Source organism: Spermophilus citellus (assembly GCF_964194105.1).
Source record: "Spermophilus citellus genome assembly, chromosome: 3".
In the NCBI taxonomy this organism is placed as follows: Eukaryota; Metazoa; Chordata; class Mammalia; order Rodentia; family Sciuridae; genus Spermophilus; species Spermophilus citellus.
In genome coordinates, this window is record NC_138184.1 from 85,823,038 (window position 1) to 85,944,933 (window position 121,896).

Below are 121,896 nucleotides of genomic sequence, written 5' to 3' on the forward strand. Positions count from 1 at the left end.
CTACTGGATTGGGACAGCCCCAAAGACTCACCTACTTTGTGTCTTAGTGGATGGCGGCAGAGGAAAGGGGTGGCCGAGGGTGGCGGAGGGGGGGGGGGGGCACGTCTGGAGCACCAGAGCAGGCCTCTGTTTTCTCCACGGGCTCCCTTCTTGAGTCCCTGTCCTCACACTGCCAGGCCCCAGGAGACGGTCCTGATCTGTCGCCGCACCAGATGGTTCTCCATCTATAGAAATAGCTTCATTGTCTTCAGGAGAGGGAGCTCCATGCAGCACAAGGCCCCAACTTCCACACAGGATCACGGAGAGGATGGAAAACCTATGGAATTGGTGCCACCAAGTGGCACAGAGAGCAATTGTTGGTGTGTGCGCCACCGGAGGCGCTGCGCCTCCTGGCCCCTTTCCATCTCTCCCCCCCCCCCCCTTCCTTGAAATAGCACCCACAAGTGTCATTTGCGCTGTTGTCCTTCAGCTCTGAACAGGCTGCAGTGAGAGCGCATGCTTTGAGATCAGGGCGGACTTGCTCCTAGTCCTTCCCAGTGCTAAATCAGGTCAACGAGCTTATTTGTGTCAAATAAATTAGCCTGACCAACTGCTAAGCTGCCGCAGGACTATTTATCTTGGGCTTCCGAGTTGGCATTTAGTAGGCTGCAGGCAGGTATGGAGTTCACCAAGGGAGCCCAGGGGGCTCATGCTGAAAGCCTGTTCAGATGCACACCCCCAGGGGAAACTGAGTCCACACTTAAGGGAGACTCCCGTGCCTCTGAGCGCCAGGAGGGGAATGCAGATCCCAGCTCCAAACAGTGCCTGTAGGAACACCAAGAAGTACTCAGGAACACCTTAAAAAGGGAAGTTCTCTACTCCTGAGCACCACTGTTGAGACCCAGTGCTGGGAGAAAGCTGGGCTTGAGCTCAGCTCACCTTTACAGCACTACATGTCCAGGGACAGGGTTGACAGATCCTTCCCTGAACTTTTCATTCTTCAGGCTTCTGCATACGTTGATTCACTAGATTAATGGAGGACCTAGGAGATTTGGAGTGGAGTTTTCCTGAACTGCCTTTCTTTAGCTTTCTCAGGAGAACAGAGGTGGAACCCCAAGATGCGGCAGCCTGCCTTGGTGGGTTTGATCTTCAGCATGCCTCATGCAGGTCAGCTCTGGCTGCAGAAAATGCCTCTCCTTGTGAAGAACAAAAAGACTTCTTTCCCTACTGTGTTAAATCAGGCAAGGAAAAAGAATGCAGAAATGCAAAGCCAAACTCAAGTGCAATTATAAAGGGTTTTAACCTCTAACTGGGCTTCAATTTTCAAGGCAGGATGATATAAGTAGAAAGTGCACTTTCCTGTTCAGTAATGAATTAGCTATAATTGGATTAAATCAATCTACCAAGAACCAATTCCTTTAAAATAACACGTACAGCAGGATTCTATCTTTATTTACATACAAATACAAAATACACACTAACGTGCAAAATATGGGCAAAACTTATCATCAGAACTTTCATCAGTGTTTATCTTTGGGGAGCTAGGAATCTGATTTGACCTAATTTAATTTTTGGTAGGTTTGTACACTTTAAGGTTTGTGCCATGTGATGCAAAAGAAAAACGGCCACCTTTTGTTGAGCACTACATATCCAGGAAGAGGGTCTGCCTACAGAAGCCCTGCTGCAAACTCCAAGATGCTCTGGGTCCCCGAGTTAAGCAGACCTAAATAACTCAGCAGTGTGTTCAGGTGACCTACGGGTCGGCAGCTCCGTGCTTCCTGCCAAAAGACAGGTGTTTTCATGAGCGAACATGCTGCAGCTGTCTTCACAGGTGCAGGGTAGCAACACATAATGGGCTGGTCCCAGCAGAGAAAGATGTCTATTTGAAATCCAGGAAGAGGAAAAAGTGGTTGGCCCCAGTTTAAATCTCCAAAAGAGAAGCAGGACAACCCTGGTTTAAGATGAAGGGGTCCAAACAACTCAATTCCACTCACCACGTAAAAATCATAGCCCACAACTAGGTGACAGGGGCTTGGGTTTTGAATAAGAGGTGGGACCTTTGGCAAAACAGAAAGTCAGAATTTTGGATCTGCAAGATTTCTTAGCAATTACTGACAAATGAAGAAACCAAAGCCAGCAAGGTCAATGTACTCAAGGCCTGGGCTCTTGTCAGTTTAATCAGGATGCTACTCACATACCTCATACAGCTATTTTTACCTACGTGTTCGCACGTATGCATACGCACACGGCCAGGGTGTGAGGGTCGTACCAGAGAAGCATGCCATACTCACCATCCAAATCAGTATCCAATCAAATGTCTATAATAAGAAGTATTTTCTTCAACATTTCTGTCTTGATACCTCCTAATACAGCTTAAGAAAATGTCCCATCTGAACAGAACCCAAAAAATCACACACACAACACACCACCTTAGTAATATGAGATATGAAATTGGGTATGGAGGTGCACATCTGTTGTTAAGAGCCACAGCCAAGTAATATGATGCATGGCATTTTTGGTTGAAAAGTGACACCAGCTAGCCATCGAGATGATATGATTATGTTAAGATTTACATTCATATGGATATTGGACTCCTGCTGTCCACCTAGGCCTGCTACGGGACTCCTGGAGAGTTCCCATTGGTTGGGGAAGTGTGGTAGGAGGGATTTCCGGAGGAGGAACTTCCTCTTAGGATCTGGGAGAACGGGATGTGGGTCGATAGGCATTCTTCCCGGGGCGTACGGGGCATTGGCGGCAGTTTCAAAAAATAAGGTTTGTTCCTGCTTGAGTGGCTCGTGATTTTGTGCCTAGCCAGACTGCGGCAATCTGTAATCAGAGACTCAAGAGGCTGAGGCAGAAAGATAGCAAGTTCAAGTTCAAGGCCAGCTCTGGCAAATTAGCAAGACCCTGACTCAAAAATTTAAAATCTAGGGATGTAGCTCAGTGGTAGCGCATGCCTGGGTTCAATCCTCAGTACCGCCATTAACCAACATAGTCTAGAATTTTGAATCACTATCAACAGTGATTTCTCACTCAGCCACCACTACTTTTGATTTGGGAATAACACGGATGTGTTGTGGCCAGAAACTTACCTTCAACACTGCATTAGAATTTATGAATAAAAAAAATTCCAAGATGGAAGTAACTGTTTGCCCTTCTGTTTGTCTACTTACAAACAACACATTTCTAGGCGTGATGATCTGATCCCTCAGAAAGTGCAAGCCCAACAAATGACATAACTGGACTCATTCCTTTATGGTGTTTGAAGCTGTACTTTCATTGTATATATGTGAAGTTCAATCCTAACATCAGAAGCTTGCGAGCTGTACACATGATGACCACTGAGGTTCTCCTGAGACCCTTGAACACAGCCACTCTGGTCCTGGGCTCAGGTCAGACACCATCGGCTACTTGCTCCTCTTCATGTGTGAAAGCAGACTGGATGGGAAATTTGCAGACACACAATGGAGTGCAAACAGGTACAGGGATGCAAACCCGCAGCCACACAGTGATAAACTGCAAACATGCAGAGCTGGGAAGAACCCGCCAAGAAGGTGACAGCCTGACATGTCAGAGATGCAGGGAAATCTTGTTAGAAAGAAAACCCTCAGAATATAATTACCTTTTAAATTTGATTGTACTTTATACCTTTTTTAGCAGAAAAGCTAGAATTCTAAATAAAATCTATAATGATAGGTCCATACCTCTTCCCCATCACTACCCACAAAGCCACTCCATTTGGAACTCCCTTCGTGCTGGGGGAGCCAGTCCTTCGCAGAGGGGAGGGGAGGATAGGGGTTTCTAGACCACAGCTCATTCTAGACAGGACGGTATCTGCACTCGGTGGCTCTCCAAGCGCGTTAAGAACACGGTGGCAGGGCAATAACATGGTGCCTTGCAGCAGCGCTGGGCTGCCAGAGACCTGTGAGAAAGTAACACATCCCATGGGGATGGCAGGGTAATTTAATCAGCAGCGCTTCAGCACCACAGAACGCGAGGGCAGAGAAATAATGAAGTCAGCATGTCCCGGAGCTCCTCTGTGCAGCCTGAGGGGTAGACACGACCCGGGGGGCTGGCTTCTCGCCCACGGCACTGCGGTGACAGTGGCAGCCAGAGCGCCCTGTCCTGGGCAGCATGGGATGCGAGCAGCATGCCTGGCTTGCGCCCCCTAGAGGCCAGTGGCACTGCCCCTCTTCAGTTGTGTCAGAAATGTCTCTGGACATTGCCAAATGTCCCCTGGGAGAAAAATTGCCGGGTTGAGAAACCACTGCCCTAGATCTACTGGAAAATTGAGTTGTGAATATGTGAGCCACTTGCTTCTGAGATTCAGGGACTGAAAAAGATAAGGGGTTGAAGCCCCTCCACCCGCAATGTTCTGTAGTAATCAGGAAGAAAAGAGGGAAAAGTTGTCAGAAATACACAATTCACCACATGTGAACGATAAATGACCAATCAAACATGGGATGGAGTTTACCTCATAGAAATTAAATACAAATAAATAGCACTTGTGTGTTTTTAACTCATGAACAAAGAAGCAAAAAGTAAATATTTGCAACTCATTTTTCAGTATATGAGTTTTGATCCTTATAGAGAAGGACAAATATCATGATTAAAAAATTTAAAATACAAATGAGAACACTGAGATTCATTAGCAAAGAGTTTAAAAATGGTAATACAGGGTTGTCAGAGGCATGGCAATGGTACCCCTGGCACTCTGGGTAAATTGTGGAAAGGGTTTGATACCCATGTCTGCACAAGGGTCGTCACCAACGTACTATCTGTAGTAGCAAAAGTGACAACAGACCTGGGACATGTTAGCTAATGTGCTCATCAGTAGGGAATGAAGAACAGTACTTCACATCCATGAAAAAGGCATGTGGCCACGGAGAAGAATCACATAGGCACATATGCAACACAAAAACACCCTCCATGTTGTCTAGAAAGGTCCTGGAAGAGAAAAACAGCTGGTGCTTATCTCTAGGGTATAGGACTTCAGGTTCTTCTTTCTGTCTTTGGTTTATCTGCATTATTTGAAGCTTTGTGTCTGTAGCAGGAGTTTCTACTCATTAAAAAAATAAATAAATAAATAATGAGCACTCTGTACTCACCGCCCTCCCAACCCCAAGAGCCTGTCTGTCCCCAGCCCTGCCTTTCACCTGTGCTGCTCCCGGATGGGCTGCAGGCCTGGACTTCTTGCCAAGCAGTGGGTCCCTGCTCAGACACCTCACCGCTGGCCTGGGAAAAGCAGACGTCATTCCATGTAACAGATGGCGGCCTGAGACTCAGAAGAGGACAGAAGACTGTCCAAGGCTGCACCATTAATAAGCAGTAGTTACTGACTGTGAGGCACCGATCTTTCCAGACGACAAAGAGTCTGCAAACCCTGGGAAAATCTGCTCAGACATCTCACAAACTGAGCCACTGTTCCCCACAGTTCCCTGGGAGCAGACACCAACCGAGGCACTTCCAGGAAGAAGCTCCCGAGTCAGCCTTTGAAAGATGCGGAGGGGCGCAATCACTGCTCCGAAAGCCTCTGCTTTTCCAAGAACTCAGGAGCTCTGAGGTGGCCAGGCCTTCCTCTGACATTTCTGTCTCAGAGCCTCTCTACCCCACCACGAGCTTCTCACACATCTGTACAGCTCTAGCAACAAGCATGGCAAACAGAAGACTTAGCACTGAGGGAAATACCTGGCACTGCCCAATCACCTTTGCCTAAAGCACTCAATATTCGATAATATTTTTCTCAACTAAAGGTGTTTTCTCTTTCCTAAACTGCCAACACGTATCATGTGCTCTGCTAGGCTCTGGAACACACAGCTAAGACAAAGTCCCTGTGTGAGAAGCCTTGATCCAAGAAACCATGAGCAAAGCAGAGGAGCAGTGCGGGCTGGGCCAGGAGCCTGGGCCACGCCAGGTCTCTGCTGCGGCTCACCCTGCGCCTGCTGTCAATCTCCAAAACAGTGCACACCCCCCACTGATTTTTAAGCACAAAAAAATCATACTCCTCATCTAAATGAAAATGACCTTTGAGCTATCAACCTAATGTGGACATGGGAGCCACCACTTCCTCCTCTGGCCTAGACAATTGAAAGCCATAGGCTCTGGGGGCAGATGGTGAGCTTGGTGAGCCCTGGAGCTGGCAGGGGTGCCGGGAAGCACACAGGACCAGAACCAGAGACGAGCTCCAGTGTGGGTCAGCATGAAGTCTCAGTGGGGACTCGAGGTGGTTTCACCTTATTTCCTCATCCACGAGGCAGAAGCACATGTCCTACTGATGGCTGTAGCATCTGTGTGACAGCAGTAACACGAAGAGGTGCTGTTTAGTGCAAAGTTGGGGAGGACCGGCAGGTGGACACAGGCCGGCCTCTGATGCAGCTGTCCACTGCTCCACAGCACGCTGAGCACGAAGGACAGGCTGCCAGCAGCGGCAACCAAGGGAAGACTGGCCCTCAGACTCCACATGGAGCTGCCATAAGGTGCGGGGTAAGATGCTCAGGTGTGCCTTGGTTCTCTCAGAGCTTCCTTCAGCACCATGGGAAACCCAGAGAATCGGAAAAGTCCAACGCAAACAGAACCGATTTGTTAGGATCTAACACTGAAAAACAACTGCTGGAAGTTTACCCTGCAGGAAAACTCACTGAGGAGCAAAGATCCCTTAGGGAAGGTAAATATAAGAGATACAGTGGAGGGCTAAAAGAAATGACCACTACATGCCGCAGAAACATCTAGAAGGAGAACGTGGCCCCCTCAAAAAAAAAAACACTCCACTGGGAAAAAAACTGTTGGAAGCAGGTCATTAGCACCTGCTCCCAGATGAACCCAAACAGCCAAAAAAAAAAAAAAAAAGGCAAAAAGACCTTGCCCAAGCTGGAGTGAGTGAAGCAGCCGGGAAGAGGTGTGTGCTAACAGGCCTCCTGAACTCTCAGGCAGGATGTTCAAGGAGCGTGATGCTTTTACCATAAGACCAAATACTCCAGGCCTTGAGTCAGAGACACTGACTTTAAGCACACAGATCCAGGACACGCCAGCCACCTGCGTGTGTGGCACTCTCAACTGTGAGAACCAAACACATCTCTCACTGAGGACAAATGTAAGAAACTCTCAAATGCTTTCTACAGTCATGTTTAACTAAAAAGAACAAATAAAAAATAAATTAAAAAAAGAAACTCTCACAACACTCTCAGAAAGTTGGGTTTTCTTCTCCAAAAATCATAGGAAAACTGAACATTTATACCTGCTACAAAAACGCTGAAGCAGTAAACAGCTATGTGCCCAGGAATGGCCTCAGCACAGGGCTTCTATGACAGGAGAGGGGAGGAGGCCCCCTTGTGCTACACTGAGCAGATCCCAGTCCTTCGACAGTATGCAGGAAGGGAGAAGGACCGCCTCTGGACACGTCACCACCGTGGCTGGAACAGTCCTAAGGCAGATGGCACATGGAAACCCAGAACAGGGCCCGGGGCCCTCAGGGCCACTGCTGGCAGCGCTGCCCGAGGTTAGAACGCAGCAGTTCGGAGTGTTCAGGTGATTTTAAAAGCCAGGATATGGTTCCTCCGTTGTATCTGAGACCCACTCTCAAAGACATTGTCAAAACCAAAAATAACTCCCTAGAGAGAAGATCCACATTCCAAGGGACAAGCCATTTTATCTGGGTGAAGGGACAATTTAAGTCGTGAAACTCTAGGACCCGAGGACAACAACAAAAATAATTTCTTTGAATATATTCAACTAGAATGGTAAGGCATTTTCCTCCATAAAATACTATGGTTTTCCCAGTATTCCAAAGGAATCTAATAAATAATTTTACAGAGAAGAGCCCAGATCAAAATGGAAGTGAACACCCGGAGCCTGATGGACACAAGCCACAGGCCCCTGTGTGGGTGCCGAGATGAGTCTCCAGGGAGGCCGACACCACCCGCAGCTCAGCCCGCAGTTCTTTCCTGCCTGAGCCCAGCCCGAGGTTCCAGTCCGCTTCATAGAAAAGCTCTGCCAGGTGCAGCTCAATGGTGGGCAGCGCCCGTGGACAGCACAGGAAGTGGTCACAGTCAAAGTGTCCCCATGCCACCTTGTCTCCTTGCCCTGGACTGGCTGGGACATTTAAGTCTGGCCCTGGGTGGCGCATCCTCCAGCAGTGTCTCAGGGCCCAGGCTGCAGCGGCCGTCACGCAGGGAAGAGCTCCGGTGGGCTCTCTCCGTAGCAGTGCTTGGCCACGGGGTCCCGGTAGGTGTTCTCGTGCTGCACACTCTGTGGGCAAAAGGGGGACAGGCACAGGGTGAGAGGCAGAGTGGGCAGGAGCAGGCGGCCAGCAGGCTCTCCCCACAGGAGGCCGGCCCAAGCCATCTCCAGGGTGTCTGACTGGAGGTTCCCAGGACCCTCTGAACAAGGAAGGAACTCAGCACTGAGTTTTCAGAACTTTGTTTTCATACAAGCAACTTGAGTTTTAGGCAGGTTCATTAAGTAGCCCATGACCGAAGCGACTGAAGTATTAATCCAATTTAAGTAAGTATCAATCCAACTTGACAGCCATACAGCCAAACCTCCTCTTTGTTGGGATGTTGTTATCAAACTGAACTGAAAGGCAATTGGGAAATCTCCATTTATAATAAAATGAAACTCAAAAAGCAGAGTAGCTTTGTACCAGTGGTCCACTTCACCTTATGAATACAGCCCTCCTTGCTCTGAAGCTCATTTTAAAAGGGACATATTTCCCCCCTCTTTTCCCTCTCCCCTCCCTAACAGGATTGGGGAGACAGGGTTATCTTTTCTTCTGTACCTTAGGCCTAGCTGTCTGTCCTTGAGCACACACCCACCACAGGAAGATCCAGGAAGTGACTATCTCCCAAATTAACGAGTGAATCTCCACATCATCAGGGCACCTAGGACCCACCCCACTGGGCACACCTGGAATGTAGGCTTTGAATCCTCTTTAAAACACCCTCTGCTCTCCCTGACGCACAGAACCACAGCCTCTAGGAGAGGGGTCCCTTGTGCTTCTCCTTTGCTAGCATATGAACCTTCCTTTTCCTTTTTCTAAAACCGTGTCCTCCTTATTAAATTGGCATCAGGGACAAGGACTGAGCTTTCGCTAACAGCTTCACTTAAGATTGGAAATACTTCTGGGTTTTATCAGTTATGGAAAGAAAATGCTTGGCCTCTTCTTGCATTTCTCGGAATGAGAACGATGTGAATCAAAGTCCTGCATCCAGCCTTCCTCTTTAAAGCCCACTCAAGCGGAAAGCTCCTCAGGCAAAACAAGGCCACCAGGAACTTCTTAATGCTCTCAAATGCTCCTTCCACCCTGGAACACTTGCCGTGCTCTCAGAGCAGACCAGAGACATCAGAAGGGGCATAAAATCAAAAGGTGGGCCACAGAAGCCTGGCAAAGGGCACAAGAGTTCCAGATCATGGCAAATGAGCTGCTACCTCAGGGAAGCCAGTGAAATCTTGGTGGCACATGATGGAAGGCAGGGGTGCACATGTAATGTACACACCTGGCGATTTCAAAGCTGAGGGCAGAGTGCGGAGAGCCAAAGGCCTTCAGACCTCTCGGTGACAGGTGCACTCTGTGTGAGGAACAGACAATCCTGGTGGTCCACTTGCAGAACAGTACTCAGCTTCAAATGTAAAGTGACTTGGGATGCAGGAAAGGCAGCTGGCCAGGGGAGCAGGGTGGAAAGTTACAAGCAGTCCACCAGAGTGTCAAAACTCACAACCCCTGACAAACAGGAGGTGAGAAGGAAGGGGCCCACCTGGCCCTGACCAACAGAGATAAACTGTGAAATTGCCAAAAGCCACTCAGCCCAGGGGACTTCACCAGAGGAGAACACAAGGAGGTGGGACAACTAAGACACATTCCTTTAAATAACCCAATAGGAGCGGGTAAGACCTAGGTGACTTGGGGAAGACAGTACAGCCAATGAGGAGCTGGGAGAGGGGATAAAACACTAGTCCTACCCAACCTGGGGGTCCCTGAGCACTGAGTGGGCACTGAATCTTGCAAGACCATCATTAAAGCCTCACTCTTTGCTGATCCTGTGTCTCTTAGACAGGTGAGCATGTCTCTTACAACCCAGGAGCTTGTCCTGGAGGAGATGCATCCCACCCAACTTTGGGTGGCCTGCTCTGCCCAGATGTCCCGTTCCCCCCAGCGGGAGCAACATGGGTTTCCTTGGCTGAGGCAGGAAACTGGACCAGGAGTGCTGCTCCAGTGGTTGGGAATTTTCGGAGGTTGAATATGTGTGACTGAAACACACCCTGGGCACTTCGCAGAGCCCCACTCGTGGTTCCGGACGGCTGGAGACTGAGCTCAGTTCATGCAGGAAACTCCATTGAGGGGGCTGAGCACGTGTATGGCCCAGGGAGCGCAAGGAATCCCCGGTGAGGGGAACTGAGCACACGGGCACTGGGAGGTTGAGTACACAAGGTGAAACTCAGTTACAGGAACCTAGCAAGAATGGGGAATAAAAACTCTAGGCCCAGGGAAAGGGAAGGCAAGTGGAAAGATCCCACCTGTACCCATCTTCTTTAAGAACATTTAAGCACTCATGGACCCCGCATTCTTTACTGTTCTGTTCTGACCGGTCTTGTTCTGTCTCACAGAGTTTCCAGCTCTGCCTTTCTTTTGTGCTATTTTTATATGGACGCCAGGTACTTATTCAAGAGTTAACTCTCAAGTTCACTAGAAAAGGAAAGAAATCTTCTCCCTTAAAAAGTCCCAGGCACGGGGGTGGGGGCTGGGGCTGGGGTTCGGGCTCCGTGGTAGAGCGCTTGCCTAGCATGTGTGAGGCCCTCTCTAGCACCACATATAAATAAAATAAAGGTCCGTTGACAACTAAAAAAATATTCTTAAAAAGTCCTAGGCAGGGAAAATATACAGTGGCGATAGTGGGAGTGAATCTGTCCTGTAGAGGACGAGTGGCCAGCTTGACCACTCATGTCAGCGTCCACCATGGCTGTCAGAGTCCATTCCTCATGTTCCCAATGGCACATGCCCTTTCCATGTCGGGGGTCATACTAAGAAATCTGTGACAGGCTCTACTTTAATTTCTAAAGGTCAATTTACATTGGTAAGAATGAAGGGTCTTTGAAATTACTAATCTGGACTTTTTTCTAGTTGGCCAGGCAATCAACAAAACATTAGTTTCTATAAAATGTTTAAAGTGCAATGTTCATTACTTTAAGGATTTTTATTTGGCAGGAATAATTGATTTAAAGTGTTAACTGGACTTGTCTGATACCTTGTTTTTTATGGTTAAAAATGGGTAAATTAGATTCAATCTAAGTGGGACAACATTTATGAATGTGTTTGTTAGAGGAGACATCTGATTAATTTGCAAAGTTGAAAACATCGACTGCTAAGTTTAAATTTAAGTGCTGGTGACTTCTTGAATTCCAGAAGTTGACATATATTTGGGTCTGTTAAATATCTTTATAAGTTGGGAAATGGAAAAACAGTCTTAAAGTTGCTTTTCTGGGCCTAGCAAGGTTGCTAAGAGTTAAGATTCTAATAGGTGTAATTCTATATGTTGGGAATACAAAAAGTTTCAGCTATGTTTTCATTAAAGTATTGTAAATAAAGTATTTAATCTTATTAAAAAAAGGACTAATTTGTCTGAATTCAGAAATCTCATAAATTTGTCTAATTTCAGAATGTAAATTTAAGAAAGAGTCAACAACTGGAAGAAGGGATATAAAAAGTTACAGGTATAGAAATGTATGTTTTTGAACAAGAAGTATTTTGTATGAAAAGTAGTATTTTTGTGCTGAAGTCTATGTGAAAGCAAGGACAAAGCTAAGGATGTAAACAAGCTGTAGAATGTCTAAGTTGCAAAAGGTTTGTGGAAGGTAACTCTCAAAAAGTTTATGCACGTGATTAAGTTGACTATGAGTAGTCCAGTCAGAAAAAATTATTTAAAGGCTTTTCTAAGGTCAATTTAAAGGCACAGATATGAAACAAAGTTTAAAACATTGAGTTGTTCTTTTCCATCAAGAGAATTTGTGTCTGTTAGGTTTTATTACTAAAGGAAAGCAAGTCTGAAAGGAATTAGAATTTGTACCTTTTTTAAAGTCTTTTAAATGATTACTTTGTAACTGGCTAAATAAACAACTGTTCTCTTTTATACACTATATTTGATATAAAAGGGTCACACTCCCATTTAAAAACCTGACTTATATCTGTTTGCTTTGGTGAAGTCTATTTCTAATCATTAACAATGTTTTCTAAATGTAAAAGAGATTTAAGTCTAGCTTAGAGAAGCACTTTACCAAGCTTATGTCCTCCAAACTAAAATTGTCTGTAGCAATAGTCTCCTTCAGATTTATGTCATTTAGTATTCTGGAACTGGATATGGGTAACCCATTATCAATAAGTTATATACAGAATTTTCTGTTACCTTTTAGAATAAGATAGAAATTTAAATGTACTTTTGGAAGACAATCAGGAGAGTCTAAACTTGTTTAAAGGCTGACAATGTGGACGCAGTTTACCACTTTTCCCTCAAAAAGAAATTCAAAAGCTCTCTTAGCTTCTGCTTTGATCCATATTTTAGATGTCATATTATAGTGCATTGACTGATGCTCATATAGACTCAGGAAACAACATATGAGAACTCTGTAAAATTATATTTAAGGAAGAGGCAAGATCAACTTCAGAAATAAAACACTTTACCTAAGATTAATCAAGACCCCTGTCTCACCTGAGAGAAGGCTCTGCCTCTCACCTTACTTCATGTTAGGATGACTCCAAGAAGGCTAGCTTTAAAAACTCATTTTAAAAAACATAACCATGAGATGGGGACATAGATTAGTTGGCAGAGTGCTTTCCTCACATGCACAAGACCTTGGGTTCAATCCCCAGCACCACAAAAAAAATAATAATAATAATTAAAAATAAATGTGGGTAAATGACAGAAATCAATAAGAGGAAAGGTAGCAGGGGTGGGGAGAGGGAAGGGAAAGGAGAGGTACTGGGATCTGAATTAGAACAAGATATGCTCCACGCTTGTATAATTACATCAAAATGAATTCTGTCATATATAACTAAAAAGAATCAATAAAAATAATTAAAAAATAGTTGAGATCAAAAAACATATTTTTGTTGTAAAGATTACCGTAATCTCAAAATAAACAAGAGACATAATTCAAAACTAAGTAAAGGTTTGGGTGAATTATAAAAGGTATACAACGTCTTAAAAGTTTTAAAGTAAAATTGTAAAGGATCTCATATATGATTGATTTGATAAATGTATGGATCTTTCTGGAGGCAAATAGATACAAAAGATATTAGTGTTATTATAGAAATGATATTTATTGGTTCAAAGCTATTATGCTTACTGAATGTTTTTGTTCTTTTTAAACAATTTTTTTTAAATTTTCCTTTTGTGCTTGTTGCCTGTTGGTATTTGCAGAACTACTTCTTCTATTAGAACAGCCTGAGTTAATTTGAAACAATAAACCATTACCTACAGGACAGACAGGCTATAAGGCTAACTTCCAGTATTAATACTGACCCCAATTAAAATTATAGACATGTAAGTTAAAACCCACCACTCCCACTTGAAGACTGGTGAAACTGGCCTGATGAATTTTTAAAACCAAAAACATGGACACCAAAGTCAAGAAAGTAAAAGGACCCAGGAAAAGGCAATCAATATTTTGGCCCTTGCTGTCTAAGATGAGCAAGACCCAGGAATGATGAGAACCCTCTAAGATCGCCTGCTCTCCCGATCAGAGGAATCAAGAGGACCCTGGAGAACAGGAAGCCGTTTAGTGCACACTCTGCCAAGAGGAAGGTCACTCGAAAGGGAAATGCCCTGATGTTACCAAGTGAAGCCAACTGTGGTCAGCAAGATCCTGAGCCATCCTGGGAGATAGTACAACTGGGAGAGGAAAACCAAAGAAGCCAAGAGGTTTTTCATATGTTTCCAAGAATGGTCTCTGGAATTTCAACTGATTCTAAAAGTAGATAAGAACAAGGTCAATTTTGACCAACTGGTCTTAAATACCTGCCAGAACAGTCATGCTTGGACATTTTAAAGAAAAGACAATGGTTAACTAGAGATGTACATTTGTGTCAGTCCTTCCAAAATTAAGTAAAACTGAGAGGTTATAAAGGAAGAGTTTTTATACAAGAGTGCCTGATGAATATCACAAACAGCTCTACCTGAGTCATAAGTCTGTTCTGAGTCAATTTAAGACGGACAAGTCTTTATAACCTCCTACACAGGTGACTTAATCTGTGTTTGTTGGTGGTGGTAGTATGATTATCTAGCCCTAATATTTATTATGAGCTGCTTAATGAGCTCCCCTACTTGGGAAAAAGCTACAGAATTCTCTACCATGGAAACTAAAGGCCAATTTCTAAGAAAATATATGCTGGCCATAGCCTGTACTTAATCATCACTCAAGTTAAAGGGACTCCTTGCTCAGACTCCTCCTCCAGGATTCAAAAGTTATCACTTCCACTTCCAGCCTTATGACTTGGTTTTAGCCACGACCAAGAAAGAAGACAAGTTTCCACCCATCTGTAAAGGAACTTACCAGTGCTCCTGATGCCTGGGACAGCTGTCCGAACTACTAAAAGGGGTGAACCTATTTCCATGGGTGGTTTCCACCTCAAAAAGTAAATATGACTAAGATAGGTGACAATACCAAAGAGTACAGGAACAAAAATAAAAATGAGACCAAAAGATGGAAAAAGAAAAAGGGGGGATTGATGAGAAATAGAAAGTCTGGCTGTCCATTTTCAGAACATGTTCAGCTTCAAATGTAAAGTGACTTAGGATGCAGGAAAGGCAGCTGACCAGGGGAGCAGGATGGAAAGTTACAAGCAGTTAACACCAAAGTGTCAAAACTCACAGCCCCTGACAAACAGGAGGTGAGAAGGAAGGGGCCCACCTGGCCCTGACCAACAGAGATAAACTGTGAAATTGCCAAAAGGCACTCAGCCAAGGGGAATGTCCCACTACAAGAAAACAGAGAGAGGTGGGACAACTAACAGACACAATCCTTTAAATAACCCAATAGGAGCGGGAAAAACCTAGGTGACTTGAGGAAGATTGTGCACCCCAGAGTACTCAGCCAATGAGGAGCTGGGAGAGGGGATAAAACACCGGTTGTACTCAACAGTACAGCCTTGCTCTTTGCTGTTCCTGTGACTCTTGGACAGGTGAGCATGCTTCTCATGCTATTTAACAGCCAAAGAACAAAGCATACCAATACACATTGAGAGCCTGACAACTGACTGGTGTGTTCCTGTATCAAACACTTACCTGCCCTGGCCCCTTGAATCCTAAAACAAACCACAACTCTGTCACAGTACAAATCACTGCTCACTCTAAAGTGGAGGGACTGCTGGAAAACTGGAGTTGAATTTCATTCAAAGACAAGAAGAAAATCTCTCTTAATAGTTGGACTAAGAAGACTGCACCCAGACTTTAAAAACCAATTTTATGCTTCCATTTAAAGTGCAAACATAAATGGATGGCATTGGAGAAGATAATGCTAAGTGAAGTCAGCCAATCTCTAAAAAACAAATGCCAAATGTTTTCTCTGATACAAGGAGGTTCACTCATAGTGGGTAGGGAGGGAGAGCATGGGAGGAAGGATCAGATGAATTCTAGATAGGGAAGAGGGGTGGGAGGGAAGGGGGGGGGCGGGGGAGGGGGCAGGAGATTAGCAAGGATGGTGGAATGTGATGGACATCATATCCAAAGTACAGGTATGAAGACTTAAATTGGATGTCAATATACTTGATATACAAACAAAGATATGAAAAATTGTGGTATATATGTGTATTTAAAATTATAATGCAAAAAAACACAAAGCACATGTGAAAAGGCATAAATTGGCATGAACATACTTTATATACCAAGATACAAAAAAATTGTGCTATATGTGTAATATTAAATGTAATGCATTCCACTGCTGTCGTGTATTTAAAAAATAAAATAAAATCAATAAAAGATATATTTTTAAAAAAAGCGCAAACATGCCCAGCAGACAGGAGACGTGTAAGGTGACTGGGCCTTGAGCTAATATAAAGGCTTCACTTTTCCCAACTTGGGTCCATCTGGTGCTGACACTGTAAACACTGTCATTACACCAGACAGAGTGCAGTGTGGAAGGCTTCCTATGAACCTTCTCCACCATCACTCCACCCCATGTACATTTGCTAGTTTTCTCCAGCTGCAGACTCTCACCCGCCACCCCCGCCAGTACAGATGGCGGCTCCTGACCTGGGAAGAGGTCCTGCACTTAGCCAAGCACAGTTCAAAGTGATCTTCCACTGCCATGAAGAGGTTCTGGAATGCCACCGCTGCCCGGTTGAGGAAGTGCTCCAGGAGAAGTTGCTACAGAAACAAAAGTCAGTACCTGTAATAATTCCACAGCGAGCAAGCACAGGATTTAATAAGAGACGCTGACATAGAGACAGAGGGGGACCAGTCCCTTACTCACTAGGCCTCTGATTAGCAACACATTGGGCCTTTCTGCAGGGGCAGGGGAGCCTTCAGTCCCTGGGAACCAGCTCCTCTCTCTGCAGGCAAAGCCTACTGCACAGCAGTGATTTCTGATCCCACAAAGTTCTTTTCTAAGTTCTATAATCAGCAGAACCTCAGAAGAGCCTCATGGTCACCCTGAAATAAAGGATGACAGACAGGGAGGCCTGGAGCCACAGCTGCTCTACCTTGTTGGGCTGCAGGCAGCAGGACACACAGTGCTCGTAGGCACTGCAGCAGCCGTTGGCCAGGCAGCCGTCGCAGCAGTACTGCTTTGTGCTGGGGACGCTGACATCGCAGCAGCCGTTGGTCAGCAGATCCTTCCGTTCACAGATGTACCCTGCAAGTCAGAGAGGAGTCTGAGCATGGAGCCAGCAGTGAGCACGGAGCAGTGAGCACGGAGCAGAGGACGGACATGGACACAAGGACAGAAGCTGGCGACAAGGCAGCCTCAGCATGGGGGAGCCAGATGCGAACATGTGACTAGGGCCGGCTTCCTCAGAGGGGGAGTGAACAGGAAGTAGGGCTCCTCCACCAGGGCTAGCTCCACACTGCGATGCCTGTCAGCCCACAGCCAGGTGTTTCATCTGGACACCTCGTCAACACCAGGAGACGGCCCACAACTTGCTGTTCTAACCTCTGCAAGCCAACCTGTCTTTCATCTGCCTCAAGAAAAATGTCCCCTTTTCTTCCTTCCTTTTTCCCTCTATTGCAGTGCAGGGAATACTCTTTTTCAAATAAAAATCTGAAAATAGGAAAAACCAAGGCATTCACTCACAAAAGTTCTTTCTAGACTTAAATAACAACAAAACACTCTCTACAACATCTTTTAAGTACTTGCTGTTTATTTAGTAATTTGGAGAATTTCCCAATAGAAATAGTCATACTTCACCTTTGTAAAGTGATTCAGGCTCTTTGCACGTGAAATACTGGGGACTCAGCTAACCCTGAAGTTAGGGGACGCTGTCCCCCGATGCCCAAGGAAGAGAAAACATCCTCCTGAGTCTCTCCACTCAACTACATGCAGCCATCTCCTCCAGCCCAGTGGCCTCATGCCTAAGGCCACCTCCCCACAGAAACTGATTTCTTGTTCAGAGCTTTGACACAGACATTTCTCCACATCCTTCTAGGAGTGGGACAGAAAAATGTCAGAAGGCTTCCATGAGGGCCACCACTGGGCTCTTAAGATACTCCCAGGTGCATGTTCAGGCCCACAGGTGCGTGCACGGGTCCACAGGTGCAGAGCAGCTGCTCCCAGCATCACTCCACTCAAATGCCCCAGCTCCTTGGTCCTCAGAGAATGAGACTCGACGTAGTGCAGGTTGTTTTCAGAAGCTACACTGGAAAACAAAGCCTAGGCAGAAGCAGGAGGCACCTGTGGAATAAGGACAACAGAAGGGACCAAGGGGGCCCTTGCTCAACACCTGAGAAACTGAGACCTCAGGAGAACAGACCTAGTTACCTGGGAAACTGGTACCCTTTGCTGTTGTGTAACTGTTATTCCGTCTCCTAGGTTAGGAGAGGATGATTCTAATGGCATAGTAAATGTTTCTGGGAGTTTCTCCCAACTATTCCTACTTATTTTCTTTATAGGGAATTCAAACAAACAAACAATCCAAGTAAGTCAGCACTTTTCTTAAAATTCTGCCCCAAGTGATAACTATAAACAACTCTGTGCCAGCAAGATCTAAATATTATGTGACCGAAACGCTATTTGTCCAGTTAGCTTTCTGCCCTTTCCTTTTCCACACTGGGTCAGTATTTCAGGCCTTCTTTTTGTTTCCAGTGACACTGTCCAGCATTAAACCTGGAATCTGTAGGTCTCATTTCTGGAAAGTTCATCAAGTTCTCAAGACCTCTTGCTCTGTACATGGGCTACTCATGCAAATGTTATTTCCAACAAGGAGACCGGTGAGATCACAACCTTGAAATGCGTTACACTGCCTGGGAAATTAACTTCCAACCTTTGATAAGTCTACAATTCTAATTGGTTGTCTTATTTAATAACGTGTTACCCAGGCAATATTCGTGGTGGCATCTGCTTGCTGAAAGGCATGAGTGCTGTGAGCTTTCTTTATTTCTTAAATCACTTCTCCCACATTCACAGAAGTGAAATAAAACCTATGACTCTTGGATTTTCACTGATTGATGAGTTGATTCTTGGAACTTTTTAAAGAGTCTGTGAATCTCTGTCTCACATACATTAATCAGAAAAAAAAAAGTATTCTTTTGCTAGCTACAATCAAAGAAAATGACAATTGTGTTTATAACTCAATGCTAAATTTGAAAGTCAAGGCATAAGATGTCAGGTCTTCTAAATTTGAAGTAAGCCCCGAACTCCACTATGTCAAGGCATCTGATCCCAGTCCTATCCAGCTGCACTATCTCTGTCAGTTAACTAAATCCCTTTGCTCAACTTTACTATTTAAAAAAAAAAAAAAAAGACTTTTGCAATATTTGCTTTTTCAATGTGACCTTAAGAAGAGCTTGTCACTGGTACCACTGCTGATTTGCAAGTATATTTTTGTTCAAAAATTTTCAGCTCTCTTATCTTAGGTAGCAGTTTTCCTCTGACCCCCCTCATTTCCAAATAATCTCATCTCTGGTTTCATGACTTTGGCATCTTTTAGAGAAAGTTTTTATTTATTTATTTTTATTTTGCAGGGTCTCTAAATGTTTTTTAAAGCAATAACGTCTTCATTTACTTTGGCCTCATCATGTGTAGATGAAGACTCTACTAAAGGTTCACCTGTCACAACTCCAATACTGTCCTGTTCACAAACCATCTATCCTGAGACTCTTTTAAATGGTAAAATTTGTTTGCAAACAAACAAGGAAACCATGTTATTTACAAACCACTAATTAAGAAAAAAAAAAAAAACCTATAAAGCATCAGGGAACTTTGAGCACTGTCTGGATACCTAACATTTAGGATAAGTTAGCACTTTTTCTGATGTGATAATAGTATTGCACTTATGGTTTATGAAGGTCCTTAGCAATCCTGGGCAAGCACTTAAGCACTGGTGCCTCTCTCTTCACCTGCAAAATGAGGCTGGCAATACCTACCTTCACAGGTCTGCTACAAAAACAACAAAAAAAATGCAAGACATCCACACTTTATGCCCAGTGCCCAGCACTTGGAGGAGCTCAGTCAGTGCAGGCTGAGCAACAGCAGGCCTCTGGGAAGGGCAAGCAGGCTTCAAGGGGGATGAGCTCTAGCAGGTGTCTGGTCTGGCTGCCTCACCCCAAAGAAATCTCTTTTCTTATAGCTTAAAAAGAAGTGAGAAAATATCCCTCAATTTCTAAGAGGAACACATTTTGAGTATGATTCATTTGAAACTGACCAGTCAGTCTATCAACAACCACATTTCCTGAGCGTCAACAGTAGGTGGATTCACTCAGGCTACCAAGGATTTTTAAACTGAACTCTCACCCTACAGAGTTCACCATCAAGATGGGAAGAAAAGGTTGTCAAGAGCTGAAAATACGTGAGCTGGAGAGAGACTGGCAGAAGTGGCCCAGGGACTGATGGACAATTAAGTGCTGACACTGGGGGCTGCAGACACAGCAACTGTTAGGAGAAGGGAGAACCACTAAGGCAGGCTTCTCTGACACTGAACAGAAATGGTGAGCAGGGCATGACAGAGAAGAAATGAGCATGCTGGGAGACGTGCTGCAGAGGAACGCCTGCTGAGACCAACCCCACCAAGAGCCTCACCAGCACGTTGCCTCCTGGCTGCCAGGAGAGGGCAGGGAGCCGGCCTTACCTAGGTCGTCCGTGATGAGGTGCTTCCCTTGAATGGAGTTCCGGCACTGATTGCTTGGCCGGCTGCTATTGCCCAAGTTGAACTGTACCTTCCACGGAATGGGTTGGTCGTGGTCCTGAACCTGGAGGAGATTCCGATCTCTCACTGCCCTCTCCTCCTGCAAAGAGACCATCAATGGAAAGGTTAAAGTATCTTTTCTTGTGATCTCACCAATTTTTCAGAGACTGCAGCAAGAGGACATCATAAGAAGCTTGCCCCCAGGAACCTGTACTCTGCTAGTAGAAACAACATCCGAGAAGGGTCATAAAATAGAATTGTAGGAAAAAAATCGTAAGGTTTTTTTTGCCTGTACCTGGCAGGTTTACCTGCAAGATCCCAGAATGACGTGCACATGACAAATGTGCAGAAGTGTTCATTTGCAGGGAAAAAGCTTTGAACTTTTTCTTTCTGATGGCCTGTCATTTTGAATTTTTTCATATTAAAAAAAAACATGTGGAATAGAATGCAAAATTTGAATACTTTAGTGTAAACAGAAAAGGAACCATTTTTGTGACTGTCACCTCGGATACAGCAGACACATCTGGAGCACAGGTCGCTTTCATTTGCAGTGAGGGTATTTCAGAGACACAGTATGGGAAACTGAGTTGGGGCCGACAGAGGGTAAGATGAAGCGGTCATCTCAGGAGTTGATTGTGTGGGAATCCTGAGAATGTAACCCACAGCACCTCTACAGCAGACCAGAGGAGGAGCTGCCTGAGCAAGAGCTGTCTCCTAGTCCTGAAGCCATGCTGGGCAGGGAGTTTGCTAAATCATCGAGGAGGAAGGTGCTCAAGTGCCAGAAAGCCTGCCAAGCAGGGGACAAACCACTGCAAAAGACTCTCTCCTGAAGGTCTTTATGTTCTTTAAACATTCACCGTTCAAACAGAGTTCCGTGGCTTGAACCACTGAGATTGATCTGTTGTGGCAGGGCGCCCGCTGGTGAGAAGCAGAGACAGGAGGAGCTTCTCGATCTTTTCTTTAAAAAGGAAGGGGTCTGCTGGGGATGTGGTCAGTGTTAGAGTGCTGGCCTAGCATGTGAGAAGCCCCGGGTTCAATCTCCACATCGCCAAAGAAAATAGACCTGTCTTTTGTCACTTTTTAAGCAAAAAGGATTAACTTTGAAAATCTGATGGCAACGGCTGGGGCTGGGGCTCAGCGGTAGCGCACTTGCCTAGCATGTGTGAGGCACTGGGTTTGATTCTCAGCACAGCTGTAAAAAAATAAAGGTCCATCAACATCTGAAAAAAATATTTTTAAAAATCTGATGGCAAAACTTACATAGTTTTTAAAAAATGAGAAACACCTTTGTAATTACTAAAATTTATTTAGAAAACTAATCTGGGAAGGGCCATTAACATTTAAAACAAATATATATTAACAACTTGGCCCAGCAAACCCTTTTTTGAAGGCCACCCTATAGACAATGCCAATGTGTAAGGATGTACTGGGGTACTTACTACAGCATTGTTTAAAAGGTAGAAAAACCTAGAAGCTCAACAGAGACGAACTAAGTATTAGTACAGACGTGGTCTTACAACAGGCTGCAATGGACTGACAGCTGTCTAGAGTAGGTCTTCACCCGGACTCCCACATTCAATTTTGTACAGCTTAAAATGAATTCTGATTCTTGAGTCTACCAATAGATGAGGAAAACACCTCTGTGGATGAGAACTGGCTATCAGTGTTCTTAAAAGTCCCAGATGATTTTCACAGGGTGCAGAGCACTGAGTGTCTACAGTATATTAAGCGAGAAAGTAAGTTGAAAATAGTGGGCACTGTGTCACACATTATATTCTGATAACAACTACAACATGTACATATAGGTTGGTAAGAACTGAGAAAAGCTTAGAAAGTCTACTCCCAATTATTGCCATGGAAGGAGATTGTGATTCTTAAAATCATCTTTAATCATTTTTGGAATAATCTTATTTTTAATTTAAGACATGCTTGTGAATAATGGGAGAAACGAAGTGAAGAGCCTGCAGGAACTACACTGTCCTGGTGACTTTTCTGTACAGCTGTAATTATTTCAGACTAAAAGGTGGGTGTTTTTGTTTTAGAGGAGAGAGAGAGAGAGAGAGAGAGAGAGAATTTTTTTAATATTTATTTTTTAGTTTTCAGTGGACACAATATCTTTATTTTATTTGTACGTGGTGCTGAGGATGGAACCCATCGCCCCGTGCATCCCAGGCAAGCGCGCTACCGCTTAAGCCACATCCCCAGCCCTAAAAGGTGTTTTTAAAAATAATTATCAACATTAAAGACAGAAATTACCCACGATCCCATCACACAAATAAAACCCCATCTGTATCTGTACATGAACTTCTGGCCTCTAAACCCACTTGATGTCACAAATTAGGGTGCTTTGCATTCAGCTCTTCTTGACACTAATTGGATAGTAAAACATTTCCAAGCACCTACAGGATCTCTGATCATCTCATTTTCAAGTCTACCATCATGCTGATGTGCCCTGACTGAGTAAACACATCCTCGCAGACTAACATGAGAACACCCAGGGATTTTGCTATCCTAGATGGCTCTCAATAAAATGTGAGGATTTAAAAAACTGTTGAATAATTTTTAGTAGTAAATGCCATGCGATGCTAAATAACTCCTCAAAAATTCTATCTACCTTGTGTAATACCACCAGCATTTAAATGCCACTAATTATGATTTGGCCACAACTCCACCAGGACCAGTTTTGTTCTTTAATTTACTATGTAAATGGTCTTTCAAGGTGGCTTTTTGTTTTAAAAGGAAAAAGTGGCACCAGCCTGCACATGACAGGTTGTACAAGAACAGGTGCATTTGCTGGTCAGTGGGAGATGAGGAGCGAAGTGCAGGAGTCTTGGGAACTGGGACAAGTCATTTAGGTGCATCCTGCTTAACTACCTGTGAATTCACACCCCGCTGCTCTACTGGGACACATGAGCTAACTGCATCATCAAGCTGTGTGCACATTAACCTGAGCTGCAAATGCCACCCTGGATAAATTAATAGCTATAAAGACTATTAAGGGGCCAGTCAGAGTGCAGTAAACTGGCTGTTACGACAAGGTTAAAAGTGTCCTTAACATTATTCCCAAGCTATCCTGTTATTTGTCTTGAAAGAAACAAGAGTTCATGGCCAAGTAATCTCAGAAGGCTCTCTGCCACAGAACAATATCCTGGTAAACAGGAAAGCAATTCTCCCAGCGCTTGAACTTGTTTTCAAACATGAATATTCAAGACCCTGCCAAAGAACTGTGTGGGGAGGGCAGAGATGGCATAAGGTAATGACCTGGCCCCAGTTCCTTTTCTGATGGCCCAGTCTTGCAAAGGGCAGGGGGAAGGAGCACTGAGGACTTTCTTCCTTCAGACGGGAGTTTAAACTTTTCTCAAACTGTTCCCCAACCCTACAGGTGGTCTCAGCTTAAAGCACTTCACCAAATATGTGTATTTTTTTCATTCAAGATTCAGTCAAAGGTATGGAACTTCCACAAAGTACAAAGGCTACAGGGACAAAGGTGACCAGGTGCTCCAGTCTCCAAAACTTTCTTGAAGCTGCTGGCAAGGAGGTCTGCACCCAAAATCAGTGCAACAGACCACTGCAGACAGGCCGAAGATGTCCCGTGGTACACCAGGACACCAAGGAAAGGGCAGGAACAAAAAGGAACAAAGACACACGAGAACTTTCTTTTAGAATTGTAAGGAGTGCAGAAATGTCTTCATCGCTAATGAGTGTCACTTTGCCTTGGATTTTCAAAAGGTATATTAATAACTGTGCTGGGCATGTTTCAGGGGTTGTTATAAAGGTCAAATGAAATAGTGTCCCACGTGGGTGAGAAAGCACTTAAACACAAGGCACTGTTGCCATTAAGAGATCTGCCTGAGTGTCTGGAAACTGGGAAGGAGGAAAGCCAAAGAACTTCCCAAATGCCTAATATTTGGGAGTTGCAGCCAATAATGAAAAATCAAAATTTAAAAGAGCTTTTTTCAAGATGAAGAAAATGCTTATATGCTGTGAAGAAACAGTAGGCTTCAATTACACACAGAGAAAGTATGAAAAATGACAGGAAGAAAATAAACAGGGGACCCCTCTGGTTGGTGAGATTACTGGTAACTGTTCCCTCTGCTGGCCGGTGAGGCCCTTTGTGTATCTTGGTGATCAGTGAAAATGCAAAACAAAGCCAGATAACCAACACAATCTTAGGATTTACTGCACTTCACTTCAGATAGCATCTAAGATGGCTCCAATTCACAGACCTAACTGCTTGAAAGCCAAAGACTTAATGTGTTTTCAAGGAGCTAGGCAAATAGTCCCTTGAACTGTAGGAGCTGCCGCATGGAGCCAGCAGGAAACACTGCCTGAGAGGACCTGAGGACCGTCTGGCCAGCACTGGGATTCCCTGACCTCAGGCCCAAAGCCCTGGAGCCATCATCTCTCACCCTTTGACTTCCTGTCTTTCCTCCTCCCAGCCCGTGACATCTGCCTGCCCGTGCGCCTTCTCCAATGTGCGCCACCTCCAACACACAGCAGCACATGCCTAGAGGGGCACAGTGGTGCTCAGGAAAACTTTGTTAAAGAACACGCCAAGTTACCTGGCACCACTTGCCACCCCCAACCCTGTGCCCCAATGGCATCCACACCACCCTCACTAGTTTCTCCTGTGTTCCCATCTGTAAAAACTTAAATTATCCCCCAAAGCATTAATTAACATGAAAACCAAAGAAAAGAGGGATCCAAGAAGCAGAAGCTAATGACTACCTCTGGACCAAGCACCGCCCTGCTGCATCTGCCGTCTCCTATCTCCCCAAGCAAAGCAGAGGATCCCGCAGAGCTCCCAGTCTCCAGGCTTCTTCTCAATTAATGGCAAACACCTTCCTCCCCCAGCCCCGAACTCCAGCTCTCCAGCCCCATTTTGCAGATGGAGAACCTGGATTGGGCGGCCAGGTGAGGGGAGCACACTGGCTTCCAGGGACATCCCCGCAGACTGGCAGATGCCAGTTGAAGTTGGTCGCAGCACCAGGGCGCACAGACCAAGGCAGGCAGGAGAGCAGCAGCCAAGGTGGCCTAGGGCAGAACTGCTCAAAGTTCTGGTCCTGGCCCTTAATATGCTTGGAAAAATTACCCAGGATCCCAATATGTGGGCTTCTGTGAGTTGTGGCTCCTGGTGTTTGATCCTACCAAAAATTAAACTTTCTTAACATATTTAAATTAAGCCAACTGTTAATTCATTTAAAAATAAAAATAACTCATGGCATGTTAACACATTTGGGGAGGAAAAAAGTTTTTCAAAAACACAAATGAGATGAGGGGCAATGTTTTTACACACTGTGACTAACGCCTGGCGTAAGTGGGGTGCTGGAGTCTCTCCTCTGCCTCTGCAGTCAATGTGCTGCAATCTGCAGTCGGGGCTGAAGCGCAGGCAGAAAAACTACCTGTGGTGTGGCTGGAAGGGTGGGGGAGCCTGGCAGCTTTTACAGATGATTGTGGATGATCCTATGCCATGCTTGGCACCAAAACCTGAAGTTTTATCCGGTTTGTTGGAGAACAGCCATGCAGTTCCCCCAAAAAGTTAAACACTGGGTTACCATCTGACCAACAGTTCCACTCCCAGCTGTGTACCCTACAGAAACAAAAACATGCCCCACAAGAACTTGTCAATGGACACTCATAGGAGCACTGTTCATAACAGCCCAAAATGCCACCAGCAATGAATGGATAAAATTCAACAGATGCTTACGATGGACTAGTCAGGCATAAAAATGAAGTTCTGATCCATGCCACAACACAGATGAAGGTCAACTGCAAGAAGCCAGTCACAAATGACCACGTTAAGATTCCATTTATAAGAAAAATCCAGAATAGGCAAATCTACAGAAGTAGAAAGCAGGTCAGTGATTGTTTAAAGCTGAGAGGGAAGGACAGAAAAATGATGAAAGTTTCTAAAATATGACTGTGGCGGCTTCCCAACAGTGAATTCACTAAATACACTGAGCTGTACACTTTAAAAATGAGTTATATAATCATATAAACGTGAATTATATCTCAGTAAAACCGTCGCCAAAAAACAGTTCTGTATAATATGGACTTTGAAACCGTGCCTGTGAACTTTTCATGCACTGTTAAAATCCACGATTCTCTCTTGCACTCGAACAGATCTTATGCAGATCTTCCAAATGCTGACAACATTTTCATATACATATCAAAAAGGTCACATTTGTTAATATCACCAGTGACCAAATGGAATAGTTCCTTAAGTGTTAGGAAGTCATCAAGCTCAGGATGGCACAAACATGTTTCCCAAAATTCTAATTTTCACTTGAAAGTTTGAATTTTATCTTTGGCAACAAATAACATCAGATGTTTTCTGTGAAGTAACAGGCTCGCTTTATTGGTTTTCAAGAAACTGTCTATCAAATACCCCATCTGAATAACTACAGTGCACCGCTCATTGTTTCAGGTGAAAATGGTGTTCCCTGAAAACAATAACTAGTTCAGCTCGCAACTCGGTCGCCAAGTACCCTCCTTCAAATAGCCACACTTTAGCCGCAGAGGACAGCTGGGTGAGGGATCTCCCTTCTTGGCAGAACGACAGGTACTGAAGAGCAGACTGATCAATGATCAGCAAAACTCATCATGCTCACTGTGCAGTCTTAGGGGAAATAAGGCTCTCAACCACAGGCGTGACAGTGAGGAATGCCACGGCTACTAGGATAATGTGGCGCCACGGCTGTGGTCGGGCTCAGATACCAGTTTTACCCACCATTCCTTTTGCTCCATCAGTTCAAGGGTCAGCACTGTGAAAAAAGCATGTTAGGGCTATTTTGAAAATGATTCTCAGGAACCCTCCAGCGTTCACAGACCACATTCTGGAACCTGCTGGACCAGGTTTCTCTAAAGTCTAAACCTCAGTGGCTCAACAGGAAGGATCACCTCTTGCTCATGGTACAAGTCTCACACAGGTGAGTCAGGGGCTCTACTCATCCTGTTTCTCAGGCAGCAGGGTCCCCTCAACATGCAGACTCCTGGCTCACTGCAGCAGGGGGGTGGGGGGAGCAATATCCAAAAGTCACCTGGAAAGGACAGTTAACACTGGAGGAAAAAAAGCCAGCCATGTGGCCACTGCTACCTTCAAAGAGGGTAGAAGAGGCGATCCCACCCGCGCCCAGGTAAAGACCGAGGTGGGCTCCACCTCATTATGATATCCACATAACCGGACAGGATGGCCCTATGCACTCCCTTCCAAGGCCTGTGTTACTGAGGGGGAAGCAAGATGGAGCAGCATCTGACAGGCCACCAGGGCCAGCTTATAAACAGCTGATCCATGCAGTCACCCTGTACTAGGAACTGGATGCTTCCCCCCAAAAGCCCTATGCTAATGTATTCATCCTCAATGTGATAGCAGGGGAAGTGACATCCATATTTAGAGGAGGGCCTCTGGGAGGTCACAAGGGTGAAGCAGCTGTGATGGGATTGATGGCCTTGTTGGGAGAGGAAGGGGCCAGAGCTCTCCACAACACGAGGTCCCCACCAGACACAGACTACATCAGCACAGGTGGAAGCCTCAGACTTCCCAGCCTCCAGGACAAGGATGTGTTATTCAAGCCACCCTGTCCATGGTACTCTGCTGCCACAGCCTGGATCGAGACTCACAAGTCCTCTGAGCCCCCATCATGTGGTAACGAGCCCTGCCTTTGGTTCAATGCCCTCTTTACAGAGTTCAGCCACCTAATGGGAGAAAGGATGGATCACAGCAATGATTCAACACAGGCAGACAACAGATCAGGGCTTCTTATGTTTTGAGAAATTAGACCCAAAGAAATTTACAAGGCAAAAATTCTACCAAGAGTTACAAAGCCTTCAGTCATGCCTTTGTTCCCACCCCCCAAAACCCACTTATGGTCACAGATCACAAGTAAGAAACAAAGACACTGTAGTAAAAAATAATAATAAAGAAGATAGTGCCCTGAGATACTTAGGTTTATAGGGAAGAAACAGCATCTGAGACAGGACATGAAAAATCAGGAGTATGCAAGCCTGAGAAGAAAGCAAACACCATCCCAAGTATAAAGACACTTGTTTGCTCAACCAGTATTTGGGTTCTCACCAAGTGCCTGGCAGTATTCCAGGGGCTGGAAGGTCTCCGACAAGACACGAGGTCCTTATTCTCAAAGAAATTACATTTGAAAACAGTGAGTGAGGCAAGACAGACAAACAAGTAAATGAACAAGAAATGTTCCATTGGTGATTCCTACCAAAAAAATAAATAAATAAATAAAGCTTATGGGCAAGGAGTACTGGGTCACCATGTATGGCCTAAGTAACCAAGTATGAAGAGTTAGCCTGACTTGAAACGACAGAAAAGATTCAATGACACAACCCCAGAATGGAATCTGGGGTTTTATCTGCCTGTTAACAGGAGCAGACAGAATTACACATGGGAGAGTAACATGATCTGATCTTCTTAAAGATTATCACCCCTGCTGCTGGGTACAGAACAGATCCTGAGACAAGAAAGGAAGCCCAGACCTGGTGGGCTACTGCAATAGTCCAGGCAAAAGATGACAGATGCTTGACCTAGAGTGACAACTAGGAGAAATGAACAGGTTCAGGCCACATGGCAGAGGCAGAGCCAATATCCTGGATGTAGGAAATGTCAGAAAAGAAATGTCTGAGCTTGGACCACCTGGTGCATAGTAATGCCTTTCTGAAAGACTGGGAAGACTGGGGAAGAACAAACACTGGCAGAAGAGAATCCAGAGTTCTGTTTTGGCCAAGTGTGAGAAGCCTACACTACCATCAGGAAGAGCTGTCAAGTAGAATGGTGGCTGCCAGGGGCTAGGAAAAAAGAGGGACTGAGATGTTATTGTTACAGGTGTCGTTTGTTTTTTCACATGATGAAGAAAATTATGGGGATGGATGGTGGCAAAGACTACACATGACAAATACATTTATTATCTCTGAACTGTAGACTTAATAGTGGCTTAAAAAGTGAAATTTATGATTATCACAAAAATTTTTGGAAAAAAAAATAAAGTAGGCCATTACACAGAAGAATCTGGGATTTTCTGGACAGGTCTAGACTGGAGTTATCAATTGGGAAATCGGCATACAGCTGGTAAACAATGGTGCTAGAGATCACCTGGGTCAGATAGAGAGGAAGCCAGAGGACTAAGTCCTGGCACACAACACTCACAAATCCAAACCGTTCAGAGAAGAAGCAACACATGATTGGAAAGTGTCCAGAGGTACCAGAAAGCATAAGTCACAGAAGCCCAGCTGTTCACGGTCACCACACATCCCGGCCAACAAGAGACTTGCAACATTTCTGTTCTCTAAAGGGGGAGGCAGGATACAATTCCCTATCTTCCCTTTTCCTGGCTTCCCTGCCCATCCACTAAAACTAGGGCAACATAGTTTGCATTTATGCACTAATTTATGAATTTGACCTTTGAGAGTGGAAAGACAGGCTCTTAACTACATCAGGACAACCGCATCACCAAAAGAATGTCCCTGGCACATCTTGGGATATGCTCACCCTTCCTTGAAACTCAAGCGTTCAAGTTGGACTTCTAAACAAACTCCGTGTAACATTTCCCACTAATGCTCGCTGCCATTGCTCTCCAGAAAGTCTCATGTGGAAGAAAAACCGAAAGGGGGAATGAAAAGAAAATTCCACCTAACCAAGTCGTGCACAGAAAGGAGTTCCGTCCAGTCACTCAGGTGGCCTCAGCACGCAACACCCAGCCGCATGATTAAATCGAGAGCAGGCACGCCAGCGCTGGCCTCGCACCTGACCACTGCCTGGCCCGGCCACCACCTACCCTTCGCGTCTCGGTTTCCCTGGCTGTAAAGCGGGGACGCCTACCTCTCCCAGGACCGCTGGGAATCCCGTGAGGAAAGGCACGCCCCCCCCCCCGCAGGCCTGGACTGCCAGGTGAGGAGCATCCAGGTGCCAATCAAGGGCATAGGCGCCCCGGAGGGCCCGCCGCGGTGGGTTCGAGTCCCCTCTCGGCCCAGGCCCAGCACCGCCTTTCCGCCCCACGCACCAGCGGAACCGGCAGGACCCTTGGCCCGCCCGGGGACCCGGGGCAGGGACGCCCACCTCTCGCGACCCCGAGACACAGAAACCCCGCGGCCGGGAGCGAGGACGCGCAGGCGGGCGGGCACTGACCTGCTTGAGGGTGCTGCTGAGGAAGTAGACCAGCGAGAGCCCGAAGACCAGGGCCAGCACCCACCTCTTCCGCAGGAGCCGGCGCCACACCATGGCCGCCAGGTTCACCATCCCGGCGGGGACGCGGGGCGCGGCGGCCGGGGAGCGGAGCAAAGCAGGCCCGGGGACCCGGCGGCATGGCCCCTACACACCGGGCGGCCAGACCCCTAGCCGCAACCCCGACCCCGCGGTCCGCGGCCCAGCCAGCTCCCGGCAGCCGGCGCGCGTCGCATCACGTGACCCCGGCCCACGCCCCGCCTCCGCTCCGCTTGCGTCACCTGTCGGCCCCTCAAGGCCGTCTCGTCATTGGTTCCTGAGAAGAGACGGCCTCCTATTGGCTGAAGCTAGGAGAAGGGGGCGGGCAATCGCGTGCGACTGTGAAACTGTGCGGGGATCCTAGTGTCCGGCTTTGGGAACCTGAGACAGAACCTAACCAGAGGCCGGAAGTACTCGGAAGTCACGTGACGCAAAGGACCGGCGAGTGATTGGCTTGGCTGGATGTGAATGATGCGGCTGTGATTGCTGAATTGTCTGGGCAGGTAAAAAAGAGTACGCGGCTCCCCCGCCCCCCGCGTGGTCTGTGAAGCCCTTGGAGTCTTAAGAGTGTTTTCCGCTGTGCATGGGGTTGTTGGAATGAGAAGCGATGGCGACATTGTATCCAAAGTGCACCTGCCCTCTTCCAGTGCAAGGGATGCAGGAGATGCTCCCTTGCGGGCATTTCGGGGCAGCCTAGTAACGGCCGGAAAATGTGGTCCTTCATAGGGAGCTAGACCTATGCACGGAGCAGAGGGTTAAAAGGCGTTTCATTCAATTATTTAGGTGCAAAAATTTATTCCAGAATTCAATGTTGAAATAATTATGTATGGCCTGCGTCCAACACAGAATCTGAAGACCCTTCAAAAGCAAGCATCTGAAAGTAGTGTTGGGCACTCGATTTAGGAGGTTGTGCCAAATTCGTGGTTAGAAACCTTGGGATGCTGTATTTTATTTTCTCCAAGGATTTATTTGCAAGTGGTGGCAGATAGAAGGTTGAAGCTAAGTTATTAAGCAAGATTGCAACTTTTGAGGAAAATATATATGTAATGATCTTTCCTTTATACATAAAGATGGTGCTGCTGACCCATTTCTTAACTAGTGTTCTGAAAGGAAAAGGAAAAGGGTTGTCTATTCTATGGCCCTAAGAAGCCTGGTCAGGAGTAGGAAGTCATTCAACAACCAGTTATGGTGCCCTGAACTAAGAGTTGGGACCATCTGTGGTCCTGGACAGGAAAATATTTCAAGAGGCCAAACCTATTCATGGAAAGTGTACCACAGTGTTTTCTTCTGTTATGTGAGAGGTGAGACAGTGAGCAAGGGATCTAGAAAAAGGTAAGTGGGAGACTCATGGGTGTTTTATCTATTGAATAAATATTTGCAGAGTGCTCTCTGTGACCAGCAGCACTCTAGATGCAGAGATAAAGGGACAAACCAGGTGCACAGGATTCCTGTTTTTGTGGAATTTACATTCTAATAGGGGAGAGATCACAAATTAACTAATGTACATGTAAATAACTGTTAAGTGCTGTGGAGAAAATAAAACAGTGCAATGGTGGGAGGAATCAGGGGTGAACAGAGAAGGGCCCCCCCCCCAGGTGACTTTTGACCTGAGGGAGCTAGCTTTTCAACATACAGAGGGAAAAGCATTCCAGGGAAAGGGAACAGCCAGTTCAAAGGCCCTGAGGCAGGAACCAGCAGACATGCTGGAGGAACAGCAAGACCAGTGAGGCTGGAGGTGCATCATAGAAGGGAGCGTGGAAGAAAATGAGGTTAGAAGTGTGTGATGCTATGTCAGGCAGAACCTGTAGGCTGTGAGCAGAGCTTTGGGTTTTATTCTGGATTCAGTGGGAAGCCATATTTTCTGAATTCCCCAATCAGAAGGGCTCCTCTTTTGTCAACAGGACAAAATACATTCAGATCATAATTGTCCTAGAGAGACTCAAGGAGAGATCCATAAGGAGCCACCCAGAGATAATAAGTAGATGGGTACAGTTAGCCCTGATATCACGAGAATTATCGTCTACTGGACTATATGTGAATTATTTACCCAAGCGTTCTGTGCCTCCAGGGTTTGGAGTCTGATTAGTTCCCTAACCTGTGTGTCCCTCTGGAGAGGAAAAGGAAGGGAAGGCCTGCTTTTCTCTCGGATCCAGTGGTTGCATTCCCACCAGGAGCCCTGAATATCCACCTCAGCCGTCGTCACCATGGAGGTCTGAAGTCCATGTGGTTCCTCACGGTGAACCAGGTGACGTGTCTCCATCAGAATCCAACCTTCATTACTGCTTCAGTAAATGCGAGAGATGGCAGGAAGCTTGGTGTTCGGCCACTCCACTCCACCCGTGGAACCGATGGGGAATCTGGAGCCAGAAAGCGGTTACTGATTTGCCTAAGGTCACACAGCCAGTTAGGGACACTCACCCGTCCCCTGACTACCTGTCCACTGCTCCCTTCACCACATCCGACACCTCTCTTCCTTCCCGTCTCCTTCCCCGTGAGAACCTCCTCCACCTCTATGTCCCAATATCTTCATCTGCAAAATGTGATCATTCTTCCTGCAGAGATAAATGTTGAACTGAGGATCAAGTGGCCACAAAAAGAAACAAAGTTTGAAAAAGGTCAGAGGGCTCTAGGGATGCAGGATACAGGTGGGACTGGCTGAGGGTTGCTGTGGTGACCTGAAAGGTGAGAGGCGTGTGGGAGGCTTGGCTCACTCCTGTGTTGGCTTCCAGGTGTTAAGGAAGATGCAGAGGCGGCACAGCAGCAACACAGACACCATCCCACCCGAAAGGTAGGTGGCCCCCAGGTTTTGTTGCACCCAAAGGCTCCGGGCTTTGAGTAGTGAAGGACAGCCCAAAACTGGATTGAAAAGATCTGCCTCTTGGAGGTAATTGTTAGAGTCACAAAGGAGACCCAGTTGGAACCTGGTCTGAAGAGTGTCACCTTTGCATTCCTACAACAAAATACTTGAGGCAGATAACTTTACAAAGAGAAAAGGTTTATTTAGCTCACAGATTTGGAGGCTGAGAATCTCAATGGCACAGCCCAGGCTCAGCACCACCCCTTGGCCTCATCACCTCATGGCATGGCTGGCATGGCGGCTCCATGTGTGGGAACAAGCGAGTATGTCTGAAAATACCTGAGAGAAAGAGACTGGGTTCCCATGGTCCCCTTCAATGGAACACCCCCAAGCACCTAAGGACCTCTGATCAGGCCCCACCTCTTAAAGGTCCACAGTACCTCCCAGTACCACCACCACTGGGACCAAGTCTTTACATATGGACTTTAGAGGAACACTCGTTTTATACCTAAACCATAGCACACAGTGATGGCTTTATGCTAAATACCCATCCCATAAGAGCTTGCTCTCACTTTTATGGTCATTTTCAAACCCTGTGTTAGATGAGCTACTTGACTCATTTTAGCAATGATTGTACCCTTGGAGTGTGTTTGTTTGTTTTCTTTGGGGAGGGGTCCTGGGGATTGAACGGGGGCACTTAACCACGGAGCCACATCCCCAGCCCGTTATTGTATTTTGCTCAGAGACAGGGTTTCCCTGAGTTGCTTAGGGCCTTGCTAAGCTGCTGAGGCTGGCTTTGAACTCACCATCCTCCTGCCTCAGCCTCCTGAGCCCCTGGAATTACAGGCATGCACCACTGTGCCAGCCCATGGAGTTTTAATTTATAGAGATGCCTTAGTCTATTCAGGCTGCTGTAACAAAAATACCACAGGCGGGGGAGCTTACACAGCAAGCATTTATGTTTCACAGTTCTGGAAGCAGGGAAATCCAAGATCAAGGTGACAGCAGATTCTGGCGAGAGCTTGCTTCCTGCTGGAGAGATGGGCTCTTGTTTTTTGGTTGGGGGCATGTCCATAGAGTAGAAGGGGCAGGGATCTCTCTGTGGCCTTTGTCCTGGGGCATGAACCCCATCATCATGGCACACTCATCTTCAAAAGCCCCGCACCCTAGTACCACCACTCAGGGGGTCGGGATTTCCATACTTGAATCTGGAGGAGACAGAAACATTCAGTGGACACACGAGAACCCACACGGAGAGGCCAACGACCGTGAAGGAGGCTCTTCATCACTTAGGTTTCCTGACAGGAGGGGCACGCAGGGCCATGTGGGGAAGCACTGACTGGGTCACATGCAGAACGGGGCACCGGCCATTGTCTTTACTCTGTTTTCTGCAGGAAAATCCAAGCAGGGAAACAGCTTGCCGTCGGTGGTTTGAATGGTGTCCGTGGGCTCCGGGCTGTAGAGCGGTCTCTAGTTGTTTGCTGTCCGACGCTGGGTCACTTAGGGCAGAGAAAACACTGGCTTGTACGCGTGAGGGTTAAAAAGTCGGAGGCGGGCTAGCCCCAGGTTGCAGGCGAGATGTGAACAACTCTGGTCCCTTGTGTGGCTATGATTCACAGATGCCAAGTAGATCATGACAGAGGGAACCCATACACACAGTTAGAGTGCTCATCACCTGGAATGGCTATCTGTGTACCCCATGGGGACCTGTTTTTAGGGTGCAGTGACATCCCATCCCAGACAGACCTCCTTGTCCGTGGAGCAGACAGCCAGGCTTTTCTGCCCTCACATCCCACTGTCGGTCCCCTGTGACTCAGGTGGGTTCCAAAATCACAAGTCGTATCCATCAGTCCAGGCCCAGCTCTGGGACCAAGGTTGGGATGAAGCTGCCTGCTCTGCAGGAAGGTCGCTCGCTGGCTACCAGGCAGTCAACCCTTGGCCAAAAACCCAGCTCAATCACTTCCCACCTGCTATGGTTCCGGGTTGTGTGTCCCCAGAAAATCCACGAGTTGAAAACATCATCCCAGAGTCAGATGTTGATAGGATTTGGAGGTGGGGGCTTTGGGAGGTCATTAGGATTAAAGTCCTCAGGGTGGGGCTCTCATGGTGGCATTAGTGGCTTTATAACAAGAAGAAGAGAGAGCTGGGTCCACGCACTTACTTCCATGGGATGCCCTCCCCCTTGTGATGTTGCAGTATGAGGGCCCTTACCAGAAGCAACCCTGTGCTTGTGGACTTCCAGCCTCCAGAACTGTATGCCAGATAAACCTCTATTTTTAATAAATTACCCAGTCTCAGGCATTTTGTTATAGCAACAGAAAACAGACAAGGACATCTCCCATGGTGCCTCTGGCAAGTGACCTCACCCCTACGTCTCAAATTTTGCATCAGCAGATGGCACATGATAAAACTCAGAGTTGCTTATAAATAAGGGATGAGTGTGAAAATGCACAAATATATCTAGCTTGTAAGAAGCAAGTCCGTTGGAGCCTTCCACTCCCTGAAGACAGCTTTGCCTTCTGCTCCCAAGTGGACCATGAGATCTTTTAGGGCAGAGACCATAGCAGAAAAATAATGGCCACCAAGTAGTGACTATCCCCACTACCCTCTTGTTAGCCTATTGAGGTCAGGGCTGTTTCTGTGTCCATTTTACAGATGAGGAAACAGGTATATCGAGGGGAAATCAGTCACCTGAAGTCAATGACCAGGAAGTGGATTTGGGTCTCAGTCTATTTGTCTTCCAGACTCTGTGCTTTGAGATGCCACACTTTTAGTGCTTCCTGTCTGAGCAGCTCTACTTGTTCTGGGATGCCACAGGTCCAGACCTTAAGTGGTTAAGTTGGAAGTGCAGCCTCTGTGTCTCCCCAAGGAATAGTCTTTCCCATTTAGGATGAAATCCCAGCTGGCCATCCGGGAGAGGCTCAGGGAAGGGGGACCAACTATAAAAAGCTCTTGGTGGATTGAGTCTTGTTGGTTGTGCCAGAGCGCCATGAACTCAGGGCTTGGAGGAGCAGGAGGGCTTTCTAGAGCCCCATGGGGCAGTGCAGGTATCCACATGGGCCAGTGTGGCCGCTGCCAGGATTTGTGCTTTCTTTTTTTAGGACTTGTGTTTTCTGAGCTCAGCTTCTTGGAGTTCAGAAAAAGCTCTTGACCCTTGAGACTCATAGCCATGGTGTCTGTTATTGTTGTCATTATTAATATTATCATGATTATTACCCAGAGCCCCCCCCCCGGGGGGGGGGGAGGACACACATTTCCCAGGCTTTGGGAGTTGATGGAGAAGGAACATGGGGGGAAAGGGGGAGGTTGTGCCAGGCTGCTGAGAATGTACCTCCTCAGGTTCAGTTTGTAAAGCCAAAGAGACCAACCCTGAGACTTCTCCAGACCAGCATGTCCCCTGCTGTGTTTAACAAACTTTCTGCAAGACATTCATAGGTTTTCCATGGATAAAAAGAATTCTGTGAGCTGGGCGTGGGGCACAAACAGTTGTTTACTGGTTACTTGGGAGGCTGAGGCAAGGGAATTGGGAGCTCAGGGCCAACCTGGGAAACGGAGCAAGACCTTGTCTCAAAAGCACAGAAGGAATTCTGTGGGAACCAGCAGGCTTAAATAAAATCAATTCTTTTTTCAATTGCAGACCTTTTCAGAGATTTTAGTGGGATCATGCATGTCTTTTTTCTTTTCTTTCTTTATTTTTCATTAGAGACTGAACCTGGTGTACTCTACCACTGAGCTATATCCCCAGCCCTTTTTATATATTTTTTTGTTTTGTTTTTAAAGCAGGGTCTCGCTAAGTTGTTGAAGCTGCTCTTGAACTTCCGATCCTCCTGCCTCAGCCTTCGTAGTAGCTGTAATTACAGGCATGCACCTTAGCATGCAGCTATTCATTTTTTTTTTCAAGCAACATTTATTGAGCATATTCTATGTGCTAGTGCACCTGTGATGTGTGGTAGAGAAACAGTCATGGTCCTTGACCCTATGGAGCATGCCCAGTCTAAAGTACTGACTGCATGCTAGAATTCACTGGGGGATTCCAGAACTTGAGGTGCTGGGGCCTACCCCCAAGATTTCGATTGAATTAGTCTGCAGGGGGGGGCTGGGGCACCTTTATTTATCAAAAGCTCTCCCAAGAGATTATAAGGGGCAGCCAGGATTGAGGGCCACAGGTCTCCAGGAAAGATACCCAATACGTTGATGATTGACGGGTCCCGGGCAGGGGAGGTTAGATACCTGAGAACCAGAAGCAGGTGCAGGCATTTTGGGGGAGGCAGGGAGACCCCACCAAGGAAGAGAGATTTCAGCTGGAATCTCATGGATGAGCGTCGGCAGCCGGGATGGGATGGGGTGGGGTGACGGCGTAGGCGGGAAGCCCCTGAGTAGCGAGGAAGAAGGGTGTCATGACCTTGGGATCATCTCTCTGAGCCTTAGTTTCTTTATCTGTAAAATGGAGATGCTGTCAGGACTATCTTTAGGATTTATCTGAGAATGGGACGTGTAAGCTGAGAAGCCTTTAGATAAGATTTTTATGGGATCGTGAAATCATCAAATATATGTGGAATGAGCAGAGAATCCATAGAGGTCAAGTGTGAGAGCAGCTGTCAACTCCCCATAGCCTCCGTTGTATGGCTATAGCATGACTGAATGATAGCTTGTATGTGTTTGTTAAGCACCTACTGTATGCCCTGGGTCATGAGGTCCAGAGGATGGATGCAATTCGGCTTTTCTTTTAAGCAGTTCCTGATGTATCTGGAGACCCTTGGGGTTCTGAGGAGGAGCCTGCCCCACCTACTTCGGGGACATACAGGGGAGGGAGGCGGGAGGCTCTGTGCCCACGCCTTCCTCCCCCCGCACATACACATTGAGCCTGTCCTCCCCTCGTGTCTGTGGTGTGGCTGGAGCCCACATAGCCTGAGAGAAGGATGGGGGCCTCCAGAACTCCAGGGCACAGTGTTCGTGGGAAACTGCTGTCACTTCTGGGCTCCCCATTCCTGGAGGGGTCACTCTGGGCTCTCTGCTCCTTGGCAATGGCTCCGAAAAAGCCACCAAATCCTTTGCCTCATTCCAACCCCAGAAGCCTGTGCTTGGAACTAGAAAACGAAATTTGGCCCTGGAGATCTCCAGAGGCCTAGAGAGAACAGTTTCCCTGCGCTGAGCACTTAATGCAGTCCAAGTTCATTGCAATGGATGTTTTAAAATTTGATACTCCCTCCCCCCCAGGAATGCTGGACATGAATGGAACTTGTGCCCATTTTTCTAGCACGGAAACTGAGTACAGAATCATAATGCCCTGGGAGATATGAAGTCCGGGTTCCAATGTGGGTCCGTCTATTGAGTTGTCTTCCCTTGACTCTTAGCTGCCCACCAAACACCAGCTCTGACCAAGGCTGACCCTTTGGGAAGCTCCAGCGCCAGGGCCTGGAGTTTATACAATTCTGTGCTTGCTTTTCAGTGAAGCAGAACAGTTAAGAAAACGAGCCTTGGAGTTAGTCTGCCTGGGTCCAAATCCCTCTGCCAGACCGACCCCTTAGCAGCCATGTGACTCTGGACAAATAATCCATGTGTCTCAGTTTCCTTATCTGTGAAATGGGGATGTTATCAGCACCAATTCAGGGTGGAGAGGGAGATTTAATGAGTTGATCAATGTAACACATTAAAAAAACTGTTCAGGGCTGGGGGTGTAGCTCAGTGGTAGAGCGCTCTGCCTAGCACGTTGGAGGCCCTGGGTTCGATCCTCAGCACCACTTATAAAATAATTAAAATAAAGGTATTGTTTTTTTAAAAAAACTGTCCAACACATAGAGTTTGCAGTAAAGGTTCTGACCCTGTTGTTGTGACTGTTTGTATTTATTTGGGTGAGCTTGCGCAGGGGGCCACAGGTGGCTTCCACAGTGGAGGTTTCTCACAGTGCTGAAGGCTGGAAGGTCAAGGTCAAGGTGCTCAGGGTTCATTTCTTCCCAAGTCTTTCCTTGGTGTTTCGAATAGTGGCTGCCTTCTTGCTGTGTCCCCACCTGTGGGTGACTGTGTCCTAAGTGCCTCTTCTTAAAAGGACACCAGTCCTGCTAGATTAGGGTCCACCCTAATGACCTCATTTTAACTCCATGGGAGGACACCGTTGGGTCCACAACGTGATTGGCATGTGTCCTGTGGTCCCTGCCCCTCTTATAAAGCCAGCAGGATCCCATCCTAGGGACTTCTCCCTGCTGACCTCACATGGCCCTGCTCACCTCCCAGGGGCTCCCCTCTGCACCCCGGGGTGGGGCTAGCTCTGCCCTCTTAGTAGCTCCCCAGGGGACGGCGCTCCAGCAGGACTTGGGGGGGGACCTGCTGGCCACAGTCAGACCGCACGCCACCTTGTCGCGCAGAAGCCGCAACCAGGCGCTCAGCCCTGAGGCCAGCGTGGATGAGGGCGGCGTGTTCGAGAGCCTGAAGGCCGAGCCGGCCTCGCCGCCCGCGCTCTTCTCTGGCCTGGCCAGCGGCCTCCCCGCCAGCCCCTTCCCCGCCAGCCTGGTGCTCGGGCCCGCAGCCGGCGGCGGCGACGTCTTCATCCAGATGCCCGCGTCCAGGGAGGAAGGCGGCAGTCGGGGCAGCGAGGGGGGCACCTACCACCACCGCCCGCCGCACCACCACTTCCACCATGGAGGCCACCGCGGCGGCTCCCTGCTGCAGCACGTGGGGGGCGACCACCGCGGGCACCCAGAGGAAGGTGGCGATGAGCAGCCCGGGACGCCGGCCCCTGCCCTGTCCGAGCTGAAGGCTGTGATCTGCTGGCTGCAGAAAGGGCTGCCCTTCATCCTGATCCTCCTGGCCAAGGTGTGCTTCCAGCATAAGCTAGGTGAGTCCCTGGGGACACTGCTGTTAGCCTCCGCCTCCCACAGAGGGCTCCTGTAGCTCATGGGTGGAGGCTCTGCGGCCCAATGTCAGAGGAAGACAGCAGAGGCTGTGGCCTGCAGAGTGCCTGAGGGCATGGGATTGCCCTCACACCTGGGTTCAGGTTCTCTGACCAGCTGTATGACTGTGGGCAAGTCACTTGGCTTCTCTGACCCTTAGTTGCCACGGGTGAGGGTTGTGAGAGAAACTTCCCCAGCTGGCCAGTTGGTGGAAAGGGTGTAACTAGGAGTTCAGACTTCTGAGATCTGAACCCCACTCTGCCCCTTCCTAACCATGCGTTGTTTAAATCTCAGGGCCACAGTTTTCTCATCTGTAAACCAGAGGTTAAGACAGCATATACAGCCTATTGCAGGCCACAGTTTCCTCATCTGTAAACCAGGGGTTAAGACAGCATATACAGCCTGTTGCAGTGGTTGTAACCCTGGGAGAAGCATCGACTGTCTGGGTGCCATGCTGTGCTCTAAGTGTGGTATTGGGCAAGTTGGGTGTAGTCAGGAGGCTGAGGCAGGAGGAATGTGAGTTCAAAGCCAGCCTCAGCAACTTAGAAGACCCTGTCTCCAAAGAAAAAATAAAAAGGGCTGGGGATGTGGCTTGGTGGTTAAGTGCTCCTGGGTTCATTCCCCAGTACAAAAAAAAAGAGCATATGCAGTCAGCCCTCCATAGCTCCAGGCTCTGAATCCATGAAGTCAACCAACCACAGATGGAACCTTTTCAGAGAAAAATTTGCATATATACTAAACATGTAAGACTTTTTCCATGTCATCCTCAAAAACACATTGTAACAATTATTTCCATGACATTTGCACTGTTTTAGGTATTCTAAGGAATCTAGAGATGATTTAAAGATTGCTGAAAGTGTGTGTAGGTTACATGCAAATACTGTGCATTTTATATAAGGGACTTGAGCATCTATAGATTCTGGTATCCACAGAAGTCCTAGAACCAATCCCAGATGACATGGGGGACCACTGAACTTCAGAGGAACAGTGAGATTAAATCAAGTGAATGTGTAGAAAGTACTTAGGACTGTGCCTGGCATCACTGTCTTAATTATATTACTTATTAACGCACATGAAAATACTTAGCATAGAGCCTAGCACTTAGCAAGTGCTCGATAAACACTCCCTATTGTGTTAGGAAGTAAGAGGACGATTCACAAAAGGGCTTAGTCTGCTGTTTGAAATAAAAGCATACATCCACAGATTGGTTTTGACAGTAGAAAGAATAATGGGTGCTATTTCCTAAGGGCTGGAGGTGATCTTCTATAAGCGGATCCCTCTGGGAGGTGAGCACTGTTATTATTCTGTCCAGTTTGTAGATGATGGAACTGGGGCTCAGAGAGGTGCAGTGACTTGCCCAGGCTCACACAGTAGAGATGGCAAAGCAAGGACTCTGTTTCTAGTCTTGCTAGATGGCACAGCCCATGCTCCTGATCTAGTGCTAAATATTCCCCTTCCCGTGGCCTAACGCTGTCCCTGTCACGGTGGCTCGAGGCTCCCCGTGAGTCACATCCCACCCCTTTCTGTGGTTCACCTGCCGGCTCGGGGGCAGGTCTTTTTCTAACATCGCTGGGCCCAGTGAGACTAAGTGGGTGCGGGACCCTCTACCGCAGGCATCGCCGTGTGCATCGGGATGGCCAGCACCTTCGCCTACGCCAACTCCACGCTGCGGGAACAGGTCTCTCTGAAGGTGAGTCACGGGGGGGGGGGGCGGGGGGGGGGGGGAGCCTCCTGTGGCTGCATTATGCTGTCCACACCCTGAGTGGCTTAGAGCAGGATGGTGCATGGCCTACACCTCAGCACGTGAAGTTCACCGTGGGCTCTCAGTGACAGTCCCGCTGCCCCCAGGCTGTGCTCTGTCTGCAGTCCCTGGGGCACCTCCTCACCTTTTGCAACTCCACAGTCACCTGTAGCCCTTCAAGCAGTGTGGCACCTCCCTCCAGCCCTCCTCTGGGTCATCCTCTCCACTTGTGAGGTCCCTTGTGGTTACTCGGGGCCCACCTGGATAATCCAGGTGACTGTTCCCACCCGAGGCCCAGCTGACAATTTCAACTCCACTTGCAGCCCAAATTCCCCCACCTGTCCCCTAACTTATTCACAGCTGCCAGGGGTCAGTGGCCCTCCTCGGGAGGGTATGCTGTCTGCCACCACCGGGCAGATCCCACACGTGCCAGCCTTCGCCCTGCCAACCTTTTCCCTGTGACCTGATAAGGAGAGGGAAAGAAAAAAAATCATTCTTACTCATTTCCCCAGTGAGAAAACAGTGGCTCAGAGACACTAACCCCGAGGTCACACAGCAGGGCAAGTGGGAACTGGGATTTGAACCCAGGCAGTTCAGCCCAGAGCCTGTGCTTATTCTGAGTTCAAATCCAACTCCTTCACCACCTGCAGCCCCTCAGCCAGATATTCCTGGCGATCTCAGCCTCAGCCTTCACCTCTGGATAAGGCTTATAGATGGTCCCTGACTTATGATAGTCTGACTTCATTGTTTTTCATCTTTACAATAGTGAGAAAGCAATATGCTTTTATTAGAAACCCACTCCAAATTTTCACTCTGGGTCTTTTCCTAAGCGAGTGATACTTGGTGTGATCCTTCTGTGATTCTGGGCAGCTCCACAAGCCACAGCTCCCAATCGGCTGGCAATCTCCAGGGGAAGCATCGGCTGTCTAGGTGCCACGCTGTGCTGCTGAGTGTGGTATTGGGCAAGTTGGGTTTAGTCAGGGCGTTTTGGACTCAATGCTGTTTTCAACTTAGAGTGGGTCTATGGGGACAGAGCCCCATCATAAGTCAAGAAGCACCTACCTGTATTCACACCAATTCACAGATCCATCAAGAAGGCTAAATGAGAGGGAAGGGGTGGGGGGATAGTAGGGGATAGGAAAGGTAGCAGAATACAACAATTACTAATAGGGCATTATGTAAAATTGTGGATGTGTAACCGACGTGATTCTGCAATCTGCATTTGGGGTAAAATTGGGAGTTCATAACCCACTTCAATCTAATGTATGAAATATGATATGTCAAGAGCTTTGTAATGTTGTGAACAACCAATAAAAAAAAAGAAAAGAATTATCCATTAACCAGAAAAAAAAAAAAAAAAGAGATTCTGCATTTAGAGGATTCAATGAGATACTGCAGAGAAGTAGTTCAGCACAGCACCCACACACACAGGAAGCCTTCATTTGAGCTCTTTTGTAAAACGTGTGCTTTCTGTGGCACAGGCAGTCCCGTAACCAAAGCCATCTTCTCTGACCCTTCCACAGCATCTTTTGCTTTCACCAAAGCACTTGGAGATCCTTGCAGCCTGGAGGGCAGCTCTGTCTCCATTTGTACATGAACACGTTGAAGTCCAGAGCTGGGGTATCCAGAGGTCCTTCTTGACCTTTTGTCTCATCTTCATGTAAGCCCCTTTCTGCTGCTGTTAGAACAGCTGGTTGACTTAACCCCACAGAGGGAGGCTTTGGGGAGTGGGTCCTGTCACGTAACATCCTAGTGGTACCTTGACTTGAATTTTAGGGGCTGAAAGGAGGTGTGGATTCATAGACAAACCTCCAGGGTCCCTGAGCCCCGTGAAGACACAAGTGGTGTTTTGCTGGTGTGCATGACGCTCAGTGCACTTACAAATCCCGGCTCATTACTAGGGACCATCCCTGTCCTCTGCACTGTTTTCCCGGGGCCTTGCCGAGTCGTCCTCCTGTTCCATTGCTGGTTTAGATTTACAGAGAATTCAACCAGGATCTATTATTTATTGAGGAAAAAGGGGGCTGCTGAGTGGATCCATCCCACAGCCAGGCCGGTTGGAGGTGGTTTCTGTAGTCGTTAACCTTGACCGCTCCCAGAATAATGGGTGGATGGAGATGCATTTGTTGGGTCCACCCTCTGGAAACGTGTGCTGCAGCAGGGAGCGGGTGCTGGTCTGTCTGCAGACAGCGTGTCTTGAGCATTTACCGAAACCACAGGGACGGTCACACTGGGAAAGTTATGACCTCATCCTGTTCCAGCAACGGAGCCGCCCCGGCCAGGAAGAAGAGCAGCTTTTGGGAATCTGAGCAGAGGGGTCTGCTGGCGTCTCCCGGGTCTCCGTGCCTCCTCTGAGGGGCATCTCACAGGATTGCTTCTTGCCCTCGGGCCCTGAAGCTGCCAGGAAACAGAAAACTGAGAAGGTTTTCAGTTTTTCTTCAAGGGGATCCAATAGGGACTGTGAAAGGCTGTGACAGCCGTGTTTATGAGTGTGAACCTCGTCCTAGGAGTGCGTCCCCACATTGAACTGCTGGCCAGGAGAGAGCCCAGAGGTCTGTGCGAGAAAAAGTGGGAGCAGAAATCTCCATCACCTCGCTCTGAATCCACTCCCGGGTTGTGGGGTTTCTGTCAGAGGCCCTGCCCCTTAGCGAGCCAAACACGAGTCCAAACCAGGATGACCGTTTATTTGTTAAGTGTGACTTCATCCCTAACAGCAGGACCCTCTTCAAATGGTGACACCTGGGCTTTAACGTGTACCCTTGAGCAGCAGTTCCCTAACCTCTCTGTGCCCAGTTCTACCCTAAGTGTCACCTAACACTGCCACCAGGTGCTCTTCTAAGCCTGTGTGACTCCGCAAGGTAGGTCCTAACAAGTACTAGCTGAACGGATGAGGAAAGGAAGGTGCAGAGATCAGCAGCTGGCCCAGGGTCCGATGGCATCTTAGCTCTTCTTTGTGTAACCAAATTACAAGACGAGGAGACGTTTATTTTGGACTCCTGGTTTCACAAGTTCAGTCCATGGTCGGCCGGCACCATGCTCTGGGCCTGAGATAAGAACATCATGGCTGAAGGTGGGATAGGGCAAGCTGTCAGCTCGTGGCAGCCAGGAAAGCAGAGAGAGAGAAAATGTAATCTCCAAGGGCCTCACTCCCAGTGACCTCTTCCTCCAGCCACTCCCCACCTGCCTATGGTCACCACCCAGTCATCCATTCAAGTTTCGAATCCAGCCGTGACCAAGTAACCCACTGATTAGGTTTGGGCCCTCATAAGCGAATCATTTCACCCCTGAACATTCCTGCACCGTCTCTCCTGTTTACAGCGCATGAGGTCTTGGGGGACACTTCATTCCAAACCGTGACTGCCAGCTCCCAGGTAGCCCACCACAGATTCGACCCTGGCCATCTAGCTCCAGGGTCTCTGCCACAAGCTCCTCCCCTCTTCAGCTGGTTCTCCAATCGGGCGGGCACTACTGTATCACCTTCTCTGTGCCTACTCCTTGGGTCCCAGTGAGATGGAAAGATGCTGGTGCCCTTTCCCTTTCCCATCAGCCCTGCTTCCTCCAAAACTGTGAGACCGTGAGGTTTCCACTCATGGGGGAACATTCCAGAATGTTCCGCTAGGTGTGCCTTTGTCATTGCAGCATCCCCACAGATCTCTTGCTTTGTCTCCAGGAGAAGAGGTCAGTGCTGGTCATCCTGTGGATCTTGGCCTTCCTGGCAGGGAACACCCTGTGTGTGCTGTACACATTCAGCTCCCAGCAGCTGTACAACAGGTGAGCGGGGGAGACCCTTCTAGTGGAAGAGTCGGGGGGCTTGGCTGGGTTTGGGGCCTGCACCCCTGTACTTGAGAAAGACACACCAGCTCTGTGTCATGTCTAGCTCTCGGACTCCAGTCTGTTGCTACACACCGGCGCCTAGGTACCCTAGCAGAAATATAACACAAGCCCCACACACAACTTTACATTTTCCAATTGCCACATGAAGAAAAATAATAAAAAAGAAAAAGACAACTAATTTTACTAATAGATTTTATTTAACCCAGTACAATCGGCCTCCACATCTGAGGATTCAGCCAACCTCAGGTGGGAGTTGTCAGAAAAAAACAATTATATCTGATGCTGAGTGTGGTGGTGCGCCTGCCTATAATCCCAACGGCTCAGGAGGCTGAGGCAGGAGGATGGCAAGTTCAAAGCGAGGCACCAACAACTCAGTGAGACCCTGTCTCTAATAAAATTCAAAATTGGGCTGGAAATGTGGCTCCATGGTTTAGTGCCCCAGAGTTTAATCCCTGTTACCAATAATAATAATAATGATGATGATGATGATGATGATTGTATCGGCACTAACCATGCGCAGACTTTGCTTCCTGTATTATTCCCTTACCAATAGAGTAGAGCACTGTTCACGCAGCATTGACATTGTACTATTGGATATTATAAGTCATCTAGAGTTGGTTTCAAGCATACCGGAGGATGTGATAAGTTACATGCAAATACGGTGCCATTTTCACTGTGAGACCTGAGCGTTTTGGATTTTGGTGTCCGTAGAAGATCCTGGAATCAATTCCTCAAGGACACTGAGGGACAACTCAGTATTGGAAATGCTATCATTTCTACATGCAATCAAGATAAAAACTCTTTGAGATATGGTACATTCATTTTTTTCTGCATTATTGGTAACTTGGCATCTTTCACATACAGCTCATGTTCCTACCAACTGACCACATTTCTAGTGTTCAGAATGGTCAGTGTGTGGGCAGTGCAGGTCTGGATATTTCCAGAGACACTAGATGCAGCATTGCCTCTGGGGTGGGCACTGCAGATCAGAAACTTGGTTGGAACTGTTTAGCTGTTTGTATTATTTGATTTTTTTTCTTCTCTATGAATGTAACAACTTTTAAAAGGTATTTTATTGTACTTATATGTATACATTTTTAAAAATATATTTTATTTTTTAGTTGTAATTGAATACAATACCTTTATTTTATTTATTTTTATGTGGTGCTGAGGATCGAACCCAGGGCCTTGCACTTGCTAGGTGAGCGCTCCACCACTGACCCACAACCCCAGCCCCTGTATGTACATTTTTTTAAAAATCTAGAGATACATGCTAAAGCAGGGTTGGCAAACTCCAGCCATCCATGTATTTTTTTAATTAATGACATTTAATTGGAACTCAGCTGCACCCCATCCATTCATGCACGTACATGTGATGTATGAGTGCTTTTGGCTGACAGAGTTGAACAAAGACCATATAGCAGACAAAACTGAAAATATTTAAAATATTTTTTTCCAGTGCCGGGTATTGAAACCAGAGCCTTTTTAGCATGCTAGGCTATGCCCCTAATCCTTTATATTTTATTTTAAATCAGGGTCTCACTAAGTTGCCCAGGATGACCTTGAACTTGAGATCCTCTTGCCTCAGCCTCCTGAGTAGCTGGGATGACAGGTCATGATTCTTTCATAGCAAAATAGTGCGCCCGACCTAAAATGTTAGCCATGGCCCTCCAGAGGTTAAATGTGTGGGTAATGGTAATGCTTTATTGTATTGTCCGTACTTTGTAATGTTTTTGTAAGGGACAGACTTTTTTGTAATAATAGCAGTGCTTTTGTAATTCTTAAGAGATAAAATATCTATCCTCTCTGGTTTCATCTGGGCAGGAACAAGGGTCCCTTATCCTAGACACACGTCACATGACCTGGGAACTCTGTTCTCATGTGACTTTTTGACTCAGCGTCCTGGGCAACACGGTGGCAGGTGGGAGGCTCAGCCACAGACACAGAATGGACTGCTTGGCCCTGATTGGTCATCAGCTGCCTTAAAATATCCCATCACCTTGGCAACCAAGCCCCTGGGAGTGCTCTGAAGCCAGTGAGCTTCGCCAGAGCTCCAGCAGGTCCAGGCGGGCAGCACCCCACTCCCAGAGCCCATCACACTGTCAGAACTTGTTCCTGAGTGTTTGGGGCTGCCAGCCACCTCCTGTTTCCTGGTAGCAAGGCACTTTCCCAGGTACATTGTACAATGTCCATAGTTGTTTCATTATTTTTTTCAAATGAATAAATGAGTAACTCTTTTTTAAAATTTTTATTTGTTTATTTTTATTTTTATTTTTTGCATGACTAGGGATTGAACCCAGGACTTTGCACATGCTAGACGAGTGTTCTACCACTGATCCGCACCCCAACCCCTGTCCTTTTATTTATTTATCTATTTAGTTTATTTTTTGGTGCCAGGAATTGAACCCAGGGCGCTTAACCACTGAGCCACACCCCTAGCCCTATTAAGACAGGGTCTCACTGAGTTGCCCAGGCTGGCCTCAAACTGGTGGTCCTCCTGCCCCAGACTGCCACATACCTGGGATTACAGATGTGCACCACCTCACCCAGCTCAGGCTTTTAAAAGTAATCTATTTTTCTGACTTTGAAGGTAATTTATTTTAAGTGGTGAAATGTTAGAAAGAAGACACATTTTTTAAAAGGCCAAAATTGCCTCTATTCTTGTCACCAAACTGCCACCAGGTTAACATGTTTCTCTGCAGGTGTGTGTGTACCTATTAGAGGAGGTGACATGCAGAGCTTGCCACTTCATGACACTTTCTCTTTCATTTACCACCTTTTCACTTTAAATCCACAAGTTGCCTTTATTGTTACTTCCGGTGCCAGTTCTCAGGACTATACAGAAGATCCCTTATCCAAAAGCCTTGGGACCAGAAGTGTTTCAGACTTGGGAGTTTTTCAGATTCTGGAGCACTTGTGTAGACTTTACCCACAGAACATTCCCAATCTGAAAATCATCCTAAGTCCAAAACGCTCCAAAATCACAATGCTCAAAGAGCTTCAGATTTTAGAGCATTACACATTTCAAGTTTGGAGATCAGGGATGCTCGGTCTGAACTGAGAAAAGTTATCAACTCCAGCCCTTTGGGATGCTGTCATGTCAGGCTTTGCTCCAGCGAGGGGCTCGCTCAATCCTAGGAAAGCTGAACAACCAGGCCTTAGGCGGCAGGAGCCAGAGAAATTCCTGGAACCCGTGAGCCAGAAATCGTGGACATTGGTTTTGATGTCAGCTCTTGGCATGATTAAGCCTCTCACTGGCTCCCTTAAAGTTAAAAAAAGAGGAGAGCGCCTGACTGGCTCTTCATGGGCTAGGGGTCCAGCCCTGCCCAAGCACCTGTGGCCAGAAGGGCCAGGTCACCAAGGACCAGATGGCTTCCTTGAGGATGGCAGTGGTGACTGCATCTCAGAATGGAGGGTCACGTGCTCAGATGCCACAGATGCAACTTTGCAGAATCTGAGAACTGTTTGTGGGAGGACCCGAGGGGGTAGCCGAACCACAGACCTACACCACCCACAAGATTTTGTAAACCTCAGACCTGGAGATTTCCCAAACCAGTGAAGCGTCCTTCAGCCAAAATTCAGAAGTCCACCATGTAGACAGCAGCTTGCTTTTTGCAATTAAAAACACATTTCAAAATGATCATCATATAGGAGACAAAAGGTAGAAGGAACCCAAGTGCCCACTGGCAGATGAATGGATAGAATGTGCTCTGTCCATGTAATGGAATATTACTCAGCCTTGAAAAAAGAAAAAGGGTGGAAATTCGGACACAGGTGACAGCATGGATGAACCTTGGGGATATTCCTAAATTGGAATAAGCCAGTCACAAGCACACACACATACACACATACTCTCACATACACACCCCCCCACACACACACTCTCACACACACACAAACACACACACAAACACACTGCACGATTCTACTAACACAAGGTACCTACAATAGTTAAATTCATACATGCAGAAAGTCGCAGGGTGGTTTCCAAGGGAAGGGGAGTGGGAGCTATTGTCTGATGGGTGTGGGTTCAAGTTCTGCAGGATGTGGAACCCTGAGGCTAGTTGGGAGTGAGTTGTCAACGGCGTGAGCATCTTGTATTCATAACGATGGCCAAGAGGCAAATTTTATGATGTGTGTTTTACCAGTTAGGAAAAAAAGATCATCTACCACCTGCATCATTTCATAAGATGAGGTATTTTAACCACAAAGAATTAATTAAGAATAAAGAACAACCCTGAGCCAGGAGCAGTGGCACATACCTGTCATCCCAGCGGCTCCAGAGGCTGAGACAGGAGGATCTCGAGTTCAGAGCCAGCCTCAGCAAAAGCGAGGTGCTAAGCAACTCAGTGAGACCCTGTCTCTAAATAAAATACAAAATAGGGCTGGGGATGTGGCTCAGTGGTTGAGTGCCCCTGAGTTCAAATACCAGTATCCACCCCCCACCAAAAAAAGGAACAACCCTGTCAATAGAACACTCCCCTTCATTTTAGAAAAAGTGTTTGAAACAGTGTTAAGAGTATGTTACCAGAATGTTCCCGCTCTGTGTGGAACTGAGGGCTGCCAGGACGGAGGGAAGTCTGGTGGGGGAAGGGCCTCTGCATAGGGTTGAAACAAGTTAGGCTTGCAGATCACGTCCCCCTGTTTTGAAAATGGACTTTGAGGAGTCAGTAGTTTGGACACTTCCTGAGGCCACCCTATAAGAGCAGCCCTTGGAGTTCATCCCAAGACATCAACACACATCTCACCCCCTGCCTTGGTCATGTGGTCCAGAATCTCCAGTCCTGGTGGAGGGTAGAGGGGGTGGAGTTTCCCAGAAGCTTGGAGGAATTTCCCACTCATGCCATTTTCTGGGCATGATCATATTCCCAGGCTCAGACCTCGGTGGCCCCATCAAACCAGGGCTGAGTCAAACTGGCAGCATAGAAAGAGCAAGAGAGAGAGTGGCTTAAGAGAAAAGCAACAGAGCTCAGTCCTTGTCCTTTCAGATGCCACCTGTCTACAGTGTGCACGTAAGTGCTGCCAACAGCCATTATCTTATTTAGCCCACCCAGTGACCCAGCAGGGTAACGCCATATCCTCCCTTCACAAGTGAGGAAACCAAGGCTTTAGATCCAGAAGGATGAGAATGGTTATCTGTTACTATAAGAAAACACCCAAGGTTGGGTGCTTTATGAGAAAATGAGGTTTATCTAACTCACAGTTCTAGAAGTTCAAGGGCAAGGCACTGATGTTGGCATGCCTCTGGTGAGGACCTGGGGCCAGATGAACTTGGAGACCAGAAGCTAAAAAGAAGAAGGACCAATATTGGCTTCCCACTAGGTCCTGCCTTTTAAAGGCCCCACCACCTGTCTCATCACCTGCTGAGCACCAAGCCCTCCACCGTAAACTTTTGGGGCACAAACCACATTCAGATCACAGCACCTTACTAAGGATCCTCAGCCCCAGAGACAGCACTTAGGAGTGACCTTGGATCCTCCCAGGATTTGAACTCTGATGACCAACCTCCGGGAACCTTAATTCTACCCCTTGCCATCATTCTGCCCCTTGGCAAGTCCTAGAACCTCTCCTCACCTGAGAAACCAGGGCCGAGTTAGTTCTTCCTGATCCACCTGAGCAGGCTCCGTAGCAAGGCCAGGTGTCGGAAAATACATGAAGGAACTGGGTGAACGATAAAGTAGTTGACATATAGTCATATCATATTATTTTAGGGTTAATTACTATAATTATGGATGATGGCGTCTAGTGAGCAAAACTGACCATCAATCTGTCAGCCCGTTAAAAGTTCCTGGAGCATTTTAGAAACAAGTGAACTCTCTGTGGGGAAATGCGCCACTTCCCCCTCTCCACCCCCGCCAAAAGGGAAAAAAAAAAAAACAGGATAAGCACCAAGATGATGGGGTAAAACCCAGGCAAGTGAGTCAAACGCCAACTGGTGTCTTTGAGATGAAATGGAAAGCTTGTTATATTACAATCAGATTCACATAAAAAATTTGCAGAGTGTAGCAATCAGCCAGCCAGTTTGGGATCCCCAGGAAGGAACCAAGTGGAGCCAGAGAGGGGAGCGCAGGCCCCAGTCCTCTTCCTGTGTTACGACGTGGGTGTCCACTTGAACTTGGAGACGAGGGGTCCCAGGGAGACAGACTGGGATGTGGACAACACTGCAGGTGTAGGGAGCGGTTGCCACCATAGAGGGTCCTCTTGGATTTTCCCTACTCTAGCTGCTTAAAGAGAACAGGAAAAACCAGGTGGATCTGTTCCTAGGATACTTGAAAAAAGAGGCTTCGTTCCCCGCCCTTGTCTGCTGGGCCAGCAAGGTATTTCCAAAGCGTTTGGGAGACCGACAGGACCCATCCTGGCCTTGGCTCTGAGCCTCTAATCCAGTGGGAAGGAAGGAAAGGTGCAGATTCCAACTCCAGGGCCACATTCTAGCTGAACCCCCATGAGCAGGTGACTCATGCCCAGTGCCCTCTGCTCAGGATGGGAGCATCTTAGTTCCTACTTCACAGAGACGTAGAAAGTCCGCAGAGCGGGCCCGGCATGAAGTGAGAAGCCAAGGTATTTTACGACTACTGTTCGCATAATTATGAATAACACCTTCATCCTCAGGGGTGATGAGAGCGGTGCTGCTCAGAGTGTGGTCCGTGGACAGCTGCCAACTTGGACCCTGCTTGTTGTATGTCTCCAAGAGTTGAGAACAGATATGGAGCATGAGGTCTAACGTGGCTGGCCGCGGATAGATAAAATGGGTTTGCCCTGTGCATACTAAGGATTGGGAGAGCGTTAACCCAGGAAGCCTGCACCTCATCTGCCTCCATCCCTTAGTGCCTGTACCACCTTGTGCTGATTTGCCATTCTGTGCCTCAGTTTTCTCATCTGCAAAGAGGGTTGGATAAACACACCTGCCTCCTGGAATTGCTGTTACCATTGTCACCACAGCCTGGCAGGGTCTGCAGTGTGTCTGTGATCCCCAAGGCCTGTCAGGAACACCGTCAGGGAGGATGTGATTCCCATTGGATTGATGTGCACACTCGGGTTTGCAGAGAAAACTGTACTTACCCAGGAGTCAGCAAATGGAGAAGCCAGAGTTCAAATTCAAGTCTGTTGGATACTAACGTCCTTATGTTATTATAATGTGACCTGGGGAGACTTATGTCTCCAAGCTTCAGTCCTTTTTATAGAGGTTAGCTGTGCCTGCTGGAGAGGGAGATTTAATGAGGTACACTGAGTGAAGGGTGTAGCCCAGTACCTACCCAGCAGTCCCCCGCATGACTTCTTCTTCCCTTCTTCCTTCCTTTGCCCACTTTTGTCAAGATTCTTGTGGACCCATAAAACTGGAGGGGACCTTAATGATGCCCATCTCTCCTTGTAACCCTCAAGGGAACTGAGGCCCAGAGAAGTTAAAAGACCCACCTGAGGTCACACAGCAGGTTTGTAGCAGACTCAGGAATGGGACACAGAGGTCAGTGCTGTTTCTGTAGGTAATATTTCCAAGGCTCCCGGGTGAGCAGGCAGAACTGCCAAGGGACGGGCCCTGGGTAAACATCTTGGCTCTGTGAATTCTCCCCAGCCTCATCTTCCTGAAGCCCAACCTGGAGACGCTGGACTTCTTCGACCTGTTGTGGATCGTGGGGATCGCAGACTTTGTATTGAAGTACATCACCATCGCCCTCAAGTGCCTCGTCGTGGCCCTGCCCAAGATCATCCTGGCGGTCAAGTCCAAGGTAGGTCCTGGCTGCGGCCACCCGCCACCCCCAGCCACATGGATCACGGGGGGATCCTGGGCACCTTTTAGAGGAGGAAAGAATCGGCCAAGAGCAGAGCCAAGGTCAGCTTGTCAAGTGCACAGAGCCTGAGCTGGCAGCTCTGTCACCGGCTGGGGCCATCCTGAAAGCTGAGCGTAGCTTTGGCCAACGCCTTCTCACGCACTCTGTGAAGACGTTTCCTAGTTGCTCTAGTTGAAGCTTCTCTGACGCTAAATTTCATCGTGGGGTGGGGGGATGTTGCTGTGTCCTGTGTCCTGGGTCCTGTGTCCTGCTCCTCCCAGGGAAGGGTGGCCTGGTGGGCTTTGACTGTCTGTCTTCCAGGGGCTCATTTTGTTAAGGGGGCTGAGGCTCAAAAGGAAGGGCTCTGTGCTCGATTGGTGATGTCTGCCGTGGACCCAGGACGGGTGGAGGCAGCCGTGAGGCTTTGCCGTGGGCCTGGGCTGCAGGCGGGCACTGGGCAGAGAGGTCTTGGCAAACAGCCATTGAAGTTCTGAAGACTGAGAAGGCCTAGGCAAAATGCCACCATGGGATACTGTGATTCCCAGTGACTCTAAGATGACCCAAAGGGACCCTGGACAGAGGCAGGCAGACTAAAGCATCTCTCCAGTGCCCGGCTTCCCTTTCCGTTAAAAAAAAAAAAAAAAAAAAAGCCATCTCTCCAGTTCAGAAAGCTCAGAATTTGTCCCAGACATTGCTTGGCAGAGAGCAGGTCAGACTTGACCATCCGTCTGAGTGACAATGGACCCAGCCCATTAGCCGGGGTCAGCTTCAAGCCCGTGTCTCCACTCCCTGCTGGGTATTGATCTGGGTGAGCCAAACCCCAAGCCACTGAGGTTTTCTGAGATGAAGCCACAACTCGGAGGCCAAAGCCAGTGACGGGAAGTTTAAGACACTTAAAGATCAAAAGACCCATGGGAAGGAAAGTCAGGAGACAAACAGTGGCCCTGAGGTGCCCACCTTACTTCCCCAAGACCCTCATGACCATTACCATTTGCCTGTTGAGCTCCTGCCAGTGGCCGCAGGCCCCGTGCCTTTGATGGCAGGAAGCAGCACGGCCTGGGTTCACTCTGGTGGAATTTGACCTCAGACACATCCACACCCTGGGCCACCTAGACTCCTCCCTAGCTGTGTGACTTGGGCAGGTAACAACCTCTCTGAGTCCTAGTCTCCTCGTCTGTCTTCCTTTAAGGTACTCATGTAAGAAGGACTGGTATGGGACACACCAAGTGCTTTACCTCAGATCCAGTGCAGAGTCAATTGCTCAATTCACAGGACAGGTTGTGCTGGGACCAGGGCTCTCCAGACTTGGGAATATTTGTATACATAATGAGTCATCTCGGGGATTATGCCCTCGTCTGAACACGGGATGCATTTTTGTTTCCTATATTCCTGATACAGAGAGCCCGAAGGTAACTTGAACGATATTTTTAGTGCACCTATGTTTTGACCAGGATCATCATACAAGGTCAGGGGTGGGATTCTCTACTTGTGTCATTGTACCTGACAGAGCTGTAGCTGGCAGCTCTGTCACCGGCCCGGTTCATCCTGGAAGCTGAGTGTGGCTTTGGCCAGTGCCTTTTCATGCACTCTGTGAACACATTTCCTAGTTACTCTAGTTGAAGCTTATCTGACGCTAAATTTCATCATGGGGCAGGGGCATGTTGCATTTGTAACTTTTTTCAAATTTCAGATTATTGGGTCAGGGGTGCTGGGCCTTTGCTGATATCATTTACCCTTTGTGACTGCCAGCTCTGCATTGACTAGCTGTGTGGCCTTGGATGAGTTTCCTAACCTCTCTGTGCCTCAGAGAGGTTAGGGGGATAATAATTTTACAGCTGATATCTTGCAGTTAACCTTTCTTCTTCACCCTGCTCTCTGCCCAGACCTGTGTGTATTTTGTTTGTGTGTGACAAAGTCCTGGGGATTGAACCCAGGGGCACTTTACGACTGACCCACATCCTCAGCCCTTTTTCTTTTGAGTCAGGGTCTCACTAAGTTGCTTAGGGCCTCCCTAAGTTGCTGAGGCTGGCCTCACGCTTGCAATCCTCCTGCCTCAGCCTCCTGAATCACTGAGACCACAGGTGTCCTGTGTATATTTTAACACTGGGCTCCGGTGTCCAGTGTCCTCCAGGTGGCTTCAGCCAGTGGTAGGCCCAACAAGAGCTGCTGTGACAAACTCTTACAAATTTGGTGGCTTAAAGCAAATTAAAGTGAATTGACTTTTCCATTCCTCTCCAGGTCCGAACCTGACCTGGGTTTTGCCAGGCTCCAGTCAGGGTGGCAGGTGGTGCCTGGGCTCTTTCCTTTCCCATGGGGTCAGGATGGCAGGTGGGGTCCTTCTTGCATCTTCTCTGACCTCCCTTCCCTGGTCACCTCTCCCTCTCTGACTCTGGCCTCCCTGCCTTCCCCTTATAAGGACCCTGGGATCACACTGGGCCCATCTCAAGGCAAAGTCCCCTGGGCCTTGTCAGCTGGTGTCTTCGCAGGTTGTAGGGACTGGGAAGGGGACCCTGTGGTGGGGGCTCCTCTTCCGTCCACCACACCTGGCTTTCTCCCTTCCGGGTCACCACAGGTCACTAACCACAGGTCACTAAGCACTGGACACTCATCAACTCGCGAATCTGTGCCACCTCCCGTGAAGTGGGTGCTGTCACTCCTCCCGTCCCTCCTCAGAGTGGGCCCTTCCTGGCCCGGGACAGCTTCTCCAGCAGCTCTCTGCCAGGCCTGGCCTGGACCTTCTCTCTGCCCCTTCATCTCCATGGAGCCAGCTGTGTGGACAGGGCTCTCCAGACCAGACCCCCCCAGTGGCTCCCCTACCCCTGGCCCACACCTTCGTGACCAGCACTTGAATCCCACCCTCCTCGCGGCCAGCCCCTACACGGCCTGCCACGAGACCCCCCTGGGCAGTTTTGAAGGTGAAGAGATGATGAGGATCCAAGCAGGCCTGGCCCGGGGCAGATGCTCCATGAATGTCGGCCACCAGGAGGACCTTTCTTTTGTTTTGGTACCAGGGGTTGAACCCAGGGGTGTTCTGCCACTGAGCCTCATCCCCAGCCCTTTTTTTGTGTGTGAAGCAAGGTCTTACTAAGATGCTGAGGCTGGCCTCAAACTTCCAATCCTCCTGCCTCAGCCTCCTGGGTTACTATGCACCACCCCACCCAGCGGATGATCATCTTTTCTCACCGCTGTACTCATTACTCCTCCTGCTGCTGCTGTCTCCCCCCTCCCTTCAAGGTGGGCACTCTCCCCATTTTATGGACGAAGAGATCAAGGCTCAGAGATCCCTGCAGACACCTGGCCGATCCACAATTTGCCCTCAGGCCTGACTGACACCAAATCCAGGGTGTGTCAGTCACCTGTGCATCTCTGAAACTAAAAGGCCTGGCAAGAACAATTTAAGAGGAGGAAATGTTTGTTTAGGGCTCATGTTTCCGAGGCAAATTCCACCATGGGCCAACTCCGTTGCTCTGGTCTGAGGCAGGGCAGAAAGTCATAGTGGAAGGTGGGGTGGAGGAGCGCTCACCTCCTGGCAGCCGGAGAGCAGAGAGAGTTCCACAAGGAGCCAGGGGCAGGAGTGTAATCCCTCAGGGCGTGGTGGCCCAGCCTGTAGTTCTAGTGACTCTGGAGGCTGGGGGTGGGGGAGATCGGGAGGATGGGGAAGATCATAAGTTCAAGGCTAGCCTCAATAATTTAGCAAGGTCCTAAGCAAGTTAGCAGGACCCTGTCTCAAAATAAAAAGGGCTGGGGATGGGGCTCAGTGGTTAAGTGCCCTGGGTTCAATCCCTGGTACAAAAAAAAAAAAAAAAAGAAATCTCTAATTCCCTAGGGCACACCCCCAGGCACCGACTTCCTTCAGCCATGCACCCTGCCTGCCTGCAGCTGCTGCCCAGCATGGTAGTGCTCTCAGTTGTTGACCCATCAAATGGCCAAGTCCCCTGATTAACTCGCAGCCCCATAACCTAGTCATTTTGTTCAGAACATCCCTGCATTTACACATGAGCTTGGGGGGACACCTTCTATCCAAACTGTAACGTGGGGGCCTCTTGCAGCTGTCTGATCTCTGAGAACCCTGGCCGGGTGACTGTTCCCACAGACTCGTGTGCCCGACATTGATGTCATTAGGCCTGGAACCCCCAGGGAGAAGCTTCCGGTAGGCCTCCTCCTCCATGCACCTGCCTGGACCTCGCACCATGTAGGACAGTGAGGGTGAGAGCTACACTGTGAGCTCTCTGGGGACCCTGTGCCTGGACTAGGAATGGCCTGTAGCCATCACCTACGTAGACAGAGTGGGCCATCTCCTGCCAAGGGACACCAGCCTCAGCCACCTGCAGGCATGGGGCTTGTCATTCTCTTGAGCACTAAGACCCCTGCTTGGCCACTAGCCACACCAAGCCCTGGCCTCGAAGCCCTGGCCGGGGCGGGGCTGGGGCTGATACCTCCCAGGCAGGGCCTCCCTGCCCCCGCCTACCTGGGCACCTGCTGGGAGCTCCTGGCTCTGCGCAGCCAGCAGGGTGGGGCGGGGGCAGGAGAGACAGCCCGTGCTGGAGCCCACAGGAGTCGGTGCCTGAGAACAGACTGTCACAGAAAGTCATTTGTCAGCCCATTCTAGTGAGGAGCAGGAGCAGCTGCAATAGCCAGCCCTTGCAGGGTGCGTCCCGGTCGGGCGCTGGTCACTGTCCTGAGTACTCTGATTACCGTTGCCCTGGGGACCAAGGCCCACCCCCTTTTCACACCTGCCAGACACGAAGACCATCCACGCCATCAGGCAGCCACCCCCCTCTGCCTGAGCTTGAATCCCTCTGCTGCAGCCAAAACAGGGGCTGTCAGGAGAGGCTGTCACAAAGCCACGTCATAAGTAGACTTAGACCTGAGAGTGCAAAGCCAGAGGAACAAGGCCTCCTGGCGGCCTCCCGGCTCTGACCGCAGCTCATGCCATCTCTGGGTCCACCCTCAGGTGCCTAGGGGAGGGCCCTGGCCAGCCGGAGTCCTCTGTTGTACCAGCTGGTTTACAGCCCAGTGACTGGCCAGGAAGGGGCTCCACTGGTCACGTGCCCACCCCTCATCCAATCAGCTGTCACCAGGGAAGGCCCGGCGAGTGGTCTGGACTGGCCTCCTGAGGGGAGCACTCAGCAGGAGGACCAGGTACGGATACGTGGGGTCTTTCCAAAGGTGGCCTCAGGTCTCCCTGGAGCCTGGGCTCTCTCGTGTCCCCATCTCTGCGTGTGCTGCCCTGTGGCCGCTCCTGCAGCCAGCAGCCTGGAAGCGGCCTTCTCCTCTCTTTCTGCTGCTCCCAGTCTGCAAGCGGGCTCCATCTGCCCTGCCTCCCCCCAACCCAGGCTCTGAATCCAGCCTCCCCCCACATCTCCACTGCCGCCACAGCGTCCTCACTGCCGCCATAACATCATCACCGCCGCCATAGCGTCCTTACTGCCACCACAGCGTCCTCACTGCCTTGAGACCTCACCCTTCCCTTGGTGTGTCTGCCCCACTCTCCCTTCCCTTCCTGCAGCCAGAGCCATCTTCTTAGAAACAATTAATCCGGTCATCCTTCTTGTCACTTCTCCCCACTCCCCCACAATGCAGACCCTCCATTCCTCGAAGCAAATGAATCTAGGTGATTGGTGGAGGGATCACCAGCATCTTCAATGCATTCAGAAGCACTTGCTCTGTGTGTGTGTGTGTGTGTGTGTGTGTGTGTGCGCGCACACATGAGAGAGAGTGGGTAGAGGGGTGGGTGTGTGGATACGGAGGGAGATAGATGTGCTGTGGCAGGATGGCAGGTAGGTGCATGTGCAGATTGATCCATGAGTGGGTGGGTGTGAGGACAACTAGATGGGGGAGGGAGGGAGGGGATTATGGAGTGGGTGGATGGATGGATAGATGGATGGGTGGATGGACAGGAGAATGCATTAATGGATGGATGGATGGTTGGATGGATGGATGGATGGATGGATGGATGGATGGTTGGGTGGATGGATGGATAGTTTGGTAGGGGGTAGATAGGTGGATGGTCACATGGTTGGTTGGGTGAGTGGATGGATGGTTGGATGGATGGTTGGATGGACGGACAGATGGTTGGTTGGGTGGGTGGATGGATGGTTGGATGGATGGATGGATGGGTAGGTGGATGGAGACTAGGCTGGCCAGCTACACAGTGAGAGTTTGGATTCCATTTCCAGCTCAGCTCAAGCCTCTTCGGTAGGTTTCCAAACAAGTCTGTCATGAACTCAGAAATCTACCAGCAGAGCTCTACACACCCCTCTCTTCTAGAAAAGGCCATGAAGGGCCTCTCAAAGAAATCTGGTGGCCAAACAAAGAGTGATTACCACAGCTAACTATTGCGAAGCAATCATCAGAAGCCAGACGGCAATGCCATTTGTTCTAGAAATATTTGCCGATCGCCGGGTGTGGGCTGGGCTCAGATGTAGGCATGGGTGGTTCTCTAAGGAACCAGGTGGCCAAAATCCCCATCTTCATTCAGAACCTCCTGAGCCATGCCTCGTTTAATCCGATCAATCTGCAGAGAGTAGACGCTGATGATATCTCTTTCCAGAGAGAAAACCGAGTTAAGTAACTTGGCAAAGGTCATCAACCCCAGGGAGACCGTGCAGCAGCCCGGGAGCGACCAGCTTGGGGTCAGCCTCGTGGGGGCCCAGCTCCCCCTGGCTTGCTTCCTTCTCGAATCAGGCTTGTGAGGCACCGGCCGTTGTCTTGTTTTTGTTTTAATTAAGGAAAAACTCACACAATGTAAAATTAGCCATTCAAAGAATACTGTTGGTGGCACTTAGTGTGGTGACAGGGTTTTGCAGCCAACACCCCTATCTGGTTTCAGGGTATTGTCATCACCCCAAAGGAGCCCCCAAACTCACACACCACAGCCCCTCCCATGAGCCCCAGGCCACCCCTTCGGTCTTGATGGACTCACCCGTTCTAGATATTCCCTAGATGTGGAAATACCACGCGAGACCTTCACTGAGTCATGTCTCAGGCCCGTCCAGGCTGTGGCGGGATCAGCACTTCATTCCTGCTGTGGTTGAATCGTGTTCCCTGTCGGCAGAGACCATTTATGTAGCCATTTCCCCCTCATTGACATTGGGGCTATTGCCACTCTTGAGCTACTGTGAACGGTGTGGCCGGGAGGGCTTCTCGTCCAAGCATCTATTGGGAACACAGTTTTTCTGGGAAGACACCTAAGGGTGGACTTTGCGGGTTGTGTGGTAGTTCTACTTAACTCTTAGAAAAATGACTGAACTGTTGCCCACAGAAGCTGAAATGCTTTTACCTTCTCACCAGGAGAGAACCAAGCAGTGAGAGGTTAAGGAAGTAACCCAAGGTCACACAGCTTGTCAATGGCTAAGCTGGGGTTTGAACTCAGGCAGTCCAATTCCAGAATACCTGCTCTGTTATTCGACCCTACTTCTTCCCATGTGTGTTTCCCAGATTTGTTTGGGGAGCTCCTCAGATGCATCCCCACACACCATCTGTATAAAACTCCCCCAAATCCAGGCCAGAGCCACCCTACTTTTTCCCCTTTCCAATAGTGCTACATCAAGGGGGCGGGGATGGGCCCCAACACCCCTTCCCTGCACCGCCAAGGTGTGGGTGACAGTTATTAATGCCTCCCTGGCAACCGTCCAGCTCCATGATTTTGATTATTATTACTTTATTTGGAGAGATTAATGTGCTGGGTCAGAGCACGGTCCAGCCTGGAAGAAATGATGTGAATAGACCCCCCAAGATAAATTGCAGGCTGGGAGAAGGTCCGCAGCCTTTCCTCGCCTGTCTGAGTGCTCTGGAGAGTCCTCATCAATCCTTGTCTAGGAGGAAGAAAGGGACAGGTCTTCATCTGCAGCTGGGCCGGGGCTGCGGGGAGACACATCTGTCAGGGACCCCCTAATAGTTCACAGCACAGCTGCGCTTCCCAGGCCTCTGTGCTGTCCGCTGAGAGGGTGGGCTGGTTTTTAATATTATAATTATGACCGTGGAAGGGTTTGGTATTGGGGTCTGCTGGATGGCCCTGGCGTGTGAGGCTGGCCGAGCCACCTTGCTTGGGGACTCTGGGAATCTCTTCATTTTCCTCCTTTGCTTAATCCTCCCTCTGCCAAAAACGCCAATTCCCACATGCTTCCCAGCATGAAGGGGGCTGTGGGAACCTCCCACCTGGACCTCCTAGGAGAGCCAGGCTCTTTGGAAGGCCAAGATGGGTTAGCGATGGCGGCCGCTGATCTTCATCCTCCGTCTCAACCCTACCCTGGCTGGCTGGGTGTCTTGAGCTGCCACTTGTCATTTCAAATCGAAATGACTTTTCTGTAACTCTTACATCTTGGGCTTGTTGGATCTGCCTTCTGCCCCACGCCTCCCTCCGCACCTTGCTCACGTTGGACCTGCAACCCTGGTGACCCGGGGACGTCCCCTACCCCTGCCCCCAGCATCTTCCTTCTCAGGCCTCGGCACTTCCGTGGCCTCTGCCTGGCCAGTCTTCCTCTTGCTGTTCGCTGGGCTGTCCCTGTCACATCATTCAGAGCCTGACTCCAATGTCACCTCCTCTGAGGGTCCCTCCTGTTGAAAGTGGCTTTCCCACCCTTCATTATTCACTGTCACTTCTCGTCCTTCCTTGTGTGTGCCAGTCCCTGATGGGTCTCCGATTGCTCTGTCTTTATTTATTTCCTGTCTCCCCCACCCTGCTGGGAGGTGAATGCAATTTCTGGAGATGTGTTTTTGGTGTCACAATTGGTGGGGAAGTGCATCCGGTATTTATAAGATAAAGGTCAGGGACGTCGCTACGTGTCCTACCGCGCACAGGACGGTTGCATGGTTGAGAATATGTGGCCCCAAATGTCTGTAGCGTTGAAGTGGAGAAACTGGGTCAAAGGTTGCTGAGGGCCCTGGGACAGCTCCCCTAATAGGTGTGTCCCTCAAAATTTATGTTATAGTCTGGACCCAAAGTGCCTGATTTCTGTTGTTGTTAATGGGGTCTGAACCCAGAGATGCTTTACCACTGAGCTACATCCCTAGCTCTTTTTTTTAATTAATTAATTTTGAGACAGGGTATCACTAAGTAGCTGAGGCTGGCCTCAAACTAGTGATCCTCTAGCCTTAGCCTCCCAACTCACAGGGATTTCAGGTCTGGGCCACTTTGGCTAATTATGGCTATATTTAGAAATAGGGACATTAAGCAGGTAATTATGTGAAAGGGCAGTTACTAGGGTGGGCCCTCATTGAATATTCCTCTTATGCCAAGAGGACATTTGGACACAGACTTGCATTGATGAAGATGATATGAAGACACCGTGAGAAGGCGGCCATCCTCCAGCCAGGGGGAGAGGCCTCAGAAGGAACACCTTGACCTTGGGCTTCCGGCTTCTGGCACTTAGTTATGTTGTGAAAGCCACTCAGGCCTCGTTAGGACACCTAACAGGCTAATATACCCCAGACCAGTTCACCCATAGTTCTCTGCTTTTTTGAAAGCATTCTCTATTGGTTCAGATGTCTTTTTACCACTGTCAAATTATTCATCATTATTTATTTTGTAAATAGGAAACATAATCCTAGGGTTCAAAGTTCAAAACATGGAAAACAGGACATGGTATACAGTCAGAAGTCTTCTTTCCTGCCCCCAGAGGCCCACTTCCCCTTCTAGAGGATAAAACGCTACCCTGAATCTTTCCTAGCTGTGTCACACCTACCTGTGTACACACAGTGTGCTTCCTGCTCAGCTCACAATCTTCAAATAGGAGCTGTCCACACACAGCCCCAGCTTGCTGGCTTCAGGGACCCATTTCCCCATCCTGGAGAGTGTTCCCCTAACCTGGTGTAATGGTGGAAAGCCTGGGCCCTGGAACTGGCTGCTTGGGTCCAGATCCTGTCTGGGAATCCCTTTTCCATTCACCAGCTATGTGACCTTAGCAAGATCATCTCTCCTCTTTTTGCTTTCATTTTCTCACCTATAAATTGGGATAATAGTAAACACACACACACACACACACACACACACACACACACACGTCCTTGTATTAACTTTTCAGTGACCTCTAACTTAACAACTTGACTGGAGGTCAAAGGTCTGAAGAGCCAAGTCAAAGCCTCATCAGGGAGTGCTCCTATCCAGAGGTTCTAGACTTGAATCCACTCCCAGGCTGTTCAGGTGGTTGGCAGAATTTGGTGCGATTCCCGGGGTCATCCGCAGCTCCTGGAAGCTTCTCTCTGATCTTGACACATGATGGTCCTACCTTCAAGCCAGAAGTAGCCCATTAAATCCTGCCTGTGGTCTCCCTGGTTTCCCCTTCTGCCACCAGCCAGAGAAAGCTGTGCTTTTAAAGGGCTCAAGTGATTGGATTAGACCCACCTAGACGACCTCTCTTTTCATGAGCTCAGACTCAACTGACCAGTAACCTTATTGCCATCTGTAAAGTCCCTTTGGTCATATGGCCTGTAACATCATCCAGGTGGGCTTTTTCCTTATGGTCACAGTCCTGGGCATTAAGATGGGGGGTTCAGAGGTGCCCATCACACAACCTCAGACAGCAATGGTGAGGTCGCCGTCAGTGCTCCTGGTTTACAGTACATAACAGCCCTTTTTAAAACAGCTGGGTTTGTATGTCCTGGAAGCCATTTGGCCTTATTATGGATTTTTTCTTCAGTCCTCGGGATTGAACCCAAGACCTCAAGTGCTAGGCAAGTGCTCTATCACTGGGTTGCATCCCCAGCCCTTTTCATTTCACTTTGAGACAAGGTCTTGCTAAGTTGCCCAGGCTGGCCTCGAACTTGCAATCTTCCTGCCTCAGCCTCCTGAGTAGCTGGGTTTACAGGTGTGTGCCACTACACCCAGGCAAAGATATTTTCAGGGATTCCTTTGTGGACACTTGTTTGGTTTTGGATTTCGTAGCCCTGTTTGACCTATTGACTGTGTCTCTCCAGGACTCAGCTTAGATGTCACTTCCCCCTGGATCCCTTTAAGATAATGTGGGTCCCATTCGTGTAAGTTCCTATGAGCTCCTCCTCTCTCCCAGCACTTACCACACTGCTCTGTAATTATGTGGCCAGACTCTCCCCCACTGGACCATAAGTCTCAGGGGCATTTACAGGTCTGTCTTATTCACTGAGATAGCCCATCCCTTTAAAAAGTCCTTACAGTGACTCTCAGGAGGCTGGCCAAGTTTACTTCAGTCCATGGGACAGATAACACTGAGGCTCAGGGAGGCCAACTAGATTGTCAGGGGTCCCCAGGCCTGTAGATGGCAAAGTAGGATTCAAACCCTAAAGAGCAGCTAATGTCACATGGCTTTTCTTCCTATTTGTGTATTTACCTACCATCTGAAATATGCCAGTTGCATATGTCATTGATCTTCACAGCAGCACTCTGAGGTAGGTACTGTTATCAGTCCCATTGTACAGATGAGGAAACTGAGCATCCTGAGGAAAGGCACCCGGCTGTAAGCAGCCAGCCAGGGGCCGAGCCCGAGGGTACAATGTAGCTGTTCTTGGAGGGGTTGTCCCCTTGTAATTGGATTTCAGCTGAACAGAACAGAAAGCCAGAGACAGGGACACCATTGTTAGCAATACTGACATTACCTGATGTTTGGTGGGTGTTACGCTTTTAGAAAACTTCCTCTCTGTCATTGCCAAGAATCTAAAGTGTATAAGCAGGAGAGACAGACAAGAAATTAACTCTGGTGGCGTGGTGGGGTCCCAGAAAGGACACACATTCTGAAATTAAACTTAGGTTCAAATTCTTCATCCACCCCGATCTGCCTCTGGGATTAACCCCACTGAGCCTCAGTGTTCCCATGTTGTGAGTGGGCCTAGCAGGACTGACCTCTGCACACCGTTATGGGGATTAACTACCCCGGGTCAAGTGCTGGAGGGTTAGGTGATTATGGTTGTTCTAGGGAAGTCAGAAGCACTAGTCATCTGTGTGTAGATTAAATCAAGCAAGAAAGTCCTAATCTAACCAGAATCAGGGTGGAACGAAAGAAAATTCACTGACCTGTAATTCTGGGGCTGTCAGGAGATGTTCCGAGCCATTTTATAAGAAAATGTTCTGTGGTCACATAATGGAGAGATACTCTGTACCTCATCCCCCCTCTCACATTATCATAGGGAAGACTTCAAGAAGTCCTGCAATCCATCATGCCCTTGGTTCTCCCTGACATTTTCCCAGCTTCTCAACCAGGGAACCCTTTTCCTGAGTGGCACAGGACACACTGTGCTCCAGAATCTAGTTCAGGGATCTGCAAACTACACTCTGTGGCCCACTCTGTGTTTTATTGAGACACACTCAGCGCCCATTCACTAATGTATTGTCTGTGGCTGCTGTTGAGCTACCATGGCAGAGTTGAGGAGAGGTGACAGAGATTGAAAAATTGAAAGAAATCCAAAATATTTATCGTCTGGTCCTTTAAGGAAAAGTTTGCTGACTTTGAAGTTAGTGTGAAGAGGGAGATCATGTGGTGTGGCCACAAGCCAGAGGATGCTGGGGGCTGCCCGGAGGGAGCTGGAAGAGGCTGAGTCTCCAGAGGGAGCATGGCCCAGTCAACACCTTGATTTTTTAAAAATATTTATTTCTTTATTAGTTGTAGTTGAACATAATGCCTCTATTTCGTTTATTTTTATGTGGTGCTGAGGATCGAACCCAGGACCCCGCCTGTGTGAGGCGAGCATTCTACCACTGAGCCACAACCCCAGCCCCTCAACACCTTGATTTTGAAACTGATCTCAGAACTCTGGCCTCCCAGCTGAGAGAGTGAATGTCTCTTGTGTTGTTACACAGTTTGTGGTGATTTGTTAACAGCAGTCACAAAAAAACTGATAACAGGTGATTATGCCACTGTAGGTATCAGAGAAGGAACTTGTCCATCTCTTGCCAGCGACACCCACAGCAGCAGAGGAGTCATCTGGCCGTATGTGCCCCAGTGGAGACAGTGACGCCCTGGGGTGCGCTGTCACCACCTGTCTCTTGGGTAGTGCTTTATCCTCATTCCCCGGCTTTTAGTTGGCTTTTTCGCTGCTGTGACTAAAGGGTCTCACCAGAACAACTACAGAGGAGGAAGAGCTTATTGGAGGCTCACGGTTTCAGAGGTCTCAGTCCAGAGAAGGCTGGCTCCATTTCTCCAGCCTAGAGCTGAAGCTGAACATCATGGCGGAGCTTGTGGCAGAGGACAGGGCTCCCACCATGGTGATCAGGAAGCAGAGAGAGGTCTCCACTGGCCAGGTACAAATATAGACCCCCAAAGCCACGCCCCAATCCCCGCCTCCTCCAGCCACACCCACCTCTTCAGTGACACTCACTTAATCCCTATCAGGGGATTAAATCACTGGTTGGGTCTAGAGTCTTACAACCCAGTTATTTCTCCCCTGAACCTTCCTGCATGGTCTTACATGTGAGCTTCTGGGGGACACCTCGCATCCAAACCATAACACCCTCCTTGTTCCATTTGTCCCTGGTCGGTCACCTGTATAAATCTGAGATTTTTCATTTCTAGATTACTTTGTAATATTTTTAAGTTATAAAATATTACAAACGTGCTGAAAAGGATATATAATAGATCTCTGTACCTATAACTCTTGTTGTTCTTACCCACATTTCCTCTTTTAAAGAGCTTAAACCCCACCCAACTGGCCTCACTGTATTAATTGTTAATTAATACAGTTAATACCCTCTGTATTAATTGTTTCCCTTTGGTATTAATTAGGGGAAACCACGTACTGTTGCCAAAGAACATCAGAGTCTCAATGGCAGAGGCCAGTGCTTTACTGCCTTGTCACCATAGTCTAGTGCAAGTCAGCTAAGATGCTCCGTCTGCTCCATGCAGTCATTTAGGGATCCAGGCTTCCCCTAGGGAGTGAAACCACCATCCCCTAGGACTCCCCTGGGACCCTGTTTTTCAAATTTAAATGTACATAAAAATCATCTGGTGAGCTGTTCACACTGATTCCTGGGCCTCCCTCTGCAATTCTGATTTCTAACAAACTCCCTGGTGATGCTGATATAACTGGCCCATGGGCCACACTTTGAGTCGAAAGGGGCATAGGAAACTTCGCACCAAGGAGGGCAATAAGGAAGGGGAACTCGGAGGAGTGCCTGAAAAGTTTTAGGCACCAGGAAGTAAGGCAGATCCACTGCACCCTCGATCCCCTGTTGCCCAGGACTCAGTTAGGAGGCCTCATCTAACAGCACCGCAATCTGGGAGACTCTTGCCCGCCTGAGGCCTGAGGGCCTGGGGAAACTCCTTGGGATTTGAGGAACTTAGTGGCAGTATCTCTGCCACATCCTCTGAAATGTACTTATTCTCTCTCCTACCCTAGAGGTAACCACTTTAGTTTATTTGCTACACATGTATATCCATAAACAAGATACAGTATGTTTTCCGACATAACAGATTAACACCAGTGATACTGAGTGCACATCATTTTGCAACATTACATTGTATTTTCGAAGTTTGTGTTCATCTGCACCACTCCAAGTGTGTCCCCTGAACCGGCGATCTCAGCATCATCCGGCAACTTGTTAGAAATTCACAGACTCTGCCCCAGATGACCTGAGTCAGTGACTCAAGGGCTGAGGCCTGGCCCTGAGCTTTAATAAACACTCTGGGTGATCTGATGCATACCAGGGATCATTACCCACATGGGTAGCTCTAAGTCTCCACTTATTCTTTTTTTAAGTGTCATATTTCCCAAGGTCTAGCCATCCAGTCCCCTAATCCCTACTATGAGCTGTTAGACTCTTTCTTTAGTGTTTTACTATTTATCATGAACAGTACAATAACAAACATCTCTGCACACATACACAGAAGTTTCTCTAATAACCATCTAGAAATGGAACTGCTAGATTTTAGGATGGACTGCTTTCAGCTTTACCCAGAATCCTCAGCCCTGGGGAGGTCCCTTGCTGTTGGATGTGTGCTTGCCTGGCCGAGGCAGCCGACCTCCCTGGGAATGCCCCTCACCTGCCTGCACCAGGCAGCTCCTCCAGAGAAGCGGAACCAGTAGAACACGTGTGCCTAAGAAGTTTATTTCAAGGAGCTGGCTTGCATGATTGCAGGGCCGGCTGGGATCTCAGGCAGGTGCTGCTACTGCAGCCTGAAGCAGAATTTTCTCTTCCAAGGAAAAAAATCTCAGTCTTGCTCTTAAGGTTTTTCAGTGGATTAGATGAGGCCCACCCAGATGATAGAGGACAAACTCTGTTACTTAAGGTACCTGACTATAGATGTTCACCACACCCACAAGACACCCTTCTGGCCAGACTTAGATTAGTGTCAGGCCTGGCAAGCTGAATTGGCTCAGAAACCTAACCCACTCAGTCCCCCATCCAACCAGGTGCCATCTTTGAGGTCAAGGCCAGTGTTTTACAATGTCAAGAACATATCCAGTCCAGTTATCAACATCTTAAAAATCTAAAGTTGTTGGTGAGTTAGAGCAAAAACCACTTGATCTTCCTCCTCCTAGCTACTGCTATGTGGAGCTGCATTAGCAGATTTCCCGTTAGCCTTTGTTTCCTGGAACGAACTCCCCTGGAGCAGGATGTATTTTCCTTTGACCAGGCTTTTGGATTCTGCATGCTTCTGTCCTATTAAGATTTTTGCGTTCGTTGGAATGCGTGTTCCTCCATCTCTGGAGGTGACGTCCCCAGAATTGCTCTCGTTGCTTCCACTCATTTCCTTGGCTACCGCTCAGTCACCCTAGCCGCCTAGCAGACCAGACTGTCCTCTTGCAGCTGGTGCCAATGGACCTAAGCAAAAGTCAGAATTCTTATTTTGAAAGAGGAAGGGAAGAAGGGATGTTAAGAGGCACCAGCGGTCTCTGTCCCCAGATGTTTGTTTATCCCTCGTTTATAGATGAAAGACCTAGGCTCAGCAAGGCATGTTACCTTACCCAGGGTCACACAGCAAGTCTGTGTTGGAGCAATGAATTGAAAGGCCAGGTCTTTCAGATGCCACAGGAGATGCCCCCCGGAGCCTACAGCAAAAATAGAATAATAAACGTTATGTGTAATACAGAACGTAATGACAGGGAGCTAATGCGCCTAGCACTGTCCTGTCTCTATTGACTTATTTCATCCTCATAGCGCCCTATGCCAGATGAAGAAACTGAGGCACAGAGAAGGTAGGTGACTTGCCAAATTTAGTAAATAAGTGACAGGGCTGGGACTTGAATTCTGGCTTCTAGTTCCAGAACCCACATTCTTTCTGGGGCAGGGGCAGGGCTTCATGCATGCTAGGAGAGTGCTCTACCACTGAGTGATGTCCCCATACCCTTTTTCTTTATTTTTTAAGTTTTGAGACAGGGTCTTGCTGAGTTGCTGAGGCTGGCCCCAAACTTGCAATCCTCCTGCCTCAGCCTCCAGGGTTGCTGGGGTTACAGGCATGGGCCCCTGTGCCCTGCCAGAATGAACATCCTTAACCACTGCCCAGCTGCTGCCTCTCCCCACCTGCATGCTGCTGCCCAGCTGCCACAACTGCAGTGACAACAGAAACTGCTCCACACCACAGGACACATCAGAACCATGCCCTGCCAACCAGGCACCGCCCACTCCAGCTTGGCCCCCTCTGACCCACAGCCTTCTCCTTCAGCCACCCAGCACCCCCTTCTCTGTCTCTGGGGACAACACATTTTTTTTGTTGTTCTTGTTTTGTTTTCTTTCCTTCACTCCGTTTTCTGGAAGACTCTCAAAGGCCACATTCTACCGCCAAGGGACCTGGCAGGGACAGGGCCCCACGGGCACCTGGGATTTCCTGAACCCCAGCCTCCACGGGTGTGTGGGAGGCGGCGTTCCTTATTTATTGGACTCGTCCTGCCCAGCTCCACACCCCCCAAGCTGTTGTTCCCCGCTGGGGAAGATGAAAAACGGCCCCAGACAATGGGAGACAAGGCACGCCACATGGCCCCCGCAGTTTAATTTCCTTTAATTCATTTTATATTGAACCAAATGATACTGTTTGTTTTTAATGGCAAACACTCAGCGCGGAGGAGGGGCGGCCAGGCCTCCTCCTGGGGAAATTAGGAACACAGCTGCTATTGCGAATCCACACTCCCCCTCCTGCCCCCCAACCTCCACCCCACTCCTGTCTCCATCGCGGGGCCTCTGGAAATCCATTTCCAGGTTGAAAGATGATAACTTTTACCAGCTTGGATGGTCGCTGTCCAGAGAAGGGCCTGGCTCCACCCCAGCTGCCATCACCTCTGGGAACCTTCCCATGTGGGCCCAAGACCTGCCTTCCCTGGGAGTGCCTGAGTACCTGGGAACGGGTGCTGTGGCTCCTTCTGGAGAAGCACCCAGCCCAGGCAGGATCCATCCAGTGCCCTCTCCCAGGAATGGGAGAGCACAGAGCTGGGTACACTGAGAACCAAGCGCCTCCATTCCTTCTGCTCGGGAAGCGCACAGGCCAGGGCCAGAGTCTTGCTTCACCAGAATCCACATTTTAACTCCATCCCCAGGGAACCAGGTGCTCAGGAAAGCTGGGGAAGCAGAGCACAGAGGTGAGGTTTTGCACTTCTGCTCTGAGGAGTCTGGAATTCTCTTCCTGTGGCCGAGAGGTGTGGTGCTTCTTTGAAGCCTCAGATAATCCAGAATCTTCCAAAGGCCCCTTATGCTGAAGTAGGTGGGCGTCTGGTGCAGTTCTTGTGGGTAAAGGGAACTTGAAAGAGGAGCTGGCCCCGGGAAAGGCTGCTTCGGGCCTTGGCCCGCCTGTGGCTTTGGTGGGGGCCAAGCCAAGATGATGAACACCCAACTTGGACACCCTGGAGACCTGGCCTGTTCCTCAAAGACCAGGATACACCCCCGCCCTCATGTTTGCAGCCTCTTAGACCCAGAAAGACCTGCTCCACGGATGAGGAAGCCGAGGCCCTGCAGTGACTGCTTCCAGGTCACGTGGTACATCCTCTCCTGTACTTGAGATGTTTACTGGATCCTAGCAGAGTGCCAGGCACTGTGCCAGAGGGCACTGCCCAGACCCAGGACTCAGCCCAAAGCACTCACTGGGGGGCACATAGGGAAGCAGTAACCCCAGGGCCTTCTGGGAAAACAGAGGGACCTCTATGCCAGACCCCAGCTAGGCCTCTCTAGTGAAGGTGACATCCAAAATGAATGTTGAAGCATGACAGAGGTGATCCAGGCCATGCAAGGCCAGAAAGGGATACCAGGGAGAGGGTCAGCCAGAGCCATGGCATGGAGGTGGACAGCAGCTTGGTGTGTGCGTTTCTCCAGAGAACTCTAGAACATCACATTCCCTGGAGACAAGCCCCATGCAGGCAAAAATGATGTCTGTTGTGTGTCTGCTACACATAGGGACACAGCCGCTGTGCAGTGACCACAGGGTGAGTGGGTGTCAGGAGTTGATGTGAACCTGCGTCCTGGGCAGGACAGGGAGGCCCGAGTCTTTGGCTCCCAGGTCCTACATTTCCAGCCACATTGTGGGTGCGTGGTGGCCACCAGCTCTCTATCCTGGGCGGGCAGGGATTTGTTAGCCAGCTTAAGTGCCCTCCTCCAGACGAATGATTAGGGAGGCTGCCCAGCTCCACAGGGCAGCCCCAGGGATGTCCACTCCACCCCCCTGTCCTGGGCAGCCCTGGAGTCATGCCTGGCTGGCGCTCTGCGGTGGCCTCTTGTTGGCTTCCACTGCTTAGGTGGACAGGATGGCCCTGCTGCCATGGTTTCCAATGTTCCTCCTCCCCTTGGGGGCAGGGGGCAGGGAGGAAAGGGAGTCAGCATTGAGACTGGTCTCAGGGAGCCTTGAAGCCTAAAAGATTCCATCCATTATGGATTGAAAAGGGCTCCGAGTCTGTTTGAGTTCTGCCATTTCCATGAGGATTCCCTCTGGCCAGATACCCCCATCACTCTGTGTCTCACCTCCTGTATCAGAAGAGAACTAACTAATCCTTGTCTCCCCTCAGGATTTGGGGGACAGTTTTTAGGTGAACTAAAACATAAGTTCGAGCAGCAGAGGTAGAGGTGCTCTCGGCCATTCTGGGCACATGTAGACACTCATGTATGTTTCTTCCTCTTGTGCCTTCTGCACGGCACTCCCCGGCAAAGCCAGGCCTTGCTCCTGCCCCGCCCCATGAGCCACCCGCTGAGGCCTGGCCAGCTTCTAATTATTCTCAGGATCCAGAAGTACCATGTTTGGAATTTTGAATGAGTCAAAGAAAGAAGAACATGTTTTGCTTACTAAGTGCCCAGCCCCGGGCAGACTTGTCCCCATAACTGCATACCCTTGGGTGCACAGTTCATGGCATCCAGCTCCCTTGCCTCCTCTGAAGACATGGTTGTTGATGCAGGTTGAGGAAATACCTGGGTCCAGAAGTGTTTCTAATTTCAGGGTTTTTTTAGATTTTGCAATATTCACTGAGATTTGACCAGTTGAACATCCCTCATCAGAAAAATCCAAAACCCTAAATTCTCCAAAATCTATACAGTTCAAAAAGTTTCAGATTTTAGAGCATTTTGGGTTTCAGATTTTCAGATTAGGTATGCTCAATCTATCAGTGATTTGGGAGGGTTAGCACTAGAGATTTCAGTTCCTGCTGAATCTTAGCTTAGGGTGTGACCTTGCTCTAACTTCAAGGGGTGGGGAGAGGGAATGAAAGATCTAGGACCCAGGGAGTCCACCCCTAGGACAGAGACTTGTTCCCTTCTGTGTCCTCACTCTTGGTTTCTTCAAAAATACATGCTGAGTGACAGGGACAGAAGCAGAGGCAGGGGTGCTAAGGAAAGGAGGAGGTGCCGTCTGTTCTCTTATGGGCTTGACCAGGTCGCTGCAATCCCCTGGGGCTTGGAATTATCAAGCATGGAGAGAAGAGTTGCCCGCTATGGCTGAGGCAGGGGTAGGTGCCCTGGATCTAGGGCTGTTCCTAACGTAAGAGGAAGAAGGCAACATCCTGAGAGTTTCAGGACTGTGACAGCCTGCAGCCTTCTGGCACCTGCCCGCCTGCCCTGGCCCTGGCCTCTCCTTCCAGCCTGACCTCCATCGGTCCGGTCACTCAACACTCATTTACAATTTCTCTCAACCCCTCTCCAACCCCAGATTGTGCTCTTGTTCTGTCGCCCCCAGGCTTTGCTCCCCTTACCAGGAACACCATCTCCCCAACCCCAACCCCGTCTGCTCTCTCTCAGGTCCCTGTTTAGACACCACTTCCACTGGGAAGCCTTGGCCTTTCCCTGGCCCCAGGTGGGGCTGGGTGGCTCACCAGTGTGCTCCCACAGCCCCCGGGCTGCTTCTGTTCTGAATGCATCACAGGGTGTTGTGATGGCTGGTTTCTCTCCCCCACTAGACTTCACACCCACTAAAGAGGAATCCGGTCTCTTACATTTTCTTTCATCCCTGGCATAGTTCACAGCACGGGAAGTTCATGAGAACCTTGCAAAGGCACGCTTTCTGAGGCAGGCAGTGTGGTGGTGTTTGGGAAGGGCTGCTAGGCTCAGTCAAGCAGGTTTCGTCTCAGCTGCTCTGCGAATTAGCCATGGGCCTTGGGTGAACCTCAGTTTTCTCGTCTGTGTGATGGGGATACTAACTACACCATTGTCAGGATTCGGCAAGATCATGTCAGTCAGAGCCTTTTGATCACTGCAGCTCAGTAAGTAGCAGCCAGAGTCCATTATTTAGTGAAAATAATCAGGTAAGCAGAGGAAGGGGAACTGGGAGGAAGTTGCCACCCTTCCCATCATTCCCTAGGAGTAGAGGATAGTAATTGTCACTGCTACATTACAGAAGCCAGTCACTCTGCACCTGCTCCATGCTGGCACTGTCCTGGGCTCTTTAATTCATCCATCTAGCTGCTGATTCATTCAACCAATGTTTTGTTTGTTTGTTTTTGTTTGGTTGGTTGGTTGTTTTTTTGACTCCCTACTCTGTGCCAGGCTCAGGACTATGTCCTGGAATCTAGTAGTGAGTGAGCAGATTATCTGCTCTCAAGGGACTTACACACATAAGATACTGAAATAAATAAGCACCGTGTCCAGTGGTAAAAAATAAAACAGGAAATGCTGAGGTTGAGGCTACTTTTTCAATAGTGATCAAGGAAGGTCATTGGGATGGTGACATTCATCCACAGTGGTGCCCTTGTCTATGTGGTTCAGAGTGCTGGGATCTAGACCACCAGGAACAGAGGCACCCCCTGCCCTCTGAATCCCTCTGTCCTTCCCTGCACCTTGTCCCCTAGTGCTTGAAGAGGCCGCCAGCCTCTTCTCTTCTGGAGAAGACCTGCCGGTGCTGGGCAGTTGCAGCGCAGAGCATTTGTGCCTATAACTGTAGCTGACATGGGGACATGTAAGCACATCCATCCACCTGGGACTAGGACAGAGGGAAGAGGCCGCCTTTCCACAGCTAACAGGGTCCCAGGCCACTTGGGTCTTAATCATCAACATCTTATAATTGGGCCTCTCCAGGGTCCTGGGAGCAGGGCCCTGTTGCAAGGAGGCTCCTGGAACACAGTTGCTGGGGCACGTGGCCTGGGCCTTTCTGTTCATGGGGCCGAGGCGCTCAGATCAAGGGAACTGTGGCCAATGAAACTGGGCCTCACCTGCTGCTGCTGCTGCTGCTGCTGCTGCTGCTGCTGCTGAGCAGATCTCTACTCACAGCCTGGCAACTCCTGGGGAGCCTCACTCCAGCCCCAGGGACAGATGTCAGCTGGTCCCCAGGGTCAAGCACCAGGAGACATCACCGCCACTGGTATGCTTTCTGGCCTCCTCATCGTGGGCATGGGAGCCAGAAGAGCAGAGAAAGGACTTTTGTAGGAAAGTGGGTTTTTTTTTTTTTTTTCACATTTTTCACAGCTGTAGGCTTTGCTCCTGAGGCTGACGTGCTTGTACATGAGAAGATCCACACTGACATCAGGGAGACATGGATTCGGGTCCCACAAACTTCTCTGAAACTGAGCCTGTTTCCCTCACTTACAAATTGGGTTCATAATTTTCCCCCTGCCTCACCAGGCAATTACAGTCGATTTTTAAAGTGAGCAAGCAAATTTTCAGCTTGTGGCTTTTTGAAAATAACAGTTGTAAAAAACAATAACAAACAGCCATGCCCCCAGCGCAACATACGAAGGCCTTGGCAATCCCGAGCACGGCTCTTAGGTTCCATCCATCTCCTTCCCTCCCTCTGCCCTACAAGAGTTTTGGGGTTGCCGTCCCCTTGTTTCCCTTGTGTCTGCTTTTGTGTGGTTTTTATATCTCCCTCCTTGCTGAGCTGTCAGTCATGAGTGTAGCAGGCACAGGCAACGAAAACCTTCTCCCTTCTACACCTGATTCCCTTCAAGTTCCTCCTCTCAGCCTCTCCTCTCTGCTACCAAGCAGGCACACTGCTAGTTGGGAAACGAGCATCAAGCTTGTCAGTACTGTAGCAGACTTACAGTTAATAGGCTCTGAGCAAGCACCAGGGGGACTTTACTGTGAGTCAAGTACCTGTGCCACGGGGCTTGCACTTCCTAGAAAGTATGGAATAGGCCCACACTTTACACTCAAAACAGGGTTTGGATGTCACACTGCCCATCAGTCTGAGCCAACAGGTCTCTGCTTTTGCTCCAAAAATATACTGTATGACAGGCACTGCAGAGACGTGGGGGAAAGAAGGTGAGTGAACCAGACCAACTGAAGCAGACGAGGTCTCTGCTCTCATTTGATTGGGCAGATCACCATGAAACACAAGCACAAATCATGAAATTACAATAAGCGCTAGGAAGAAAATAAAATAACTCACAGACAATGCATTTAGGTCAACTGGAAGGGCTTTCTCTGTGGAAATAATATTTGAGCTGAAACCAGGACTCCCTCACCATCTGACTTGGGGGAAAATAAATGTAGTTTTCTGATCTGCAAAATGCGGTTGGTAATAGTCCTAGCTTTGCTGTTCTTGTCAGGCCAGGAATGTTCTCAGCACAGCCACTCAGTGCTCTTTCCCCCCTTTCCCTGATGTCCCCGGCACTCCTGGCAGTGTGTTGGGGTGAGCAGTTAAATGAGGGGAGATCTGCCAGCAAGTGAATCGAATCGTGAGGCCCTCTAATAGCGTCTCACCCGACCTCCTTTGACTGGGTTTGATGACTGAGCCTGGGGAAAGGAGAGAGGGAGGGGAAAGGGCCATTGTGGAGTAGGTATAGTGGAGTAGAAAGGTCCTGTAGGGTCAAGTAAGCGTGGTCCCGTCCCCTCTCTGAGCCTTCTCTCCATATAATACGGTGTCTCGCGACAGTCACTTTGAACAGAAAGTGCCCGGCCAGCAAGGCCATCATCACTGCTCCCACCAAGGCCAGGAGGAACGAGGGCAAAGGGGCAGGGGCCTGGGGCACAGCGAGCGAGAAGAACGCCAGTCCCTGTTCCACGCGGCCCTGGCCGGGTAACGGGGCAGATCCCTTCGCCCCCTGAGCCTCGAGGAGGTCGCTGTCCGCCGAGGCCAAGAGCCGCGGCCTGGGAACCGGCACCAGGGCGCCGGGAGCCCGGCCACAGTCGGCAGCGCGCACAGCCGGGCGGCCCGGGCGCGAGGCTGTGACCTCATCGGCCGGCGCCGTCCCGGGGGGCCATGAGATCATGAGATGCCGGCGCTTGCCGAGGAGTCGATTTGCTAGGAGCGCGGGGACAGCCGGCCGCCCGCCAGGGTGATCTCATCGGGGCCCGGGGGGAGGAGGCAGGCGGCCCGGCCCGCCTGCGCCGCCCAGAGGGGGATTGATGGCCGCCGCTGCCCGGTGACGTCACCCACAGCGCCCGTTGCCGGGCAACGCGCGCCGCCGGCCCCGCCCCTCGCTGGCCCCGCCCCCCGCCAGGCTCTAGACTCGTTCTTTTTCCTTTCTTCTTTCCCCCATCGTTTTGCGGTGAAGTATGTGCTGTAAAGCGCTCTGACTACATGTGTATGCAGCCTCCCAGATAAAGGTATCCACTGCGCTGTCCAATAGTAAATAGAAATTTAAGGCAAGCCACACAGTCACTTGAAATGTTCCAGGAGACACATTAAGCAAAAAAGGAACAGGTGACATTCTTTTTGATTTTTTTTTTAACTAACCCTAATAGGTTCAAAATAGCTTCACCGTGTAATCTATTTAAAAATGCAACGAGGTATTTTACTTCTGTATTGCTGCTTTTCTAACACGTTGGAATTCCCTGGGTAGTGGAGATTATCAGTACATCTCAGTTCTGAGTAGCCACATTGCGAGTGCTCAATGACCGCACGTGATGAGTGGACACTGTATTGGACTCTGCAGATGTAGAACATTTCCAGCACTCACCAGGCTCCTTTGTTCCAGCTTCCCCTCACCGAGGGCACCCATGGTTCTGAATCTTATTCACCCTCTTCAGTTCTCCATCTCTCTCTTTCCAAACCTTGTATCTTTTTTCTCTCTCTCCCTGCATCTTACTGATCTACTAGGGCCTTCACTTCCCTGTTTTTCACAGGGCTTAAAGCATCGGATGGGAAATCAGACAGGATTTAAATCCTGGCTCTACTGCTGTCTAGCAACTTGAGACCACATACCTCACCTCTTTGAGCCTTTTGCTCGCCTGTTAACTGGTGCCAATAATAACAGTGTCCATCTCTTCCGGTGCTCAGAGTTTGGGGCCAGGATGCAGCCATTAAGTTCTACAGAGAAACTCTCAATGCCAGACTGTAAGCCAGCCAAGCCCTCTAGTTCTGTTCATTTCTCTCTTCTTCCTAGAGGGCTGTCATTGGTCTAGCCTCTGCCTCTCTATTCTTCCCTCCCCTGCTTCTGTGTTTGAGCTTCTCATCTGAGAAATTGAAGTTGATCCTAACTACCCACAAGAGCCATCTGATTGCAAATGGCCCATGGTATGTGCTTAATAGTTGCCTTCTTGCCATTCCCCTGCACCCTGTACCCTTCCTTCTCTCCTCGTCTGCATTGCTGGGTGCCATTGTATCGAGGCCTCTGACGCTCGTCATTTCTCTATGCTTTTCTTCTGCCACAGCCGGTTTCCCCTTCTGTTTCTCGCTCCCTTCCTGTGCTCCTCCCTAGCAACCTTTCTTGTCAACAGTTCTTTCCATCAACACCTTCCCCCCCACCACCCCGTGCCACTCTTGGTCACACTGCTCAGAAGTGGTTCTGAGTCCCCAGTCCCCGCCCCAGCCTTCTCCAAATGGAGAAGACCTGCCGGTGCCCGCTGGCCCCTGCTGGTGGGATCAGCCTCTCGGAGGTCGCGCTGGGGCTGTTTTGTCCAGAGGGGCGCTGTCAGCGATGGCCCCCCCTCCCCCCCGTGCAGCCCCACAATTCCAACAGGCCCGCAGGCCGCCTTCCCAGGAAAACATTCCCGGAAAGCAAGCCTTTGTTTTGAGCCCCTCGCGCCAGCCCAGCCCAGTCCCCCAATTTCGGGGATTTCGTCCCCAGCGGCAGTCGGGAGCTAAAGGAGCCGTCCAAGGGAAGGACAGCAACGAGGGAAAGTCTCCGTGGAGACCCAGGGACACTTCCGAGGGACCCTTTTGGCCCGGGAGGCTGGAAGCCTTGTTTTCCCCACATTCAAGGCAGGTTGGCCGCGGCTGCGCGCCAGCCTGCTGCAGCAGAGCTGTCCATCCTCCTTTGCGGGACACCCCTGACCTCGGGGACCCGCCCCGTCCTTCCTGGTAGGTCTGATGGGACTGTCAGTCACGGGTCCCGCCCACTGCATGGGGTATGTGACCAGGACCCGCCAATCAGAGAACCTCATGACCAAATTTGGCTCAGAGTTGGGTTCCAAAGCAGAGGCTTGACTCCAAGGGCCATCCAAGCTTGCCGTTCAGTTTGACAAATGGGCCCAAGGAAAACACAGAAAATTCCCTCTTTCTAAGGGGCTGCCATTTTCATGACAGATACAGGTGCATCCTGCCCTTTTAGCTGTGTCAGCTGGAGCAGGTTACCTAACCACTCTGGGCTTCCATCTTCTCAATCGTAAACTGGGAGTATCAATAGCACCTACTTGATCATGTGTGCCCACCAGTGATCATGATTGCCAACCAGTGATGGTTGGTGCCCGACACATACATAACCTGATCAGAGTTCAGTCATCTTCATCGTCATCACCTACAGAGAGCTGGGTCCTGGGAGAAAGAGAAGGAAGAGAAGGAGTGACGGATCCATAGCAACAGACATGTGTACATTGTGTCATCTCCTGGGGTACCTGAAACCAGATCTGTCCCTGCCTCCCCAGTTTTTGACCTAATGCATTTCCTTCTTTGAAGGAAGCTAACTTCAAGTTAGCATTCTGTCACAACCAAAACTGACCCGAGTAGTTGTGTTAAGAGTGTATGGAAGCCCACAGTGTCAGAGCTGAGTCCACACCCCATCATCCAGAACAGAAGAACACTGAGACCCAGGGAGGAGAGATCAATTTGCCCAGGGTCACAGAGCCACTGAGAATGCACCCCTCACTCTCGGACTCCAAACGGTACTTTTAACACTGTTTTTACATTATCAGCAATGACATAGAAAAATCAATTCTTTCCCACTCTGCCTTCTTGGGCCTCTGCCATTCCCTTTAAGCAGGCTTAATTCAGTTCATCTGAAGGATATTTTATACTTGCCAGACTGCTAGTGGTGCTACAGCCAGCGCTTACTGAGCCCTTACCACATGCCAGGTGCTGAACAGGCATTAGCTCATTTATCCTCCCATGACCCCCAGGGGCCGGGGCCACCATCAGCCCCATATAACCAATGAGGAAAGGGAGGCATACACGGATGAAGTAACTCGCCCCAGGGAACTCAGTGAGAGGCAGAATCCAGCTTCAAACCCAAGCCATCTGATTCCAAAGTTCACGCCCCTCTCCCTGATTGGAAAGGCAGAGTCGAGACTTGCACCCGCACCCAATACCACCAGTCCTTCCTTCCTTCTACACTGCACATCCTTCCCAAGGTATTGTTTACCTAGCTTTGTGTCCTTAACAAGGGACTTAACTTCTCTGTGTCTTATGCCCTTCAGTAAAATGGGGATAATAGAGTGATCGCTCCGATCTTATAAGTCCTTGTGAGGATTAAATGAGTTGATACACAGTGCTTGTATTAACACCTGCTGGGGGACCAGCCCTCCATGGTATTAGCTCCAGCTTACAGATGTGGTAACAGAGCCACACCAGTGCATTCAGTATATGTGCAGTGAGCACCCCTTTGGATGCCCAAGCCCTCTTCCAGATTCTGCTGACAGAAATGGCACTGCCAAAGGACACCGAGCCCCCACATTTTGGGATATAACAGTGAAACACAGACACTGTTCAGGGACAGATGCAATAGGAAATGAGACCAGCATGCAGAGTGGGGTGTGTGTGACAGATGTGGGGCATGTGCTCTACAGCCTGCATCTTATTTATTTTGGACCTGTTTTGTCTCATCTCTAAAATAAGGTGGTGACAACAGAATACCCACGTGCCTGGATCACCACAAGGCTCAGCTCCAGCCGTGTCATGCATGGTGCCCTCCCTGTGAACTCGTGTTTAGATTTGCTCCCTTATTTAATCCTATGATCACCCTGGTGAGTGGGATCCAGGTTGCAAGGGCTCGTGAGAGCTCATGGTTAAATTTTCAGGAAATCTGCGTGCAGTTGTTAAACTCTTAGCACCTTAAAATTGGCCTTGTGGGAGTATTCACACCACAGATCGGCAAACTCAGAGATCAGGGCCTTTCCCCCTCCCCAGAGAGCTGGGTAGCCAGCACACCATGGTAGGCATGTGTGTGTGTGCATGTATATATATGTGTATTTAACCCCATGGATAGATGAAGAAACTGAGGTTCAGAGAAGTTCAATTATTGTCCCAAATCAACCAGTTTAGCAGGTGGCAGATCTGAGCTTGGAATCCCACATCCCGGGCCACTAACCACTGTGCAGTCCTATGTACCAAAAAGATTCGTCAACAGGCAAAACTTTATAAATATTCATTACTGAGCCTGATACAAAGGGGGACAAAAGGCTCAAGGCTTTCATTACTCCCCGTGAATTCCTCCCTGTGAAAGCAGCTAACAAGGATCTGATTAGGTCTCTTCTCTCTTCCTCTCCACCCCCATAATTTTTCCCATCATTTTTCCCATCTAGGTGCATTATTCTCAGAGCCCCCTCCTCTGTTCCTGTCTCTGTCTCCCGGCATCCCACTCTCCCTCATTACCACTGCCTTCTGCGCCAGCCTCTGTTGTTTCCGAGTTTCCCATTTCACTTCTGTCCCGCCCCCAGCCTGGCAGCGAGGAAGTCAAAATAGAATCCGCCTTCCCCACTCAACTGTTGCTGCCCCCCTGTTGGAATCCGAGCCCAGAACCTCTGCGCCCCAGCCAGGCTTGCAACAATTGCCACTGTTCTTCCCCCACGGGTGACAGGCAGGCCAGACGGCTCACGCTCGGATCGCTTCCCTTGTTCTCTGACACCCCAGAGAAACCACACGTTCCGTTTGATGGTCCTCAGAAATAACACGCTTAAGAAACCTGGAATTATAAAACTGCTTAATTACGGAGAGATGGTTTCACTGGGATATGCCCAGTTTTCCCTGGTGGTTTGATCTCTCTCTCTCTCTCAAAGTGGCCCACCCCACCCCACCAGCAGCTAATTGCTACTTTTAACATGGTGTCACATAGGCACTCACTCCCTTAATTTTATTTTCTGTGACATTAGTGCTTGCTTATAAAGTGGCATTCTCTCTTTGATGTTCCAAACTCTCCTTTGCCAGTGTTTCAGCTTTCCTTCACTGTCTGCAAACTATAGGAAGTTGGCATAAGTAATGGGGGTGGAATCTTTAGCTTTGGAGGACCCTGGTTATTAAATGAGCACCTATTATGGGAATAGATGCTGGGGATATATCCAGAGCCAAAAATCCTTTCCTGTTCTGAGGAGAGGGAAGGAAGGGAGCTTCATTGGTTGGGAAGGAGAGAGGGGAGGAAAGGAAGGAAGAAAGGATGAATGTATGGACAGATGGGTGATTGGGTGGATGAGTGGTTGGGTGGATGGATGGATAGATGGATTGATGGATGGATGGATGGATGGATGGATGGACTTTGGAGCTGCTGTGCCACTGTCCGTGTAAAACAAACATGGCAGCCACCCACACCTGTTCTCCCATCTCCGCCTCCCACAACATCCCTCCAGGAATGTTTCTAGGGGAAAGGGGGCTGGTGGGAGTCAGGAGGTGGGAAAGAAAGGCGCTTTGGGAAACTCTGACTTTCCAACAGAGAAGCAATCAGTTGCAAAGATAAAGACGAGTGGATCCCTTTCTTGGTCCTTGGCATGTGTGATACATCTTCCAGGGGTCCCCTCCTGAGTGGCCTGTGCCCAGCCATCAAGATGGATCTAAAGAGGTAGATATAAAGCAACATGTTTTTATAATCTTTCCTCCTTTAAATAAACGGAAAAAAGCAGAAAAACAAAAAGATGAGTATTTTTTTATGTTCATCATTTTTCCACTTGGAACTATAAAATAAGCATTTCTCCAGGTCAATAGATAACAGTTATCAGGATGGTTTCTTTTCTTTTCTTTTTGGTACTGGGAATTGAACTCAGGGGCACTCAACCACTGAGCCACATCCCAGCCCTATTCTTAATTTTATTTAGAGACAGGGTCTCACTGAGTTGCTTAGGGCTTCACTAAGTTGCTGAGGCTGGCTTTGAACTTGAGATCCTCCTGCCTCAGCCTCCCAAGCCACTGGGATGTTGGGCATGCCATCACCGTGCTCAGCAGGATGGTTTCTTTTTTTAACTTGTAATTTGAAATAACTTTAGATTTAGAAAAGTTCTAAAAGCTGTGCTGAGAGTCCAAGTATCCTTCGTCCAGCTTCCTCAAGTGTTAACATCCAATGTGACCATGGAACAGTTAACCAAGCCAGAAAAATTGGCATCAGTCCTGTTACCGTTCACCAACCTGCACAACCTATCGAGATGCTGTCGGTTGCCTCGTGAGCACCTTTTTTCCTGGTCCAGGATTGAGTCCAAGATCCCACGTGCATTTCTTAGTCTCCTATCTGACCATTTTTTGGTCTTTCCTTTGTCTTTGATCAGAGATGAATGTAAAGATGGTCATACAGTTCCTCTGTGGGCTGTGCCTCATTTGAACTTGTCCCTTGTTCTCTGATGATTAGATGGAGGTTACATATTTTGGATGTGAGTCCCACAGAAGGGTGCCATGTCTTGCCTGCGCATCCTATCAGAGAGTTCAGGACGTCACTAGGACTATTACCGGGGATATTAACCTTGACTCCTTGGTTAATGTGGTGTGTGGTGAGAGTGGTATGTTTGCTTTCTTTACTATAAAGCTGCTATTTTTCAGGATAATTTTTTTAATGACTGTCTGGTTTTCCATTATAGCTCTCTAATATAATCAGACCGACCGTCTTTTTAAGCATTTTTGTTTGTGACTTTTTTGCCGTTGTAACAAAGAATGCTGTGGCAACCATTCCCCAGGGTACGTCTTTCCGTGTTTCCTTAATTATTTTATCCATATAATTGCTGGAGCAAAAAATGACTCACATTTTGGGGGCTGGGGCTGTAGCTTAGTGGCAGAGCGTTTGGCTAGCACGTGTGTGGCTCTGGGTTTGATCCTTAGCACCACATAAAAATAAACAAAATAAAGGCATGCTATCCATCTACAAGGACAAAAAAAAGTTGTTGTTTTTTTAAGTTACTTATACCAGGCACAGTGGCACATACCTGTCATCCCAGTGACTCAAGTGGCTGAGACAGGAGGATTGCAAGTTCAAAGCCAGGTTCAGCAAAAAGCAAGGTACTGAGCAACTCAGTGAGACCCTGTCTCTAAATAAAATACAAAATAGAGCTGGGGATGTGGCTCAGTGGTTGAGGGCCCCTGAGTTCAAACCCCAGTACCTCCCCCCAAAAAAAGTTGCTTACATTTTTAAGACTTTGGATGCCTGGGGTAGGGTTACATGCTTATTTTTATGTTTTTTTTTTGTTATCAACTGTAGTAAAGTATAACTTAAATATATACAACAAGATGCATAGATTTCAGGCATATGTTTCTGTGAGTTGTAGCAAATGCATACACCCGTATCACCACCATCCCAATCAACACGTAGGATATTTCTACTTTCCAAAATGCCCTGGTGCCTGCTGGGCATCCTCCCAACCCTCCCTCCAGGAAGCCATAGGTCTGACTTCTCTCACCCCAGGTGAGTGTTACCTCTTCTTGGACTTTATACAAACCAGAATTACAATATAGTCATTAATAGCTGTCTTCTTTAATTCAGCATAACGTCTATGAGATCCATCCACAGTGCTGCAGATATCAGCCATTTGTTGATTGTTACTGCCAAGCAGGACCCTATTGTATAAACATCGCCAGAATTTGTTTATCTGTTCTTCCGCTGATGGACGTTTTGGCTGTTTCCAGTTTGGGGATTTTTATGGACAGAGCTGCTGAGAACATTTGTGTACATTTGGGGCTTAGTTTCCATTTCCCTTGGGCAGATGATACCTCAGGGTAGAATCAAAGGGCCACAGGACAGGTGTACATTCACCTTCACTAGACACAACAGGGCGGGGTTCTTTTCACCTCCACTTTCTAGCACAAGCCACAGAAAGCTCCAGGGACTTATCAGTGAGCAAAGGGAAGAAAGGGGCTAGAACTGGAGGCCAATCCCAGTGCCAGGTGCTTGTCCATTCATCTGCTTCGATCCTCGGAGAAATTCCATAAGGTGGGCAATGGGATTCCCGTCCTGTAGGTGAGGACGCAGGCTCGGGAGCGTGTGGGAGGATGAGAGTCACACCCAGCCTGGTGGAGGCCCCACGACATCCATCCTGCCTCCTCAGCTGGCAGTGACAGGGACATGCATCTCCTTGTCCCCAGCCTCCTCCTGGACTCACCTGCTCCCTTGGGACAGTCACCTGCAATGCCTCTGCCTCCACCAGCCCTCTAGGGTGGTCTGGGGGGGGCAGTGAGGGAGTGACCATCTCCCCGCATCCAGTGCTCAGCCCTCCAAGCTACAGCAAGAACCCAAGAGTGACCCCACTCCAGCCCTCTACCAGAAAAGTCTAGGGTTTCTCCCTCCCTGAAACCTGATCCTCAGTGCTTTGATCTTCTGGGCTGGTGGGTGTTGGGTGAGGACATCGGGCAGGGGCCAAGTCTCCCTGGCCATATCGGGCCCCATTAGAGCTGGCCTGAGTGCTTTCCAAAGCTGATTAATGGCCTGCCTGTGACCTGGAATGTCATTACTGCTGGGCCAGTTTCCCCCCACCCCCAGCTTGGTCCTCTGGGTCTTTATTGCTAATAATAATTGATGCTCTTTGTGTGGCTGCAGGGAAAGTTCTATCTGGTTATCGAGGAGCTGAGCCAGCTGTTCCGATCACTGGTCCCCATCCAGCTGTGGTACAAATACATCATGGGGGACGACTCCTCCAACAGCTACTTCCTGGGAGGGGTCCTGATCGTTCTCTACAGTGTCTGCAAGGTGAGATTACCCTCTGAGGATCCCAGTGTGCGACTGTGGCATCCAGCAGATTCACAATGGCGAGCCAGCCTAGTTCTCTAAGATATTTTCTTCACCCCCAAAAGATATCCTGTACCTATTAAACAGCCATCCCTCCCACAGGCCCTCACACCCCCTGATCTGTGTCTCTGAATCTCTCAATTCTGGATGCTTCCTATACATGGAATCTTTCCATGCACCACCACCTTTCCTGTTTGGCTTCCCTCACTAAGCTTACCACGTCTGAGGTACACCCACAGGAGAGCACATGTCACTCCCTATAATGGCTGAGTCCAGCCTAATTTCTTGCCTGGGAAGCTCACCATATGCTGCCTTTTCACACAGTCATCTTCACAACCACCAGCCTGTATACCCTTCGGACTCCTATATTATAGGTGAGGAAACTGAGGTTTGAGGGAGATGCAGTTACTTGCCCACAGTCACTCAGAGCAAGCATCAAATCCAGGCAGGCTGTTTCCAAAGCCCAGAGCACTTCACCTCCTTGTCACTGAATTTCCTTTAACTCCTTATCTCAAAAACATTATCCCTCTCATCTTGCATGCCCTAACTCCTCAAATCAGAACACGGTACTTTTCATTTTTAGTACAAATCAGGATTTTTTCCCTCCCCTAAAAACAAATACATTCTCTTGTTCTTTTGAAGCATTGTCTTTTTACGGCTTTAGCAGATCCTGGGAGAATGCATGCCTTCTATTTCCTTCCTCCCAGGGGACTAGCCACCCAACTGAGCAGTGTCAGTCAAGGGGGTCTATTCTGCTTGCTCGCTCGTGGATCGACTGGTAGTGGCTGAGTGGAGTGCTAGATGGAAAAAGATCATCCTTCAGGCTTTGCCTGGGCTCAGGAGAAGTGTGCTGTGATTGATTAGTGATGCCTGCTCTGGACTTAGGAGGGGGAAGAAAGCTGTATGTGTGCCATTTATTTTCTGTGGGTCTCAGGAAGCAAGACAAAGGCCAAGCAAGTCTTGGACACTTTTCAGCCGTCATTCTTCTCTCCTTTTTAGTCATTTGATATCTGCGGCCGTGTGGGTGGAGTTAGGAAAGCCCTGAAGCTTCTCTGCACCTCCCAGGTGAGTTGGTCTCAGGTGGTCCTGACTAAGGTCATGGGAACTAGGAGCTGAAAACGAAAGCAGCCCCTTCTTACCCCCAGCTCTCACAGTGCTCCTGAGGGCCTCACTTTCACAAGGGACTATAACCGTTTTTCTTTCTCTCTTTCCTAAACAGAATTATGGGGTCCGAGCCACGGGGCAGCAGTGCACAGAAGCTGGTGACATATGTGCCATCTGCCAGGCTGAGTTCCGAGAACCTCTGATCCTCCTGTGCCAGGTGAGAGGGGTTCAGGTTGGGCCTAGGGGACTGGGGCTGAGGCACAGCAAGGTCCTGTCCCTGGAAAAGCTGCCCCATGACCAAATCTCAGGGCTCTGGCTTGGGTCTTTGGGAGCAACCTTGTCAAGACCAGTGGCTCGTACCCTAACTGCCCAAGGCCGGTCAGATCCAGGTTTGAATCTCAGCTCTTCCTGTTTAGCTGACTGGCCTTGGGCAGATGACTTCACCTCTCTGAGCCTCGTGTCATTAGTAAAATGTAGAAATGCCAAATTCAGTGTGGAGTCATGTAAGAACAGTCCAAGTGTGAATCCTTGTTAGGGTCTGTAAACAAGTCAGGATGGCAATGTTAGGGTCTGTAAACAAGTCAGGATGGCACCGGGCAAATGTTAGAGTCTGTAAACAAGTCTGGATGGCGCCTGGCAAAATGCCAGAGGGAGTGGTTTGTAAAGTAATGCCAGCGAGCCATTAAGTGTGAAAATTTCTTATTGGTTGACTGATATATCTAGTTTATGCTAATTAAGATAAGCTGTGTGGAATGTATAAATACTGCTCCCGTCCTACAATAAACGGCTCCCACCCCTGCTGTATCAATGTAAACAAGTTGTTCGTCACCCCCCAGCTATTTTGCCCAGCCAGCAGGGCTGCGGCAAATCCTAGCACTATTCCCGTCTCCATCTGCCTCTCCCCCAGCCATGTATGAAATGAGCATAATGTTAATTATAATACCTACTTCAGGGAGCTGGCATCTAGTACACTGGTACAGTGCTTATCTAGCATGTGCAAGGTCCTGGGTTCAATTCCCAGCTTCAAAAAAATAATATTATACTACTAATAATAACTACTGCATCATGCTTTTATGATTCAATGAGATTATCTATGGAAAGGACTAAGTTTTGATCTTTTAACCTATAAGTTGATAACATTATACTTCTTATTGTTGGTAATTATCAGCGTTTGTTTTCACTATTAGTTGAGAATCACCAAACCATGGTGGTAAATGCTGGTTAGCCCCTTTCAACTCTCAAGATATGTCTGTGCTCCCTTCCCTGACATCAGGAGCCAGGTGTCAATTCAGCCAATATGTATTGGGTCAAAGTGTCCTATCAGAAGGAGAGGCGAAGGGCATGCAGATTCTGTCCCCTTCTCTGGAAGCTCATGGTCTCCCTGGGGAGAGAGACATATACATAAATAACTATGAAACAAGGCAGGCGGTGATAAGTGCTGTGTAAGAGAGATTCATGCAGCGTCCCAGGGGACCCGGGCAGAGCGATGAGTTCCAGGCTGGGAAGGCTTTTCGGAGGAGTCATGAAGCCTGGAGACCAGACGGACTGGAAAAGCAGATGGCCCGCCATCTTTCCCTCAAGGTGGGACAGGAGACGGGGTCTTCTTTTAGCACCAGCGAAAATGTTTTTGTTGTTTGCTGTTTGGGGATTGTAAAGGAATTTGTTTTTAATTTAACTTTTGATTTTGTTTCCGTGTAACTCAATAATGTGTTCGCATGAATCGAAATTCAAAAAAGAAGACCTAAAGAGACATGACAGCTAAATGCAATCTGAGACCTGGTTTGGATCCCAGATCAGAGAGAGGACATTGGAAAAGCTAGCTTTATAAAATCTGAATCGAGTTGGGGATTTAGTTGATAGTAATGTGCCAGTGTGGATTTTTTAGCTTTGACGAATGTACCACATCGATGCAAGAGATAATATTTGGACAAACTAGGTGAGGGGGATACAGACATTTTCTATTCTGTCTTTGCAACTTTTCTGTAAGCCTAAATTTATCCAAAAATTAAGAGTTTATTTAAAAAAAATTTTTTTGCAATATATACAAAGGATGGTAATAGGCCACCTCCCCTGCCCCCCCATCTCTCTAATCCTGTCAACCTACACAAGCAACTACTGTTACCAAATTCTACTACTACTGTTACTGTTACCAACACAGTATATGTGTTAGGTATATACATATTCACGCACACACACACACACACACACACACACACACACGCATACACAAACTCAGATACACACATGAATGTATCTTTTTTAAAAAAAAATATGTTAAAGTGTATTCTTACCCACTTGTCTTTTTACCTTGCAATTCTGTCTTAGGATCTCTCCTTACTCTGTGTTATAACTATATAACATGCCATTTTATGAATAAACCTAAATTTATTTAACCATTGTTCTACCGATAGGCATTTAGTAGCTTTTATCTTCTATTATTACAGATATGGCTAGCTCAAAGATTCTGAAATGGGGAGATCAGTTCTAGCTACCTCACCGTTTCAGGTTGACTCAATGAGTTAATTCAAGTGAAATATCTAAAGCTGTGCCTGGCACATGGTCATGGTTGAATGCATACAGCTCTTAGGGACACACATTCCATTTCACAAGTGCATGAGCTCTTGGTAGGATAAATTCCTCGAGGTGGAATTCCCAGGTCACAGGTACACAGTTTTGACAGGTATTGCTCAATTGCCCTCCATAAAGAGAGTATCCGCTTACACCTCCAGTGCAAAGTGTGACATGGCCTCTTGTTCCCTCCCGCCTCAAAACACAGCATTATCAAGCCTCTTGTGAGCTTTGCCAATCTGACAGGTGACAAACTCTATCTCAGCGATGATTTAATTTGCATCTCCCTAATTACGAGCGTGGTTGAGCATCTTTTCATATGCTTCAGCACCATCTGTACTTTCTTCTCAGTTGCCGGGTTTATTTGAACATGATGTCAAGGTGAAAGTCTTTCTTCTTTTCTGGCAATCTCTCTGAGCATCAATCTGTTTGTCTTCTTCTCATTCCTCTCCTGGTACCACCACACTCTTCCCACAGCTGGATTAGAAATTCTTGCGGGGGTTCAGACAAGACCCCATTGTCCCAGACTAGGAGTGACAGCTATACCTAGTGGTGGTTGAAGACCACAAACATCATCAGGCTGAACACACATCTCAGTGTCACCTGGTCACTAGGAGCTGAGCCTGGAAGGGCAGAGATGACTTGCATGGGTCAGAGGGATTTGCTGACCTGTAAATGCACTGGATGTACAAACAAAGGAATGAATGACACAGCTTGGGTGTCACTTCATCCATAAAGTGTTCCTGACTCTGCTTCCCCAGATGAGTCACATTCTCGGCTATATGCCTGGTACATTTCCTTCATAGCACTTTTTTCCAGTGGCGAGCTAGATAATCCAGTGGATGACTGGTTGTGTAAGGTCTGTCTCTCTGTTGCCAAACTTCAAGCAGCTTGCAAGTGGAAACCATGGCTGTCTTGCTTAGCAACAGAGCCACAGTATGGACCAGTAAATATTGGATGGATGGATGGATGGATGGATGGATGGATGGATGGATATGGGATGGGATGGATAGGCAGGTAGATGGATGGATTGGATGGACAGACAGATGGGATGGGTGAAATGGGTGGACACACAGCTGGATAGGATAGTGACCAGGTGGACAAGTGGATGGGTGAGTGCACAGGTGAGTGGGTAGAGGTATAAGTGGGTGGGTAGCTCCATGTATGGATAAAAACACGAACAGATGGGTAAACAGATAAAAATCCGATGTGTAAATGGGTGGATGAGAGGGTCAAAGGCAGCTGGATAGAGGTATAAGAGGGTGGATGACTGCCTGTATGGATAGACAGATGGACAGATGGGTGATTGGATAAGTGAATATCAGATGTGTAGATGGGTGGACGGGTAGATGGATGGAGGGGCAAATGAATGAGTGGATGGATGAAGAACCCCCTTAGCTACAGTAGCATCCTGTCTGTCCTTCAGAGAGTCACTAGTGAAACTCAGTGTGTCACTTCCTCAGCCGCCGCCCCATCCCCTGAGCTAGGGCGTGGGAAACAGATTGCCCACTGAACTAGTCAGGCAGACCCCAACACATCCAGAGGTTGGACCTCTGCTCAGACATGTTTTAGTTTGTCTCTATGGTGTTTATGGCATATAGCCTCTCACCAGGCTACCAGGGAGCAGGGGCTAGGCATTTTGAACACAAAGTCAGAAACTTGGTTTGTTTAAAGGACTCCTTTGGCAAAGAGAAGAGTGAGCTGAGCGTGCTTTTGAGAAGAAACTGCCTTCCAACTCTTGGTCACTATGAGTTTGGCTTTTTTGAGTGTTGTATGTTATAAACATTCAACAAGAGAAGGGTGGATCCTATTAGTTTGGGACTTAAAAGGTGCTCCCATCTGACACTTAGAGGCCGTAGCTGTCTCAGTCCTCACGGATGCCCTGAAGGGAAAGAGTTCTGCTGTGTGACAGAGGGGGCGACTCAGGCTCAGAAAGGCAAAGGGGTGCCCTTGCCTGAGATCTCATTGCTCTCTGTGGCAGAACCCAGATTCCAATCCAGAACCCCTAAAGCCACCAGCTAGGCCATTTCCTTGAGGCTGGGCCTTTGGCTTTGAGATGTCCTGAGGGCTGCATTAAAGAACCAGAGTGCTTTTTCTGGAAATCCTCGAGAATGCTGAGCTCTGCCCAGGCCAACCTGCACGTGGCCTCCTCAGAAAATGAAGGCTGAGCTGGGATTGGCAACGACTCCTCCACCCATTCACTTCTGCATCAGGGGTTTTTGAGTGCCAACAGTATCCCAAACATGATTGGATAGCCCCGAGCAACACATTTCACAGTGACACTGACTGTCCATGTCATCTGTCACCGGAGAATAAAAATGCTTGCCCCAGGTAACTTGTAGGTGTTTCTAGTTATCCGCGACAGAAGACATAATTATATACGGGTTTTGAAAAGCAGAGCATGTTGTACCAATATTCAGTATTAGTGCTGAAGACTGAGTCTGAACACAGCAGGCCTGATTTGTGTGATTAAAGGGGATCTGTGGTTACAGGTGTGTGTGTGTGTGTGTGTGTGTGTGTGTGTGTGTCCCCTTATGGGAGTGGCCACATATTCAGTAATGTCGTTTTTCATAATCAAGCTCTTTAAACCTTTCTCCCTCTCCGTCCCTGTATGCACACTCTGCGGGATAGAACGTATAGGCAAGAATTTTTGATCGGGTGTGGGACATTTCTTTCGTCACTTACTGATTTCTGCATAAACGATGACTCCAAAACTTAGTGGCTTAAAGCTGCAAACATGTATCATCACACGGTTTCCCAGGATCCAAATCCAGACATGGCTTCACTGCCTTCTCTCCTCTCCATCGAGGTCTCTCAGGGGCTGCCGACGCAGCCTCAGCTAGGGCCATGGTCATTTTCTGGCTGAGCAGGGAGCGGCCGCTTCCAGCTCCATCCTGCGGTTATTGGCAAGACTCCGCTCCTCTAGGGCCGTGGGACTGGAGGCCCCCATTCCTCTCAGGCTGTGGTGATTGGAAGCCACCCCAAGTTTCTCACCAAGCTAGCTGCCTCGGAGCAAGCATGCGAGATGCAGCAGAGAGTGCGCTAGTGTCGGAAGTGACATCCCGTGGACTTTGCTGTATTCTCCTGCTGAGAAGAGAGTCACGAGGTGCAGCCCTTACTCAGGGAAGGGGGCTGCCCAAGGTGGTGGATGCCATAGAAATCGGACTGCCACCTGTCTGAAGTCGCATTCCAGCCCACTGTCCTGGAATGTGTTTGCCCACCGTGCCACACGTGTGCCCTTGGGAACAACGTGGCTTCCCTGGGTCTTTGTGACCTGTTTGTTGCGTGACGGGGCTGTGAAGTGCACAGGAGGTCACTAGCAGGTCTTTGCACAGTGTCACAATTATGACCTGTACTCCTCACCTACACCCATCCCCCTGCGCCCAGGCCTGGCTGCTTCCTTCTTTCTCAGCGCACACCCACAGTCAAGTGCCAGGTCAAGAGATGGCCCTCTGTTCCCACTCAACGTCTCTTTTTTCACGTAGGGCCCGGCTTCTGTGGTTGGGGGAGATCTTGTCCTCAGCCCCGCTGCCTTTTCCTGCCTACTCTGAGCCTTTGGGCAAAACACAGTCTGGGTGAGGACAGGGTGCTGGTCCAAGCCCAGGCCCCTCCTGCTACTCTTGACCCGGGAGACACAGGCAGGAGACACATGACCATCCAGCGCTACCTGCCTTCCTCACTGACCCCTCCATTCCACACACCTCAACTGGGAAGGAGCCCCTCCCTCTGTCTGTAGGGTTCATCTCTCTCAGAAGCAGAAGGAACTCAAGGTCACCCAGGTCCTGGGCAGTCCTGGCTATTGGAACTTCCTCAGCAGCAGATTCTGCCCTGCCCGATGCTCTGAGGAGTAGAGATCTTGAGTCCCTGGGGGCAGGGACTGGGTCTTCTCCAGCCTAGTGTCCCATGGGTCTCCTGATTTGAATTTAGTTCTCAGCAATACCAGTGGAGTTCCTGCTCTGCCCAAGTTTGGGGGTGGACAGGAGGAAGACAGTTACAGCAGTGCTACTCTCCTGGAGAGGACGGGGCAGATACCAATAAAAAGCAATTAGAATGTGTTTTCAAAGTGTCACAGGGGTACTACCTCCAAGAGTCCCTTTCGGGAGTCTACAAGGTAAAAACTAGTTTTACAATAATATTAAGATATCATTTGCTTTCATCTCTCTAGAGCATACAGTGGGGTTTCCCAGAGGTCGTGATGACCCGTGATGAGGTCGTTGTTCTGGTAGAATGTGTACTTATGTCTGTATTCATAGGTTTTAAATATGACTCGGTTTCTTTCTTTTTTCTTTTTCTTTTTCTTTTTTGCTACTGGGAATTGAACCTGGGGATGCTTTACCACTGAGCTACATCCCCAGTCCTTGTTATTTGTTTATCTTGAGACAAGATCTCAATAAGCTGCTGTTGGCCTCAAACTTGCAATCTTGCTGCCTCAGCCTCCCAAGACACTGGGATTAGAGGTGTGCATCATTAAGCTCAGCTCATTTTCTATTTTTAATACAGTAAATATAGACAGATTTAGCTCACAAGAACAAAAGTTCCTTGAGGCCATCAGTGATCTTTGAGAACCATATTTCACCACATAATCATTGCCACCACATTATGAGTATTCCGTGCACCCTGAGCATGCACCAAAGACAGTTTAGTAATAAGTGATTGTTCAGTAATACATAATATTTTAAAAAAAGAAAAGCTTCACATAATGGTTGCATACCACATTTTTGCAAAAAAAAAAAAAACAAAAAAAAAACGCATAAAATCCGCAACAATCATGTGGTGAGATGCAGAATGTTTGGCCTTATGATCCAAGTATTTGAGTGTGTAAAGATTAAAAGTGTGTAAAGCCAGTTGCTGAGACATGCCCCTTTTGTCCCAGCTACTGGGAGTCTGAGGCTGGAGGATCCCCGGAGCCCAGGAGTTTGAGGGCAGCCTGGACAACACAACAAGACCCCGTTTAAAAAAAAAAAAAGTGCTGAGCATGGTGGAGTATAACTGTAATCCCAGTGGCTCAGGAGGCTGAGGCAGGAGGTTTGCAAGTTCCAGGCCAGCCTCAGCAATTTAGGCCCTAAGCAACTTAGTGAGACCCTGTTTTAAAATAGAAAATAAAAAGGGCTGGGGATGTGGTTCAGTGGTAAAGTGTCCCTGTGTTCAATACCAAGTACCAAAAAAAAAAAAAAAAAAAAAGTGCAAGCCTCACTGAACCTGTGTTGAATGAATGGGTAGAGGGACTGCCCACTTCGATGACTAGTCCCTGTTCCCTAATCCAACTGAGAACCTCCTGTGAACAGGAGTGTGTTGCAGCCTCCCACATCAGTACCTCTTTCCAGGAGAGCACGTGTCCCTTCATTTAACAGACGTTTACTGAGCATCCGAGCAGTCTGCTCTCAGAGTAAAACTGCTTCTGGACCCCAGAAAACCCTAATCTAGTGACAAGACAGACGTGTTTGCAGATAATTTCAGAAGCATATTTGCAGATCATTCCAGAATGTGGTGCAAGAGTGGAGGGTTGGGGTTGGAGAGACATGACGGAACAGGGGAGTGTGATTGACAGAACCTTCCAGAATAAACAGGTTCGCTGCTTGTGCAAAGGCTGTGAATTAACCTTGTATTGAAGGCCACATGGCCTGTCACTGACCTTGGGTACCCAGGGTTGATGAGTATGAAAAGGAGAGGGTTCCATCATACAGGGTCCTCAGAATGGTCTGCAGGGCCCTGCAGAGCCTGCAGTCCCCATGAGCCCTTTGACCTCATCTCCCTCTCCCATTGCCCGGCCCCTCTGGCTTCACCACACTGCCCTTGCAGTTCCTCCAGCATGGGAGGCACATTCTGACCTCAGGACCTTTGCCCATGCTATCTCCTTGGCCAGGAGTGCTCTTCCCCTGTATGTTACCAGGGTTCACTCCTCATTTTCCTTCTAGATGTAACCCAGTGGTAGAGCACTTGCTGAGCATGCATGAGGTCCTGGGTCCCATCCCAAGCACCAAAAATTAAATAAAAACCGATTTACCCAAATGCCCATGTGTTGGTGAAGCTTCCCTAGGCCCCCTTCCCTCCCTTTCCGCCTCCACTGTTTGGCTGACGTTCGGGGCGCCATGGTCTCCCCCACTGGAGCCAGCTTCGGGAGGGCATCAGGGGCTGTTTTGCCCACTGCTGCCCCTGGCTTCTCAGTCCTGCTGATTGCTATCCCCACAGCACGTGTTCTGTGAGGAGTGCCTCTGCCTGTGGCTGGACCGGGAGCGCACCTGTCCCCTCTGCCGCTCGGTCGCCGTGGACACGCTGCGCTGCTGGAAGGACGGGGCCACCTCGGCGCACTTCCAGGTGTACTAGGGCCCAACGCGGAGGGCGTCCAGACGGATGCCAAAGGGTCAGCGCTCCTGGGTCCAGCGCTGGGGGCTTCCTGAGAAACAGCCTCCAGCACTTACCTCCTGCCTCCACCTTCCACCACCTCCAGCCCCGGAGCTGGGCTCCTGGCCTCCTCTCCTTCACCTCCGTCTTGTATCTGGTGGTATGTGTGGCCTTCCCCTCTGGAAGGGGGGCCTCCTGACTCAGACTCCGCCTCCACCCGGCAGGTCATCCAGCCCCCTCCAAGTCAAGGAGGCGGTGCTACCTGAAGCTCTCACTTGGTACCTCGTTGCTAGTCCAAGATGCTGCCAGCCCGGGAGCACCCTGGAGGTTCTGCACCCACAGCCCACCGCCCAGGCTGCAGATCGGTCACAGTGAAGTATTTTCACAATGCAAATGCCGAGCCCCACCATCTACCTGGATAGCTTCATGCATCAAGCACCTCGTGTGTTCCCACAGTGTCACGCATCCTGCTGGGGTGACTTCCTGTCATCCTCTCCACAGCCCCGGGATGGAGGTGCTCTTGGTCCCTGCCTTTGACAGGTGAGGAAACCGAGGCACAGAGCTTGGTGTGGTAACTTTCCCAGGGTCATCCAGCTGACCAGGATGAACCCAGTGTCCAACACTGGCCCTGTGTGGCTTCAGAGCCTGCCCCGCAGCCAGCATGCTGACGCTGCAGGTGTGGGCCACCAGACCTGGTGTGTTAAAAGCACAAGAGGTGACTTTGATGCCCCTCCCTGGTTAAGAATCAGCGGCCAGGTGGACAGGATGTTAGCCTCAGACCTTGCTGATCATGCAAATGGTGAGCACCAGCTCTGGAAGTCCTGCGGCTGGGTCCACGGCAAGACGTGGCCCTTAAAATTGCTCTTTTCCTGGACTCTGTGTGGGATGCCCAGTCCCACTTGGGCTTCAGAAAGAGTCAACTGTGGCCCTGATGTGGGTACCACTGGGTCTCCCGTCATGGTTTCTCTCCTCCTCCTCCTCCTCGTCTGTCCTCTCCCTTCCTTAAGTCTCAGGCCTCCACGGCTCCTGTAGACACCGCTCCCTCCCCTGAAAACCCTCCGAGCAGAAGGAACGATGCACAGTATGGACTTTTCCATGAGCTGCACAGAGCCCAGCAGCCATCCCCGTTCCAGAATCCCAATGAGAGCTGCTTGTCTGCCTGTGAAACTCTCCTGCCTTGGAACCTGGGATGAGATGGCGCAGGTGACCACGTAGAAGCACTGGGATTTTTGCCCGCCCTGCCCCTCTCCGTTTTCTTGTCTCATTGTCAACCTCAGCACAACAGGCTGGCGCCAGCAGCATTACCAAGAAGGCGGACTGTGTGGCGAGTGAGCAGAGGAGTGTGCAAGGCCCGGGGGGATGGGGAGGCTCACGGCCACCTCCCCCACTAGATTCAGGACATTTGCCCCTGGGTGCCACCACACCAGGATGTCCTCCTTTGCTTGACATCTCGGGCTCCCAGCAAGACATCCCTGGCAGGCCAGCGTGGCATCTTTCAAGCCCTGTTACTATGGCGATGGCCAGGCTGCTAACAATCCCACTTGCCTGCAGAATCCGGTGGGAAGGGGAAGCGGGCTGAGAGGCTGCTGCGGCTCTGTTCTCTGTGCCTGGAGGGAGAACCCAAGGGAAGCCAGGGGATCGTCTGCAAGTGGTTTTCATCAGAAAGATCACCCTGCCTGCAGAAGCTGTCAGAAGCTCCAGAATTCAGAGCTGGGCAAGATTTATTAAAGTGTCAGCACAGCATGGAGCCAAGGGAGTGGACAGCCTGTGGGGGGGAGGGGATCAGACCTGGAACCCTGACGGCAGACTCGACATGACTTTGGAAGTCACTTTACTTCCCGTAGCCATGGTGAGGGTGACAAAATCTAGTGTATTATCCTTCAGAACCACAGATACTAACTATCGATTACTGCATAGGTATTCACACTAATGGTTTTGCCAGTTATACTCCCCCCCTCCACACACATACGCGCGCGCGCACACACACACACACACACACACATTTTCTAATCTTCTACAAATAATGAGCCATGACTCTGACATTATAGAATGTCCTATGTGGGGGACCCTCCAGGGCAGGTGGGATGGTTTCATTTAGGATTTTATTTACTCATTCCCTACCCTCTGGGGGAACATCCCATTTGTAGGTTTTCTTTCGGGTCAGAGCATTTCACGGCGCTGGATGGCTACTGTGGTTAAGGCAGAATTTTCCAAATACCAGGCTACCTGAATTCTCCAACACCTGAATAAAAGCAGCCACGAGTCCCCGTGAAAAAGAACAAGGCTCCTCTCCTGCTCCCGGGCTGACATGCAGCTCACTTGTTATATATAGGATCAATCCAGTGTCAGGTTCCCAGTGTCCTGCTCTTAATATTTTATGATTCACTGACTTAAGTTCCATGAAGTCCTCAGGAATGGTCCTGTTCATGTAAAAGGAACTTAGAATCATAAATGTGCAGGAATGAGAAAGGGGAGACTTTGGACCCGGATGTAACAGGTTCTCTGCCTTCAAAAGAGAAGCAGGTACTGAGCCCCCGGGACAGCCTGGCTGCTAAGGAAGAACTGTGAATCTAGTCCCAGAGTCACCTTTTGTTGTAGGACAAACTGCTGCCTTTGGTGTCTTTGTGTCTTCTTAATAATAAATCTGCCAATAAATCTCATTTGTTGATGCAGCTTCGGTTCCTGGCTTGATGATCCTGTCACCTCTTGAAGACAGGAGAAACCATTTCAGGTCAGATGAGAGGCAGGGCTTCATGGGGCGGGTCCTTATCTTCTCCTGGTTGCTCCCAAAGCAGAGCCTGTGGAGGAGCATGTGGTCTATTGGGGACGTGCTCCCAGGAGGAGCTGGTGAGGGACTGGATGGGAGAGAATGAGCCAGGGGAAGGAGCCAAGCTAGCGGCAACTTCTGGGGAGGTCTCAGCCTCAGCCCCATCCCACATGGAGCCCTGAGTCTAAGTTGCATCTCAGAGCTGGTCCTACCTTGTGGTTTTTGAGTTCATAAAAATACCAGTGGATCCTTGGCTCTGGGTTGATGGGGGCACCTCAGGCTCTGCACTGAGGAGGAGGTGCCTGTGTCCAAGAGAAGTCTCTGAAGACCTCAGGCCCAGCAAAGCATACTGAGGTGCAGGACGGGAACACAGAATTGGTAAAAGGGACCAGAGGGGCCTCCGTGGAGCAACTGCAATGCCTACCATGGGGGCTATCGGTTGTGTGGGCCCCAAACGGACAGTTTGATGCAAGAGGACTTGCCCGGGTGTCAGCCAGTAATGGATGTCTAAATGTAACTCATTGGCATTAGGTGACAGGTTATGCCTCTCAGGGTAGCATGATGACACCAGCCAGAAAAACATCATAGGAACTTTTTGGTTGCCACTGTTAGAAAACCAATACAAAAATGGCTTGAATTTTAAAAGGACTTTATTTGGTTCCTGTAATAGTATGGACTTCAGGTACAGCTGGATTCAGGGGCTGGAGCAATGACCATGTCTCTTTTCCTTCCTCAGTTCTGTGTTCCTCCCAGGCAGTTGGGTCCCATGTGGTGGTAAGATGACCCTCCCCCCCCAACTCTATGCGTATATTGCGCTAGTTGAACGACCCCGCCACAGAGAGCTTCTGCCTCCCCAGAGTTCCAGAAAGTATCCCATTTGTCTTCAGACCAATTACTTTGGCCTGTGGGAAGTGGAGTACCAGCCAGGCCCTGTCAGGTACGGAGCCCTGGGGGTGATGGTGGAGGGGATGGGAGCATGGAGTCAGCCCCTCAAAGTCACAAGAGAGTGGGGAAGGGGTGAGACTCCAAAGGAAAAGAGAAGATCTCTTATCTAAAAACACCTCCCCCTAAGAATCCTGCCGCAACTCACCATTCTTAGGAAGAGACTAGAACCTGGCCTCTTGGTATGTCTCAGACCCCACAAATGCAGGTGAAAGTTCTTAGCCCAGTGTAACCTATTTGCCCAAAGCTGAGACTTTGAATTGTTGGGCAAGTTCTCAAACCTGTTGCCTGGGTCCTATCTCAGCAAACCCTTCCTTCCCCTGAGGGGTACTTAGGAATTCGAGAGGTGAGGTAAGTGTGTGGCTTTCTGCCCCGGGGATGGGGCAGGGACAGAGATCAGAGTGTGCAGGGTCCAGGGGTAGGGGATCTCCATCAATCGTGCAGCCAGATTGTCCCATGGACATTGAGTACCGACCCTCCAAAAGGAAATGAAAACACAAAGGACTTTGGCTAGAAGTGCACAACCAAGTTTTTAATAAAATCATTACAAATATGTACAAAGCATCTCCAAGGTATGAAATCCCTCTTACAAAAAGCACAACAAGCCAACAACGTCAGAACCCAGAACGGAATGTCGCCAAGCTGATGGCCTCTCCAGCTGGGCCAGAAGCCCCACCTGGGTTCCAAATACCCTCCCAGCCATCCCTGCCACACACACAGGCTCCTTGACATTCATAGTGCAAAAGATGGGGGGTGGGGGAGCAGGGGGCCTGGGCAGAGGACAGGGGGGAGGTGAGAGAAGCTTCTCACGACCTCAGGCCCTATTTGTGAGTCAGATGCTCTGGCCCTGGACCTCACTGAAAACAGGAACACAAAGGGTGGGGAATGAGTCAGTAAAATTTCACACTCACCCCTCTAGTCTCAAATGTCCCCAGGCATGACACCATACAGCAGGCCTACGTCAGATCCCCAGCTCCCTGCTAGGGCCACGTGTACTCTTGCCCTTGAACTAGCAGCACCACACAAAAAGGTCCAGAGTAGCAGAGCAGGTAGCTCATGGGCTTCAGGGTCACAGACTTGAGTCCCAGCTCGACTCAGCCATTCACTCCGCAGGTGGCCTTAGGCTAAGTTGCACACCTGTCTGAGCTCCAGCTCCCTGGCTGTAGAATCTGCTAGAGGGGGTGTGAGGGATGGCAGAGGAAAGGTGCAGGAAGCACTTCACACAGTGCCTGGTAGTGGCAAAAGCTTCGCAAAGGAGAGCTCTGACTAGGATATAAAGCAGCCAGGACCAGTCTTCATGCTGGGAAACGAGTCAAGGTCGCCCGCTTCACTTGACCGCCTTCAGCTGGTAGCGTGGCACACAGTAAATACTATAGAACAATCTGCCGGCAAAGCTTGGGGTCACAGTGGTGACCTGACAAATCTGTTTTAAAAAAATTGTGGACCAGACTGGAAAGGGCGCTTCACATGGCCTGGTTCCAGGCAGGACTGCCCTTGCAGGATCTGTCAGTCAGTCTTCCGAGGTGGAATTCTGCAACCTAGCGTACTGTAGATGCTCAATAAATATGTGTTGAATGATTCAATTAAAATGTTAAAAGTAAACTTTTGGCTTAAGTTTTAAAATTGACACGCTGACATCAACTTGCTCCCTCTGTGGAGCTTCTGATCAGCTTCTGTGGGACTCGGCCACAGTGTCTGGCCTGTCCCCTTTAACTTACTGACCGAGTGCTGACTCATTGCCTTATTAGGTTCACTTAAGGGAACTTTCAGAAAGGAAATTGGTATCCACAGAAGAACAAAGCCTATGGGCTGGTCCCTGCAGATTCTAACCCCAAGTGGATACTCAGAATGTCCATTGGGGTGCTGCAGTGTCCCCAAAAGATATTTGCATGGGAGGAGGGTACACTGGGACTCCCCCCCCCCAGTTCACTGGCAGGAAGAGCGATATGTTGTCACTGTCAGAAACGTGACAATAATTAGAAGAACATGAGATCAGCTACGTGAATTGTAAAACCAGTCACAGCTTCATTGTTCTGTGACAGCAATGTTTAAACCACCCTTTTTTCCCCCTTTCATCAAAATAGAAAAGAAAACAAGACCATTGGGAGAAATGGAGAAGAAGTCCCCCATGTGCTAATGAAGGGATCCAGGTGGGGACAGGCCTTGCCTTTAGGAGAGGGCCCCCAGCCTAGGACCACAGACAGCATCCAGCAGGGTCAGCAATGGGGGGGGGGGGATCCCCAAAGAATCCAATGCTCAAGGAACAGAAGATGGAACCTCAGATCTGAAACGAGCCTGGGGAGGATGGGGTGACAAGAGAATCTGAAAGGTTGAAGTCCCATGGGGCTTCAGCCCCTATGGCCCCTGGACCCCCGCCTGAGACCAGGATGGAGGAGGTGTACAGCCCCTCGGCTCATTATACAGCGAGCTACCTAAGCGATGATCTCAGAGGCCTCCCTCCGCTCTGCACGGACACACACACACACACGCACACGCACCCACATTCACACACTGCTGTCTGCTGAAACCCGATATGAGATCTTTTTTAAAATTTATTTCAAAGCCTCCCTCCCTCTCTCCCTTTCCCTCTCCTCACAGACGCTCTGCAGTGAAGCTAATCAAAATCAATGGCTCCTTGGCAGCCGGAGGAAAGGGGTGGGGGGGGAGAGAATGGGAGGGCTGGTGCCAGCCTCTGCACACGGTGGAAATATTTCTTTTTTTTTTTTGTAGGAAAAAACAAAACAAAACAAAATCCCATCCCACTATCTCATGCAATCCAAGTAATGCAACAGGAGAGACGGTGGAGACATTATAGACATATATATATCATGCTTCAATTTCCTAATACAAAGGTCCATCAAGAAGTCAAATCTCATATAAAAACAAGCATTAAAAACAACCCCCTGTCAAAAATCGGGGCAGTCGAGAAGTGCACTCAAATTAATGATGTGCAAGGAAAGGCCAGGATTCAATAAAGACACCGGTTCTGATAATGCATGAGACTATGTACAAGGGACTTGGCTGTAAAGCTCCACAGGGGGCGGTGGGTGCCTGCTTCTCTCAGCAAAGTGGCTTCATTGAAATGGAAATCGCCCCAAATTCCTGCCCCTGCGTTTGGAGTCTGGGATCCTCCAAGGGAAAGGTGGTCAGCTAGTCTGGCAAGTCAGGGTCAGAAAAAAAAGGATCCTCTGACCTTTCACCCTTTTCCCGGATCTACAGGGTCAGTCTGTCCCCCCACTGAAGCCTTGAAGGTACAGCCTCAAAGAAGCAGAGAACCGGATGCACACAACTGTAGGAATGGAAACCATTCCCAGAAAAAAAGGAGAGAAAAAAAAAAATGGCTGGGCTAGGATTCTTGTCTCTGGCTGGGAAAATCAGCAAATACAAGCAGAAACTCTTTCCTACCATTCCAGTGAACCTGCCCCCTCTCTAAGTTCCCGGCTGGGTGGGGACGTCCCCTTCTATCCTCTGCAGCCCTTCCTGCTCTAGGGTCCCCTGCAAGCCTCTGCTGGGGGAAGGTTGGAGTGATGAGAGAAACAAGTGTTCCAGAAACCAGCCTGCTTGCTTTGCATTGCTGAGTGTAGCGCTGGGGTGTGTGTGTGTGTGTGAGCTTCCCTCACCTTCAGCCATTCTGAACCGCATTTTTCTTTAAAGGGGCTATTTAGAAAAGCATAAGCAATGGGTTTAAAAACAAAAATCAGAAGAAACCCAGCTCTCTGCTTGCAGCAACCCTGACAGGTCGTGCTGTGTAAAGGACCCAGTAATAACCTTCAGCCAGGCATATAGGGGGGGTCACTCCAGTCCCATGTACCTTAACGACTATGGATCCCGGCGCTGGCTTCTTAGAACTGCAGGGGTGTCTGCCAATCAGCCCATGGGAGCCCCATCTCTAGGCACTGGGTGGTGACCTGCAAATCCAGCCTTGGAGAGTGACTGAGTCTGCGGGCAGGACCTTCACCTCATCATTAGCAGGGACAAGTAAGGGCAGGTGAGGGGCAGGGAGACCCTGCCTGCCTCAAGGAATAATACCTGTTTTTTTTTTTTTTCTGGATGTTTTTTTAAAAAAATAAAAGCCAAAAGGAATTGTGGCTCCCCAAAGAGTCTTTGCAGCCAAGTCTCAGTCCAGCACACATCTTTTTTTAGCCCTTCTAGAAACTTCTGAAAATAGTTAGCTTATCCAAGGGTGGGGGGCGAGGAAATCAGGCCTCTGACAGTCAGTGAGATGCTGGTACATGTCATTTAAATGACCCACTCCCTCCCCAATGTCCCTCGCTTATAAATCACCCCCAACCAGAAGTGTCGCCATTTCTTGGCTCTTAAATCCATAAAATCTAAGCCCTGGAATCCCCCTAGAGAGTGGGGGAGGCCAGGGGCTGAAGTCCCAGGAGACTTCTGTTGGGGGTGGAAGAGACAGCCACCAAGTGGCACCTGAGGCCAGCTTTCTCTGTCCTCCCAAGCAGACAGTCATGAATGCAGCCCAGGCTTTGCCCCCAAGCAACTCTGCGCATTCGTTCCCACATGGAGAAAGAGACTCTCAGATGGCACTTTTACAACTCATGCCTTTGGGGGGAAAAAAAAAGAATCCAAAGAGCAAAATAGAAATCTCTCTCATCCCCTGGGCTTCCAGGTCTGTCTACAGAAGATCATGGGGACACCAGAAAGGACACACTTAGCACCGGCAAAATGGAAGTAAAGCACCAGACACACCAGATTGGCAAGGAGCCGGGGGAAAACACATCCCATTTCTCTGGTTGTGACAGTAGGATCTTAGCGACCTATCTAGACAGGGACAGAGAGAGGCTAGGACGTGTCAAGAAAAGGAGGTATCCCAGACTGTCCCTACAAAACTGGCCCCAAGTCCTCACTTGCTTTGTCTAACCAACCCCACCAGCATCTGCGCCCGGGGTATTAGGTGAAGGCAGAGGCCAATTCCCACCAGTCTTTGTAAATTTCCTAGATACACAGAAGCAGGCATCTGTCTTCTGGTGCCCCAGACATGACCAAGTATCAGAGTTCACATCCGAGGTGTCGAAAGGGAGGGGGCCACGTCCTAGACAAGGCATGCACTGATACGGAATATTCATATTTTTTCTCTCTTTTTTTTGTATATATAGAGCTATATCATAAATAGCATTGGGGTGTCTGTGTCTGCAGCTGGGCTTCCCAAGGGCGTCCCCAGTCCCGTCCCGTGTCCCGCTGCGCTCCAGATGCTGTCTTTATCTTCCTCTTCCTTCTCCAAGCGCCGACGGCGGCGGCATGTCAAGCTCTGGGCTCCCCCTCAGGAAAATGGGAAGCAGCTCTCACCAAGGACGCAGGGTTTCGCCAACCTGCAGAAATCACAAGAATTGTATTTCGTCAGTGCAGACAGCTGCCGCGGGTGACATCAGCGCTGTGGGCCTCTGCACCGCGGGCCCCAGATGTCAGAGGGGGAGGGGAGCTGCTCCTTTGGAAGCTGGGATTTGGGAGGAAAGTCGTGTCCCCCCCCCCATCCACCCACTAGAATCGCTGCCCACATCGCAGCCTCAGGGAGACAGAGGTTTGCATGCCCACATCCGGCTCTGTTTGCAGACCTGGGTGTTTATATTGGCATCTTCTGAAATTAAAAAAAAAAAAAAAAGAATCAGGAGCCATGATGCCATATTTTGCTTCATCTATTCCCTACATAGATTCCTTCTCAAAGCAGAGCTGGGGACAGTCTCTGCCCTCATTCATTCCTTCCAAATCATGCCTGCCCCATGTCGTTGATTCCTGCTCTTGAGGGGCTCAGAGGCCGACGGAGAGCTGGGGGAGAAACTGATGATGCAATCTTGTGTAAAGGACAGGGACAATATGGGGAGACATGAGCTATGAAAGACCAGGGGGCAGGCAGCTCATGAGGGAGAAGGGGAGTCAGAGAAGTCCCCCCATAGAAAAAGGCAGGCCCCTGCTGAGGATTGAAGGGTGTCAGGGAACTCATCCAGATAAGAAAATGAACACGCCTGGCAAGGCAGGAAAACCAGCACGTACCCAAGACCAGGGAAAATATATGTCCACAAGAACTTGCACACAGATGTTCATAGCAGCATTATGCATCATCTCCAAAAAAGACCTGGAAACAACCCCAATGTCCGTCAACTAATGAATGGATAAACACAATGGGGTCTATCCATGCAGAGGAATATTACTTGGCCATAAAAAAGGAATGAAGCACTACTGATACTTTCTCCAAGATGGATATGAACCTTAAAAACATCCTACTGAGTGAAAGAAGCCAGATGCAAGAGGATAATTATTGTGTGATTCTATTTGTATGAAATGTCCACAACAGACAAATCTTTGCAGGCAGCCAGTAGAATGGTGGCTACTTAGGGCTGGGGCAAATGCTGATGGGTATGGGATTTCTTTTAAGGGAATAGGAAATATCTGGAATTGATGATGGGGATGGTGGCACCACTCTGTGAATACACTAAAAACTGACTTGGATGCCTTAAAACGGTGGATTTGGGGCTGGGGATGTGGCTTAGTGGTAGAATATTTGCCTAACATGCATAAAGTCCTGGGTTCAATCCCTAGCACTGCCAAAAAAAAAAAAATAGTAGTAGATTTTTATGGTTACAAATTATCAGGGGAGATTTAAAAATGTCCTCCACACTACTCTGGAGCAGGTGGAATAAGCTCCATGTGAGTAACACAGACTGAGTGGGACAGGAGAGAAACAGAGAGTGGCCACTTGATTACTTCCAGGGTAGAAAAATTCCCCTAGTTGACTTGTACAGTTCTGTCCCAAGAAAGAGGTGCCTCTGGCCTCTAGCTTCCCACTGGGTTTGGCCAATAGGAGGCACACGTGGGAGGTGAGATCCTGGCTGTTCGTTCCCTGACTCTCTTCGGTGGGTCACAGATTGGCCACAGCCCCTGCCAGCTCCAGATCCTGTTCTGCAGAGGTACTAGCTCCCCTCTGTCACCACCCCGGGGTGCTGCGTCATCTCTGCTGTTGTCCTAAACCCTGTGCACATCTTTCCCCTGGAACCCTTGCTAAACTCACTGATGACTCCATTCGGGGACACCTCTGCCTCTAACTTGAACACTGACTAATCCATCTGACTGCACGAAAGAGGTGAATCATACACACGTGGTTCCCACCACCGACATTAGCTGACAGTCACAAGGACCGGTGACCTCAGACCTCAGACCTGCTCAGGTGGAAGCAAAAGTTCTCCCAACCCGCCCCTTCTCCAACTCCCCTTCAACCCCTGGAGGACATAAGCACCACAGGACTCCTGCATCCTGGGTAGCCACCTTCTATTTTCAAAGAACACTCAGGGACATCAATTAGCACAATGGAGAGACATCTTTGACTTAGTTTATGAAAACTAGCTTTTGGGGCTGGGGTTGTAGCTCAGCGGTAGAGCGCTCGCCTTGCATGTGTGAGACTCTGGGTTCGATCCTCAGCACCACAGAAAAATTAATAAGTGAAATAAAGGTATTTGTGTCCAACTACAACTGAAATAAATAAATAAATAAATAAATAATTTTTAAAAACCTAGCTTTTGCAGTCACCTAAAACTCTCAGTTGGTTTTCTAGACACAAATCTATAGAATGAACAATGGAACCCTGAGGAGTATACTGCCTGAAGCCCAGGTACAGAAAAAGGAGGGATGGAGGGAGCAAAGGAATGTTTATTGAGCAACTACTAAGAGCCATTGAGTATGGTGGCTGGATGCTAAGCATCGTTCTCTGCACTGGAGAAGACAGGTGCCTGCCCTCAATTTGCCTCCAGTCTTACGGGGGAAGACATGACAAGCCAGAGGCCAGTACTATAAATGACCAGAGTTGGCAGGTGTATGGACAGCCCAGAAGTCAGGATGGGGTTGCATTCACCAGGGAAGGTTCAGAGAGGATGCAGGATTTGCATACATTTGAAGATACACATATGTACTTTCTCCATATTTGGAAGAAGGAGGTGTCGTTCAGGTGGGGAAGGGACCAAGCAAGGTGTGGGCAGAGAGAAGCATGGCTCAGAGGGCCATGGTGAGCAAGAACCTGCATCAGAAAGTTGGAGGAACTGAAGTTGTGTTGGATATGTTCATTGAAGACACATGATGAAAGGAAAATTACAATGGTCTAAGCAGAGGAGACAAACTATTTTTAAGGTTATGATCTACTACATTCCCCAAAGTAATGGTGTTTTCATACAAAGCTAGATAAGACCAGAAATTGATTTCAATTTCCCAACCTGTAAGTCACTGAGCCTACCGTGAATCTGGCCAAGTACTTCCTGGGTGTGTTAGTCACCTTTCTGTTACTATAACAAAATACCCGAGATAACCAACTCATAAAGAGGAAAGGTTTATCTTGGCTCACAGATTTACAGGTTTAGTTCATGATGGATTGGCCCCATCACTTTGGGCCTGTGGCAAGGTGGGTCCTGTGTGATAGAGCAAACCTGCTTGCCTCATGGTGGTCAGGAAGCAAAAGAGATAAAGAAGGGGCTAGGGTCCCAGTGTCCCCTTCAAGGGCACACCTCTGATGACCAGAAAACTTCTCACTAGACCTCACTTCTTAGAGGTTTCAGCACATCCCAACAGCACTGCTGGCTGGGGATCAAGCCTTTAACACAATGGGGGACATTGATCCAAAACAGTCCTGGGCTGCTAAATGGACAGATTCTAGAACCCACTTACTGTAGGTCAGACGTGAGTCTAGGAAACACCTCGGCGTAGGAGCATGCGTTCCCACACTGTGGACACCACGTAACATATTCCCACCAAGGTCTTTTGGAGGGATCTCAAGTTGCGTACCCTATGCCAGGGATCCAGCGCACAGAACTAGTCACATGAACGGGCACAGGAGGATCCCTGTAGCTTGATCTGCAACCACAGCAATTTGGAACAACCCACGAGGTCATCAGTAGCAGCAGAGATCCACAAGTTAAACATGTGCCGTAGAAAGACACAGACCCACCCAAACGCACTGAGACAGGATAATGGAAGATTCTTTTTTTTTTTTTGGTGGTGGGGTGTGCCAGGGATTGAATTTAGGGGCACTCGACCACTGAGCCACATCCCCACATCCCCAGGCCCTATTCTGTATCTTTTTTTTAATATTAATATTTATTTTTTAGTTTTCGGCGGACACAACATCTTTGTTGGTATGTGGTGCTGAGGATCGAACCCGGGCCGCACGCATGCCAGGCGAGCACGCTACCGCTTGAGCCACATCCCCAGCCCCCTATTCTGTATCTTATTAGAGACAGGGTCTCAGTGAGTTGCTTAGCGCCTCACTAAATTGCTGAGGCTGGCTTTGGACTCATGATCCTCTTGCCTCAGCCTCCTGAGCTGCTGGGATGACAGGCGAGCGCCACTGCATCTCGGCTGAAACTGTTTGTTAAACATCGAGTCTGCCAATCCCTGGGAGCCACTGCTCTGCTCCTGGGATACGTCCCCTCAACCTTGGCTCATAAAGAACTTTCTCAGATGCTGACTCACAAGCACAGCTCATCACTGGAGAGATTCATGAATTGTCTTGGGAAAATGTTCCTGTTTCCATTCTTCACCCACCATGTGGAAGGGGAGGGAGCAATGTGCACACCCCAGGTCCTGCCCCCTGGGCTGCAGCGATGGTGCTGTGTTACCTGGGAGGTCCCCCGCAGCCCCAGACAGGCAGGAGGCGCACCCCTCCCTCCTGCATCCAAGAAGACTTGGGACTCTTGGATTCCCTGCTAAGTGGCCCCACTTAAATTTTTTTTAATATCTTTTTTTGCTCTTATTGTTATTTGCCCAAGTAGTAAATTACACATTCAGGCAACATAAAAGAATACCAAAGTCCCCTTTGCGCCCTCCCAAACCCCGCAACCCCGCCCAGAGGCAGCAGGTGTTTCTGTGCATTTACAGACACGGCGTCCTTTTCCCCTTCTCCTACCATGCTGTCCCCAGAGCCCAGGGCACAGTAGATGCTAAATTCAATACCTGCTGAGTGTCGGTGAGTGAGTGCGCGAAGGAACACAGGTGGCCGCCCCCAGTTCTTCCATCTTTGGTTCCAGCAGGTTGACCTCAACGGGCAGTTCCAGCAATCCCAGTGCCCAAGAACTGGGGGGCAAGCCACCTGTCCAGATTGTGCTAGTCCATGATGTCACTTTAGTAAGGGACACTCATGCTGGCCAGTTAGGAAGCCAAGGAGACTGTGCTAAGGGGATTGAAAAAAGCAAATGACCTTTTGGGCAGTAGAGAAAGGACGAGCCCCTGGAAGAAGTGTTTGCTCCCCTTTGCCCAGCCCCCCCGCTACCAGGAACTAGTTCTCAATGCTATCCGTGAGCAGAATTGATTCCTTGAAGTCTAGGGAGAGACTCAAGGACTCCTGGCTGCTACTCACTACAAAATTATGGCAGATGGACCTTGAGTGTCAGACTAACTTGACTTTCACAGGAATTAGCCTTCAGTGTTGGGAAGAAGTAGCTCAGCCCAGAACGGAACCCAGCGAAATGGGTTTCAGATGCTCTGTAGAGGTCTGTAGAGGCTCTCCCGCCCACCTGCAGCCCCTGAGCACACACCTGCCTGGGTCCTGCGTTCTGCCTCTAGAAACCTCGCTTTTCGATCGCAAAGTTATCCAAACAAGAGTGCTCCCTGCAACCTGGTTTATGCTATTTAGAAAATGGGCCAAGCTCCGTGGTGCACGCCTATAATCCCGGTGGCTAAGGAGGCTAAGGAAGGAGGATCTTGAGTTCAAAGCCAGCCTCAGCAACTTAGCAAGGCACCTAGCAACTCAGGAAGACCCTTTCTCTAAGTAAAATATTTTAAAAGGGGGGTGGGGTGGGGATGTGGCTCAGTGGTTGAGCACCCCTGGGTTCAATCCTCAGTACCAAATATATATATATGAACATGAACAAGAATAAAGAAAGGCTTTCTGTGTTGACATGGGACCATCTCAACAACCTGCTTCTACTGGAGGCAACAGCAGGAGAAACAGATGAAGTCATGTGCTTCAAATAGGATGCACATGTGGGTGTGTGTATCAAGGAAGGTCTGGTAGGTGATCCCTGAAGTCAGGGGTCATGTAGGAAATGCACTGAGCCCCGTAAAATGCACCTGGGACACCAGAACGTTCGTCTCATCTCAGGGGGCCACTCATGTCCAGCCTGCCAGGGGAATGCAGACTCGAGAAAAACTGGAAATACAGGTTTCTACTTGACACTGTCTGATTTTTAAGTATTGGAGGAAAAGAAAAGAAAAGAAAAGAAAAGAAAAGAAAAACATGCAAGTCGAATACGACTCAAGCCACAGTCACCTGGGAAAGGACTGCTTTCAACCTCAGCCCTAAACGCTGGGACGCTCTTAGGGTCAGCTGGCTTTTAAGCCCTCCTTGGCACAAGCCTCAGGAGCTACCTCTGGGCCTCCGTTTCCCTGTCTGCAAGGTGAGGGGGATGGGTTACATGGGCCCTAATGTCTTACCTAACTCTAGCGATGTTTCTAAAACCGTGACCTTTTGGGGACACAGATCTTTTGAGAATTGAGCCCAAACCATGGTTTTTAATAGGCGGAAGAAGAGGAATATGTCATCAATTTTGTTGATATCATTTATGGGATTGCCCACATTCCTTCGCTCCGTAGTTAGGGAATGCCTGCTCTGGGCCAGTCACCATGCCCCCAGACACGGGGACACAGAGAGGGACAAAATAGACATGATGGATTGCATCCTTACAGGACTTAGAGGCCTGTGCTGCCCAGGACGGGAGCCCTGACCTGGGGTAATGACCAAATAAGAAGACCGGGTCCCTCCAAGCCATGGTACACCATGCAGCTATTCGCCCAGCCCTGGAGTGGTGACACCAGCAGGCTGCTGGCGGGTCACAAATCGGGGGAGGCAGAAGTAGCATCTGCTTGAAGCAAGAGGCTCAGAGAAGCCCCTGGAGCTCCTGTCCATGCCATGAACACGGGCCCATGAGCACCACTTAAAACCACAAAGGGACAACACACATCCTGAGCTGTCCCTCAACATCCTCAGAACCCCTGTGACACAGCTCGCACCACACTGACCCCATCGCAGCCCGCTTCCTGTGCACTGGGAGCTCACCGCCCAGTCACGGGAGTGGAAAGGGCCAGGTCTCGTGAAGCTGCTCCGGATTCTCTATGAGACCCTCCCAATGCACTAGCAGGTTTCCCAGTCCCCAGGGGAGGACACTGAGGCTCAGGAGGTAAAGGGACTTGCTAAAGGTCACACCACTCGTAAATGGCAGATGGCAGCCATATCTGATGGAGCATAAAATTGGGGTGAACAAAGTAAACAGTTATCAGAGGTTCAGTTTTCTGTGGTCTGCCAAGGGATAGTATTTTCCGTCGAGGAGGTCCTTGAAAACAGAACCTCTTCTTGAATCCACCTCAGGGATCCACCCCCAAAGACACTCCCCTCAAAAGCCACTCGAAGTGGCCCCATCATCCGTCTGTTGGCGTCCTACAGGACTCAGTAAGTGCCAAGAGCTGGATTCGGGAACATCTCATAAACATGACTCTTGCTCCCCTGGTGACCAGAAGGCGGGGAATCTCTCCAAGCCATGGTGACATTGCCGACTGAGACTTGGAGCCTTCCCCCAAAGCTGTGCTAGGAGTCCCCCACCTCGCATGCTGGCTAGAGGAGCAGTCCTGGAAGAATGTTCCACGGACACAGTTGAGAGAGTGACAGTCAGTTCAGGAGCCCAGCCAACAGGCCCGTTATGTACACAGGCCAGAGCCACGGACGAGAGACGGCATGAATGACAGTGTGGGTCTAGAGAGCGCTTTTGAATCTTTACCACCATCTTATACTCTCTGGACAACCTTTGTAATGTAAGGACATTAACATTCTCTATCACAGTGGCACTTGTGAGCATTTTTAGAAAAATCATCCAGGGAATATCTCATAAACATGACTCTTGCTGTGTACAGTTAGCCACAAGGAAGGCCTTCGCCAGTCTAAATGCCCAAGAACAGTGGGACATAAATGTTGTAATGGCCAAATAGTGCCACCTCTTAAGAAGGGTGTCCAGAAAAAATATTTTGCTGTCAGACCCTCTGCTCAAAGCCAGACCTCCTTTCTCTGGAGACAGGACTACAATTTTCTTCTCTTCAACATTTTCTAAATAGTTGACCATGAACTTTTAACTTTTTTTGTAATCAAGAAAAAAATCCCGGGGCTGGGGATGTGGCTCAAGCGGTAGCGCGCTCGCCTGGCATGCGTGCGGCCCGGGTTCGATCCTCAGCACCACATACCAACAAAGATGTTGTGTCCGCCGAGAACTAAAAAATAAATATTAAAAATTCTCTCTCTCTCTCTCTCCTTTCTCACTCTCTCTTTAAAAAAAAAAAAAAAAAAAAAAAAAAAAAGAAAAAAATCCCTGTAAAAAAGAATATTACAGGAAGTTTTCCAGAGAAAACAGGCAGAACCCCATGCCCTGGCGACTCCAACCAACCTTCTGAAAATAAAACATTTCTGAAAATATTCAGAAAAAAAAACTGCATCTGTGCGAAACATATACAGACGTTTTTCTTATCAGTATTCCTAAGCAGCACAGTTAACAACTATTTGCACAGCATGGACATGGTGTTGGGTTTTAGGAGTGATCTAGAATGACTTAAAGGACACAGGAGGATATGTGTAGGTTATGTATGAAGACTACACCGGTCTGTATAAGTGACTTGAGCACGTCTAGATGCTGGTCACCAAGGAGATCCAATGCCCTGTGGATACTGAGGGACCCTCTATACTGAAAAAGTCCGGTGCACACCTATAATCTGTAAAGTCAGTTTATGTGATAATATATTTACTTATTTGCTAAAGTACTTATCCATTGTTTTAAATTAGAAAGAAATATAGCTGTAGAGAGTGAGATAAAACCAATTGCTACAATTTTCTTTTAAAATTTGAATGCAGGGCTGGGGATGTGGCTCAAGCGGTAGCGCGCTCGTCTGGCATGCATGCGGCCCGGGTTCGATCCTCTGCACCACATACAAACAAAGATGTTGTGTCCGCCGAGAACTAAAAAAATATAAATATTAAAAATTATCTCTCTCTCTCTTCTCTCTCTCTCTCCTCTCTCACTCTTTCTTTAAAAATAAAATAAAATAAAATAAAATTTGAATGCAAATCTTTATTAAAAGAATTCCAAATTGCCTGGGGGTAGAGCACTTGCTTAACATGTGGATGGCCCCAGTTCCAGTCCCAGCACCACAAAAAAAAAGACAAGAGACATAAGTGCATAGACATCTTTTATTGATATGATTTCAAAGTAGAAATTGTTTCTCAAAAGAAAGCGTTTTTTGTTTTTTTTTAATTAGTAGAAGTATGTTTTTGGTGCTGGGGATGGAACTCAGGGACTCGTACATGTAAGCACCTTTTGCACCACTGAGCTACACCCCAAGTCCAAGGTAATGTTATTATAAAAAGGTAGGGGAGGCAAACTGCTTCCAGGAAACTGCTTTCTCATGAAACATTTTCAAATTATCTAGCATATACTATTTAAATAATGCAAAATACAGCTGGGTGTCTGGCACACACCTGGAATCCCAGCAACTTGGGAGGCGGAGGCAGGAGGATCGTGAGTTCAAAGCCAGCCTCAGCAACTTACCAAGGCCCTAAGCAACTCAACGAGACTCTGTCTCTAAATAAAAAAATAAGAAGGGCTGGGGATGTGGCTCTGTGGTTGAGTGCCCCTGGGTTCAATGACCAGTACCAAAATAAACAAATAAATAAAACAAAATACAGTATAATACAGTATTTATCCCACTTAACACTGCAAACCTTCAGAGAAATGAGCCCAGTAAAGCTGCAGACTAACGGATTTCCTATTTGGTTCGTTAACTCGCCAACGTCTGCTTCGGGCACAAGAGGGTTTCTAGGGAGCCTCTCTCAGCAATGGCGGTCCAGGAAGGTGTGTGGAGGAACCAGGGTCCCACAGTTCTCACCCAGCCTGAAAAGGGTGCACCATATTCCCAATTGCCTGGGGGTAGAGCACTTGCTTAACATGTGTAGGCTTAAGGTAATAAGAGTCCCAGGTAGACAGTCCCTGGTATCACCATCAGGTGGCAGTCAGAAAATCGCACCATGAAAGAGTCAAGTCGGGTCCAATGGGAAGCTCAGAAGCTCTTTGGTCTTTACCCCAAGGCAGGGAATCTTTTGCTGTCAGACCCTCTGCTCAAAGCCAGACCTCCTTTCTCTGGAGACAAGACTACAATTTTCTTCTCTTCAACATTTTCTAAATAGTTGACCATGAACTTGTAATTTTTGGGTCATCAAGAAAAAAGTTCCTTTAAAAAAGAATATTACAGGAAGTTTTCCAGAGAAATATGTCTCTGACTTAGGGAGCAAAGGATCATGGGAGCAAAGCGTTGTAAGGCAGCCATCTTGGAGAAGCCCATTTTCTCCACTCGGGAAGGTTGAAGAGTGTCCTTCTTCTCCGGTCATCCGGTAGTAATCTAAGGAGGCATTTTACTGATATAGGCCAAAACAGAGATTCCCCCTACTCAATAGCAGGGGCACCAGTTTAGGGCAGAAAAAATAAATATTTTTAAAAATACACAATGTGAAGGCTCACCTCCAGGCTACTGGACTTGCTATTGTTCTAGAACATCTTTCTTCCAGTTATAATGGAGGCCAGCTCCTCCTTGTCACCCAAGACCACTACTCCCCCGGTTCCTCCCCAAGGTGGTACTCTCTCCCCCACGCCTCAGCAGGTACTCTACTACATTATCATCACAGATCACCTTTACAACCCTCAAGTATTTCTTGAAATTATCTCTGTGTTATATTGCATAATCCAAAGATGGCCACAACAGTATATCCTGTCCCACATACTATTATAGAACCTTGTCACTCTTCAAGGCCCGGAGTCTAATCCCTCCCCTTGAATCTGGCCTGGCTTATGACTTGCTTCTAACTAAAGTGACTTCTAAAGCTGTGTCAGGAAAGCAAAGCAGTTTTCACCTGGTTCCCCTCCCTGGTCACTTGTTCTTGAAGTTCTGAATCACCATCTCAGAATCCAATCTTAAGGGCCACCATTCTGTGAGGGAGCCCAGACTATACGAGGCTCTGATTGACAGAACCAGCTGCCTCCCAGCAACAGCCAGACATGAAAATAAAGTTGCCACCCAATCTCAAGCGCAGCCCCCAGTCATTCTGCAGCGGGAAGAGTCACACTATGGAACCCCTGACGATATGTCCTGACCAGATTCCCAGCCTACAGCATGTATGAGCATAATAAAATAACTGTTTGAAGCCCCTAAGTTTTGGAGTAATTCATTATATAATAGTAAACAGAACAAGCTTTATGTACTATTTATTTCTCTTTCCACTAAATTAAATGGGCCATGGGAGCAGGGCTTCAATATCTTGGTCCTTTCTGTATCTACAGTGCCTTGCATACAGTAGGCATTCATTAACTAATAGTTGAGGGCTGGGGTATAGCTCAGTGGTGGAGCCCTTGCCTGGCATGCTGAAGCGCTCAGTCCCCAGCACTGCAATAATAATAGTTGACTATTCATAGTTGAGTAAGAGCAAGAAGCTGAATTGGGGGAAAAATAAGAATTATCTTAGGGCCAAGGATGTGGCTCAGTAGTAGAGCTTGTCATGCACAAGGCCCAGGGCTGGAGGGTGTCCATTCTATGCAGGGGGCAGGGACAGAAAACTAACTGTCTTGCCTAGTTTCTGAGTGATTTTTTTGTTTGTTTGTTTGTTTTTTGTGTGTGTGTGTTTTTTTTTTCCAGCACATAGTTGTGTACCAGTGACAAGGAAGTCACCAGGGGCTAGGGACACTATGGGGTAGCTCTAGAATCCCGTGAAACCCTATCACACAAGCACAAGTCGTTCCCTTTCTTGCCTCTCAAAGTAGATCTGAAAAGCTGACGTTTCAAAACCTAGAAGGAGCCATGGCCAAATCCACTCAGCCCACATCTAAGGGCGTATTTAATTGTCCCTCAGTGGGGGCTGTTTTTACATCCATAGCTCAGTCACTTGTGCACTTGAGGCCTCTCAGTGGGCAAGTGGATAATTCCAGACAGCAGCCATGTGGCAGAAAGGCTGCCACGGTCCTGCACATCTGGCCCCTTCCCGGGGGTGCCTTCCCAACAGCTGTCCTCCTGCAGGCTGGCGCTCACCCCTGGCCAAGCAGAAGCCCAAGCTTTCAAGCGCTAAAAGAAATCCTGGCAGGGGTGCCGGGCTGGGAGGGAAGCCTGCGGGTCGTGCCTCCAGGTTTAACCACTTAATCCCCAAAGTACCTGCCAAGCACCGGTTAGCTTGTCTGGCTGGCGGGCCAGCCCTTCATTAATTCATTAAAGCAGACTCCTGCCGGGGCCATTATCTTCCTTGCCACTGACAACGTCTCCTCTGGGGCCACCGAGTCCCCCTTTCTCCTTTTCCCCAGGTCCCAAGGCAGGGTCTGCCCACTCCAGCCCCCTCTCCCAGGCAGATTCCTGGGCTCCATTCCCTCTCCCTTCCAGGGCTTCTCCCTCCCTCCCTCCCACGCCAGCACACTAGAAAGCCTCTTTTGTTCTTCTCCCAATCTTTGACCAGTGACTGGTTCAATCATACCCATCCTGGGCCACCCCAGCCTGGGAGGACAGTCCCCAGGCACCCTCAGACAGGGAATCTCACAAGTGCAGGAATTCACTATGCACCCCCCACACTCCCAGCTATCTTCTCTTTCCTGGCAGCCCCCAAGTCCTGTGGTAGGGGGCAGGTAAGGGGTCCTGGGGTCCTCAAAGACAGAAATCCCAATTTCAATTCTCAATCAGGTGGACGCGCTCTGTCTCAGGTTCCCGCTTGAAGTCAGTAGGACTTCAAGCCTCAATTCAAGCCAAGCAGTGAACTAAGAACCAGGCTCTGTACTGGACACTTTTTAATGAATGTTCTTCCATTGGCCAAAAAAAAAAAAAAAAACCTGGAAGAGCACAGCTCTAGTTTACAGAGAGATTCAGTGAAGCAATAGCTCTTTCCCAAGGCCACACTGCCAGCAAGCAACTGGGCAATTCCTTTTTTTTTTCATTTTTATTTATTTATTTTTAAAGCAAAACTAGGGATCAACCTCAGGGCCTCTCAGCAGGGGCTCTACCACTAAGTGACACCCCCAGCCCTGTCTGGCACCTATACAGGACAAGAGGAATGGTGTGGAATCCCCAGCAATAATAGTGGTTAAATGTTGACTACTTTGGGAAAGGAACATGTGAAATGCAAAATGTACAGATGCTATTATTGTCCCCATTTTATGAATGGGAAAACTGAGTCTCTGGGATTTGTTTCTGTTTGTTGTTGTTTTTAATGATGGCTTCTGAGAACTGTGTCTCTGGCTCACAATAGAGTCCAGAACAGGTATGTAGGACCTACTGATTCTGCAAATAGCTAAACTCACCCTTAAACCCAAGAGAATTGGAAGTAGTGGTTCCTGTCCTCTGTGGCAGATACAAGACTCCCTGAGGCATCCAGGTAGGGCGTGATGGTCCCCACTTCTCCACCAGTATAGGGAAAGTGGAGAGAGCACCCTACATTGAGCACAGAAGTCAACAAATGGTCTTTCTTCCATGAATTTCTTTTCACTTCTACCTAATATACTGGACCTGGGAAAAGACTGAAAAAATTCAGCCTCAGTACCAGGAAGGCCAGAGTTGCACTCAGCTTGAGGTCGGGATGCAGGGGAAGGGAGAGACCTGGAACCCAAACATGGGGGATTCCTGGACTCCGCCCCGGCAGGGGGTGATGTACAATCTACTGGTGTCTGAAGAGCGGGAGAGGGCAGCGCTGGAGGAAAGCCGGGTGGGGTCATGGCACTATAGGCAGGAGAACCCTGCAGGGTGTGGCTCCTGCAGACGCTGCAGCCGGGTACAGCAGGTGCTAGGGCAATCCAGAGATGGGTGTGGGGAGGAAGTCCAGAGTCAGGAAACAGCACGCAACTAACCGGCACAGAAACAGAGTGAAGATGGTCAAGTAGACTCCACTGCTACACTTACCTGCCGACCCTCGTACAACGCTACTCACTAGCGAAACTCCTTGTCACCCCTCCCCTGCAGCGTGGGCCGCAGTTTTCCAACTCCTCCACCGCGTCAGGGCGCGCGCGAGCGCACGGGGCTCGCCCCGCAGCCTTCTTTTGGGTGACACTCACACCCCAATACTCATGAACACCCGCGTAGGCACACGGTCAGGCCCTGGCCGGGGTCCCCTGCCTCCTGGGTGGGGCGACTGACTGCCAGCACCACCTGGTCCCTGAAAGTGAGCGCTTCTGCGATCCCACCTGTAACCCAAGAACCAAAGCCCCTTCCCCGTTTCTGTTAGTCTCCTCCCCTCCCATCTTTCCTTCTCATTTTTCCAGTTGTGACTTGTTCTTCAGACAACGTCTTCTTTTCTCCAGGTTCCGAAACTTCCTTTTCCTGGTCTCCTTGCCTGTTGCTTTTTCTTTTGCAAAATTACACGATTTGGCCTTCAAATCTGTCGCTCGGTTCCCTTTTTCTGTTCCCCCCTGCATAGGATCCAAAATGTTGGTCTGGGCCCTGGGATTCCGCGGCCCCAGTCTGGCCCTTCTGGCCTGAGTGGAGGAAGGCGGGGGAAAAGCGGATGGGAGCTTCGGCGCCCGGGAGCCGAGAGGAGAGCGCCCCAAAGCGCGCACTTCTCTTCGCCAGCGCCCGGGCTGCGCGGGCCCACGCGACATCTGTCGCCCGCGCTCCCGGCTCACACCCTGCGCACCCCCGCAGCTCCCCGGGCGTTGCCACCCCCCACGCTCCGGCTGCCGCCTCTCCCTGAGGGCGCAGACGCCCGAGCCTCGCCTGCGGGCGCCCCGCCAGCTTCCTAAGGTGTCTGTGCACGATGGGGATCAGCCCAGACCACAGAGCTGTGCATCCGTGGGCCGGGCATCCGGTGCTGCTGGCCATCTCACCTTTAATCTTCGCCTTCTGCCCCTTGGCTCAACTAGGCTGGCTCAGTCTGATTCTCTCCCCCCATTCTCTGCAGCGTCCCTCCCAACTCCAGAGCCTGGAAAGACGATCCTGAACACTTCTGCCCCCATCCCCCACCCCGCCAAGCCCTAGCACAGTGCCAGGCGCACAGCTAGTGCTCAATAATTGCCCCCACCCCAAGGGCCTGTACAATTCTCTAACACCAAGCACACTGGACACTCAGTACCCACTTCCACCCCTGGTCAGTGCCTAGCCTAGATGCTCTCAAAACATCCCCACCCTGAACTGAAGAGTACCCAGAAGCTCAATAAATACTTTCTTATTAAATCTACTTGGAGTTTCCCTAAGAACCTCATATTCCATCCGACTTCCAGGGCTTCTCCTTATAGCAGCTACAACTGTCTGGTTACAGGTGGCCAAGCTCCTTAAATTGGACACCTTTCCAGAAAAGGAGCGACCAAGTTAGCAGGGTGACGGAAAATTGCCAAGTGCGCGGGCCTTGAAAAGAAAGACCCAGCCAGCCGCAAACCTGGAGGGGGAGGAAGTGGCCAGATGAGCTTGGAGTGAATAAAGATCCAGACACTGGACAAATGACACTTTCCAGGCACTGGAAAGGTGATTGAGAGTAGAAGTGATGGAGACAGGGCGACTTAGGAATGGCAGGGGTCTCCGAAGAGGGCAGAGATGTTGGAAGGGGCCTGGAGACCTGTTTTGAAACCCCAATACATAATAACACTTGGCGTGGCTTGTAATCATGTTCTTAAAGCAAGTGTACTTTAGACTTGCATCGTGTGTATACTTGTGGGGCTGGTGGGAATTCTGGAGTCTTAAGTCCTCCTAAGGCCACCGCGCTAGAAAGAGTGGCAAGGTGCACTTAAGACCAAGAGATAGGGAGAGAAACGGTGGACCTTACTTATATGGACGGATGGGGACTAGGTAGGAGAGGATGACGAAGATCCATGTGTAAGAGAAAAGAGCAGAGGAAGAAAAAAGAGGGTAAGAGAAGAAAGCCCAACTTGCCATTCTCCCGCTCCCGGGCCAGGCCCCCGTATGCCGTGCCCAGTTGCCGCGCCCTGGCTCTGCTTGCTCGGTCGCTAGCGTACCTGTTGCTCGATCCGGCTGGGTCTCGGCTCTGGCCCCACCAAGAAGCCCCGCGTTCCTACAAGTTCCGCCTGCCGAGCAGCCAGGCCGCCAGCGCCGCCACCTGCGCGGCCGCGCACAGCCAGGGCCAGTAGGTGGGGAGCGCGCCGGGCGCCGGCGCCCTCGGGCTCCGCGCGCGGCGCCGCCACATGGTGCGCTGGTGCAGCTCGTCGCCGAGCGCCTTGAGCCGGGCGGCGGTGAGCTGCGCGGCGGAGGAGCGCAGACCCAGGCGGCCCGCGCTGCAGGCGCACACGGCTGGGGGGCCGCGGCCGCGGTGCAGGGGGCACGGGCACATGACCGCTCGCCTCGCTCCCTCCCCGCGCTCGGGCCGCCCCTCGCCTCCTCTGCCTCCGGCCTCTGCGCCCGCCGCCGCCGCGCTCCAGCAGCCGGGGGCCTCCCCTGGACACCAAGTTTCTCCTTGTGTTGTGCGTTTGTTGTGCTGACGGCGCTATTATTAATTAAAGTGTCACATGGTGGAGGGGGGCGGGGAGGGCGCGGGGAGGGGGTTACATCATCCGGCCCCCGGGGGGGGGGGGGCTGCAGGCAGAAGAAACCGAGAGGTAACTTTTAACCCTAGCCGCGCCGGCAGCAGCGAGAGGGCGCGCGATTCGCGAGGAGGAGCGCGGTGCGCTGGGACAGGAGAAGGCGCCCTGCGGAGCGGGCCCGCGGCTTTGGGGGTCTCGGGGACCCCCGCCGTGGCGAAGCACGTGAGAGGAGATTTTCTCCTTTTCCTTTTCCTGAATTCAGCTCCAGTTCCGATTTGGCGAGGGAAGCGGGCTTGTTTGCCGTTTGGGGATGAAGCTGACATCGAATTCGTCTGCATTATTGAAAAAATATTCCGGAGCTGTTGTTTTGTTTTGGGGAGGTGTGTGGATGCAAAAATCTTGTGAAAGGGCCATATTCTACCCAGTGTGCTTCGTTTCAGGTCTGACTTCGTCACCTGTACAGTTAGGGTTTGAAGACACCCGACACACGTCCCCACCCACTGCTGAGCTTAGCAGCCTGACCCTAACACTCCCCTGGCGCGTGCCTAGAGCCCCTGATGGAGGCGAAGTGACTGGGTGGCTGCGTGGAGAGTTCGGTCCTGAGTCCGGGTGCGACGCGTAGCACCCGAAAGACCCTCACAAAGCGCTTTCTAGATGGAAACTTCTTTTTGCCTGCTTTCTTTGTGAATATGATTCTCCTGCCGGGGTTATAGCTTATGATGGCCATCCAGATTTAATGTACAGTGAAGCTGATTGACGC

The 121,896-nt window shown here is 49.1% G+C and overlaps 3 protein-coding genes across 5 annotated transcripts; 1 reads left to right on the forward strand and 2 right to left on the reverse strand.

Moving 5' to 3' along the window:
- Window positions 1–7,685: 7,685 nt before the first annotated feature.
- Window positions 7,686–30,756, reverse strand: SPRING1 (SREBF pathway regulator in golgi 1). Of its 3 annotated transcripts, XM_081287982.1 has the most exons (6): window positions 30,441–30,690; window positions 20,243–20,399; window positions 16,664–16,815; window positions 16,215–16,328; window positions 9,471–9,542; window positions 7,686–8,223 (listed from the first exon to the last, which is right to left on the reverse strand). In XM_081287982.1, the coding sequence occupies exons 1-5, from the start codon at window positions 30,549–30,551 to the stop codon at window positions 9,480–9,482; spliced, it is 597 nt and encodes a 198-aa protein (XP_081144108.1). In that variant the 5' UTR covers window positions 30,552–30,690; the 3' UTR covers window positions 7,686–8,223; window positions 9,471–9,479. The 3 variants fall into 3 exon arrangements, with proteins under 3 accessions (XP_081144108.1, XP_081144107.1, XP_081144109.1); XM_081287981.1 differs by lacking the exon at window positions 9,471–9,542; XM_081287983.1 differs by lacking the exons at window positions 9,471–9,542; window positions 20,243–20,399 and having other exon boundaries at window positions 30,441–30,756.
- A 126-nt stretch (window positions 30,757–30,882) lies between these two features.
- RNFT2 (ring finger protein, transmembrane 2) lies at window positions 30,883–98,572 on the forward strand. The gene is made up of 11 exons (XM_081287980.1): window positions 30,883–31,018; window positions 32,584–32,760; window positions 33,245–33,303; window positions 39,675–40,144; window positions 41,813–41,889; window positions 45,611–45,711; window positions 53,345–53,498; window positions 85,719–85,868; window positions 86,907–86,972; window positions 87,127–87,228; window positions 95,769–98,572. The coding sequence occupies exons 2-11, from the start codon at window positions 32,737–32,739 to the stop codon at window positions 95,901–95,903; spliced, it is 1,338 nt and encodes a 445-aa protein (XP_081144106.1). The 5' UTR covers window positions 30,883–31,018; window positions 32,584–32,736; the 3' UTR covers window positions 95,904–98,572.
- Window positions 98,573–103,359: 4,787 nt separating this feature from the next.
- HRK (harakiri, BCL2 interacting protein) lies at window positions 103,360–121,011 on the reverse strand. The gene is made up of 2 exons (XM_081288243.1): window positions 120,615–121,011; window positions 103,360–104,957 (listed from the first exon to the last, which is right to left on the reverse strand). The coding sequence occupies exon 1, from the start codon at window positions 120,944–120,946 to the stop codon at window positions 120,671–120,673; it is 276 nt and encodes a 91-aa protein (XP_081144369.1). The 5' UTR covers window positions 120,947–121,011; the 3' UTR covers window positions 103,360–104,957; window positions 120,615–120,670.
- Between the last annotated feature and the right edge of the window lie 885 nt (window positions 121,012–121,896).

What these genes read in the sequence shown, in the direction of transcription:
- SPRING1 (XM_081287981.1), bottom strand. Translation starts at nt 30,551, where the DNA reads ATGGTGAACCTGGCGGCCATGGTGTGGCGCCGGCTCCTGCGGAAGAGG. An exon ending in TCAGCAGCACCCTCAAGCAG is followed by an intron (nt 20,400 to 30,440) that starts GTCAGTGCCCGC and finishes GTCTCTTTGCAG; the next exon opens with GAGGAGAGGGCAGTGAGAGA. An exon ending in AGTGCAGGACCTCTTCCCAG is followed by an intron (nt 8,224 to 16,214) that starts GTCAGGAGCCGC and finishes TTTTGCCCACAG; the next exon opens with AGTGTGCAGCACGAGAACAC.
- RNFT2 (XM_081287980.1), top strand. Translation starts at nt 32,737, where the DNA reads ATGTGGTTCCTCACGGTGAACCAG. An exon ending in GACACCATCCCACCCGAAAG is followed by an intron (nt 33,304 to 39,674) that starts GTAGGTGGCCCC and finishes CTTGTCGCGCAG; the next exon opens with AAGCCGCAACCAGGCGCTCA. An exon ending in GTGCTTCCAGCATAAGCTAG is followed by an intron (nt 40,145 to 41,812) that starts GTGAGTCCCTGG and finishes CCTCTACCGCAG; the next exon opens with GCATCGCCGTGTGCATCGGG.
- HRK (XM_081288243.1), bottom strand. Translation starts at nt 120,946, where the DNA reads ATGTGCCCGTGCCCCCTGCACCGCGGCCGCGGCCCCCCAGCCGTGTGC.